Raw genomic sequence first — 137379 nt, 5'->3', positions numbered from 1 at the left:
GACAGCGCGCTGAAACAACCTCTGCAGTACAGGTCCAGAGAACCGGAACCGTGTTATAATTGGGTCCGCAACTATGGAATGTATCACTGGAAGAAGATGAAAACAAAACTGTTGAAGTGGATTTTTTTCCAGACAAGAAGGCTGCACAACTATTGTGTCTCTGATGGTCTTCTGGTTTGTTTACCATGCTACGAGGTGAAGATCACATGATGGAACAATGTGACCTGATGAGGAGCAAACATTGAACACAAAAAAAAACATGTCAACAAGAGGTAGACTCCTTCAGTAGCACCATTATAGATGACAACCAAGTGTTCAGGAACAAGTCTGGAACTGTACCTGATGAGACGCTCAGGAGTGTAGTAAAAGTTGGACAGTCTTTTACAGACTTGCATTGAGATAAAAGATAGATAAAACTGACTTGACTTCCTGTATTTCAAAACAAGTGTTGTGCCAACATTTTTTTTAAGACTAAGAGACTTTTATTTTAGAGGAAGTTAAACCTGGTCAACTGGTCGAGAGACTCTGGTCCGCGAGGATTCATGGGAGATGTGTGCAGAGATCTAACTAGATTTCTGTCCATTTTGGAGTTTACAAGTGAGTTACTGTCAAGTCATGCGATTTCACTCACGTTTATATGGAGATAAAGTCAGGGGGACGACACAAGACTCATGTGTTAATCTACAAGCAGAAGCATCAGACGTTCGTCACCCTCCCACTGTGGCGCCGCAGAGATCGAAAATGATTTTCTAAACTGCTGCGTTTTCTGAGGAGAAACAATGAACCGACGACTCAAACCTCGACAGCCGTCATCCAGCAAATGATTGGGATCAATGACAGAGTCGGCGGCAAGCCTCAACCCGCATTATCAATTTGCATATACACGCCATCCATCGGCAGCGCTGACCTTTCCAAATGTCGCCAAAGGTCACAGAGCGATAAATAAAAAGTGAATTTGAACTTTTACGCGACGCCGTGTTTATCCGAGAGACAAAGCGAGTCACCAGAACAAAGACATCGATCTGGAATGAATCACTGGGCATGTTTTTTGTTGCCGGTCTGATGAGAGAACAACGAGCGGCGGTTCCACCAGCACGCTCTAATGTTCACAGTTAATTCTCACGCCATCGATCGCCGCGGTGGGAGAAATGAAGCTGATGACTGATTCAGGAGGGAGGAGTGCTACTGGAAACCTTCAGTCTGGGGGCGTTTTTTCCAAGACTTGTTTTGGTGACCACATGGATGTGTGGGTCGTCTCAATAACATCAGAGTGAAGCGTCTTCAGTCCGTGAAATCTTGGTTCACCACCTCACAGTTGAGCACAGGAATGGCTTGTTTAGTGCAGGACTTCAGTGTTGGTGGGTCTTAGACAAGAGAAAGCACACTTGTTTGGGAAGTTGGGCAGAGTTTCCTTGCAACTGGTGTTGTCAGGGCATCTTGTAAATCCAGAGTTAAATTCTCCAGTTACAGACTACAGTCTGTCTCTACTCCGGAAGATACTTTGACTCCTTAGAGACTCTAGGTCTGAATCAAACTAGTTATTTCTGGAGAAGACAAATGATGACTCAGTGATGACTCAGAGTTTGTGAATCATTTCTTTAAATGACTTAAAAATATTCAAATCCTTCCATTTCTTTCAAGTATTTCAGTAAAAATATTGTAGTAGTGAGGTTACTTTGAATATATATATGTCTAAAGTCTTCAAAAAGAGCCAAGAAAAGACTATGGTCTTTCAGAATGGGTCACTAAAACCCACTGTCTGAGGCAGGAGAATATCCAATACAAAAGAGAGCAAATCTTTAATGATGGATGCACGGCTGGTTTGACTAATGCCTCCCATCATCGGTCACAGACGAGTCCATCAGCATTCTGCCGAGTCACTCCTAAGCGGTGGCCCTGATTTTCCTCCCCGTGTGATCTTTTGGGTGTCGGAGAGGAGACAGATTATCAGACCCCCACCCAGGAAGAGTCACCCCCGTTCCAGGGCCCGTCACAGAGCTGGACGCCGCTGGAAACCTTCCATTCCCTCGGTGACAGGCGGGATAATTGGCTTTCCGCTGCACTTTCTCTCCAGCGGAGGAGCAGGTGCTTCTCGGGCCTGCGGTTTTCATAAAGTGCCGTGTCACATCTGCCCAAGAGCTCGGCGACTTGTTGGGAATAAATCATGTGAGCGGAGACAATGTGACAGAGTGGGCGTCTGCGCCTCCTCGATAAGAGCCAGCGCTTCCTTATCCGCGGCTATAGAGTCGCTAAATTGGGGGCTGTTGTGTTGGTCCCCCAGGTCGGCAGGCGCCAAAGTTTTATGAAGCCGACCGAGGAGGATAAGAATCCGGTAAAAACAAGAGGAAAAGTTGGTGTCACGGGAAAGTGGAGCAGAACAGATCTTTGTTATCAAGATCTTCAGAGCGCTGCAGGAAAAGATGAAAGATTGGAGACCACGATGAACACTAGACGCTCCCCAACTAAAATGCTCCATAGTTTCTTCCACATCAGATCTGAGCGAAGCCGGGCCACACTGTAAATGTGCTGGACCTCAAACAGTCAGTAAGGAGCAATAGGTTTTACAGAAATTTTCAGTTTCATTCGTCTTCCTCCTCTCAAGTTTTGTTTATCCTCCTTCAGATTTTCATTTAATTTCTTAATATATGAAAATGCATTTTAAAATATATATAATGTACCCTACCATATTATGATGTAAAACTACTAAAGAAATAAATAAAAATAGTACAATTACAGATAAATAAATAAAACACAGAATTATATATATATATGTATATATATATATATATATATATATACAACTTTTTTAATCTATTAGAATCTGACTAAGAGATAAAAATATTTAATTTAGACATATATATGTATAAATTTATATATATATAATTGGTGCAGGTCCTCTGGTAAAAATAGTCCCGAGCTGCAAACCGTGTCTTGTTTTGTTGTTTTTCTTTGTTACAAGGATCAGTGGATGTTGTGATGGAACATTGCTCCCGTCAGATGCAGAGAAAGTGAACACTGTTCATACAAATCCTGTCGTCCTGAAGCTCCAGACGTGAGATTGAATATTTGATCAGAAAACTGTTGTCTGTCTGAGGAACAAAGCTTGGGCTGCATTATTCAAGTGTGTCAGTGAAAAGCAAATCTCACTGAAGTGGTTCAATCACTGATGTTCTCCATCGCCGTCGTCGCCTGAGTGTTTCGACGAATTCTTCTGAAATGTGTTTCCCCCCAATCTCAATGGACGTCTTCTCCCATAACATTTAGCTTCTTTGTTGTTCCTCAATCTGAAGTTTAAAAGTGATGAAGCGTTTTAATCCGTTTCAATTCGAGTTCTCAATTCCGTCTTATTATTCTGTGAATATCAAAGATGCTTTTCTTGAGTGAGACTGTGGCCTGTTTTGATGGCTCTCAGACAAAATATAGTTGACATTCAGATTTTGACGTGTCGTGAACTTCCTGTCTGTGAGCCAATCTCCTTTTCAGACCGTGTCTTTGTGTGCTTCAAACCAGGCCCTAGCTATACTGCTCCTTCCTGATAAAATGTTTCAACATGGGGGTGAAGCTCAAAGACACGTGACTTTTTGTATCGATTATATATGTTGAAGGACTAAAGTGCATCTGAGATTTGAGATTACCGCAGTGACATAGCACCACCAGCAGGAGGTGTTCGTAGGGGCCACTCACCCCACGATCATGTTGCTACTTCAGAAAGACTCAATGGCAGTGAATTATTGGACAGGATTTGTGATCTGCAAGCTAACAAGAGTCAGTGGTCGATGTTTTCATGAGTAACTTTCTAACTCAGCATTCAGAAGTGGGTGCCTCCATTAGGGCTGAGAAACAAGGCTCCTCCCCACCCTCTTCTCCCGCCACACGCACGTCCACAAACTCTCACCCCAGGTGAATTCCATCATCAGTTAGCTGACAACGCAAACATTTCTAGGAGAATAATAAACAACAACAGCAACAACAAGCTGTAACGCGGAGCAGAGAGGTCGAGCCTGGAGGGATGGAGCCGAGACAACAACCAACACCGATCCTGGGCTTCAGAAAGCATCGGGGCGAACGTGGCTGTTGTGCTGAGTTGCAAAAGCCTCAGAGTTCATGCCAGCTGGGATGCAACTTGTAATACGGACATCTCAGGGGGAACCAGGAAGACAGGAACTTGAACAAACTGCTGAAGCACCTCGACAGGTCTTACCGTCTCCAGCGCGGACTCAGGATCGGTCCCACGGCACAAGCCTTTAATTCTTGATTCAATGTGTTAGAAATCACCAAACCAAGCGGAGGCCGGAGTTGAGTTTTTTTCTTACATTTACATAAATACATTAAATTTGGACATATTTTCTTTTCTTGATCTTTGGCGTCATCGTGTGTTCAAATACTGAATTACACCACTTAAGTTCGCCCCTGTCACGCATGTATTTGCAGCTCAACACCGTTAATGTCTCAGAACTGCACCAGAAAACACAGTTGTTCCATTGAGGCATTTAAGAATAAAAGATGATGAAAATGACTGTAAATCTTAACAGCAAAATAATGAATAATTACGGTGCAACACGTGTTTACATGGTAGAAATGATGGGGACGATCACACTCAGGAAGAATAGACTTTAAAGAGCCGAAGCGTTGTTTTTATTTGTGAGTAAACCAGACAATAATCCACCACATGGAAAAAGGAAATTCCACATCACACTTCTGGCTTGAGTTATTTGTGTTGCAAATAGAAGTTAAAGAATCTATATCCTCTCTATATACTTGAAAGACACATTAAATATATTCTAGTCATGAAGAAGGGTTTAGTGAATGTTTGACGTCACAAAATAAATGTTTGTTTCCACCATATCTGAAAAGTTTGTACCCCAATCAACAAGTTGTACAAACCATGAGATCAATTTCTCTTCAATTTTGTTTAGCACTTTCAACATAATGTGAAAGTTTCAGAGTGATTCCTTTCAATTTTGTTCAACTATTTGCTAGTACAGTGGTACCTCGGTTCTCGACCACAATCCAGACGCCCGTTCGAGAAGTGAATTGTTCGAAATCTGAATCTATTTTTCCCATTACAATGAATGGAAAAAGAAATAATGCGTTCCAAGCCTTAAAACAGGCTTTTGTAGGAGTGAATGTAGAGTGTCTGCTGCAGGTGCGCTGTTCCTCTATGTGTGTGGCCGCTGCATGTGGGAGGGGTTGCCGAGTGAGTGACGTCTCTCCAGAAGTGAAGAGGTGCCCGGTGCGTGTCCAGCTCTGAATGTGCGCTTCTATGCAGTTTGGCTGTGACAAAGTCAGAAACCAAGTCACGCTCTGTCCCAGACTCGCCTCATCCCTGTCCCAGCTCCAGCCCACAACAGGACATCAAACCCTGGAGTGAGCGCTCCAGCACCTCCCCTGTGACACTCTACCACGGTCCAGTGTGGAGACAGGAAAGGTTTTACACCTCAATATGAAGAAAAAACAGTCAGTAAATGGAGCTAACGGGACACGTCTGCATACACAGGCTGCGTTATACACAATAACAAAGCGCGTCGTGGGTCAGCTGATCTGTCCACTAGCGTTGTTTTTTTCGGCTTATTTTGGGGGCGTTCGAGTTCTGGATTTTCCTTCGAAATCAGAAGCAAAAAAATCTCTAAATTTTTGTTAGAATTCAGATTTGTTTGAATTCCGGGACGTTTGAAAACTGAGGTACCACTGTAAAAGTGTAAAAGTATGTCCATTCATTTTCGCCCCTGTTCATCGAATCATCCAGAGAAATTGATAGAGAAGAAGGGAGGTGAAGAAGAGACTGCAGGGCAGGGTGAAGCGGTGGAGTAGCAGCAAAAAAACACAAGGGGTCACTGCCGTGATGTAAAGTTTAGCAACAAGCGTTGAAGATAGGTGAAGGGACACGTAGTAAATGTTTGTTGACTCAGTTGAGGAAGTCAAGTTTCAGGAAGTCAGGCAACAAGGTTTGTGGAAGCGGGGATAGAATTCATTGAGGAAAGGTGTGTCAAGAGGATGATGCAGGTGGAGGAGATGCTAACATTCATCACAAAAATAAAGTCCCTCCTCCACTAGAACATGTCCACCATACTTTACTCACCGTGTGTTCATGACGTCACTAAAAAAGAATAATAACCAATAACTTGTTTCTCACCAGTTTGGGATGCAGACGGTTTCCTGCTGACCTCTTTAACACAAAATTGTGAACTTGTTCTCTTCTCCACCGCTCTTACACCGTCATGTTTGTTTAACGGAGTTAAATCAACACGTATGTTCACGACGAAACCGCAAGACAGGACCGAACATACGCTTCGACCAGACGACGCCTCATGTCATTCCCTGTTGCACTAAACACAACGCCGAGCTATCCGGAAGGACGCCATGGAATATTGATGTTTCAAGCCACCAATGAAAAACGGGCATATGAACAGAAACCCCGCCCGTGTAAAGAGTGAACCAATCGGCGCCCTGCAGGGAAACTTCCAAGCATGTCCATTGTACCAGTCTTGTCTGCCGCGGCTGCGAGCTGTCGTCCGCTCACAACGTGATTCTGGTAGAAAACCACGTTTCCCTCGCTTCTGTCGCTCGTCTCGCTTTTAAGAATCGCGCGGCGGTCGTTGTCATCAGTTTAGAGGGGACATTTATGGGCGTCTGGCGGTTGCCAGCTTGCGGTTAGCACCGGAGCTAACAGGCGTTCCTGCGGTGGCTGGTCGTCTTTGTGGCGTGGATCCACCGGGAGTCTGGGAGAAGTGTGCTGGATGGCAACCCGGCTCCGATAAGGTCGCCACTTCGGGATTTCTCTGCTGTCAACCTACGAGTTAGCGACTTGATGTAGCCAGGCTAAGCTAGCCCTTGCTACCGGTTGTTTTTTTTTTTATCCCACCGCTACGTCGATAGAGCGCAAAGTTTTTAAAACACCGCTGTGTTTTTATCCTCCGGAAGTCGCCAGACTACGTTGCTTCTCGCCAGGATGAACGGCTTCAGCACCGAGGAAGACAGCCATGACGGACCGCCGGCGCCGCCGTTCTACGGGCAGAGCTGCTGCCTGATCGAGGACGGCGAGCGCTGCGGCCGCTCGGCTGGAAACGCCTCCTTCAGCAAGAGGATCCAGAAGAGTATATCTCAAAAGAAGCTCAAGTTGGACATCGACAAGAGTGTGAGTAAAGTTTTATTCAAGTCTCGCGTTAGTTTGAGACTCTCGGCTCCGGTGTAGCTCGATGCTAGCTGTCAGCTAATGCTAATTAGCCGGTTAGCGTGGATGCCTTTGGAGCCGAGAGCAGCCCCCCCTCCCCTCCCCTCCCCTCCCCTCCCCTGTCTGGGGTTGTTGTTGCCGGCACAGGGGCGATGCTTGTGTCGGTGACCGCGACCAACAGCCGGGTGCGCTTCCGTGTGAGCCGCTCCTCCTAAAATGGCTGTTGCTAGGGAAGCTAACGGTCGTCACACGCCGCGCATAGTTACCGAGACGTTTAAATGTTGCGGCGAGCAATGAAGACGTCACGACGTTTTGAAGGCAAATGCATACGTTTGTTTCTCATCAGGCAGGTTATTTCCTTCCACCACTTTCGTCGAGTTTGTTAAATCATACTTTAACACTTTCACTGATATCACTTTAACAAGTTGATCAGTTTAGTCTTGTTTGAATACAGTGGCTGTAGTTCACTGTGCTGTTCACAAAAAAAAAAAAAACTGGGTTGAATGATTTGTGAGAAAAAATTGAATTATTTATTTTGACGATATTGCAATTGTCAGTAAATCATTTTACTGTATGACCAACAGAAAATGTAATGCAATCACCATATTTTTAATGTACTTATGAACCATAAGTATAAAACGGCTTTCGTCGTGGTAGAATATTGACTTCAAGCCTTGCAAACTTGTAGTTTAGTTATCAGTTGAACGACTTGTCAACCGGTCTATCTGTTGACTTGTGTCCAGGTACTTTTAAAAACTAGAAATTGCCCTGGAAAACATTGCTTATTAAAATGTGAATACATGTTAGTTTAGTCGGTTACTGGCCCTTTTTTTTATCCTGAAATAACAGGTGGTGGTGACTCTCTTCTACAGTCAAAACTTAAGAACTGTTTTTAAATATGAAAGCATTTTAATCACCTTATTATCAAACCTTATTCTTGCACCAGAACGTTAAGAAACTTAATCTAATATCTGAAATACACGGATGCATGTATATCTGTCATCAATCTGGCTGTCATGAATATGTTAAGAAAAACGTCTGTCAGATCATGCTGCTTTTTTAATGCTCATTAAAATGAGCAACTCACTGATGGATACAGTAGAATCAGCGCTGATGATACCCAGAAACAAACACATTTCAAGTTGTTTCTCCTCATCTTGAACCAGGATTGAGACCCTGGCATGGTGGAGCGCACCATGACGTGCAGTCCTTGGTCTGTTTAGTCACTGTCTAAATGTTTCCTAATCCAAGTGCGATGTCTTCTGCTTCTGCTCTAAATAAATCCACTGAGCGATGGAAAGAGTTGTCTTGAGACAGAGCTATGTTGGAGCCAAGCTCCTCAGTCTTGTGCCGTGTTGTGTTCAGGGTCAGTTTCGACCAGTCTCCACCAGTCGCACATTCTCAGCTCGCGGAACATTCTGGGAGGTCACAGGAGGACAGAGGAGATGCAGAAGTCCCACTGTGGCAGCGAGCGGGCTTCAGATGTTTGGGTTATTTTGATCGCTGGCAGCTGACGCTGATGCACGTTATGGCATCATGTACTATGCCACTCTGTGCCTTCTCTTCTGTGATCACAGTGCAGTGAAATTTTACCGCTAAGCTTGAGGTCCATCATGCTCCCCTCTGTGTTGTCCACTACCTTGAGCTATTACACTCATTTACATGAAGTTGCAACACATATAACCCAAGCTCTGAGCGACCCTCTACATTGTTTGAGTTAGTCAACATGGTTTGATGTCCCCTTCAGGTGCGCCACTTGTACATCTGTGACTTCCATAAGAATTTCATCCAGAGTGTGCGCAACAAGAGGAAGAGGAAGACCAGCGATGACGGCGGCGAGTCCCCGGATCACGACGTGGAAGTTCCCGAGGTGATGAAACTGGCTTAAATATGATGAATGTGAAGCGGCCAAAGTGAATCTGACCAGTTGTATTGTTTGTTTCAGGTCGACTTGTTCCAGCTGCAAGTCAATACGCTGAGACGCTACAAGCGACACTACAAGCTGCAGACCCGGCCCGGACTGAACAAGGCTCAGCTGGCCGAGGTAAGGAAACAGCTGCGCCTGTGTGTGTGTGTGTGTGTGTGTGAGCCGCGGCGACCTTGTTTTGTTGACATTGTAGCTGTGTCAATAAAGTTTTGTGGCCACATGGCTTGTTTACGGCAGATCCTCTCAAAGTTTAGGGCAAGTTATTTGCCATGTACAACAAAGATAACACTGAATAGTTTTGATTTTTTTACACCACAAACAACCAATTCATGGTCATTAGCTTGTTATTACACGTTTGCTATGGAACAGTCTGTGTCGCAGTCGAGTCCCGTCAGAGAGTCACTTTATCCGTCACGCTGATGTGAAGTTTCCTGTCGTGGTAATTGAGCCACCGAACCGCCGCCACGAGGTGCGGCGCCTCCTGCTGCTCCCCATCACTCACTTGCGATGATATACGCGCTGTCGCGGCTCCTAGTCCGCGGTAATTGCTCAGGCGCTTTGCAGAGTCGGCAGGTGAAGTCAGGTCCAGCTGCTCGACGCGCACGCTCACAACACCCTCCTGTATGCTTTGTTGCGGTGGGGGAGGGGTGTCCGACGGAGCCGAGCTTTTAGTTGAATGTTTCCCCACATTTGCTGCGGCGTCCACTAACAAGTCGCCCACATTGTTAATAAAGCTGAAGCCCGCAGCTGCCCAGGGTTCTCAGCTCAGCTCAGCAGCAGGAGGCCGAGGTCGTCCGCCGCAGGCCCTTTAATTGACGGCTCCGAGCCAATTCAAGTTTGAAATCTGTTGATCCTTCAAATCTCTGCCTGGATTTGTCACTTGGAGGGAAGACTTGACCTCATGGCAGCTTGAGGCCTCCAGACAGCTCAAGTCTGTAGCACTTTTCGACTGAAACATTCTGCTTTTGTTTCGCATGCTGTTAACTAGGGCTGCAATTAACTATTATTTTTGTTGTCGACTAATCTATTCATTTTTTCGATGAGTCGACTAATGGCAATTACCTTTGTTTGGACCTATTTTGAATTTCTGTTGAACCTAAAGTTGCTTAAATCATCTGCATGAAGCGCAAAACAGTTGACAGAGAGCTCCAGTTCTTTAATACGGAGGCCTTTATTGGTCTTTGAGAACAATTTAAAATAAATCATCACGATATCCATCTGTATCCCATATGAAATATCTGAAACAAATCAATCTCCTCTTACAAGTTAGCTCTGTGCTAACCGACATGCTAGCTGTTAGCTCGAGGGTGTGTGGTGTCACACTCTTTCATCAATCTACCATGGTGTCGAAGGGGTTTGCTCATCCTTAAGACGCGTTATCTTTGCAAAACAACACGAAGCCACACTTCGTGACACTCCTCCGTGACTGTGACTGAGGCGGTCAGTGGGAGGTGGTGACGCGGAGCCAGGGGCGCGCAGCAACGGTGGCCAGTTGGAGTCAGACCTCAGTCAGGAACCAATTACAGGAACAGAAATGAACTTATCTCAATGATTCCAGAGAATGTGATATTTTCTCACCAGTTCTCAGTGCCCATCCTGTGTGTGTGTTTACACCAACAGCAACACGACGCATCAACGCATGTCGACGTTTTTTTGTTGTCAACGTTATCAATGATGTCAACTAATCGTTGCAGCCCTACTATGAACCAATAAGGAAGTATTTCAGGCTCAGCTCATGTTGTGGTTTCTGTCCTGCAGACGGTGAGTCGTCACTTTCGGAGCATCGTGGTGAACGAGAAGGAGACGCTGACCTACTTCATCTACATGGTGAAGAGCAGCAAGAGCCGTTTGGACCAGAAGGGTGACGCAGGTAAGCCGCTGGACTGAGTGGCGCCTGCCCCCCGACCTCGCGACCCCTGGAGGACGTTTGACATTGACATTTGAGATTCCGGACCCGGACCGGCTACGTTTTGCGTCTTCTCCCGCGGTTTCCTCTCTGAAAGCGTTTCATGGATCTCCAGACCGTAAAGACTCGAGAGCGCCCGAGCTTTGGATCCGACGCGGCGGCCTTCTCTTCTCTGCCGACGGCAGGAGCCAAGTTTGTGCCAAACAGACAAGCCTTTTCTTGCTGAACCAACACTGTTGAAGCAGCTTCTGGATTACTGCACCACCTCACCAAAAACTCTGCCAGCTTCGATGTTCGGGTGGACTCCGTTTTAAATCTTTCTCTTTAGTTTCGTCTTAGCTTGTCGTCGTCTTTTGTTGCCCGTTTTCTGTTTTAAACTAGAAAGAAATTGATATTTAAACGTCTCAGCAGCGATATCCAAATCACATTTGGAACATACGATAGGTTTGATAGCTGTTTTTAATAAATCAATAAATGAGGTGATTTGGTTTTAAATTGATGCAAGTGGAAGCTACCAAAACTGTTTTTTTTTGTTTTATAGACACTAACTTCCTCCGTAAGCTGCGTTCATATGAATGTCAATAAGGTGGATATGAGTTGATGTTTCATGTTTGGAGTTTTATAGTTCCTGATTCAGTATTTATCTCGACCGAACGTCTTCGTAAGACCTTTACATTCTTGCATCAATTCACTCTGTTCATTTTATTCTGACATTGTTGAAATTATTTTTAAAAAGTTAAGACATTGAAATATTCAACTCATATCAGATTATTGCTGTTTGTGCGAACATGGGCTCAGATAAAAACAACTTTCCTCGCCTTTCCTGATGGAATGAACAGGTTTGTTATGGTGAATTAACCCACAAAAAATGAATTTAAAACAAGATTTAGGGAGGAGATGATCTGAGCTAGTCCAGATTAGAGGTGCTGTTGACTTTTTTAAATTCTGCCCCTCTGCTGCCCCACACTGTCTTTCATTTGCATGCCTTTCATTTGGTCCCCAATCTTCCCCTTTCTCTCACTCTCTGTCTCATTGTCAAAATGTCGCGCAGCTCTAATCTGGACTTGCTCCTCCACGTTGCATGAACAAGTGTCATTGATTTATGGAGTTGCAGCAGAGGACCGAGTGGGTATGACCTGATACTTAATGCTCCGTGGTGACAGCATGAATCGTACACATTCGCCGGTTGGGCTTCAATTGGATTTCACCCCACCCTCCACAGTTTCTTTCTCTCGTCTATTGTATTTGATTTTTGCTCGTAGTTTTGTTAGCGTCGTGTAAATAACAGCGTCTGTATCGGCCCGCGTTGTTTTGGTATATTTGTATTTAAATATGGCTGCTTGTCGCTCCTAACAACAATAAATGTATTGTACATACAGGAGTGGGCTTGTTTTTTTCCATGTAAACATGAATGTTCACACGGGTATCAACACGTCCAGGGAAGCTGTGAAGGTCTGAAACCAGCTGAACACAGAAAAATCATTTGAGACTCGGACTAGAGCAGCTGCTTGTGTCCACATGTGGGGGGGTTGGATGGATGCGTTTAGAGAAGGAAGAAGAAGAGGGGGCTCAATTTTCTTTCCCCTCTGGGAACATCTCATGATACTCGAGCATTATGGGTAAGTTGTGAATATGAATTAGAAGTTTCCTTGTCTCAAGAAAAACGTCCAAAATGGACTTTGACGTGCCCGGATTATAGATGAATTTAAAGACCTGAGAACCACACAACACCTCTAATGCATGTTGTTATCGTGGCCCCTGGAGGTCAGTGTTGAAGATCAGTTGCTGTACTGGCTGAGATATGTCAGGTCATCTGGAACGTTCCGAAAGTCGACTCTCAAAGGAGAGAAATATATTTCAGTGGGTGCATGCAGGATGAAATCCAGAGTGTGTCTTGTGTTATGATACTTGTCTTAAAATGACCTTCCAATAAGGTGGTGATATTCCATTTTTGTTTAGTTGCAGAGGTGGCCCTCTGCATCCAGAGTTCAACAGGTTTACGGGGTAAATGATAACACAAGTTGTAAACTGGGGGGGAAAAAAACATCCCAAAATTGGCTGCTGCCATGTCGAGCTCTAAATCGACTCATTAAAACCCATCTGCATTCTCCCAAACAAAGTCACATGACCTCCATTTAGACATGAGAACACAAATTAAAAACGTTTTTATTGGCCTCACAAGAGCCCAGCCAAACACGTGAATATTTTATGACCATGCAGCTACAGCATCCGGCCGCCAGGTGTCAGCGGAGATTCAGTGAAACACGTTCAGACTTCGATCACGTCCAAGTTTTCTAACCGAAACGTGAAGTTGAGAACATTATTGAGTAGTAAGTTCAATTCACAGAGATTGTCTTTTTTGTTTTCGCGTCCAAACAACATATATGCAACGTAACGGTACATAACTATTAAGAAATATCAGCCAAAATAAAGTAGTGTAGATGTGAAAATGTTTTCCCTGATAACGTGTCCGACAGTAATTTGAATTGGCGTGTATTTTTTAACGATACATAAACAAAAAAAGTGCTGCAAAAATCAACCTTGATGAGCGTTAGTATTCCCAGATTCGACAATTCCACGACCAGGAAGTCAAAAACATCTACACGTCAGCTCTTAAAATAATCATTTATTTACGCAACTATATATAACTTCACATCTAATGTACATTTGCCACAGAAATACTGCTCCCATATAGAACTCTGGCGTCGTTGTACGTGGTGCGTTTGCGGAACATTCGGTGTCAAACGGACAGTGACAATTTTGAGGTAGATTCAGTCATTCTCAGTCCACGTCTGCAGGAAGCAAACCAGGAGTTTAAAAGTGAGTTTTTAAATAAATGCGCAGAAGTAACGCCAAGATCCGGCTCGTCCCCCAAAAGTGTGTCAAAGGCTTTACTTCTGCCTTTAATGTAATACTGAAATGCCGTGTTTTGCGTTGTTGCAGTTCCGTCAGAACCTTTTTTTGCGTGTATTTACTTCATTCAAAGTTAAATCGCGTAAAATACTGGAAGCTGGCTCAGGGAAACATGCTATTAAAGTAAATTTTTTGAAATTCAAATAATAAAAGAAAGACATTCAAGTACCAAGGGAATTTTGCACTTTGTTTTCAGAATCAAATGAAATCGTATTTTCGCTTGTTTTATTGGTAATTTAATGACTTTTAACTTTAACCGTTACATCACCAAGCTATATGCAATTTTAATAAACAGAAGTGCGCGCGGCGAGCCGACTTTTTCCGAGGGGGCTATAGGTCGGATAAAAACCAGACAACATTGCAACCTGGTTTTAAAAATAGGTCAAAGTTGCGTTTCAAAATGATATAATGTGTGTGAATTTAATTTCAGTAATGTATTTTGCATTAACGTAAAATACTTAATTTAAAAAAAAGTCACGCGCGATATGGGCACTGGGGCTTCGCTTGGCTAATTCATTTTCTGGCGAAATTAATTTGCTTGTAAATGATTTGCATGACTAAACTTATTAGTTTCTGTTTTGAGGTTTCGTGACCACTGTACATTTGAGGGTGAAACCGGCGGAAGTGGCAATATAGCCCTCAGTGAGACATTCAAAACGTGTTGGAAAAAATGAATGCGTTCGCTTGAAATTGCGGCTTTACAAGTAAACTTATAAAAACAATTTACTCAGAAATGTGTCTAGTTGTAACAAGTGTTACACAGTTTGGTGGTTTTATTTGCTTTACAAAGATTAATATAAATATAATATCAGCGGCCACTATCGCTGAAATTTACTTAAATACATAAACGTACCGTAGAAATCGCCATTTTGAACGTCTTAGCGCCAAAACGCTAAAGCACTTTAAAGATCTGCACAACAACACTGGAAAGAATCCGAGAAGACACGAAGAAACACCGTACAAAAAAAAAAAAAAGACACCGAAGGAAACAAGCGTCCATGTTTGTTTACGTCCGGTAAGAAAGCCCCATCACACTGCGGTGCGTTCACGGTCACTCAGTGGTTGAATGTTTAGTCTGTGTGGAGGTTTTTGGGGGATCCGGAGGGGAGAGAGAAGGGGGTCACTGGTTGAGCTCCAGAGCCCAGACCTGTTGCGGCCAGCCGGTTCGGCCCTTCGCCTTCTTCTCCACGCCGAGAGACTCCGGAGGACCGTCAGGCTGCGGAAGAGTCAGAGTGAGTCAAACACCGCACCTTCATTCACCAAAACACCCAGATATGTCAACTTGGACGATATCTGAGATGCATATTCACAATTACGATTACAGTTGTATTATTAGTATTCTTCATCATGTGAACACGATGGATAAAAACCAAACGTCAATGATTCGGAACTACGTCAAGTTGCACGTCAACGCGTCAGTTAACTGTTGAATTTTATATATTACGTTATAAACTAATGTAAATATGAATGAGAATTTATAATTGTTCGAGCAAGTGCTTTTAATATTACTAATATTTTTCAACGGATAATGCGTAATTTAATCACCGTACGTCGTGTTTTGAGTACAGTATATAGAGAGATATGCAATAAAACATAACCTCAGACCCACATTTTTTTTTAATTGAAATTAATCGTTCCTGACTATTTTGGTTTAATGAAATAAAGTAAGGCATATTTACTGTACTTATCTTCATACGATGTGCATTTTTGCTGCAATATACAGGGGTTGGACAAAATAATGGAAACACCTTAAAGCCAAAAAAGTTTAAGGTGTTTCCATTATTTTGTCCAACCCCTATATATATATATATACACCCACTTTTTTGTGAACTTTTGTGTGCGATTTTTAAATTTCATCATAAATGTTATCTAGATATTTTTGCACAAATACTGCCATAGAACTAAATAAAGATCAGCTTTAATATAAATGAAGAGTTGCATCGTTTTTAATTGGTTTAATGAGTGATATTATAATGATAATAATAATCATCATAATTTAAAAGTGCTTTGTGACGTCAGTGCTAAACAACATATTCCTGAGAAAGCTTATTTACTGCCGATTTCATTTTAAACATTTTTTTTTTTTTAAATCAATGTTTATTGCGATGGCCATCATATTTTAAAACGTGATTTTGAAGGTTTGTTTTCGCATTTCTGTACCCTGCATCACGCTAACTAGTGGTTGAGCAAATTGCTTCCTGCTGTAGTTTTAATCTTCAACTCGGGTTTGTTGTTGTGCTTCACATGAACTAATATAGCTTCAGCTCATCAATCGCGATTGGATTCATCGTGATTCACATGTAACGCTGGTGTTCGTCATCGGCTGTTGTTGTAGTCGTCAACATCATCTCGAAGTCTCAGGCGTGTTTGCAACTCACCGTCTCTCGTTTCCGCTTGAGATCCCGATTCTCAAATTTCTTAATTTCAGCCTTAAAGCCTTCCGTCTCCCCAGAGTCTTTGGCCAGAACGTCCATCAGATATGCGATGTAGCTGGTCGCCAGGCGTAACGTTTTGATTTTGGACAGTTTGGTGTCTGCGGGGACGTTGGGGATGCACTCTCGGAGCTCTGCGAAGGCGGTGTTGATGCTCTCCGTCCTCCGGCGTTCCTTCTTGGGCCCCGACGCTCGCCGCTTCCCCATGCCGACGTGCAGGCCCTCCAGGCGGGCGTCGTGCGTGGCTCCCGGAGGCATCTCCGCCGGAGGATACGGTGTCTGCAGCTGGAAGTCCGGAGGAACCTCCCCGTGGTTCACCACCCAGCTCTGGAAGTACGGAGCCTCCTGGTGGCACCGCTGCACGAAGGGGAAGGGCTCGTGCATCAGGTGGTGGTGGTGCTGGTAACCCCCGATCAGGTTCATGGTGGTCGGCGGGGAGGACGTGGTCGGCGCGCGCGGATCTCTCCCACCAACACTCAGACGATATAATCCCTCAACGCGTCAGAACCAAAGTCGCTGCCAGCGTCATCGCGGTGGAATCGGTGCGGGAGGACTGAAAACAGGCCGTCGGTAATCCCACAGATCTGCTCCGCGCCGGCGATTCTGGTTCCGTGACGACGTTCCCACTGATTCACCACAGAAATTCGAGCCGCGTGGAGGCGTGAGGGCCCCGGGTTTATATGAGCGGCGAGTATCCACGCAGGGGCCGCAGCCAATGGAGGGCGGAGGAGGGAGGAGAGAGAGGTTTGGAATTACTTCGTGCCACAATATCAACAACACAAAGGCACGCACACACACACTCGCACATGTAACACATTACATCTTAATATCTCCAAAAGTGTTTTTAATCATCTTTAAATGCCTTTTGGAGTCTTTACGCACGGACTTTACGCACACGTTATTTTTGGATTTCATTTTCTGTCTGTCTGTTTCATACAACACACACAAAAACCTAAATGTATAAACTCAAGATTGATGGTTCAAGTATGTTTTTCTAGCGGAAATACACTGCTGCACACCAACTTTGTTTACACCAGGCCACTTGTTTTACCGCCATAATCTGTATTTACACCGCACGGGCTAATCCTAATCCGGCTTCTCAAACCTGATTCCGTTTTTGACGTTTTACAACTCACCCTCAAATCCGGAATAAACTATTACTTTTTCCATGCTCACGTGAATTCATCGTGGTTGACACGTTTTAAGGATTTATCGCGCTGAAGTTTTGAATTTTAAGGCTATTTTTGTGTTTTAATCATGTGAGTATAAACGCATAGTGGCTCAATCTATCAATCACACACACACACACGCGCGCGCACACACACACACACACGCTCAACAGCCCGTCCACATTTATGCACATTTTCACTGCTACAATTACATCAACGCAACTTTACGCACATTGTTCTGTCTTGTCGTTTTTTTGCAGTGTTTATTTTATTCACGCCGTAAAGCGTGTTCATGTTCAGACAAATTGTCTTCAGAATCTCTCGATGAATAAGTGAACGTTGGAAAGATAACTCCGATTATTAAAATGTTTAAATGCGGATTTAATCTCAGGGTTCGTTTGGGGATGCTGTGATAATTCTAGATTAATTCCAGTGTGTGTTTCTCAAGTTAAAAAATATTGCTGATGAAGTCAACATTTCAATGTTCTTTTTTTCTTTTTTAAACGACATGTTGTATTTTTGATGACCGGCAATCCGAGTCCGCCACAACATCCGCAATTCACACACACGCGGTCACAGAAAAAAAAAAATATCGAACCTGCGTGCACGCTCGGCCAAATGTCCCTTTTCACAGTCCGAATCACCTTCATGTGAAGATTTACGCCGGTTTATTATCACAGCACACCTTCCTGCTCTCTCCCTCTCCACCATTCTCACTCCATCTTAATATCTCACACACGCATTATGATGTCACATCTCGATAGTTTCGCATGATGACATCTTAACGCTGGAACTTTTCTCTTTGGACCTTTTCCACCTTATTTTGTTATTGTGAATCCTCATAATCATTTTTATCTAAGTGCCAAGTGCCTCACAAAAATATAAAAACAATATACTTTCACTCACAATTTCCCTCTCACCACGCGCACGCAAACACACACTGCTACACAACTGCACTGACGAACTCAGTCATGGACAGAAAGGCGCATAGAAACATTTTTTTATTGGTTGCGCATTTTTACCTCCAATCGTGCAGTTTTTTCATATTATAATTCTCATTTACACAGACGCAGTGTCTAAATATTATCAGTTATGATTGACATTAAAACCTGAGTGTTAATACGCGTCAACTACTGTAGAAAACTTTTTGATGATTAGCTTTATAAACGTAATAATTATAATGATAATAATAGTTTAAAATAGTGTATTAATCAGATCATTTTCTTATGAGGTTTTTGTCTTGCCAGAGAATATGTAGGGTGATTTATTTGTTCCAGCGACACACACACACACACACACGCTGTCATTAAATGTCATGTATTTTTCAAGTGTTCTCAAAACACGATTTTTTTTTAAATACATCAACATTTGTCTCTTCAGAACAATAATATTCATGACGACAATTTCACCTGTTATTTCCAAAATATTGTAACACTTAGCGGATAAATACTCCAATAAATAAAGATTTATTGTATTCTACGAGCAACGATCAAATACACACGGAGGATATGCAATATGATTGTTTTTACGCCTAACGCGCGGTTTCTCAGGTGGGCACGTGCTCATAAATAAATCCGATGGACCCAGATTGTGTCTGTAAAAAATGCTCGTCTGTTGTTAGAAAGAAAATCAGGGTCTGTATTTATAATCGCGGTGACACGTCATATTATTAAATTCTTCACCATAGTGTCATATATTTAAGTCGTAATTCCAGTTGTAAATATGATTCTCAATGACCTCAATATTTCACCGATTTTCGACGCAGATGATTTGACGTTTCACGCTCGTGTTTTAACCTTCAAACTGCTGACGTGTTCTCTTAAACCCGAACCTCCGACCCAGACTCATGTTGGGTGGATTGTCCACTTCTGGGGGTCGCCACTGCGGATTAGACGCTGCATGTGTTTTTGATAAGACGCAGGTTATACGGTACTTGACGCAGGTTTTACGGTACCTGAAGCTCAAGGTGATTCGGTCGCCCCCCTTGAGTGCTCCAGTCCAGTTCTGACCCACTTTTTAATACCGACTTTCGGCAGGACACGGTTAGTTAAATCACATTAGCACCGATGATACCGTGAATTCCTATTAAACGGATTAAACGCAGGTAATACATCACTTCTGTTTTTCTTTTTTTCTACTTTATTCAGAGTGCATATCATTGGTGTCCGATTTTAATGCTTTAAGGTACAGGACAAGAGTCTAACAGACACACACATCTATATTTCAAATGACTGTCCCTCAGCACTCAATACAAGAGGCACACGTTTCTCCCTCAATCATAAACATGCACCCCATCTTTCATCAAACTCCCTTCTATCTGCCTGGAAGTGTCTCGATTAACTGTTGACATGAATACGTAATAATATCTGCTCTGCTGTTGTCGTATTCTTAGCTCACGTTGAATGAGTCGTGGGAATTTAAAGCTGTTGTGGGCCACAAAAATTACTTGATGGGCCATAATTGGCCCCCAGACCTGGAGGTTGACACTCAACTGGATATATATATGTCATGCTTCTTTCCTTCAAATTTGATTCCCTGTTGATTTTTGTGTTCCAAATGAAAATCACGCACAAACACACGCGCGCGACAGACGCCACGTTTTATAGTCAGGGGTTTGATTGTTTCTTGTATATAAATTCTTATGAAATGTATTTGATCTCGAATGAGTCACTTCATATATGATTTTTCACGTCACCTCTTTATTGCGTCTCGTCGCAGCTGCGCTCCTGACAAATCCCCAGAACGTATCCACGCTCTTATCGTCGCTATCAAAATTATGATTCGCGGTTTCACACGGCACAATATAAATGAGCTCAGTCCTGAAGCTATAGTAGACATGGAAATGAAGCGGGTCATAAATATAGTCATATATTTCCTTTATCTTCCTCCGAATGCCCCACAACGGTCTGTATGAAATAAGTTATTTTCGCACTTTCTGAGAATGTTTCATTTTCCGTGTTGATGTTTTCATGCGTCATTGTGGAAACTGTTCCAGCGAAAACACAGAAGAACAACTTTGATTAATTCATTTTGCTAGGTGTGTGAAAGTACTACAGTCTTAAGAACACACACGCAACACACACACACACACACACACACACACACACACACACACACACACACACACACACACACACACACACACACACTGTCTTATCTCCATCCTAAAACATTATCCCATCACATTTTGGGGCCTTGACGCGGCGCTGCAGCATTTAGGGGCCTGCTCTTATCTAAATAAGCCATAAATCAGGAGGTGTCGCCCCCAGTGGACGGATTCCACAACAGCTCCGTGTTTATTTCTGCGACACAATAAATAATCACACAAAGAAATGTGTGGCTTCACGTACAATTTTGGACTATAAATCTTTTTTTTTTTTTTAATACAGCCACGTTTATTGTTCTTCCTAAAAGAAATGATGTAACTTTCATCCACATTTGAAGGTTGTAAGCGTCTCTATAATGCCTCATAATTTACTTCCTATCGTTATGAAAAATCATAACAAGAAAATTCCGATTTCTCCTCTTTCCTTTCGTAAGTTTATCTTTATCTGTGCTGAAATAATTTCCCCTCAAATGTTAACCTTAATGATAGGAACGGGAAATTACAGATCTGATAACGTCACTGAACTGACATTTTAAAATAATGACATGAATTCAAAAGTCCAAAAAACACAGACATTAATAAATATAAAATAACGTGGAAAGTTTATTATTATTATTATTATTGCGTCATTTGAGGATAATAAATCAAATGTAATCAAAGAAACATTTCATACGTTTAGTCACTTTTTACATTTCACATATATTCTATTTAATCGACATATTGATTCACATAATAATTAAGAATTTATTGATTTTATTAAAAGAGTAAAACAGCTTAGTTTATTCATGAATTGTTTGAACACTGATTACGTTATTAATTCAGTTTTTTGTGACTTGAAACAATCATAAAGATAATTACTGTAAGTTTGTTTTCAGTGAGGAAACGATAAACCCGCTATAACGAACGAATATTTCACTTAAACCTAATTTGTTATTATTGTTTGATTTCAACACATTGTTGAATATTTTAAGGTAAATCCAATTAAAAAATATTAATCTGTTTGAAGTGTGGGTTGTTTGAAATCCATTGTCTGATACAGCAAATGCTGTGTTTTTACTTGACTTTTAGTAAGACTTACAATTAAAATTAAAATTAAATAGTGGAAATTAATTGTGTAAATTAAAGTATTAGTAATTCTAAATATTATTTATTGTATATTTGATTCAATCTATTGTTTAGTATTATATATATTCTATTTAATAATACGATGTTAACACTATTTTAACTTTGAATGCTCCAATTAACCTATGAAAACGTTTGTTTTCTTCTAACATCTAAATATGAATTTAAAAATAACAATAACAGAAATCATGAACACCATCTCATCTGGAAACTGAGATGAATAAGCTGAGCTAGAGGACACTAGTGGTGTACCATGAGGAAGTCTCTGGAGCTCTCTGAAAACAGCCCTCATGCCAGGGTGTCATACTGCACCGCTGAAGCACCAAAACTTCAAGATCAGCATCATTGGCATTAGTTTTTTCTTTGGTGCACTGACAAACACCACCTAACCCAATTTTTTTTTCATATTAATTTTCAACATTTTTTTATCTCAACATTAGGAAGCTTGTTGAAGACTGAACATTAGAAGTGATGCAATTTCAATAATACAACATCAGTTTTTTGGGAATTCATCCTCAATGTTGCAGAAGTTTTTTTCACACAGTACATCACAAAGGGATGTGAAAGGCAATAGCGTCTCAGTGACGTGAGGTGAGGTGAAGATAAATGGCTACATTTGAAGACGAAGAAGTCCTCGGTCGCTTGTTCTCAACATAGACAGGAGTAATAATATTGTGAATATCCACTTTGTGAATATCCCTTGGTCCACATGGCTTTCAATGGAGTCAAAGAGTGTGTCTCCCTGAACTTGTCTGAAGAATCCTGTAGCACTCCTCTGCTCTCAGGGTTCCTGACAGTTTCCAGGTGACCAAGTCGACAGTCTACTCTGGCTTGGGAATGTCTCGTCTCCCCCCCGCTCTGATTTAAAGGTAGTTCCCGTGTAAAAGACCTGACACTTTAGTACAAGCTGCTATTAAAAGTGTTGTTTTTTTTTTCGTTCATAATGTAAATCTACGGAGTCGTAAAAGCGTCTGTCTGCAGGTTGAACTGCTCCACTATGTAATCATGGCAGCTAAACACCTCGCCGCTCCGCACTAAAATGTTGCGTCCACTTTAATGCGTCATTAATTTAACACGTTCGGAGCCTTTCTTCATAATGAGAACCTGCAGCACTTGAACATACCACGGGCCTCCGAGCATCCACGCCGGCGTGCACGGGACTTTATTTAGCAAAAAATAAATCAAATAATAAAATAAGACATCACGTGAATGATTAACAAAAACAATCTCCCCTCAGATCGAAGAGTAAAAAAATCTATTTTACAACACAAATTCATTTACTCAATAATACAACCAGAACGGCGAATAAAAAAATGCGTATTGCGGGATCCTTGTTATCAACCGCGCTTCTTTCCGTCAGTAGCGCTTGTACCAGGAAGTCGGTATGCACTGACTTTTATTTTGTAGCGAAACCTCCGGTACCAATCACTGCTTCAGCTCATGAGCAACTTAATGACAGGTGCTGCCTGAAATAACGGATTTTTGGAGACTGGCCTGTGGAGTTAGTGCAACACCAGGTTTGGGAGTGTTTCATTTCTTTCTCAGATTCTTGCTGTCTCACTTTAAAATGAACGGTTTAAGCATAAGATTTAAATAGACGACGACGTGCTAATAACTGACACGATGCAACAGGTAATGTTGACCCGTGTAAGATGAAGAAAACCTATAGTCAGTTCTATTGTTATTTGAGTGAAATATGTTTGCTAATGTGTGAAGAATGTCTGCACATGCTGCTGTTTAGTTAAAAGTATCATGTTTTGACCAAACAAAAAGGCAGTTGGAACCAAATAATTTTTGTTATTTTATTTGTGACTATAAAACTAGAATTAAAAACAAATTTACGCATTTGAGGAGTCCAACAGCATCTCCTCTCCACTCCGCATATCATCGATGAAAACGATAAAATAAATGAGATGTTATGTTGTGATATGATTTTCATGTGACTAAAGTTGCCACTCAAATGTTCCCCCCAGTGTCAGTGTGAAAAAGCCCAGAAAGAAAACCTGACACTGTCGATTAAGACGTCCACTACACAGAGATGAAATACAACACTGGTCATACTTCCCCACCATCCCCCCTCATCTCCTCTTCTTCCTCTTCTTCTTCCCCTGATCCCTCCATCTCGACTTCTACCTCATTCCTTTTGCTGAAAGATGGAGCGCCTTGCTTTCACAAATGGGTCAGCCATCTTGGCCCGGGTTCGGAGCCATCCTCCTGAGTGTTTGTGTCGCGGCGTGGATGTTTCAATAGGAGCTACTCTCCTCAAGTGCTTAGCCGCCACTTTTCAAACAAATAACTCCCAAAAAGTTGGAGAGGCCTGCAGGAGTGTTTACTGTCCACCGCAGACCTGCGTCCACACGCAAACTAAATTAAACCCATTGGGTTCAATTAGACATGAAGGCTCCTCCTGGTTCTGGGAAATGTGGGCAAACTGGGTCATGCCATGGTGAGACCTTCCACAGGCCTTGGTGCATGATGGGCGAGGAAGTGAGTGACGGTGGGCGAGAATCCAGCACAATCATTCTACTTAAAATAAGTACATTTTTTAAAAGCATGACATGATTGTGCCATTTTAATTGTTTTATGTATTTATTTATTTTATTTTATGTAGTAAAACCTTTTCATTGAAATTAATTTATAGCTGATGTTTTTTGAATGCCATTATTTTTACTCTGCATATTGAAATTTACTTTCAGATACACTGGATTTTGCATTACGCTGTAGTATGTGTGTGATTCTAACTTGTGTGTGTGTGTGTGTGTGTGATTCTAAGTCAAAGGTTTTGTATGTCACTCATATGTATGATGTATGAGTGGAATTATAATATATTTTTACTTTAGTGAATGGACTCACTACCACTGACTATCGAGAGAAAAAGATGCTCTACTCCAAGTCTCACCATTGGACCGATGACCAACTGAAAACTTGATTTTAAGTTTTTTATTCTATCAAGTTTAGTAACTTGATGTATATTCTGTCCAGTTGAGTTGGTGATGTGATGGCAAATATTTCCAACTTCAGATTAAGACTCAGGATTGACCGTTTTGTGCTCGTATATTGTCACCGGCCTTAAATTCCTCCGCTCTTTAAATCCCTCAGACTGAATTCACTTCCATGTGCACTGATCAGTCATTATCTCTGCATGCTCTCTGATCATCAGTGTCGGAGAGAAACTGCGCTCATTCTGCTCGTCCTCAGCCAATAAAGATAAGAGTCTCAGGCCTGGAATTTGGAGAGCAGAGACGTGACAGTGACGAGTCAGACTGTCGTAAGGACCCTCCTGCTATTTCATTACTCAGCAACTTTTTAGTGTAAGAATCATTAGAGTAGGTGATAAAGCTATTCACGTAAAGCTTGAAATAAGGCATATAATATATATATATGTATATATATGTATATATACATATATATGTATATCTCCTTCTACTTGTCGCTCTGTATATATATATATATATATATATATATATATATATATATATATATATATATATATATATAAAAGTTTGTGGACGTGAACTGCTCAACACTGACACATAAAAACACCTCAGCAGTGAAGTTGCGCCCTACTGCTTTGGCTTTATTAATAGGTAAAGCTTTAAAATAATGAAAACATAAATAAATAAAACAAAACAGAAATACTCGGCAATACTAGTTGTTAAAATCAAAACCACATTACAGCATGTCACATAAAGCGAAATTTCAGATAGCAATATCCATTCCTAGTTCTAGGCATCTATCTGCATTATACTGAGCCATGTAGCTTGTACAAAAGAACATCATGGTGTGCAACATTTTGTAAAGCCACTGTTGATAAAAGAAGGCTGTGTAACATTACACACCTGTCTATTAGGGTAAAACTGCCCCTCATTATCATGCACTTCTTGGAGTTAGCATGTTGTGCTATACAAGCGCATACATGCATCTTCAACATTCTAAGCATATTTAAGCACAGCTTAAAGGTCGTACCCTAAAGTTGACTTCCACCTGCCAACATTTGTGTTGCAAGAAAATGCATGACGATACAGAGAGGAACAATTTGTCCTTTACTGAATTGGTGACGGTAAAATCCCATCACGTTTTTAATCATAAAAAGTCAATCCAATCCAAGCCCTCCGCACATGGTCCATCTCTTCATATATAAGGCTGGAATGTACTACTTGAGTTTGGCGGGCAACGGACTTGGGATTTCCTTGCGAATAACACAGCGAAAACCATGTTCATGTCCACCTCCATGATGCGTTATGTGTTATCCGTTTGTTTTGATGTATCCTCTTCATTTTAAGATGTTTAATGCAAGTGAGATTTCATCTTTAAAAAGAGGAAATTTTCTGTTGGCGCTACTTTATATGTGGCGGAAACCTTGGGAAGGCTAGGTCACAATTTCGGAATGCCATCGGTCAAGAGGCGGGGAACAAATAACATGATAATAATAATATTACATCATTTCACACTGTGCTCGATTGTTTGTACTGCTGCCCTATGCTACACCAATAAGCGTCGAACAAAAGCATTACGACGCATGAGGAGTTTCTTTGTTTGTTGAGGTCTCAATTGTGATCTTGTATTCCCTGGTCAGGACACTCTCACACACAGACTGTGCCAGCAGACCACCGTCAGGCTGGGCTCTAATGATTTCACAGCGGCAGGTTTAGCAGAGGGGGGCTGCTCTGTGTCACACAACCCCTGAGGATTTAGAGAAACCCAGAGTCAAAACATGGGCATAAAGGCTTGACCCTGAGAAATCTGGAGCAGAAGACAGTTCAGGGACCCACTTCTCTAAAAGCATTTCAGAGATTTCAGGAGAAAGCCAGTGACAAAAATCTTGCCGGGCGCTGTGATTGAGTTCCTGTCGGGGGGCGAAGGCCTCTCCTCGCACAGTGAACTGAGCAAATAAGAGCCGCAATCAGCACATATGAACGCAAATGAACCTCATTCATTATCTCTGACAGGTTTTCGGTGCCGTTAATTTGTACTGCGACTTAAATGATTCCACTCATTTCCACAAATCTGTCTCAGGGAAGTGAGTTATGGAAAAATCAAAAACTAATTTCCGCAGTTTAGTTTCTCCATGACATGTGACGACTCTTGATAGGCTGATCCAGATGATGCAGAGGAGCAGTGATCCAGATATTAGACACTCCAGTAGACTTATATTGTCAATATAATTATGCAATACTGAAACGTCACACAAAGAATGTGGGTCGGAAATGATGAGTATAATAGGAAGAACCTGGAAAAAGGCTTGGGAAAGTGATGGATGGTTACATTTTGTGTAAAGTCTTTATCTGGGGTCGAAGGTAGTCGGCATTATATGGTCTTCAGAACCGTTTGTGGGTGGTATCCTCCGTCTGTGGCTCCTGGAAGACCATGCTTCAGGTTTTACCAACGGTGCTGAAAGTGATATTTTGTGACGAGCGTCTCCACAATGGTAACTTCACTTCATCAGTGGAGAACTTTTGGACCCTATATTTTTGGACATTTATCCTGACCACTTCCGTTTGCACTCTCAGAACATTGAGATGTCTCTGCAATGGGTATCCTGAGTAGAGACAAACCTTTTTGCCGTCTTTCTGCATGTAGAAAAAGTGGCTCTATTCCAACTCTCAACCATCTGTAATCTAAGTCACCCGACCATAGAACATCCCATTTTAAATAGGGATGCTGCAATCGATCGGACACGATCGTGATCGGTGAATGTAGATCACTACCTGTCACTGACGATCACAACAACCGATCACGTGTGACAGCCAGCGCTGTGATAAAGCTTTGCTGGTTGTGATGCGTCTGCTCCTCCCTACTCGCTGCTCACTGAGCAGCAGCGTGTCTGCTGTGAAAGTTCTTTCAATTTGTCCTGTAAAGTTTGCATCCTGCAGCACATGCACGGGAAAATGCTGCGCAGGGAGGCGCCATCAAATTAAACGCGCCACTTAAAGCGCAACACTGGACGTAGCAGGGAGAGTTTTCCAGGCTCATGAAAGTGAGACCGCTGGTTCCTCAGCAGCAGGCGGTTAGCGCAGCTGACGCTTAGCAACACCCACCGGTCCGAGCGTGACAGTCGGAACGTGAGGCAAATTGCCCAAGAACTAATCATTAATTTCACCAAACTGGATGACCAGCCTTTCTCAGTTGTCCTTTACGCAGAGACGGAAACATCAGCCACCTGATCCTGAAACTTTTGAAAATATCCGGAGTGGAACTTTCATAAATGCAGCGCTCTCTGTCAGTCCCGCTGGAAGCGGCCAGTATGTAAATATTATCATGGACATAGCTCTCAAGTCTCAAGAGAGTCTCCAAACTGCAACGTCTCACATCGTCCTTTTGATATAATAGTTGCTTTATTCTGCAAGGTTTTTTTCTCATTTTTGCCATCTTGAAGAGGTATATTAAAACGTGTGTGAATTCATTGTCAATCCATGTGAGCGGTATCAGTGAGTTATTGGTGATCGGCAGCAAAAGCCCTGATTGGAGCATCCCTAATTTTAAATATATTTTCATTTATTACTTAAATATTCCATCCTCTTTTTTGGAGCTGTACATTATAATCTTGCGAGAAAAACAACTTTAAACATCACTGCTGACAGAGGTAAAGCTGCTTTAAATTGTCAACCCTTAATGGTGGAAGTTCAGGAAACCTCACCTCATCGCGACTCAGGTGTTTTCCTGCTGTGACGGCTGTTTTTTACGTTTGGCCCGTAACGAGGCCGGTGTCAGATCTGATGTGGGGAGAGTCATATGTTGTGGAAAATGAGAGGAGACTCTGATAATGTTCCATTTTTAGAGGTGAAATTTGTTTTCTGGCATAAATAAACGTGTGTTGTTGTGCAGCAACACTGAGCCGTGGTGTTTGGGTCCTTGTGCTCGCGAACATAATTGCCCCACAGGCTCTTAATGGCAGAGGCAGCTAGTTAAAGTCGCTGCTTGTTCATTCATTCTGTGCTCTCTCCACATCACTCTCCCCCGCTCATTAAAAGTCTGAATGGCCCACAGATGTGGATTTGGCCATTAGGTTCACCTGGAAGGAGCTTTGGAGAGGTGAAGCTGTAGGAAGAGAAGTTAAACACTCAGGCGAGGGGGCTTCGCTTCCCACCGGGGCCCACCCAGGTTAAAAAATGTCCGCCGTGCCTTGTCCAGAGTGTCTGATCACAGATGAAGGAATCTTTGCGACAGACTAGGATTCACTGGTTGAAGTTCGCATCAATCTTTCGGACGATGGCCTGATCCTCCGAAGCTGCTTCTGCTTAGAGGATCAATGGGAAGCGAACCGGCTCTGGGGAGTCAGAGTTATCGTTTTTACTGCAGAGACTGTTGGTTCATTGCTGAATCTAAAACATGTCTCGATCATTGCTCTGTCAAAATACACTCACCCTGGTCATCTGTATCAACTTCTATTTTGAAATCCAAACATCAGCCTTTAGATGTTGCATACCATGATATTATGAAGCAATAAGCTTCTGCCCAGAAACAAGGACAATTTAGACTCTTAAAATGACCTCTATAAAGTGTAATACAGTGAAAATGATAGGGAATATAGTACTAGTGTTTACCTGTATTTACTGTGCGTATTTGGACTTGCATGACTTCATCTTTTAGATGAGTATGTGCTACTGCTAATATCAATCTGGTTGTTTCCCCGCCTACCAAGAAGAGTATCAAAAAAGTGTTTGAAATGTCTGCAATGTTTTGATAAAGCGTGGCATTCTTAAACAGAAGACCAATGTTGCAGATATGCATTTTTGCGTGGGAGGCATAGCTTATGATAATCGGAACACATTCTCATTCCTGAGGCATTACAAATTCATGGCTCTCAAGTTGACCCCTAATTGAGTCAATTGCTATCTTCATCCTACCCCTAACGCTCCTTTTTGAGGCAAAATGCCACCGGAAATGCCTCAATTTTCCTTCATTCCCTTCCATTCATTCTGTATTTAAAAATCACCTCTACAATTGTCTCTTAATCGAGTGACTTTCATTGCTGTTATTCATGTTATTATCGTTTATCGGACAGTTTTCTTTATTGGTTGCAATGATCTGTCGATGGAGGCTCAAATTTCGTTCCTTTTATCTGAAAACCATCTGGCGCAGCGGACACAGAGATCCATTTGATCCTCTTGTTGGTTCCTCCTGCACGGAAATGGAATCTGCTGCGCCCACATCTGGACACGTCCACATCTGGACGTTGAAGTCACATACTGCGCTCAGCTTGTTGACAACGGAGGGATACAGACCGCCTCCCGCTCTGCAGGAAGGCCTTTGTTCACTCTGGACAGGTGTCTTCATGAGTACTGTACTGGCCCGAGGGGCAGGTTCCCTGCTTCATTTTGTCATCAAGTGACGTTTTTCAATCCAATTTGAACAGATGAGAAGTGAGATGCAACAGCTTCAAATGAGTTTAGGATCCAATTTCTCTGCATTTATGTTCTTATCTTTGGAGCCTTCATCTGATCATGTGTAAACAAGACCCCCCCCTCCACCCCCTTTTGCTGGCTAAGGTACTCGCTCATCTGGCCAACAGACTTGTGATCACTCAAACCTTTCTGATCAGTAAAAGGAGTCAGAAGAACAGGCAGTTGAAGCAGGATAAATGAACCATTCCTGAAAGTATCCATTAGCACCATGACATCTGCTACTGCACAACTCCTCTTGATCTGTTGTTGCTTGGGCCAAGTATCTCTCAAATGGTCTGCTCTCATTCGTTTTGATATTGTTGTGGTCAGAATGCTAAACCTTATTTCAGGAATAGAAATGTGGGTACTGCTTCTATCAGGGAGTTCTGAGAGGTCTTATGTTGCCCGTCCACTGCTAGAGCCCCTTGCTATCTGCCGTGATCCCAAAATAGCTCGGCAGCTCCGAGGCTTCGTGATAGTGTCGGATCAGTCGCTGGAATGCAGCGACAAGCTCTCAGACTCGGATGGATACTTATCAGAGCAGCAACACCTCCGGCTGGATGCTTATCGTGACTGTATCCTGCCGCCGGCCGATGACCTTTACAGTATCAGTGGCCCGGGATGCCATCGCGGGGCGAGGCGGCAGCGGCTTAGCACCCGCCGATGTTCCCTCACACCTTCTGCTAGACTCTTCTGCTCACACCACAGCGGCACTGTGTGAAGCTCCAAAGGTGGCAGTCTCCAAGATCAGGTTCATCCCTTGTGTTCATGACGTCCTTCCAACTCATTTGTTATTTTCTTACCTGTATTGGTAGCTGGATTAGCGCTCTAGAATCCACCCACATCCCAAAACATAGGGTGAGTGACAGGTTGAGTTTAGAGCTCTAGAAGACTGATAAATACATCCTGTGATGACAAATGGGAAACAAACCTCATCTGCTGTTCTCCCCACCACGGCCTTAGATTCAGAGGTGCTACTAGAACTCAAGACACCGAATGAGATAACATGCAGAGTCCACCCACTCTGCACCTTCATGCTGTACGCGTTTGCCTCCGGCTGCTCTCTTCACCGAATCTGACGTTTCATCATTCATAAAGTCATTATCCGCACAGGAATGTCATTCTTTGCTGCTCTGTAAACATCTGCATGCCCTCTGCTGATAATGGTGTATATCACGCAGCCTGGATTCTGGAGTTCAGCTACTTCTAAAGATAACAATTAGGACTCTAAATCAGAGCTGAGATGGAGCTGACTGCAGAATTGCGGGTGTAATTATGTGGCAGCAACATAAATCTGAGTTGGAGTGCCTCTCTGCCGCCCAGGTCAGTCCTCCTGTGGGAAAAGAGAGATGAGAGGCTGGAGGTCAATCTGGGCTAAGCCCCGCTGGTGCCAGTGGACTCCACCGTTCAGACCTTGAGATGATGCCGGGCCAAACAGGACTCCAGGTAAGTGGTCCAATCATGGCCTCCGGTCACATGGAGGCCAAAGGCGGCGTGACTCCCATCCAACTATCATCAGTTTTTAGGAATCCAAAGCATCCTATTTCAGTGTCTACACGTGTGATTCAAAATGGTGAGAATTGCTGTTTCCTACTGTGTGAATGAGAAAATGTAGTTGATAGGAATCAAGCTCTTGTCCTTTACTTAAGATTTTCAAGTTCCCTGGACCGTAAGGAAAATGATGTTTTTACTGCCGGACTGTGGACAGTCAGGACATCTACAGGCATCTTTAATGTTGGGTCTAAATTTGCATCCAAGAGGCGAACAGAACAGTGGTAGTGTGGGTCGCATGTCTGCGTTTGGCAACTACAACCCGGGTCGCTCCCACACACCATGAGTGACGGTGACGGGGTCTCAATATTTGCTTGTAAGTCTTCTTTTAATGTGAAAGATGAAACGGATTTAGAAAGGTCCAAGTGATCAATCGGCGAAGACCACTTAGCCCGTTCTTCTCATCAAGCATGGAGTCCACCTAAACCGGGATCAGACTTCACAAAACCAAGTCTAGTTAAACTAAGTGCGGGGTTTTTCGGGGACCTCGGTCGAGGCGCGATCCGGCCGCCCGCTGCACCATTTTCTCATTTCCCAGCTTTTCCATGTCGACTTCGCTCGGCAGCCTCGCTCGCTGAGACAAAACAGACGTCCTCCTCTGCTGCCCCCTCCTCCCCTCCTCCTCAGCCTCCTCCTCCTCGGCTGGCTTTCTTCTCCCCCCTTGCTGCCCCTTGGGCTTTTTTTATGGCAGGGCTTCTAACACACTGACCTCTGCCATGCATTAGCAGTATACATCCATACACAGCAAAATAAAACAGTATGTGATAAAGCAGGAGAACCTTTGAAACGCGTATAAACCCAAATATTCCTGTGAGGCGCGGCCAGCTCGCCGGGTCGGGCCTGTGCCAGATTTCAGCGCAATCGCAGCGTTTTGATTTATCAGCTGCAAAACACTTTCATGCTGTAATCCAATCAAACGGCAGCCTCCCGGAGCAAGAAATCATCTGGAGGAGCGGCGACGTTCGGCCGGTTCTGATTCCGCCGCCCCGTCTGGACCATCACCTCTGCGGACCATCCGACCCGCCGCAGCTTGATGCACAATGACAAGCCGTAATTAGAAATATACATTTACCTCATTTGCATGAGAAGAGTCTCCGCTGCTGGCAGCCGGCGCGTCCTGCCAGCTCGCTCTGGGTCTAAATTGGAACGCTTCTTGGACGTGTCGGTCAGATGCCACGTTTGCTCATGATGTCATCGCTTTGTTGGTGCTGCTGGTTTGATTCCTGAACCGCCTCATCATCATACGTGTCATCATTTCCATTTATATCCGAAGTAGGACCATACATCTCCACACGCTTTCATCGCCGCCATAATCCTCCTCGCTGTCGACGTGTGCGTATCTCTCACCAGGCCGGAGTTTTGTCTAGACGTTTGAGGCTTGACGTGTTCACCGTCGCACCTCAGACGAAGCTTTCTTTTCATTCCTCTTTGAGTTTGAAGAAATAAAAACCTTGCTTTATGTCGAGTCTGACAGCTTCAGCTTTCTGAAAATTCAAGTACATCTAGGTGCTTGTTCACCTTTATGCTCAGGACTAGTGCACTGATGCACATCATCTGAGTTCTTCTGTCCTTGTTTTGTGTCAGCGAGTGGCGTTTCTTCATCAGAGGCCCATTTGTCCACCGAGGAGCAGGTGTCTTCTCGCTCCACGCATGTAGGGTTACAATACTCTTGACGAAATGAGTTGGTTAGCTCTCATTCCACAGTCTAAGATTGAAAACTTCTTGGTTCAATATTTTAGGACGGAGTCAGTGAAGGCCGTCTGTGATATTAGGTCATTGATAGTGCTGGAAAGGGTGACGTCACAGAAAAACCGCAATGCATTGTGGGCTTATAGATCAACTGCAAAGCCTGTCTACAAAAACCTCACAAGCTATTCGTTGAAGTATAAATAAATTCTGTCAATTTCTACCTTTTTAGGCTTTGTATATGAGTTCAGTTTGTCCCAATGTGGTTCATGCCTCTCTTGCATCGATGCATTCGATCGTGAATGTAAACAAGGTCTGTTGACCATCAACATGGCGACCGTGGCCCACAATGCATTGCGAAATCACATTGCTCTCCAAGCTCTATTGTAGGACAATTTCAAAGATCAGTGATGCTTTTTCTAAATACTTGAGATGATCAGTAATATCTGGAGAAGGGTGGGATTGTGTATTACTGCAGATGCTTGATACTGAACTGAAATACTTGGATCATATACCTGTGCTTCCAAGCATTAAAGTACTACTGTATGAACTGATATGGAATTTGCTTGAAATATTACACATTTTTTTTGTATGAAAACCATTGTGTTTTGGTGACAGAAATTACGTGGAATATTCTGGATAATAAATCACTGATGACCAAACTCTGCTGCTACTCCTGTAGCTAGAAATGCTGCGGTTTTGTTTTTCTTCTTTAGGAAGGCATGTCCAACTCAAGGCCCGCAGGCCTCAGTGGCACATAGGATGATGGCCAGAAAGGAAAGCAGTTGTGAAAAGTGAAATAGAGCTTGAGTGTGATATCTTTCTTTTTTGTGTGTTTCAGGTGTTTTGCATGGTGTTGTGATTGTTGTTAATAGTTTAACATTTGAACTATTTATGACGCACTTGTTCAGATCGTTCAACTTGAAAAATGGTTGCAGAGTGACAGACATTTGAAAATCTGAAAATAATTGAAACAAAGAATAGAAAATAAAGAGCTGAACTGCAGATCGGTTTGTTCTTTCATCTTCCTTGCTCCCACTTATGTTTACTTCCCCATTTCTCTCTAAACTCTGGTGAGAAAGATGTTTAATCTTTATGTGGTGGAAGCTACAGACATTTGTTCATCACAACTGCGTTTCACGGCCAAAATAAATCTCATCATTTCCTAGGATACGTAAGGCTTTTGGTGGAAGCCATGTTTCTGCTGGTTAAACGTTAATAGTCTTTTATCTAACAGACAGAAACCAGCACAGATCGGCTGGTTTTACATGCTACTATTGTGACAATCGTTTGCAGTGTCCCTTTTTAACCCAATTTTGGGCTTGAACCAGTCCAGACCTCCACGACAAGACAAAGGAGCAAACATGAGATTACATCTACAGCCCTACGAGCTGATTTAATAATTCCAAACAGCCACTGAGCACATGCGAGGCGCTTTCATTTTGCCCTCAATTGTTTGTTTTTTTGCTGAAAATGTTGTTAGGACGGTTACGTCACGTGCATTTCTGAGGCTTTGCTGTGGTCTCATTTGACTGTAGCTTCAATAAGCGTCTTTATTTTCTGTGTGACTTCATCATAGAGTGTGTACATCAGGTTGAAATATTTTTGGATCTGTCGTCTCATAAAAATACTGAGGTCTGCTTTAGGTCTTTGCCGCCTGAAAAGAGTGGTTTAAATATTTAGAAGATGGTGACGTTCATGTGTCCTGTATCAGAAATTGATCTCTCAGGTTTTTTTTATTAAAATATGTATCAATAAGAATTGAATTTGTGGAAACTCCATTAGCTACTCTGTCGACTGACAGACGTCACAGTAAGGAAATCAAATTGAATTTTGTTATTCTTTTTATGGTCTTTTTTTTATCATTTTAAAATTTGTGTTAGTGTTTTCCCCTCTTCATATATTTTTTGTCATAACATAATTTTTTTCTACAGCATGTCTTATCATTTTTCAAAATTATTTACTTATTTGTGGTGGGGCACAGATGTGGAGAGGCCCGTGTTGCAGCCTCGCAGCCTGAGGGACATGAGCCAGAATCGCAGTTAGGGTTTGTGTCCTTCCTCTGCTTGTGTTGGTTGACTCTAGCTACTCTGATTTCCTCCCTCACATATAAGTGAGGGCTCATTATTGTCCTTGTGTGGGAGTGGCTGTTCATCAGTGTCTGTCCGGTGATGGACGTCAGGTCTAGCTGGGGTGTCCCTTGCTTCTCACCCTTGGTAGCTTGGATAGACTCTAACTCTTGTGACCCTATGATGGGAGCAGAGAGGAGAAAAACTAAATTATCATCACAACTATGACAGCTTTCCTTGTCATATTTGAACACTTTTTAATCCAGCAGTTCAGTTTTATTTCGATTTTTTTTCCTAAACAAATCTTTTTTTCTCCATTTGTTCCTTGGTGATTCTCCATCAAAGGTTGCAGCGTCAACTTGGGTCTTGATTTTGATCTCTTTTCCTCTTCACCACTTCCTTTTCTTGGTATCAATATTTTCTGAAGTCCCCAGAAACGGTCTCCAGTCATTCTTAAATAGCAGTTCAACTCACATTTTACTTTCAATGTTGTTGTATATAGTTTAATGAAATCAAATTGATATTTTTTTAAATGAAATTGTAAATGAATTTAATAACTTCTCCCATTAAAATATATTTTTTACTCTGGTCTATACATTTTCCCCCACATTATTATTTAGTTAGTTGAGTCATTTTAATGTACGCAGTTTGTCTTTTACTGATACTTTTATGTTTTTCATGTGAGGTTTCCTTGATCCTTCAGTTGTATGAACAATCACCGACAAAAGTAAACCAGAGCTATAAACATGTTTGATTGTGTCGGTGGATCAGTATGAACTTTGTCATCAGTGTGACTGAAAGTTAAAAGCCGTCCACGTCAGCGTCTTTTCCTCCTGGACATGGAACATCGGTGTTTATTTCAGATTCTTCATCAGCATTATGATTCATCAGCCAACATGTTGGCCGGGGAGAGGTGAACTGCCGCAGCGCAGGAGAAGCAGCCGGGCGCTTGCATGCGGCTGTTTGCTTTAGGATTAAGCTTAAGTCTGAGTTTCTTAAACATCGCTGCGCAGACATAACTCTGATCTGTGACTGTGATCTGTACACAGCAGCGCCTCATCTATTTCTCTTCAGCCTGTCAGGGAGAACACGCGTCCCGTTTAGAACTCAGGGTCACTCTGTGTCATAATGGCTTGCTCAAGTGTTTAAATGTAAAGCGCCGAACACTGACCTTTATTAGGTCGCAGGAAATTGATTTCATAGTGTCCTAGTTTACAGGGCAAAGGATGTCCGGAGAATTCCAGATTATTTATGTTGAAGTAATTTTGAATTTGTCTCCTTTTTTTAAATTTTATTACAAGCCGTCTGCTAGTTTTGAGTGGCAGCCAAGCCTCCACCAGGCCACGTTGTTCAGCTGCATCTGTGGAAGTGGAAGTCCGATAGTGAAGCCTGTGCACGGACAGATTTCCTTGGTGTCTTCTCTGGTGAAGGAATGTCAGAAGGTCCCAGAAATACAAGTTAACCACGAGCCTGTCACACACCCAAAATGTCCATTGACCTTCAGTCACATTTGTCACTCATTTGAGAGCAAATTTGCTGGGTATTTGAGAACAAAACAGTTTGGAGAACAAATGCTGTCTGAATGTTGACTTGATCTTTCGTTTTTCAGTGACCTCACTATGCTTAAAAAGACAGTTTATGGCCTCTGCACTGCCATGTAAACTGAAGTCTGCAGGTGTCCACGTCACCAGTCTAGTTTTCGAACACGTGACGACGGTTTCCTGGTATGCATTCCCGTAGGTGTTATAAAGTCAACGCAACAAGGATCAGATTTAGGGATAAAACAGTGGGTCGAAAATAATTCAGCCCAACACATTAAAATAAATCTTCCCTTGTATGAGTTTCTCCTCTTGGGTGTCTTAAACTACGATTATCGCGATTCCAGAAAGCCGGGGGATGTGAGAACGGTAAGCCGCGCTGCCACCTCACATCACGCCGCGAACACTTTGTCTCACGCCAGCCGCCGAGCTTCATTTCAATCGGGATTATTTCTCTCGCAGGCCGTCATGTTTTCCCTGGCTCAGGTTAAGATGTCTTCTCTGGCCTGGCGTTCCCCTCGCCGGTGTAGTTGGCCGCCGCGCCGGCCTGCGTGTGAAAGTGTCTCCTCCCTAAGCCCCCTCGTGAGAGTCGTACATTATATATCGTGTATTTGTGCGGAGACTTCTGGAGCCCGTAATCCATTCTCGGCTCTAAACACACCCCTCCTTGTGAGAACCGACCCCCTCCTCATCTTCTACTTTTAAAAATATTAGACCGCCCTCGTCAAGTGGTGGAGATGGGGCGCGTTGTTTTACAGCACAATCTGTCTTGTACGTCTCAGTCCAAATCCTATTTTTACGGCTTGCTTATACATTCCTGCTGCAAATGGTTTACATACCGGAGCAGGGAGCCGTCCTAAATCAGCTGGCAGCTCCCAGCAGCTGCGACAAGGTGGAAACCTTGTCATCAGCCCGCTCTACCTGCGATTAATGAAGCCCAAATTAAGATAATAGCATTTTGGTTTGACCCCGCCGCGCAGATTACATCACTTTTACGGAAATTCAATTCCGACTCCTGTCGCTCTCAGTCAGCGCCGGACACTGCCGCTATTTACCCACCTTGTGTTTTCCTTCGCTCTTATTTGAGAGGGGGGCCTCGCGCCCATTCATGAAATTCTCTCACGCCGGCGGGGTCCGAGTGACGGCGGAGCGGCTGCGTAATGAGCAGAGGAGTTAGGGGGTGCACAATCTGGACTTGTGTTGCAGGTGAAGGCCCTCGAGTGCAGCCACACAAATCCTCTGTTACCTACTCTGTTTCAAATCCTTGTTTCATTCATGTTAGCAGCTCATAAATGGCCCGCCCACCTCTCGGGCAAAACAAGTCCAGGCCACCTTCCTGCTGCCACGCTCCTATCGAACCCTGGATTAACTTCAGATTGGGCTTTGTGGTCGAAAATTTTAATCTGCTTTTCTGTATGTGTATTTTATCCAGCAAAGCAGATGATAAATATTCACATACAGTGGTACCTCGGTTTTCAAAGGTCTCGGACTTTGAACAAATCAGAGTTCGCACAAAAATTTCGAAAATCCCGAACTCGAACGCCCCAGAAAAAAGACGGAAAAAACATAACGTGCGTGGACCGATCAGCTGAGGCACGACGCGCTTTGTTATTGTGTATAACGCAGCCTCTGTATGCAGACGTGTCCCGCTAGCTACATTTACTGACTGTTTTTTCTTCATATTGAGGTGTAAAACTGTCTCCACACTGGACCGTGGTAGAGTGTCACAGGGGAGGTGCTCGCTCTCCACACCTCCACTCCAGGGTTTGATGTCCTGTTGTGGGCTTGAGCTGGAACAGGGATGAGGCGAGTCTGGGACAGAGCGTGACTTGGTTTATGACTTTGTCACAGCCAAACTGCACAGAAGCGCACATTCAGAGCTGGACACGCACCGGGCACCTCTTCACTTCTGGAGAGACGTCACTCACTCGGCAACCCCTCCCACATGCAGCGGCCACACACATAGAGGAACAGCCACCTGCAGCAGACACTCTACATTCACTCCTACAAAAGACTCTTTTAAGGCTTGGAACGCATTGTTTCTTTTCCCGGTCATTGTAATGGGAAAAGTCGATTCAGATTTCGAACAATTCGCTTCTCGAACGGCCGTCTGGAACGGATTGTGGTCGAGAACCGAGGTACCACTGTACATCCAAAATTAATCCAAGGGAGCTGCTCATGTTGTAACGGCTGCACTGTTGTTAGCATGTTAGCACTAGCATGTTGTCGCGGGAAGAGGAAGTCATAATCAAAGGTTCAAATTTGAACTGGCTGGTTATTAAGCCACTTAATCCAGGACCTTTTATGGCCTTATATATATTCTAGCAGTGTACTTGGTCACCATCTTTGTGGACAAAGTTTAAAGCTGACGTCACCTCGGCTCTCCAGGAGCTGTTTGGTGGGAAAAGCCTGCTGAGACTCAGTCAGGATGGGGGGCGGGGTGCGGCTCCAAACCTCAGTCCATGCAGACTGACTGTTACTGACATTTTTTGGCCAAAGAGTGAAAGACATATGAACTTTGAAGATGATGACAAGTGGACAACGGGTCATTACGACACCTCCGCAGGAAGTCTCAGTCACCGCCGTTGGCTGCGCGGCCTTCAAGTCAGATCCAGGAGGCCGTAAATAAGAGCGCTCAGGGGAAGTGCTGGACCACACGTGTGTGTGTGTGTGAGACTTCTTCTGATCGCTTTGGTGGTCACATAACTGCTGACACTGACCCAAAATTGAAATGTTTTCTCTTTTCTTGGTCCATATTGGAAACATAAACTCTTGTCAGCTTTGGAAGCTGCAGTGCCGCCTTAGGGTCGTAGTTAGAGTTTGTTAGTTTGATCAATTTACTCATTATTTTTTTAATAACCAGGTCATATTTTTGTGTGCGTACACCAGTTATTTATGTTTAACTTTTATCTTTGGTATGATATACCACTAAATGAAGCGAAGCGAATCCATTTCCTAAAAACTAACGAATACTGCTGACATAGAGGATATTGGCTTCTCCACCGAAGCCCTAAAATTAGATGACACAATAAACTCTTGAAAGCTCATTTCTGCTCCAAGTGGAGGGGGGAGGTGCATCAGGAAGGGCATCTGGTGTTAAACCTGCGCCAAATAAAACACTTGGTGGTCGCCGCTCGCCGTGGAAGATATTGAAACTGAAAATAGATTTTAGAAGGTAGGAAAACAGCCACTCACGCGCGGAGCTTTGGAGTCCGAGCTAAATGACTTTCAGTTTTTAATTCAGCCCCCTGCTGGCTGTCTTGCCGCCAACCGTCCATGTTTTGTGAATCACTTCTTGGATCGCTTCACCCGCTCGGCTGCTCCAGCTGTTTCAACCCAAACCTTTAATTCCACATCATCGTCTTTTTTTTCTAAACAGTCGCCTCCTCTTGCATGTGGGAGAAAAGAAAAAAATACTTTGTTAAAAGTGGTATGAGTGAAAAGGATGTTACCTCATTAAAGAGGGGGCCGTAAATCTGTCTCCCTCCTCAGCAGCACGGCTCCACATCTGGCCCACTGCTCCGGCCGCTCGCTGCTGCTGCTGCTCGGCCCCGGATGGGATTTATGTTCCTTCTCCGCTCTTGTCACATGTTGTGGGTCCCCGACAGACTTCTGCTGCTGCTGCTGCTGCTAACGTGTCATCAGATTGTTTTTTTGGAGGTTTCGTTTTCTCTGCTGAAGTGTAAAGCTGCGATTTCAGTCTGCCACCGGCGAAATTAGCGGAGTGCAGATCGAAGGAGGAAAGCCCTGCGCCCCCCCTCCCCTCTTGAGACAAAGGAAATGTTCAAGCAATAATGAAAAGAAACATTCAAGGAAGCTGATTCATCTCTTTAAAACGCTCCACATGCAGGGCAGACGCCAGGACGACATGAAAAGGGTTTTCCTTTCAGACGTTGAGCTTTTGGGTCGACTCCACACTTGAGGTCATATGTTTGTGTATTGGTACTTTCTGTGCACTCACTTGTGCCAGCGTGAGGACCAGCGACCGTGGAGCTGTGAAAGCAGGAGTGTATGAAGCTATCATGAGCTTGTTCTTCTCATATTGTGTCACTGAAAATGGCTGTCAAATTGGCGAGGAATGTTTTGATCAGTGGTTTCCTCTGGAGACATGGAGGTGAAAGTTAATGTCAAAGGTTCAGGGAGCCGCAAACTGTATTGTTTAGTCATGGTATTCTGTGACCTGTTGGTACTTCCTATATTTACTACAGTACAGGGATGTGATGTCCGTATACCGCGGCCTATTGTCGGTGAAGTTGCATTACTGCGCAGTGCCTTGTTGGGCAGTGTATTTCTTGGGTGACTATGAGTTCCAGCTCAATCCCGAACCTAAAATTCACATGTCAGAAAAATAACTTTCCCATCAAATTATCCCATAAAAGACTTTCTTGTCCAGTCTCATCCAGCATTAATATGGACGTTCTATCGAGAACCATGACCTCAGATTAAAGGTCCCCCTCTGCAGTTTGTACTTTGAGCCGCAGATGCAGAAAGCCCCAGTGATTCTGGACTCCTGACTCGCCAGACTGCAGTTGCTCCTCCCAACGCCTGGAAATCGTGTTCTTGAAAACAGGAATATGTGAAGGCCACAGGACTAGAAAGTTGCCGGCGTGTCCCTCCCCCAACCACAGCTTCACTCCAACTGGCCCGCCACAAAGGACAGTGGTGGATCCGAGAACAGAGGGGGATTAGTGTTATGCATCCTTGGAATCCAGCAGACGGTGGAACTCTTGCTGGAAACACATGGAAACTGAGCTAGTCCTCCTTGGCTTTGATGATGCGACTTGAAAGGTTGCTATCTGGCCGCTCAGGAAACATCTAGTCGTTGGAGTTACCTCAACGACTTGATTGTTTTCTCTGGGACCAGTCTCCGGTTGTTGAACTAAATCAGCAGCATTGACACTGGGCCCGCTTGATGTTTAGTATTTTTAATGTTTTACAATTTCCCTGTCAATAACTCTGTGTTGGCAAGTCCTCCAGTCATCTGCTGCCGTCTCCCACGGTCTCTCACAGCCCATAGATCAGCGTGAGAGCGAACCTGTGACGTCGGGTCATGATATACTGTGACTGGGCTCTAAGTGTGTGTACCGCTCGGAATCTCTGTGTACGTGTAGACAGAAGCACGGAGGCCGCGGTCTGACACGCAATGCCAGACGCTTCCAATTACATGTGAGTGTCTGTCAGGGGCCTCCGAGTGCTGCCCCTTTATGAAAACATGGAGCAGCGCAAGAGCACGCGAGGGCGCCGCCTTGGTCTGGACGGCGGGGATGTTTGCGGGCCAGTCGAACCGCAGCGGCGTCAATTTAGGATACTTGAAACAAAAGTCACATCAGAAGAGAGAGACGCTTGGTTCCGAACAAGATTTCCTCTTGGATCCAGAACGTTAATAACAAAGGCGCATCAAGTACTCTAATGTGTTCCAAATTATCTTTAACCTTCGGGATACTTAACAGCCCCACATTATTCCTGAAGACCTGCAATAACATCAGTATGTAACAGGAAACTGATCAAAGCTCATTCCAGGGTCTTCCTTCCAAGAGCTGGCAGCGCTCCCTGTAGTCACATCAGATATAATTCCTATCCTCACCGACACGACGCTGGGCAGACAAAGAAACCTATGTTTCTAAATCAGTGTCTGTCTCTGGACTGCTGCTACCGAGGTGTTTGGGTGACCTAGCCTCTGCTGAAACATCCGCCTGTAGTCAGCCACAAAGATGGTGATCAGGTGTTCTTTTATTCGTTGTTTTTTTCTTGTTTTTTTTACACGCAAAGGGCCAGAACCGGATGAGCTTTGGCTGAGGTCTGGATGACGCTTCTACAAGTCCAAATATGGACCACAGAGTATGAGTGCTAACATCAGTTGATGGTAGCATCATGTCTACATAACCAGTGTAGATCATCTCTCATTGGCAGCACTTCACCCTGGTAAAGGTAGGAAGCATAGTTAACTCCTCCTAACTATTGTACCTGCTCACACAAAACAAAATGGTTCCAGTGTTCTCCTGCTGCTGCTGCCGATGTGGCTTTGTGTTTCCCTACTTTATCCAAATGAGTAGCTTACGAGCCGCTGGGTGTCTTGTCACGTGGACAACTGGTCCCTGCTGGTCGTATCAAGCTCCTGAACTCGGTGGAAGTGGCTGATGTTGAAGATTTTCTTGCTCTATTTCAGCTGCATCATCGACTCTTCTGTTGTCCCTCATGTGATTGGATTAATTCCAGATTAAATTTGGCCTGTGCACCACAGAGAAATGAGCGAGATAAAACATGGTCAGTGTCCAGAGCTCGTCGTGATGATCCGAAACAACACGAGCGATCCATCTTAACCGGAGATGAATGAGCTGGTTGGCCTCAGGAAACGTAATAAAAGCGCCTCTAATGGCGTATAGTTGTATTAGTGCTGCTTATAAAAGCCATGAAGTCGTGGTGCGGAAGGCGGGGAAACACGCCGTCATTACTGCGCCGCACAGACGTGGACCCGTCCCTGATAACATTAAAGAAAAGCTTCCTTTGTGTGGCGGCGGTCTGCTCTGCACAACTGTAACTGCTTCTGGCGTGAACCAGACGCGCCGCAGCTTTGAAGCTGCAGAGCGTCGCGGCAGCTCAGCTGATCCGACAGGGCCAGAGTGAGATGTTTGAAGCCAACGCTGATGCAATCAGAGCCGCTGCTCCACTCTGGGAAAGGAGAGGAAGATAAATACGGAAGCCCTGAGGGCACAGGATGTCATGTGACCTGCACACGCCGCCTTATTTTGCAGATGTGAAATAAAGCGCTGGAGGTTGGAGAACGTCGCCCACCGCTCTGTAGTGCAGCCCCTTTTATTAGTCATGGACGCGCTTTATTTAACATATCGGACTAAATCGTTCTGCGGTGCGAGTCGTAGATGCACAAGTCAAGTCAGTGAGCGAGTCACTGACAAATAAAAAAAATCTTGATGAGTCAAGTGAGACCATAGCGGAGCTGAAGGTTCCACTTTCGAGTGAAAGTTTGAGGAGAAACAGAATTGCGTGGTGGAGAAACAACTCTTCCTGCAGCAGAACACAACGGTTCAAACCATCCTGACAGTCATAAAAGCTTCACATTTGCGTTGGGAGTGTGTTGCCGTTGTCCCTTATCTTTGCTGATAAACATCATGCATCTGGTTCTTCAGTCCGACTCATCGATTATTTAACGCTACTCTGGTTTTGAGTTTTCATAGTAACCTGCAGCCCAAAGCTTTGATCCCCGCTGACCAGCTCTGCACCGAAATAAAAATCTGACATTATCTTGTGTGAAAGACGCGCTGACTTTACTAACCAGGGTGATTATTATGGTCTGTCGTTTAACTCCTCGCTGTGAGATAACGTCTGTTTCGCTTCCTCGAGCTCCTAAAGACAGATTTTTCGGTGAGTAACGGCACATGTCTGCTCGGACCATAAACTCTTTAGCGTCTCCTGACATTCCTCCTGCGCCGTCGCTCTGCTTTTGTTTATTTCGGGGGGCTGTAAACGAGCGTCCTGGTGCTGAGCCAGACTGCTGCCGAGCCCTCTGAGCAAGGCGGAATACACCACCAGCACCGCCATCATCGTCATGATCACCCCGTCAGCCAGAGCGCCTCACCTTCACCCTCCCTGACGGGACCACAAATCTAGAGGGGGGCTTTGATGTGGCTGGACGGGCCTGTTGTTGTTGTTTGTATCTGGGCTTATCACCGCTGACCCCTCGACTCCCCTGCGCTCCAGCAGCACCCCAACACACACTTTCCGCAGTGACACACACACACACACACACACTTCAGGGTTCATACGGTCACCTAAAGAATTTTCAATTTCCAAGCTGTAGGAAGGAGTTACAAATCTTGAAGATACCTGGAGATGGATGGGATCTGATCCCATGTCCACTTTGGCTCAGTAAATATGGCCTTCATCTGTTTGAGACTTTCGTGTTTGTGACAAAACTCCATTTGAAGGCCCTGGTGGACCAACTGTATGGGACCTGTTGTGGTGTAACGTGGATGAAGTTATGTGAAGGACATCTTCACCTGGTGTTGAGGTCTTTTCATTTTTGACCTCAACCAAAGAAGCCAAGCAGAAGTGTTTTTATAAACGTTAGATATTCAGTCTCACCAGGGTTGTTCGACCTCAGCTGACACAGCTTTGTTGTCACTGTTCACTATCAATGTTTCAAATATTAATTACTCCCACCACAAATATTCCTCCTCCGTGTCCTTCCCTCTTCCTCCACTCTCCTCCTCTCTCCTTATCTGTGATCTCATCTGCTGTCTTTCTCATCTTTAGTTTCTCTTCTTTTGCTCCTCCATCTTCCCTTCACCTCCATGAATCTCAGATCTTTCAATTGCATCCCTTTTTTCCTTTCACTGCCTACTCTTCTCTTCCATCCTTACTCTCCTGCTTTCCTATATTCCGCCCTCATCCTCCTCTGTCCCGTCTTCTTTCCCTCTGACCTCTTTTCCAATCCTGTCCTTGACTTTAATTCCTCTCCTTCCTCTCCACTGTCACTGTGCCTGTCCTCGCCTTGTTTCTCCATCCTTTTCGTTCATTCTCTCGTACCTCCTCTGTCTTAACCCAGCTCTTCCACTTCCATTCATATCTTTACCTCCCCTCTTCTTTTCCGTTTCCCTCCCCTACTGCATTCATCTCCTCCCATCTCTCTTCTCTTCTCAGTTCCACTTCCCCTCTTCTTCTCTCATCCATGCACCTTTCTACTTTCCCTCTCCTCTCAATTCTTTGGTTCTCTCCTCTTTTCTCTCCCTCCCTCCTCTCCTCTTTTCCTCTCTCCTCTTCTATTTTCTCCCCTCTCTGTTCGGCCAGACTGCCGCTGATAAGAATGATGGATGGGGCAGAACTCTGGCTCCAGAGAAGCCCGGCAGCTTCCTGGGAGCTGAAAGATGCAGGGGGGAGGGTGAGAGTGTGTTGGGGTGGGGCGAGGGGGGGGGGGGGGGGGGGGGTGTTTGATAACCAATTGCAGTAAAAACTAAAAACACAGCAAGTCATCATGTGTTCATTATTCCACCCTGAGACCTTGAGTCTGAATCCTAACTGTTGAGGAATTAAAGCTGTTGGTTCACGTTTGGATGCAAAGTGTGTTGTGTTCATGCTAATGTATATGTTGAGGATGTTGTGCACCTTGGACTCCTGAGTGCCTTCGATGGCTCCAGAATCTCCATCAATCTGAATATGCTTCCTTCTAGTCGGTGTGTAGCGAGTCAGCAATAAAGAGCAACTTCCTGTCAAGTCACTGGTTCACCAGAATGTTTCAATCAACCACTGTGCTAGGTGATAATTTGTTGTGTCTTGTGGCTTAAGCATCAAAGTGAAATCCCTTTTGCTGTTGGCACTGGCGAGTTGGAATCAGTTCTGCCAGCACTGACTGTACTTCTGTAGTATCTTGTGGTATCAGTGACGGAGGAGTTCATAGTTATCATCTAGTAGTGTTCGCGCGTGTGTAACCTCTGGGCTGCTGTGGTGTTCGGCTGGAATACTGCGATTAGTCTAATGATTTGTTTGGATGTTCGGGAAGACGGAGGAGGAGAATCACGCAAAATTCATGGTAAAATAATAAATCAAACTCCTGTTTACATCCCGGGAGAATGACTGGGGCCAACAGGCGCTTGTTTTCACTGAGTATCAGACAAGATAGCGATTCCCACAGAATTAGTTTAGCCAGTTTTCCGCTGTCATATCTGTCCTGCCGACGTTCAGGAGTCTGTGAGGTGCTTCTATCTCAGCACCGGCTGACGCTCCAACCGCTCAAGTCTTCCAGCGCATTAATAACACGCGGACTCCGTCAGCGACCTGAGGAAGATCCAGCCGAGGGACAACTTTTATTCCCAAGAATTCCTCTATTTCCCCATAAGGTGTTCGGTCGCGGCCCGCGATGATGATTTAGGACTGTTTATCACTGCTCACTTAAACAATTTACTTTTCAGCGCAAGGTGAAGCGCAGAAGAAAAATGTCTTAACACCGTCGCTCCGCTCACGCCGACATTTACAAGGCCAGGAATCACGGGATGAGGCGCTGAAACTTGTCAGAGGATCCCTGAGCGTGTGTATCCTGGAAGGTCACTCACGGAAGTACAATGTTGGAGCGTGTGTCCAATTCTTCACGGCAACACATTGTTTTGATCCAGTTCCTCTTTTTAATGACCGCTAATCCGTTACGGCGCAGCAGCTGGACAGAGATGCAACGGTCCCGGCTGCCTGACTTATTATCAGTTTACGCTCGGAGATGGATGAACATTTCTGCGCCGGTTCTGAACCTTCACCTCTTTATGCCGGCCGTCAGAGATTCTGGCTGTTTTATGGCTCTATTTTTAACAATCCTGGCTTCACTCCTCCTCAGGTCTTCACTTTTACTCCGGGGAGTTGCTGCTTTGCTGCAGCCATGCGTGATCGCCACATCGCTCACCGGTTAATTGACAGTCCATCGTCGATGCTAATCCACGTGTGTGCATTCTTAAATCACATTCTTATTGCTGTCATTTAGCACCGTTTCCCTACAACTCAACAGTGAGCTGATGGTCTCATTCACTCATCCGCTTTTCTCCATCAAACCTTCATTTTGGCCCAGATTGTTGCCTGACCGGCGCCTCCTCCTTTCATCGCCATTCATTTCTCTAATCGCGGTTTTAATAGGCGTATCTCGTGTGGGTGTTGTCTAGTTTTGCTCTGACGGTTATCTTCCTGTTGGGACTGAAAGCTCTGTAGAGTGTGTTCGATGCTGAGACACAGGGCAGGTAATCTAACTCACCTTTCTACTGTAGATCTGCCTCTTCCGGATGTCGAGTTTTCAGTCATCTGACATCTGTCCAGTGCCTCCCACTTATCTGAGGTGGTTTGTGGGGGCAGCAGCCAAAGCTATGTTTCCTGATTTTTTTTTTTTTTTATCCGAACTTTCACACCAAGGGGCTGATTTACTAATAGCACATGTGTATGTTCTTCCACGCCCCCTTTACAACTTTCTAATGCCGGACAGTTTTCAAACCTGCTTCTGCCATGCAGGGCTGAACCATTCTGTTCTATCATTTGTAGAGATTTTTGTGTCATTCTAATGCAAACAGTCTACGATAAGAAGCATCATGACGTTTATAAATAGATATCAGACTGTCGCCTATCTGCTGTTTACAAACCAAATGTAGAAACTCTTGGAACAAATTTACAAATTTACAAAAACTATTTTCGCATTGTAATTTTTTCCATAGGTTGTAAGTGTATTCCCCAGTTTGTAAATGTGTTTTCAGAGTTTATAAGTGTGTTTCTGGTGGATGCAAATTTTCCTAAGAATCATATGGAAAGGGAGGGGATCAAACGACGGACTCGATCCGGTTGCTGGAATGTTGCACCAATCGCCAGGGATCGCCATTGGCAGTCAACTAAATGCAGAAAGATGTTCTGTTCTGTGTTTTACAAACTGTTAAAACACATTTACAAACTCTAAAAACAAACTCTGATGTTGGCAAAACCATCTCGCCACCTTCGAACTTGGAGACAAGTCCATGTTTTCTTACACACACCAGAGAAAATCCAGGGATGTACAGGTACATGAGACAGAAGTACAGTGGATTAAAAAAATAAAATAAAACATTTGAACGGATGTGAAATAGCACTCGCATTTGCACCTCCGTTTGAGACAAGCAAATAAAAATACACAATTTCCAAACTGAAATTGCCCCCCAGTTTGATGGGTCAGACCATATGTGGTCGCAGTGTTGCGCTACATTTTCTCCTTTGAGAATTGTGTGTGGAGCTGACTGTTTGTGTGCGCTGTCTCCATAATTCTGTTCAGGGAAGCAAAGTAAGTTTGATTCACTTGAGCTGGGATTTATGCACCTGTTTTTTCGAGTCTCAGGTTTTTTTTTAAGGCTCATGGAAGTTTGTAATTTATTAGCTGATAGTAGACGCTTAAACTTTGCACCGAATTAAAATAAAAATCCTTGATATTTATAGCACTGTGTGTTGTAAAAGTGCTGCAGTCTAACTGTGAAAAGAAAAGTTGCACTGAATAAATCAGCTTATTTAGATTTAAATAATGGAGACCAGGCTTCGTTTTTATCGTCCATTGTTCATCCTGCTTCTTGAAAATTTGGGCTAATATGACGGGTGTGTGGCTCAGTAATCGGATCACTTCGTGTGTGAGTGCAGCCTGCAGGCGCTTTCTGCCAAACTGATCCGATTATGTTGCAGTGAAGAATCTGATGGACTGCGTGTGTCGCTCTTATCTGGCCTGCAGGAGTGACGTTGCAGACTCGGGGGGGTGAAGGAGGGGTGCAGAGGTAGAAGTGTGTGTGTGTGTGTGTGTGTGTGTTTTCTCTTTTCAACACACACTCACGGCTCTCTTCACTTTTATTTCTCCTCTTGTGACTCTGCGACACTTTCAAACTCCCTGACCTCTTCAACCTCTCTCCAGTGGTGGTTTGTCATCGCCAGCATTCCGGAAAGTTCTGGAATGATTCCAGGTGAATAATCCGGCCGGATATTTGCGATGTAAAGATGATGTAAACTGTGCTTTTCCACTCAAATAAAGCTCCAGGCAACATTTGAATGAGCTGACTGCACAAATGTTTGCTGGTGTTGTGCGTGCTGCTAAGATACTCATTTGACAGCGTGGAGCAAAAATGTCCTTATCTTTGAGGTTTTTAAGAAATTTTATGATTCATTGTCTGGAGGTTGCGTGTTTACATTTTCATGCGGCGAGTCATTAAAAGTGTTGTTCAGCTTCTGGCACCTCCGTGGGATTTATCTTTTAGGTGGTAATATCAAGCCAAATCATGCCGATGTGAGCGCCAGTATTCATGAAGCCATGACTTTGGGACCAATCCAGAGTTTTGAGTATGAATGTTGATAAGATAATTCAAGGTTTGGTCCCTGGCTGGTGCCCATTATGAGTCAAAGATAACAGTGATTTTCTGAAAGCAATAGCACTTATGTTTCTTCAGAATATTTTCTTTTGTGATCATATTTTCAAGAAACAATTTTACTCTTCAACACTGTATATTCATGTGCGGGAATCTGTGCCCGCGAGGTGAAGTCGCGAGGGCAGCAGTTAACGTACAGAGGTCCAGACTCTCCTCCACCTCCAGCTCCTCTGTGCAAATTCACTGGGTCACTCAGTGGTTCTGCCCATGTTGGTGTGGTTTGGTGGTTTTGATCTGAAGGTTATCTGAGTCACCGTCACTTGTCACTGGATCCTGTGGCGGTTTCGCTCCTAACAGTTGTGATGGCGGTGGGAAAACCGTCGAGGAGGCGGACGAAGTTTAGAGGAGGTGATACGAGATGGGGAGATGACAGGGGAGGAGGGAGGAGTGGAGGTGTGGTGAGAACCTCATGGGAAAGACATGTGAGATAGTGATGACGATGATGAGCAAGAGAGTGAGTCACAGCAATGTTGTGATCAGTTCAGCACCTTGACTGGTCCGGCCTCAGGAGTGAACTTGAGTTTGTTTGGATGAGCTTCCTCCTTTCTCTCTGCTTTCCTCCTACAGTTCAGTTTATGACTCATATTGGAAAATCACATTTTCTGACTTCAGTTGTTATGAGTTTCTTTTTAGTTTCAGTCATCCAAGATTACTGCAGCCTCTGATACAGCTGTGTTTTGTGAGACAGAAACATATTTCTAGAAAAAATAGTTATCTTTTAAATGGAGGATGATACTGTGATCATTACAGATCTCAAAGAGCAGTAATAAGCATTAACATAATAAATGTATTGTGAGAAAATGATGCTTTTATTTGAGATGTCGAGAAGCTGTAAAGGCTGTTCTTGTTCTCAGAAATGTATTATAAAGATGATGAAGGCGACAAATCATAATAAACTAAATATATTTTAGAAATAAATTGGTGTCATGGATGATAAGCGTCAAGAGAGCAGTAGAAAACCAATTTTAAGAGTGTAAATACTAAGACAATTCTACTGAATTATTTGAAACAGTGACATTTTTATATTTATAATAACTTAAAATTGCAGAGAAATTATTTATTATTTCACAAGTTAATGAGAAAACAAGATTGTAGAAATAGAAAAATACATGAAAAAAAATTGAAGATGTAAATGAAATATACCAAGTATGTGGACAAATAGTGCCCTAAAAAAAATAATAACAGTATTTTAAATGAGCAGAATGTGATCTGTTTCAATGAGAAAGTAGTGAGTAAGAATTTAGAATTCTAGCCACTGCTTTTAATCCTTCACTTGAACTCTAATAACCTTTGGTGACCCTGGCCAGGTTTGTGCTCCGTGTCGTCGGGTAAGCCAGCCTCATACTTGTGTGTGTGCGTGTTGAGCTGAAGAGTGCGTGTGAGGAGCAGATGGAGCCGCGGACAGTCGGACCGATCCAGAGAAGGCCAATTGTCAGAGACGTGCGTCAACACACGGCGATGACAAGTGGAAAAACCACAGTCGCTGGAGGAAGAGCACCGTTGATGGATTCATGACGCTCACTCTCCATCTGGATCGACTGATCGGGGCTGTTTCTGGATCCACCGACCTTTTATTCTGAAGCTTCCCATCTCTGGAAACGTCCTCGCCATGACTTAAAAAAACTCCTGTTGAAGAAATAAATGAGGCAAAATGGATCTCACCTGGATGGATCAGGAGTAACTTCATTGAACAACACAACACTATATATATATATATATATATATATATATATATATATATATGTTTTTTATTAGTTTTCCTTAAGGTCCTAAATATTATTTTAAGCTTTTAAAAGAAAATAGCAGCATTATTTAGCAAAATATTTCTGTAATATTATTGATTCTAAATAAAAAATAATGTCATTATTATATATTGTTTTTTACTTGAAAGAAAAAAGAAATTTAAAAGTAAGTTTTTTTGCACCAATTTGTGATATTTATGAACATTTTTGTACGTTAGTGGCAGGAACAATTATCACTTATGTTTACTGCATTGTATTTTAAATTAATGTGAATCTGATTTAGTTCGTAAAAATCGGGGGCAGGTAGAATTATATTGTAAAAAAGACACATTAGAGATGTTGGCAATAAAATTCAAATATTCAATAGGAAGTGACTGTGTTTTTAGGTAATATTGCAGCCCAAATATCTCGCTCCTGAGAGGATTGTTTGCTCCTCAGTAGGACCTTGAGGGAGCGATGACGGCAGAAGTCGGAAACAAACTATGCCGATGATGTTACGGAGACTGGTCTGTTTTTGGAGATCCACTTTGTTTATTGGAAAGCGGCTATTTGGAGCGCCGTCGGTGGGATGAGAGCGGCATGGACGCGCTCGTCCCCGCTTGATTCTTCTGCTGTTTGTTCACTTCAAAGCCGACGTCCTCTCATTTTTCCATCTTTCATTCGTCCTGCTATCTCCAGCATGGAAACATGGAAGCCCGCTGACCCGGGCAGATTTATCAGGACTTTGTAGAAGTCCCTGACTGGTATGTGGAGAGAGAGGGGGACCCCGGAGTCTGTACCCCCCGATCCCTGGCTATTAGCCCCCAGTCCTGCCTCCTCCTGCGGAGAGAGGGAGAGATAAGGCAAATTGAAGCGGAGGAGAAGGAGAAGAAGACATCAGTTCTCCTCCGCTATCTCTCCCTCGCTCGCTCCTTTGAGCTTGATTAGCCGCCCGGCTTAAGAGGCTTGTTATCAAACTCGGAGACGATGGAAGTTCGTCGGCCACAGGACGTGACTGATGGAGCCTGTGCGTGTGTGTAGGAAGTGGCGTATATCTCCTTGACTGATGTGGAGTCTTGGTAGAATGTGGTGGGATCATTTGTGTCCAGGAGCGAGGGGACTCCAAAATGTCTGCCGGCTCCCTCTTGTTCAGTCACATGATCAGTCAGTGTCGCACGCCTGCCGAAATCTGCTGCTTTGACTGGAATATGGAGGACGGCGTCGGAGTGTGTTGTTGATGTGACACACAAGAGTGGCGTCAGAAGACTTGCATCTTGGAAGAAAAGAGTCCCAGAAATTTCTAGATAACATCCTTTTAATTCCACCTACTAACAAAACGTTTTGTCGTGTTTTGCTGGTGCATTTGTGCTTGAAGGGTCTGGGGTTCATTCCGGGACTCTGAGGTCTGCTTGTGGGTGGTAACTGCAGTTTAGCTTTCTCCGTCTGACATTTTTAAAGCCCCAAATGTCTCTGGAACACAACATGCCAGTTCTGACTTGAACCGTTCCCAGCTAAAAGATTAAATCTGAACAGGTTGGCATACATGCATTTATTGTCACTGAAAAGGTTGGAGCCATCACCAAAAAAAAAGTACCTCAAAATGAACTGAAAAAGTGGCAGAAAATTAAAACCAATTGTCACATATGTATTGATAAATATAACATACTTTTGACTCACTGAAATGAGTTAGATCAAGATGTTTATCCCAGAGAAAAACAAAATATCAACCACTGCTTGAGTTGTGTGTGAACCTCCCCATATATGCTAGCTTCAAAAATCCTACTGGAAATTCAGGTGGAAATGCAGGATTTTGGTGTCTTGTTTCATGTATATATCTGGCTCAGAGGTTGCTAAATTCATCCCGTGTTAGCTGATGCTGTGTTGGACTCCTGTGACGTGCTACAGTAGGTCGAGTCCCGGATGTTGAACTGAGCAGAGGTGAGCGCTGATCGATGATTCCGCATTGAAACAGACCCAAGGCAGCGCGAGCTCTCGTCCTCCTGAGGGACTCAAACATCCTCTGAGTCGTTTTCTCGCCAGGACACTGAATGTTTACAAGACGAGTGTCAGACTCATGACCTCACGGCTTCCGGCTCGCTCTATTAAAAAATCGGACCGACCGCATGATTCCAAGTTTACAAGTTTCTCCACTTTTCAAATAAACATTCATCCGTGTTCCATCCATCAGCAGGCTGCAGCGGTCTGAGAGTATTCAGGGCAGTTTGGACTGTGGTGGTGGTGATGATATTGTCTGCAGTGGTCAGTGGCTGTCCAGGAGGGCAAGAGGTCACTCACAGGTTGACATGTTTCTTCTGGACCGGTGCGCCACAAAGACATGTTGCTATGGCGATTATAAACAAACAAGGAGCCATTCATCTAAGTTCTGTTTTGTTCCTGTTCAAATGTTGCTCAAAACATATCAATCTCTCATTGAGTTAAATTATATATAGGTGAGATAAGGAGCAGTTTTACAAAGCGTAAACTACTAGTACTGACGCAAACTATATAAACACAAGTTGCTACTCTATACTGAACGTTTCTGAGGTTCGATGTTGATATTAAAATTAGATTTTTATTTTATTTTACCTTTCGTTTTTATTCCCAGGAAAACGCATTTAGAACTCTCTATTTCTTTTTTTTTCCGTATTTAGTGAAGCTCTAAATTGAAACTAAGCTGTTGATACTTTGTTGACATTCTTACTTTGCTTCGCAGATTTCTTCTTCAGTCTTGTGCTTTTTATTAGTCGAGTCACGTTTCAAGTGATTGGGCACAAATGAGCTGGAGGTAAAACATCTAAACAGAAAATTTAAAGAGTCCAGACACAGGATTGATCAGTCAGTGATGCCAACACACACACACAGACACACACACGCGGCGTGTCGGGGTTCAGCCGCGGACGCCAGGTGAGGGAGTTTGGGCGACTAATGCTGCCCTGAAGGCGCCAGGAGCAATTTAGGGGTTCATTGTCTTTCTCAAGGACTAATTGCGGGCCTCTGGCTTGAACCCGGCGCCCGCAGACGCCGACGCCGCAGCAGCAGCAGCAGCGCCGACTCATCGATAATCATGTTGAGCCTTAAATATTTAAACGGCTTTAAATCGCCTTGACTCATCACGACTGACTGCGAGATGCTGGAGTGTAACTCCGGAATGACAAAGTGGAATGTCCTCAGAAGTAAACAAGAGCTGTTCTCCGCGTGTGTGTGTGTGTGTGTGTGTAATTGCACGGCCGTGTAATTGCGCACCTTAAAATAGAGTGTGAGGGGGACCACATGGCTGCAGCAGGGTCACCGGCTTTTGTATCGTCCTAATGTTTGTAATGATCCAGTGGGATGTGGCTCTGGTGAGCTTGCTGCTGTTTAGTCTACCAATCACCATGGTGACAAAGAGTCTAGCGCCAAGGAGAGGGGGGTCAGTGAAGAGCAGGGGGGGGGGGGGGGGGTCAGGGTAGTTAGTGGCGTCTCGGGTCAGGGAGGCAGCCCAGATCTGCATTAATGCTCCTAAACGCCATCCACGACAATTGCGGTCATGTTGTTGGGCTCCGCGCCGCCATGTTGTTGTGAGCTCGGCTTCTTCGCCGCGGCAGGAAATGACGGATTTCAACTCGAGAGGGAAACAACAACAAACCATTTTTTTGCTTAAGTCGAGAGGCTGGCCGGCCGACTCGCAGTGCCCCATGTTAATGAACACATTCGTAAATGTCGCCGCTTCATCTGGACTCTGTTGCAGTCTGGACTCTCAAACTTTTGCTCAAATCTCTTACTGTTAAAACGGATTGGAGTAGATGAAGAAGCGACCTCCATGATAGGCGCAACAACACGGTCTCTCTTCTTATTTCACTGATGAGTTTTCATCATCTTTGAATGTTGTGTGTCTTTAAATTCTCTTAAAGGTGTGTGAACGCAGTCCTCTGCCCCTGTGACGGATGGCTGTCCCATCCGTGATGATGGCTCCAGCTAGCTTGTCTCATAGCTCTAAAACCCTGTGTCCCTGACTCTGACAGAAGCTTGTGTGTTGTCTTGCTAGGATTTCAAATGTTTGTTTTCATCCTCAACCTGTTGATTTGCTGCAGAGACTTGACAGTTTCTTGTCAAATTGTTGGTGCTGTCCAATGGAATATGTGCAACAGTTCTAGAGCAGCATCTAGTTCAAGCTGTGATGTGCCGGACATTTATGATGTTGAAACTGAAACTGTGTTCTGAAACAGGCATGAACGTTTGCGAGTCAAAACAAATAATGAAACCACTGAGTCCGTGAAGTGAGTGAAGAACGTATTTGTGACTGACCGAGGATGTTTCTTTATAGTCATAAAACAGTCACGATCAGGAATTTATTGTTGCGGTCATCAAAATTGGAGATTAATTGATGTCAAAATAAGTGGTTATTGGGTCATTGACTCATTTGTGTGTGAGTTTTTTTTTTTGTTACGGTAATTTCATTTGAGGCCGTGCGCAGGAAGTGGTTTTCAAGGTCAGAGGTCGACATTTGTGACGTGTTCATGTACAGTATAACATTTTAGCTGCAGCGGTGGACGGCTTCAAGTCCATATCCAGCTTAAACAACTCTGCTTTAAATGTGAATCTACTAACTGAAGGTTCAATGGCCAGTTAAGTCAACTGTTTTCACTCAAGACGCCGCCAAGCGTTTTCCCATTTGTCGATCATATTCTCCTACAGTTAATGCTCCATTAATATGAAGAGAAGTTTGGTATTATTTCGTAGTTCATGTGAATGAAAGTTGTGTGTCAGTGTGTTGTAGCTACCTGAATCTCACACACACACACACACATGCGTGGCCTGGCCTGGCCTGTTTTAACTCCCGCTGAAAGCTCACTGCTCTCACACTCACATCAATTCTCAGGTGACTCCGAAGGTTGGCGTCACTGTCGGATGTAACGAATTTTGGGGAATTCTCGGAATGTCGGTTTGATTGCGTCGACTCTTTTTTTTGAGCGGCCCTTCAGCGCCGTCCGCTCGCTCGCTCGCTCGCGCCCAATGCAGAGGTCGATGAACGAGCGGAAGATGAAAAACAAACTGCTGAAACCTTTGTTTTCTCCGGTTAAAATCATGATTTGGGCTGAAATAGCGCGTCCACGAGAAGTCTCAGCTTGACCTGTCATGACACCGGACTCATTTACCGGACCTGCTTTAGTCAGGACTCTGGTTCTTGTGGGTCGCGGTCTGACACCAGAGCGGAGGCGACATCCTCACAAGAGTTATGGATCTTTTCCAGCCTTTCAATGAACCTTGAGATGCACTTAGAGGTTGTTTGTAGCAGCCGTATATCAACACTAACAACTGAGCAAGCCTCTTCAGCTGCCCTGGCGTCACCCACCCAGTGCTGCCTCCTAGTGGCGCACCAGGGTCACTCGTTTCTTTTCCTCTGCAGCAGGGAGCAGAGAATGCATCACTGCTGTTGGCTTACTTTTTAATCCAGCCAAGATTCAAGATGTGAGATATGTTTTTCCACTGTAGGAGAGCTGCTCCTGCAACGTAACAAACATGTCTTTAGTTTGTGTTGAGAAATACAGTGGTTGACTTTTGTGAGTATGCAGTGAAGGGTGATCTCCAAAGTGAACCTGGGTGATGTGCAGATTGACCTCTGTGTATTTGTGTGGCCACTGCAGACCCAGCACCGAGTCGGGACTCCTCCAAGTTCTGGTTCTGTCTGTATACAACACTTCAGAGCGGACTCTGTTTGTTGACTTCAACCCATGAAAATACAACAACCACAGCACACGGCCTCAGCTTCCGGTCACGTAACCCAAGGGTGCGTTCGAGGAACCTGGTCAACTAAAACTCTGGTTGCAACAATCGCCGCCTGCAATGTGACGCACGCACGGAGGATAAACCCAACCTTCCATCAAGTTCGGTGCGACCAAGTGTTCGAGGAGCCTGCAGCTGTCAACGTGCCGCGTCTTCCATCTTGTGTCGGTGTGGAAGCTCCTCCGCTATCTGAATGACAAGGTTCAACAATCAAAGAATTTGTTGACCCTCCTCCCTTCGCTGAACTCTACTCCCATCTCTCTCTTTTAATTAGGTTGTGTGTGAGTCTGTGCCTTGGCGCGCGCACACACACACACACACGATAATACCTGGGATAGCTGTGAGTTAGGAGGATCGTGGTCAGAAGCGGCGTTGGGGTTCAAAACAGCAAAACTAGAGTCGCAGGAGTCACGGAAACACGGTTCAGACTAGTTTCCTATGGACTTAACTTGACTGTGCTGATCTCCAAGTTAAAATTGAAATTGAGAAGAAGTTTTTTAAGATGTTAAATGCCTTGCTCATGGGCCCGGTCAGCGCAGGTAGATGGTGGAGATGGAAAAAAAAGAAAACGTGCGTCTCACACGTCGGCTATAGAGACAGGGGTTTTGGGAGGAGCAGATAATGAGTGCCCTGCGTGGCCCCTCGACACCCCCCTGCACACCATCGCCGTCCTCATCTATCCGTCTCTCACTATCAGCTGCTCCCTGCTGCCGTTGTTTGGAGAGGTCAGGGGTTGTTTGTTTGCTCGGAGGCCCGCGGCCTGATAGCGTGTGTCGGCTACGCCTCCCCCTCTCGCCTCATCTTAACCTGCCACGTTATCAGCCGACACCCCGGCAACTCCAACCTTGTCTTTTAAAGGAAACACTTCCCCAGGAAACCGTGGAGAGACTGATGGAGTCTCCGCGACTGAGGGCTCTCAGGTGCTGCAGGTTCACATCCATCCTGGGGGTGGTGTGCTCGCGCTCGCAGGTACGGATGAGTAGACAACTCAGGTGTCAATCCACTGCTGTACATATCAAGACAAGGCTGTGTTACTCCATGCAATATGTTACACTCCAGTGTACCATGCTGTGGTGGGAAACCAACCCTGTTGTTGTCGATATAAGTCGATGTGTATATGAGGGGGAAACAAATATGAATCAATTACCTATTTTTACCAGGAATATTTTAATAAAATTAGGAAAAAAATGGCAGACAAATAGATAAATAATGAGGGTCAAAAATGGCTCAGTAATTTTGTATTTATTGATTTATGTTTCCATGACATGAGTTTGTGTGTTCGCCGGGCACTCCAGTTTCCTCCCACAGTCCAAAAACGTATAGTAATATTCCGTAATTGAGAGTGTGAGGGTGTCCCCTGTCTCTCAACCAAAGTATCTAGGATAGGCTCCTGCCTCCCTTAAAGGAATAAGGTGAAGAGGACGAATAAGATGCAGTGGTCACACATGGATGAACAAGGCAGCAGTGACGGTGAGGCACTGTATGTATCCTTGCGACATACTAGCTTGTGTTTGAGTGCTTTTAAACCAGTCTAAATGAAGCGCTGGAGATGTTTCACCAACAACATTGAGGTAAAACTTCGCTCACACTCGCTGTGTTTCAGATGTTGAAAACCTCCCACGTCGTCCGTGTGGTCACAAGAGAAGCAGAGGGGAAAAAAGTGATGAAATTACTCCCCCAACACTGGATCAAACCCAGCGGGGGGGAGGAGGAGGGCGGGGTCAGGGTCCACTACCTGAAGGAGGAAATGAAGAGAGGGTGGGTTTCTTCAGGAGAGGGAAGGAAACCCGCAGAAGAATGGGAGGAGGGAGCGCGTGTGTGTCAGGGAGTGTTTCTGGGGGCGCGCGGGTTCGGAGTCACAGATTTTAAATCAGTTCTTTGGCCTTTAACGGGCGCAACAGAAGCCCAGTATGAGCGCGCAGAACAAAGAGGGCAGCAGTGGCCTCCACCAATTAACATTCCTGCGGCCTTTATGAGCCGCCGGGCCCCGCCCCCTCCTCTCGCACCTCGTAAAAGTCACAAACATCAATTCTTGCAAACCATAACTGTCATTATAATCCCATTAAAAACAACCCACCGAGCAGTTTACAGTGAACACCGGGGCCAAGTGCGCCGGCGGAGTCGCGGGCGGGATGGCGGCCGCTGCAAGTGGACCGGAACCAGCAGCTAGGTTTATTGAAAAGTCATTTGACAAAACGCGGCGGGACGGTGGTTCACTATCGGAGAGCGTGCGCTTCGTTCACGTTGCTGATTCGGAGCGTGGCGGCATGCGCTGCTGCACCTCGGCCATGTGCGCTGTCAATCTGGAGATGAGTGAAGCTGCTGAAGTCATATTGATCCGGCGAGTGCACGTCACCGGTGAGAAACACACCATCACTTGCGTCTTTCCTCCGCTTGTCTTGTCCCTGACAGTGATCATGAATGACCAAGTGGAGTCCTGCGCTGTGTATTATTTGACACGGTTCCGTTTGACCCCAAGTAACCAGGAACTTGTCTGGCTGGTGCGAGTGTTTTACGCAGAGTGTGGCGCTCTCTAGTGTACGTGCTGTGTCTCACCGCCTGTTCTGTTGCTGCATTAAGTTGGATTTTAAAACGTCTACATCATTTCACAGTAATTTTTTGCCTATTTTGTGTCTGATAAACTCTTTGTTTTGAAGTGCATTTATTATCGACCTGTTGAGTTGGTATCTGAAAACAAACAGGCAGAGTCTTACTTTCATTTCAGTGCAGTGGTTTATTTAATCAAAAGGACAAAAGCATGTTTTATTGATCCAAAAATAGCCAGATCACGACGGTGCATTCAAAGGCTTTCTCCATTTTGACTCTGCTATTGATGCGATTGAAGGCGAGGAAGAAGATCAGATAAGAGGGTGTTTGCATGTCCGTTTCCCATCAAGCCGAAGTGGATTTTTCTTGAAAGGTCATAGGTCACAGATGAGTTCCTGAAGTAGTCGACGAGACGATGAAGCGGCTCATGTGTTTTTGGCGTTGACCATGACAACTTGAATGTTTCTTCTCTTCATCTCTCTGGACATCTGGCACCAGGAGCAGACCGTGCAGAAGCCGGCGCACAAGCAGTCCCGGCACATGGTGCCCTGAAACACAGGAGGTTCCACAGAGGCGCAGGTCAGAAGCGGCGCAGGGGAGGAGAACATCTGATGGGTCTAGAACAAAGAGGTACGTGATGTCGCCGCAGCGGACCGGGTCTTACCCTGATGCCGTAGCGTTCCCTCATGGAGACCCTCATGGCCATGTTGGCCGGCGGGATGAAGCCCCACATGTCGATCAGCGGCAGACACAAACACTCGCCGTACCGTTTGGAGACCATGCAGGCGAAGCACGGACAACACCAGAAAGCAAAACAGCCTAAAAAGACACACAAAAAAAGATATTTTTAACATGAATTCCAGGTGGTGTGAAAGTGGCAGTTGAACCACTCACACTCTGGCACGTCTTCACAGCAGTCACAGATCCCAGACCCCCATTCTTGAGACTCCCGGTTCACCATCAGCGCCTGCGGCTGCTGGACCACCATCTTACTGGACATGACGTCGTGTAGTCGCTGTCTCTCGCTGCAGAGGGCGCCAAAGTCTGCTCCGGTAGACACACAGCAGTAAAACACTTGGAGAAATACACACTGCCAGTCACTGTGAAACAACACAACTGTGGTGGACACTGTAGTATCAGGAGCCTTCCCCTGCCCTTATTGGACCGCCCCAGTTTGAGGTGCTGTTCGACCAACACGCCTGAGATGCTCTGCCATGATCACGTCTATTAAGAGTGGAGATCAAGGTGGAAGCTAATTTATCATCTGGCTGAGCTCATGTTTAGTTGCTGCTGAGCGATTCCCCGAGATACTTAAACTCCTGGCTGCAGTCATCAGGGACCATGAAGCCTGTTATCTGACTGTGTGATGACCGTGTGTGTTACATAATGGCAGTTTCAGCCGCGACCCATCCACTCGACACAGAGTTCAACATCGATGCCTCCAAAAATAAAGTCCAGTAAAGTCAACAAACAAGCGCTGCAGGGTCCACTGCCTTCACAGTCGTGTGGAGAGTGACAAACCCGCCGAGGAATCCAAGCGATATATTTAGCTCCAGTGTGAAGCGGAGAGACAGTAGCCAGTTGGTGGTTTCATTGAGAATCGTGTGGCGGCGGAATCTACGTTCCCTGACGGCAACAACACACTGACAAGTCTCAGTGTGGGGTGCTGGACAGCAGCAGCGGGAAGTGAAAGTGAACCAGCGGTGACACGTGTTTCAGCTGATTTCTGTGGCGATAATGTTTTGAGAGTGAAAGTCTTTCTAAAAGTCGAGTCTCAGTTACGCATTCTTTCCACAGTCAATAACATGTGAAAGTGACGAGTCATCAAAAAGCTGAAAACATTTCATTGACAAACGGAGTTTTCCTACCTGTTGGTGGTTCGGTCCTGAGGTGTGAGGAGCAGCAGCGGAGTGTGTGTCTGGTCACAGCGGACTCCTCATGAGATCAGAAATTCCTGCAGATTAGTGAAACTGGACGAACCTGTCCGCCAGGATGGAAACACGGAAACGTTGTTGATGCTAAGGAGGACGGTGTTGCCAGGGGCGACGCTTCAAACTCTCTTTGGATCATAAGAATAATTACGGCAGCGACTTCATCAGCTGGTCACATGCTCACATGCGTTCCCGTCTCATTCATTCTCACAGTGAGCAGCGACAACGCTCGCTGAGCCAATCAGATCCCTGGATTCCCATCCGTGTGACCAGGTGTGGCGCTGTAGCCCCTAACAAACCCACCGTTATTCTCATGAATGAAAGGTCACTTCCTGCCCGAAAACCTCGGCTCTTTATTTTGCCAGAGTCACTGTGTGTTATTCAGGTTTATTCCTGAGCTTCCCGCCGCTGCTCTCGACCGGCTGAACCGGTGTTGAGTGTTACGTTAAATATCTGTTTTATGAAGGCCTTTTGGTCCAGTGATCTGCCTCACCCTTGACTGCTGAGCTCCCAACAAAGACTCTAAATGCCTCTGCGTCAACATCATCATCACCTGAGCTGTCACCGTGACTAAGATGAGTCAGCATTATGAAGAATTCCTCCAGGAAATAGAGATGTTTACAGAAGCATTGTTTCATTGTCAGTGACTGGAAGTTTAATGTAACAAAGGAGCTGACTCTGGTTCAGCTGGTTATCGGGGTCAGGGTTCAAAGTCAGGTTCAGCCAAAACAAAGTTGGAAACCAGAGTGGAAGGCTCTGGAAGCAGTGGGGTGGGGAGCGCCTCCTGGTGGAAAAGTCTTTACTCACAGAGACGTGATATTTGGGTAAGAAAACCCAGAAGTTTGAGTCGAGGTTCTCATTGGGAGTGACGTGACTGTGACAAGATCAGGAACCAGTCGCTCGGAGGGATGCGTGGGGAAGTTTGGAGACCAAGTTTGGGAGGCCACACACCTGGAGAGGAGAGAGAGTGTTGGAGTGAATGAGGACATGAAGGTGAAGAGTGTGAGAGCAGAGGCGCAGCAAGGACACCAGCCCCACTGACTTGTTTCATCCAAGACGGACCGGAACTTTCTCCCTCTCGGCCTTCATCTGTCTGAAACCTACGGTGGCCCCGAAGGGCGAACGACTAGCACAAAAGAAAAGTACGACTGCAAACCGAAAAGCATATTTACAGAAACAAAATGGCAACCTCCAAAACGAAAATACATTTAATTGCGATTCTGTATTTGTAAGTGTGTTTCTGCTCCGGGGATTGCGATTTCGATTTTGTTTTTGTAAATGTGCTTTTTGCTTCGTTGTCGTACTTTTCTTTTGCGTTGTCTTTTGCCCTTTGGGGCCACCGTAGAAATCTATGCCCCACTTTCTGCACACCGCTGAGTCAGCAGCTGTGATATCGGCTCATGACCCACTTAAATATGAACTCATATTTGGGTCTGAGGTCAGGACCCCGTCAGAGATTATGGTTCAGACCTGGAGATCAGGATCAACGGTCAACACGCGACTGTGCAACCGCTGAGCCGTGACGCAGGGTTTGCTCTGCCAGCCCGGACTTCGACCCAGATATCCAGCGGGGCTCTGGTCCCTGACTCGGGCTCTTGAGCTGATGCCGCGAGCCACTCAAGTCCAAAACACATTTGGGAAGGCGAGGAGTTTCAGGTGCACAATGCTGAGCAGCCAGACTCAGTGACGTCTTATTGTCTTTTTCCATCCAAAATACCTTTGATAACAGACTCTCCAAGGCCACATAAGAAGCCGCTCCACCAGGAGCCGCGCTGGGCCACGGTTGAGCGACATGCTGACATGTTCGATGCCGCGGAGCCACGTTCCTGACTTCACAGTTCTGAAGCCAAATGACTTGTGGACACTCCCACATATGATACACTGTGTCTCCTGTGTTTTATCCTTTGCATAACACCGTTGTGTGCTTGATAGAAGGTTCGTGATGGAGGATAATGGAAATGACTGAAGAAACATTCTGGAAGAGCAGTCGTATTGACTCAACATTGTCAGGGGCACGCTCTCCTTTTTATAAGCTCGGTGACTGCGCTAGTGCCTCTTGTTCTGCTGAAGACACGATGGTGCCACATCCATGTCACTAGCTCTGGCCAGGTCTCTCAGGTCGGAGCACAACAGAGCGTCATCTGCATATAAGGGTTTTTTGAGGTCCGGTTCATTGTTGCTTATCCTTAAGAATGATGTGGATATCGATGGGAATTCCAGAATTCCTGGGCTTTTACCACCTTTCACATCAGTAATACAGTCTGCAAATCCAGAAATTCATTTTGTTGGAGCCATGTTGCCGTGTTAAGAGAGAAGAAATTTAAGAAGTTGCAGTCCCTCCTCTAGACTGAATGCAGTTTTTTTGCAGGTTCCGTTGGCAACAGAGGTTTTGTTTCCTGAAACTGACGTATCACCGTTTCAGAGACACCGTTTTAGTTGAGTTGGTTTAGTCCCGACTTGAAATTCCGAGGACCAGAATCGGGGTCTGGTCCAGGAAAACCTTGGGGTTGTGAAAGTGTTTCTGGCTGAAGTTCACCAGGCGGCCGAGCGGGTTTCCAAACTTAATAGAGTGGCGCCCAGCCAAGTGCCCCCCCGCGCTCAGCTGGGCCTGACGTGAAGCGACACGCTTAGACGGCCCAATAAGACCTCATCACTGGACTGACAGAGTCTGAGTCTCCTGACCCTCGTGCCCCTCTGATGGACCTTCAGGTATCAAGAACCAGCCACCTGATCCAAGGTGCTGTGCAGGTGGGCACTTCTGCTCAGAGGAAACCCATCCCGGAACATGTCTTTCCTACTTCCCAACTCACCTTCCAGACTTTCCCGCTCGGCATTCCGCCGGCTCACGTGTACACGTTTGCAAAACGAGCCGGGCCAGTCACATGGCTGGTCTGGAATGGGTCAGCGCAGACAGAGAACTGTACTTGGACCAGCTGGGTCAAAGGTCATGGGATTAACAGATTAGTTGACTTGTGTCTTTCCCAGAACACGTGGGTACGCAGAACCCCCACCCCACCCCCATCAACCCCCCGATCTGAGGGAGGACTTCCTTCTATAAAGAGCTGAAGATGAACAGCAGAGGGAGAGAGAGAGAGGGAGCCGTGGAGGAGGAAGGACCACTCACAGATGATCTGGTAACTTGACTGCTGCTCTGTCTTCTGCTTTCCTCGGTGTTAAGTCATCATTTCTAGTTTTACTGTTTTCACTGCTTCCTGTTTGCTCCTCTGGAAAGACCCCCCTGACTCGTGTGTCTCTCAGACATGGAGCTGGGAAACAGACAACCGCCTTGCTCCCTCAAACAGAGCCACACAGATCCGGACCCGTTCCTCACGGCGGCCCGGCTCCTCAGGGGCGGATGGACGAAACACAGTTCCGGCCCGAGCCCTGCTGGGGACAGGAGCAGGGACAGAATCCAGCCGCCACAGCGGGTTGAAGTCCAGTTGAGTGACCTGGGGTCCAGCAGGGGGGTCCCCAGGAGGACTGTCCAGACCAAACAGCAGCCCAGTGATGCCGCTGGTGTTGTGATAGTCTGGACTTCCGGGTGTCGGTCCGCCTGCCGGAACAGGCGCCGGCTGAAAGCGCCGCTTCTGCCCACCATCGCTGAGATGTAGAGGACCAAACGCTGACTCAGCACAATTCTGTGTCCAACTGGACCCGTGACCTCAGTAGGCTTTTGACTTCATCACCATTTATATTCATTCTTTGTTTTGCAACAATGTCCTTTTTGTCAATCACTTTTTCTTTTATTTTATCTTACATTTTTGCTTTTTAATTAGGAATTCATTTGATTGAACATCACTGAACCATACATGTTTTATTCCAGCCTCATTTCATTCCAGTTTATTCACTTCTGTGTTTTTGTGTCCAAATAAAGAAACATTCCAAATAATCTTTTACGTTTCACATGAAGTTTTATAACTGCAGTGCCGTAACACGAGGACCAGCTTCTGCTGAGGTCTTAAGAGCTCAGAACAAGTAAAAATCTGTCTGTTAATGTCGCCCACTTGTGGCTTAACTTAGTATTGTGTGTGTCCGTCTGAGGCGAGGTCATGGGGGCAGCAGCTGAAGTTAACAGCTCCAAGGTTCTCATTCGTAACAAACCTCCTGCTGTCCTGGATAAAACGCAGAGAGAGCAAAAAGCAACTGCTGATTCAATTCAGGTCCATTGAAACCTGGCTCCAAAATAAGATCCAAGAGACAAATGAAACGTGGAAATATTTTTTTTTGTGCCAATTATATCAAAGTCATTAGAAAAAGACTGAGCATCTCTTGTTATATTATTATATAATATAGCAACTGTGCCTTTGCGATTCGGTAGCAACTTCGAAAATAATAATAATAATAAATTCATTTACTCAATGTCGCCCTCTTTTGGCGTCTTGATGTAATGTTAACCATAGACGTTTAATTCTTGTAAATATAGTAATGTAATGGTAATATAGTAATGCTTTGGGTTGTTTTTTTTTACAGGTATATATATATATATATATATATATATATATATATATAGAGAGAGAGAGAGAGAGAGAGAGAGAGAGAGAAATCAATCTCACGATGTGGATCATTTCAAAACCACTAGTTTTATTACGTGAAAGAAAATCTGAAAAGTACGCCGCTGTAGAACCGCGCCCAGAATTGTTTTTTATTTCCAGTTTCAAAACATTTCTGACACTCAAAATGTTGAACCGGGTTCCTAAATTCAGTGGGGGAAAAAAAAAGAGTGTTTCCGCCCGGTTTCGAACCGGGGACCTTTCGCGTGTGAGGCGAACGTGATAACCACTACACTACGGAAACTGTCGACACTGGACAGAAGGTCTGCGGCTTTAGCCTTGTTGTTAAAAGAACACCGTGACAACAGGCAGGAAGTGACCTTTTTAGATGTTTACAACGTCTGGGGTCACTGTCGGTCACGACATACGTCTGCATTGGAGTTGGTCAAAAAAAGCCTGAGAGCAAAGCATTTGCGTGTGACTCTGATGTAAAGACTGATGCAATAAAGGAAGGTGTGGATTAGCTGACATTATATTTCTCAGCCTCATGTTCCCCTCTGCAATATAACACAAACTGTGAAATCCATTGCCGACCGTCTTCATCCGGATTGCTTTCACTGGATCGCTGGAATTTGCACGTCTCCTCAGGGTCCTGCAAAAGTCGCCCCCCACTTTTCATCCTCTTCTGCCTGCACAATGGCAACACATAGAAACTCAGTGGAGCTGCGGCCCGTCTCCACCAACAGCGGCCTGGAGGGCAACTCGCGCAGCCTCAGTAGCCAGCAGTCGACTGCTGAAAGCCAGGCACGGACATCCTCTTCCAAGAAGGTCCAGAACGTGGTGACGGTGCAGCTTCTCTCCCACCTGCCTCAACGTTCAACGGTGAACCTGGAGTTCAGCAACCTGTCCTACCTGGTCCAGGAGGGTCCCTGCTGGAGGAGGACCGGTAAGGCCCATCGCACCAAAGGGCTAATTTCTCGCCCGAGCTCCGAGGCAGGTCACGTCACCAAAGGTTGGGAGACCCTCTACTTAGGTTGTTGATAGTTGAGGAGCAGCAAACATAATCACACACTTGTGTGCTGCAAGTATCGTGAATTGTTCCATAAGACCTTGTTACGTTATGCGGAACCTTGTTGTGGTGCTTCACACAGGCAGACATGTTTGACCAACAGAATGTGTACAGGCGCGAAGAGGCGACCAAAACCCAGCCTGGTCTGGAATATCTCTCTCCATCTTCTGTTGGTGCAGGTTACAAAGCGTTACTGAACAGCATCTCAGGAAGATTCTGTAGTGGAGAAATGACGGGAATCATGGGTCCCTCTGGCTCCGGGAAGTCCACGCTGATGAATCTTTTGGCAGGATACAGGTCAGGTTATTGTGAGGACCAATGGCTGGAGATGGTCCAAGCTCTCTGTATGTGGTTCTTCTGCAGGGAGGTTGGAATGAAGGGTGAGATCCTGGTGAACGGAGCCCCTCGAGATCTTCGGGCCTTCAGGAAAATGTCATGTTACATCATGCAGCAGGACATATTGCTCATGAACCTGACTGCGAGAGAAGCCATGATGGTACAATGATAGTCGAAAGGCTTGTGAGCAGCAGTACCTCAGTCCTTTAGATGATGATGTCACGTGTGTTGTTGCAGGTCTCGGCCAATTTGAAGCTCAGTAAGACTAGAGACATGAAGAAAGTCCTGGTGAGTGAGCCCCAATAAAGAGGTCTATTTAAAACTGGAGTGAGTTGCAGGACAGAGGGTGGTGTGGGGTAGGCTAGAGATGAAGGGGGGTAGGTGAGGAGAAGGTCCATGTGGAGCAGGAGAGGATGAAGGACGCTCAGGGTCAATACCCATAGTCAGCTGTAGAGCAGGAAACAGGGTGTCCGCTGCTTGTAAGAAGAAGTAACCAGCTGTAGAAGGATACGAGCCCGGTCAGAGATGCTGAGTCCAAGAGTGGCTGAGGGATCAAACCCAACAAACCAGCACAAGAGTCTGATCTGTCGACCTCTTTTCAAGGCGGTATGTTACATTGCATATCATTTAGCCGAGGATCAAGGACCTTGCCTCCGGATTCAACACTAGTCGCACCAGCCACTTGCTTCTCCTGCTCCCCAGAACTAAGCAGGGAGACTCAAATGACATGAAGGTAACCCTGTCCCCTTGCACTCCGGCTTCCACACGCAGGTAAATGAGATCTTACTGGCTTTGGGACTTCTCGACTGTGCGGGCACAAGGACTAGCTTACTCTCTGGTGGTCAGTGCAAACGTCTTGCCATCGGTCTGGAGCTGGTCAACAACCCTCCAGTCATGTTCTTCGATGAACCCACCAGGTAACATTCCTTTCGCCGTCTCTCAGCGCAATTAAGACCAACGTGATTCCTGTGTTTCTACGTAGCGGCTTGGACAGTGCGTCTTCCTACCAGGTGGTGTCACTGATGCGTTCTCTCGCACTGGGAGGACGAACCATCATCTGTACCATCCACCAACCCAGTGGCAAACTGTTCGAGCTGTTTGACAAGGTATGCTAGGTCGTCTGTGGTGTTGGTGGAGGTTTGTGGATTTATGTCTGTTTTCCTTTCGCAGCTCTACATCCTCAGTCGGGGGCAGTGCATCTACAAAGGCAGAGTCACAAACCTCATCCCCTATTTAAGGACTTTTAATCTGTGTTGCCCCACCTACCACAATCCCGCTGACTTTGGTGTGTTTTCCGCTGCTCCGTCTGTTTCTTGCGCTCAGTTAAAACTCCTTCTGCTCGGCTCTGATTCAGTGATTGAAGTAGCGTCGGGGGAGCACGGGAACCTGACGTCGGTTCTGAGTGAAGCGATTAAAGCAGGAAGGTGTGGAGATGGAAATGAGACCCTGAGTGGTAGAAAAAGTTCCACCATCGGTGTGCCCACATGCCCGACGGTGAGTTGGCTGTCTGAACGCCTTTCGCGGGGTAGGACACATCTGTGATCAGGGGAATTTGATTCCCTACCTTCGGATGTCACTGTGGTGCTTGAACAAGAGGGTGGGTTCACATGTTCTTTCAGGTCCTCCGGGCAAGACCTTCACGCACACCGGGGAAGGGTAGATGTTTCTTGTTTTTTTTGTCCAACTAAAATCTTCCGTCTGAAACTGCAGGACACAGAGGAGAAGAACACGTTCGCCACCAGCTCGCTGACACAGTTCCTCATTCTCTTCAAGAGGAGCTTCATAAGCATCTGGCGAGATCAGGTAGGAATTTATCAGGCAACAGGGAGAGCCGCTACTGTACCTGACAGATGATCCCGCTCTGTTGCCAGGTGCTCACCAAACTCAGACTTGGCTCCCATATCGGCATGGGGTTGCTGATCGGCCTGCTCTACCTGAACATCGGCAACGATGCCAACAAAGCCTTTTACAACACCGGCTTCCTCTACTTCTCTTTGCTCTTCCTCATGTTTGGGGCCCTCATGACAACTGTGCTGACCTGTGAGTCCGAAGAGATCCCTCTCATGTTTGACTTACCTTTCATCGTACTCGCCCCTCTTCCGCAGTTCCTCTGGAGATGTCTGTGTTCCTCAGGGAGCATCTGAACTACTGGTACAGCCTGAAGGCCTACTATCTGGCGAAGACCATGGCTGACATCCCCTTTCAGGTGAGCTTCACCAGCGTGCACATGGCTACCTCATCAGGACTGCAAGAATCAAACCCTGATGTGGCGTTTTCTGCCCAGGATTGAGCTTTAGCTAGCAGCCCGACCCCCTGTTTACTCACATGAATCACCAGCCTCTAAGCGTCTGGTGGAATTAAGGTGTCTCCCTTCTTCGGTGTAACAGTCTGGTCTTTCAGGTCATGTGCCCCCTGATCTACTGCAGCATTGTCTACTGGATGACCGGGCAGCCTGTCGACGCCATTCGCTTCCTCCTGTTCGTCACCTTGTCCATCTGCACCGCTCTGGTTTCCCAGTCTCTTGGGATGCTGGTTGGTGCTGCCTCTGCTTCCCTTCAGGTACATGCCAGGTCGTGTGCTTTGGGTATATCACTGCATGACTCCCACCCTTTGCCCTGCGGATAGGTGGCAACTTTCGTTGGGCCCATCACCACCATCCCTGTGCTGCTCTTCTCTGGATACTTCATCAACTTTAACACCATACCCATCTACCTTCAGTGGAGCTCCTACATGTCGTACGTCAGGTATGAGGCAGAATGTCACGTCATGACCCGTCATGAACACGTCTGATGGATTCGTCTTTGCTCCAGGTACAGCTTCGAAGGAGTGATCCTCACCATCTACGGGATGAACCGCTCAAAGCTGGAGTGTCCAGACGCATTCTGTAGGTTCACGGACCCTGAAGAGATCATCAAGCTCCTGGACGTGGACGACGCTGAGCTCTTCATAGACTTTGTTTCGCTGGGCATTTTCTTCGTGGTCCTGCGCCTGGCGACCTTCGTCGTCCTCCACTACAAGGTCAAGTCTGAGCGATACCTCTCGTCGTGTTCTCCAACGAAATCCTGAGAACACAGGACAAGTACCAGACGTCGGCGCCACCTATAATGTATTCACGATGTAAATGGGTGACTCCTTCCATGGTTCAGTTCCATTCCTGTCTTGAGAACCGCCTGAGGTCAGGGGACTCATGGTAATTGTGCATTTATTATACAGTATTAATACTGTACTAATAAAGAAGTTATTTACAGATGGAGGAATGCTGAGTGAAGGGAGTGTGGCTGAGTGTGCGTGAGACAGAGAAGTTACAGGTGCAGCACAATGGCGGGAGTGAAGCACACTGGAGGCCTGAGCAGACATAGTAACTCATTTGCAGGTCCAAGGTCAGACGGAGGAAAGTACCATCTTCTCAAGAGCTGGTTCTGCTAAAGTTCAGACTGCGACCCAAATATCCCAGCAGTTTGTTGTCTCAGTTTGCAGCCTTTAAATTATTATTTTGTTCTGTTTTTATTGTAAAGAATTTTGAATAAATCACACCTTTTAATAAAAGACATTTTTGTTTCCGCCCGGTTTCGAACCGGGGACCTTTCGCGTGTGAGGCGAACGTGATAACCACTACACTACGAAAACACACGTCACAACAGTGACCGGAAAACCATATAATACTGGGCACAATTTCGTCTAGACGTCACGCAACCGCTTTTATGTGTGATTCTTTATGTTCAGGCGCTGACATCATACACGAGTTTGTGGCGCCCATTCCGCCATCACGAGTTGTCATGCCACAGCCACGCCTCGAATTTTGTCACGAAAACGGTCAATGAATCACACAGCTCCTCGTAACTATATTGTATAAATTCACGTTTTTCTTGATGTCTAAGGGATCATAAGGTTTAAAAAAGGAAAAAATGACGCAGCGATTCAAGAAACACCGGAGTAAAAATAACATTTTGCATTGACCAGTTTTTGAGTCCCACATTAAAAGCCAGTTTAGGTTTTTCAGTCCGATATTGCCATCCAAATTTCATGTCACAAATCTGTTCTCTATGAAGCAAACTGGTCAGAATAAAGAGACAAAAGTACAAACGTGAATGTTTATTATCAGTTTTCCAGATCTAAAGACTTCAGAAGCCCGAAGTCGAACCAGAACAACGAAGCAGAAACTCCATGATCAAAAATAAAAAAAGCACTTTCAACGAAAACAAGCCGACAAAACAGACGAGGGCGAGCACGAGAGTCGTCGCCGGCTTTTGTTCGGTCAAATTCATCCTCAGAGGTCGAGCCATCATCATCATCCAGAGTCTACAAGCATCAAAACAAAAATTACTGAAAACTGTTTATTGTCCAAAACAAAAAACAAACAAACAAAAAAAAACTTCTCTACAGCTTTGAGCGTTTGCAGCTGTAAAGACGGCAAACATGTAAAATACAACCCTCACAAATACATTAGAATCAAAACAGGTACCAAAAAGTACAGTAAAAATTACACTTCCATGTTGGAAATGTGGAAGGGAGGGGAAAAAAAACACCAAAGGGAAAAGTAAAACCTAAAAAATAAATGAAGGAAAAGAAAAAAAAACAAAAAAAAAAACAAAACAACATGGAAAAGTTACATTTGTTTATGTGATCTTTTTTTTCTGTACAAAAAGGTTTCTGTCATAAAAGAGGTCGTCCAGGTCCGGAGGTCCAGCGGGTCCACGTCACCGGAGCGCTGTAGTCCTGACACACACACACACACAGAGGGGCAGAGTGAGGCCAAGCACGACAGCGGGCTGCAGTGATCCGACTCTCCTACCTGCTGTCACATCATCAGTAGGGTCTGTAGCTCGTCTGGTGCGACCCCCTCCTGGGGGTTTTTCCATAGCTGGGGCTGCCCTGATCTGTGGAGCAGAGACCGTGTCAGAACATCGGGACCACCTGCAGAAGGAACTGACTTCCCACTGAACACTCACTGTAGTCGTATCCCTGACCATATCCATAGTAGTCGTAGCCGCCGTAGCCCCCGCCATAGCCTCCGCCGTATCCGCCGCCATAACCTCCATAGCCGCCGTAGCCTCCTCCATAGCCACCGCCGTAGCCGGGACCACCGTAGCCCGAGTTCCATCCCTGGCCCTGACCTGGAACAGAGCAGCCGCAGGTTACAGCATCAGTAAACAACAGCAGAACCTCAGGGTGGTCGCAGTCCCAACTCACCTCTGCCGCGGCCTCCGAACCCGCCTCCACGTCCACCGCCGTAGTGCTGCTGCTGTTGGTAGACCTCCTTCGGCTGGGCGACCTTCAGCTCACACTGAGGACGGAGCACAGCCACAAAGACAGTCAACGGAAGAGCCGCAAGTCAGGCCACCGGACGGCAACACGAGCGGACGTACTCGGCCTCCGTGGATGGTGTGGTACTTCTTCTCCAGGCACTTCTTCACACAGGCCTCGTCCTTGAAAGTGACGAAGATGAAGCCCCTCCTCTTCTTGGACTTGGGGTCGGTGGGAAGCTCAATGGCCTCAATCTGAGCAGAGGAAAGCATTTGTTGACCTTGGATGGACTTTGACGGAGAGAACCTGTGTGTTCCGCGGCACCAACCTCTCCAAAAGTGGCAAAGTGTTCCCTGATGGTTTCCTCTGGGGCTTCTGGGTTCAGCCCTCCCACAAAGATCTTCTTGATGGGCTCCTTCTTGATGGCCATGGCCTTCTTGGGGTCGATCTGACGCCCGTCCAGTTTGTGTTCGGACACGGCCAGAACCTGCAAAAGACACACGCAAGGCGTCTTCAGACATGAGTTCGCTGGTGTCCAACAACCGGAAGTGAAAGCAGAACCTTAACTCTCTGCAGCCACCCAGCCTCAACGTTTATATTGTCTTCTGCAATATCTAGTTCAGACGCAAAAGGCCCAACAAAGCAGGATGAAATCTCCCATTTGTTTACAAAGCAAAGGTCTGGGCACCAACCACTCCTTCCCTCTACATAAGCACTGAAGTTTGGAACCTCAAGTCTTCACTGAACAACACAAGCAACTACAACAACAAAAAAAATCTACGCTATTATCAGTGTACCGAAATCAAAACAGTCACAACCAAGAAACAAACGTTTGCCTCAGCTGTTGCCATCTATTTCCACTGCTCCAAGTGACCCAAACCACCACAATAAGCAGAGGACGACCCACCTTGTCAACGCTGGCCGAGTCTTTGAAGAGAACAAAGCCAAAGCCTCGGGATTTGCCGCTGCCGACGTCCATTTTGATGGTGCAGTCTGAGACCTCGCCAAACTTGGAGAAGTAATCCCTCAGGTCCTTTTTAGTCGTGTCCCAACTGAGGCCGCCCACAAACATTTTCCTGCAGCACAGAAGAGCAGGTCAGCACACTGGGTCCCTCACAAGACTTTCCAGGGCAAACCTACCCAGCGTCCTCCTCTCCCTTGCTGGCGTCGATCTTCCCCCCCTCTGTGCCATTATCCTGGCCTTCCTCGCCGCCGCACATCTGCTCCGCTCCGTTCTCATCGCCGTTCTGCTCCGACGTCTCCATGAACAAACTGTCGTTATCTGCCATGTTGATGGTGGGTTATTTAAGAGACTGTGGGAAGGAGAACATTTAAAAGTCAAGAACAGAGTACCAACAATTACACAGCACTGTGCCACTACAAATATATACTATAAAATAACGACGCAAAAACGTGATATTTCGGATAAATTTGTTGGTTGCCAGTTCGGAAGGTTCCGTTTCATTATTCGGGTAAACCTCCGAACCAGAGGGGGCAGTGTTGACTCGGAAAGCCGTTTGCCACTAAAATAATCGTCCTCGTCCAAAAAGGCGGTTAAATGTTTCCGCGTTCTTAAAACAGAAAACACTAGTGTTTAAGTAGAATTCAGACCGCGGTTACTACTGGATAAACATCCCCGGCTCCGATTCACGACAACAAAAACCGAAACTTAAAAAGGGCTGCGTTCGCTCGTCTCGATCTGTTGCGTTTCCGACACAATAAAAGACGCAGCGCTCGAACTTCGAAGGATGAAAACGCTTCATGTGGCGTTAAATAATGGTTTGTTTGCGAGTAAAAACGAGAGTTACTCTTCGTAGAACCATGTGTCGAGACGCACGGCGCTACCCAGCGAGCCGCTGGCGACACGGCGCAGGCCCCGCTACACATTACCACCACACACACACGACAATAAAAACACCCCCAGGTTCACACAAACCCGCGCGTTCCTCGGTTCAGTAACGTTCTAATGACAATTACCAGCGACATTACCGCGCTTCCACGAGCCTGCGGCTCCACTTGCGTGACAATACGTTATGTTAGCATTGCACGGCTAATAGCCGACTGCTAGCTTCGCGAAATAAACCTACGACTAGAACAAATTCAAAGGGAGCTGCGTGATTACGCGGTGAATAAAAACGCGTGCATTGGTGCTCACGAATATTCCTCCAAAAACCCAGCTGCAAGGCCAACACAAGCTCTTACGTTAAAAGGAAAATGCCGGAGTCGAAGCTCAAAATGGACTCTCTCCAAATTCGCCGCTAACTCGTGGCAACATATAAACGACCTCGCAGCGAGCAGACGGCGCCTGTGATTGGACGCTGCGGTCACATGGGCGGCCAAGAGCGTTGCGCGATTGGTCGGTTTCAGGTACGTGCTGACGTCATCACAGCGTTCCCTTTGTGGGCTCTCGATGGGAGGAGACGCTTCTGTTGCTGCTGCGTCGTCAATAAACATTTCATTTCTGCTTGGAATTAAAACGCTGCGCTTAATTCTTACCGGTTACAGCGCCAAAAAGGAAAATATTAGAAACAATCAACTTCGTATATTAGTCTACAATAATGTTAACGCGCTCATAATGTTACGCTTTATTTCTGGCGTTTTTTTATAGATTCTAATTTCGTAAAGCATAAATTATTGAGAACAACGACGATGTTTCTTTTTATAGAACCGGAAAATATCCCACAACAACAGATTTAGTGGCAAAAACGCTCAATTGTAGATGAAGACAAAGCCACAATTTAAATTCTTTACGATTTTCACTTATTCTTTTGAAATCAGAAAAACTTCATTAATCCCAAGGGAAATTATGTTCGTAACATGCTCTGTACTCAACATATCACAATAAATTAAAAAGAAATAATATTATTAAGTGCAAAAACAAAGGTATGCTAAAGAGCTTAGAAACCATGTGAACAATGTGCAAGAAAATGCAGTTCAAGAAGAACCTTTCATCGTGATTTTTTCAGAGATGAATTGAATGTTTTTATTGCCACAGGAAGAAAGGAGCTCCTGCGGCGCTCGGTCTTTGTGTTGGGTAGTCTCAGTCTGTTGGTCCATGGCCTCCTGTATTGGAGCAGGAGCTCATGGAGGGTGTTGCTCCTTAGTTTCAGGAGCGTCCTTCTCTCCATAACCGTCTCCAAGGAGTCCAGTTTCACCCCCACCACATCACCAGCTTTGCGGATGAGTCTGTCAGTATCCACCACCGTTACTCTGCTGCCCCAGCAAACAGAATTGCACTGGACACCACCGACTGATAAAACGTCCTCAGCATTGTCCCGCAGACGTTGAAGGACCTGAGGCTCCTCAAGAAATAGAGACGACTGTCCTTTTTGTGAAGTTTAATAAAGCATGGAGTCATGCGAGAGGAGATACTGTAGCTGGTTCCTCCAGGAACCAGGGAGGCTACTTTTGTGTTGAGTTTTTCTAAAGCTGATAAGGCGGAAATATTCCCCTGCCAGAGTGCAGGCTGGGTCTGACTAGGTTTGCATGCGTCGTCATCACCATTAAAACGAAACCGTGGAAGTTAATTTCAAAACCTTTTATTGAACCTTGTTTTGAGTATTTACATTTTAACAGACACGTCAGGGACAATTACTATGAAAACAGTCCAAAGGCTTCACATTATTTACATTCGTTTCATCACAACAGACAAAAGTTTGAGACAACACGAGCACGTTTATTTCTTTTGACATTTCCACGCTACTTTATTCACCGTTTAAAAACGTCAATAAAAATACGTCATATGCTTTTAGTTAAAAACATGCTGGATCAGCATTTTAAATCTACAATTAAATTTTAAATACAAATAAACGACTCAATTCTTTTTTTTTTTTTCCTTCTGAAGGTGACTCGGGACCGCTACGACCGGGACTTGCTGACCCAGTGGTACTTGTCCACGCGGGGCCCAGTAAAGGTAAAAGTGGCTCGGTAAGGTTTGAAGGGTTTCTGGGCTGGGAACTGCGGCGCAGCGCCTCCTGCTGGTGGAGGCGCTTGTGGTGGGAAGGCGTCGGCGGGAAAGGTCTTCCTCTTCGGGTGGTTGAGCCACGTCTGAGGCGCTCCAGGAGCGAACTCGCTGAACTGGAGAAAGACAGGTCACCAGAAAGATTCAGGGTCCGGAACTCCCATAAGAGAGATACTGTCAAGCGTGGAGCCAATAACCATAGAGCCGACGGTCATCTGAAGCAATAACTGGTGTTACGGTAAAGAAAAGTGGCCCTCACCCTATAGACACTGTTGGGGTTGCTGACGGTCGGGATGCTTTTTGGTTCGGGGTTGGTTGTTGACCCCAAAGATGAAGCCAGTGAACTGCCGCAGCTGCTCAGACTGTTGTCGGCTCCCTCGTCCTCATCTGAAGAGCTCCCAGACTGGACGTCCAAACTCGCTCGCTCCACTGCGTCATTGATGCGGCGAGGAAACTCTCCATCCCCACGGCGACTCCCGTCCACCAGCGACACACAGAAAGGGGTTCCGTGCTCCCCGTACCTGGAACCATCCAGAGAACAAGTCACTGAGATAACAGCCGGGAGTCTTGTGGTTTCTCCCTCCCGTGGGCAGATAGTGGCCTCCTCCTGGTCCCGGGCACGTTCCACTTGTGTCCGGACAGAAAGGAAGCACACTTCTCGCCCATCCTCACCGGCAGGACACCTCTCCTGGGTCGACCCAGACCGTCAGCTCCTGAGGCAGACCCAGGTCTTCGTAACGGACTGAGCTCCGTTCACATGCCTGCAGCAGAACCGGGTCCTGAAGCTGGACCCTGTTCATCCGTAGACACCTGAAGAAACAGAAAGAGAGTGAATGTTTATATTACAAGTTAGTTTTATCACGTAATGGTCACCATTTCTTGCAAAAAAAAAAAGTGATAAAAATAAATCTAGTTGCATTTACCCTGCTCAGAGTATGAAGAATAAGAACGACTTAAGTTGAAAATGAAGTATTTTAACATGGCTCTAACCTCAGTTTGTCAACCAAGCTCATAGCAACAGTGGTCAAAAGTACTTTCTTCACATTCAACATTCCTGACAAAGCAAGGATTTTCAAGATCTTTTCATGGTCAGATTTGTCTGAATCCTGGTCTGACTGAAGACTTGTGCTGGAGATCTGAGCCTGAAGAAAGTCTGGGACCATTTCCCCCCTCACTGACCTGTAGGCCTGACCCCGTGCCGGGACGCTCGGGTGCCAGTGGTTCTTGTAGTTCTCGAAGAGAGACGAGGTGAGAGCAGCAGCGAAGCGTTCTCTGCTGTCGTTGTCCACACAACCGTATCTCTTCACCAGGCGCGCCACGAAGAAGACGGCGGCGGCGATCTCCTCCTTCATCTCCGCTCACTTAAAAACCAGTACTGAAGATAAAAGGAGGTCCGACTGAGACCGACCCGCTAAAAGGAACTGCAGCAGAGAAGTTCCTGAGGCCTCACTGGAGTAAAAAAAAGTGCTGCAGGTGGAAGGTTCCAGTGGAAGCTGATGGAAGTGAAAATCAGCTGTGAGGCTGGAGAGCACACCTGAGGTCACTTACCTGATGAGCGGGCGTGAAAAGAAAGAAAGAAAAAAAATATATATATATAATATATATTGAAATATTTGAATGTAATGTTTAAAAGCATGTGATAAACCTTGGTTAATTTTTTTGCAAAGCATTTGGCAGTCAAAAGAAAGTAGATATTATAATTTATTATAAATTATAAATCTTATTTTGAGAATACAAGTCACAAAACGTATGGCGCAGGGGCCACATCAGGTCTCCTGACTCTCGCTGTCCAATGTGTTTTGACAAGTCACTTTAGAGAACGGAGCCTTCCTTCAAGCAGTGTGCACCCATGTCGAGATTTTCACCCAATACAGTGCTACCTCAGTTCTCGACCACAATCCGTTCCAGACAGCCGTTCGAGAAGCGAATTGCTCGAAATCTGAATGGATTTTTCCCATTACAATGAATGGAAGAAGAAATAATGCGTTCCAAGCCTTAAAAGAGGCTTTTGTAGGAGTGAATGTAGAGTGTCTGCTGCAGGTGGCTGTTCCTCTATGTGTGTGGCCGCTGCATGTGGGAGGGGTTGCCGAGTGAGTGACGTCTCTCCAGAAGTGAAGAGGTGCCCGGTGCGTGTCCAGCTCTGAATGTGCGCTTCTGTGCAGTTTGGCTGTGACAAAGTCATAAACCAAGTCACTTAGCTCTGTCCCAGACTCGCCTCATCCCTGTCCCAGCTCCAGCCCACAACAGGACATCAAACCCTGGAGTGAGCGCTCCAGCACCTCCCCTGTGACACTCTACCACGGTCCAGTGCAGAGACAGTTTTACACCTCAATATGAATAAAAAACAGTCAGTAAATGTAGCTAACGGGACACGTCTGCATACAGAGGCTGCGTTATACACAATAACAAAGCGCGTCGTGCCTCAGCTGATCGGTCCACGCACGTTATGTTTCTTCCGGCTGTATTCGGGGGCGTTCAAGTTCTGGATTTTCATTCGAAATCCGAAGCAAAAAAATCTCCAAATTTTTGGTCGAACTCCAATTTGTTTGAAGTCCGAGACGTTCGAAAACCGAGGTACCACTGCATATTGCCTGTGGTTTAGCCATGGCTAACATTAGATAGCTAGCTAGCATTGATGGTACATAACTGGACACCTTTTTTTAGCTATTGAAATATTATTAAAACCATGGCATTTCAACTTATTGGTCTGCCTGAGTCTGCCATCCTAGATAGCTTTCCTGAACATGAACAGGAAGTTTTGAATCAGATCAGTAAAAGAAACCAAAAGAAACAATCACGTTCTGCAAATGTATGTTTTTTCTTCATTAATGACTAGCAGAAAAGGGTACTGCAGCCATCAATGCTAGCTAGCTAGCATTAGCTGTGGCTAACCCACAGGCAAACTTCTGTCTGGACACGAAGCAGCCCGTTGTTTCAGAAAGCTGTTCGCGTCACCACAGCGACATCATATGGTGCAGTGGGAACTTCCGTCTTTGGATTTCCGCGATGAGACAACAAGGTCTCCAGGTTTCTAGATGTCTCTCATCACCCACCGTCATGTGATGTCATCAGAGCAGCCTGATCAAAGCGCCCTCCAGATTATTTAAAGAGCAGCTTAGATCCTTACTCAGATCTTTCTCCATGTCTTCTGACAATTTGAGGCTCTTTGCTGACTGTGCAAAAGTGAACATTATTCGGTGGAGGGGATCCAGACCAGAGAGGTGATCATGGACGAGTCTCAGCTGATGGTGCACGCGGTAGTCAAAGTCCCCTTGTTCCCGTCGTTCGACATCATCGTGCGGTCTCTGCTCAAGCAAGTGGCGGAAGCGCCGCCGGACAAGGTGGACCGTGGCGGTTTCGGCGACGCCTGTACGTCTCTGGTGGCGCAGACGTGTCTGCAGCTGGTGCCAGTGTCCTGCTCCACGCTCATCGAGAATCTGGCGCCGCTGACGGCGTACTGGTGCAAAAAAGCCCTGAAGCTGTTCGACAAGGTGCCGCCGGAAAAGTGCTTCTTCGGTGTCCAAAAGAAAGACATCACTGTCCTCATGAAGAAGGTCCTGCTGGAGTATCTGGTGAAGGTCTGTCAACGGAAGAAGTTCGAAGGCTGCAGCAGCTTCTACGCTCTCATCCACATGGTGGCGGAAGAGGTGACCAAGAAGGTCAACACCCACCTGGCGAAGACGGTGCTCAGCTGCGACCTGCTCAACAGCGAATGCCAGTGCATCCCTCTGCCCACCCTCAACGTTCTGATCCACCAGCTGGCCAGCACGGTGCGTTGCTGGAACCTGGGCAAGTGCGAGTGCCCGCTGTTGATGAAGGCTGCGTGCGAGGCCACCCACCCGGTCGCGACCGCGCAGCTGGACAAGAGACGGCTATGTGTGAAGCTGGGGATCTTCGAGGTGACCTACACGTCTTCTGATGCGCACATCATGCACATACTCTCCTACATCACCGACTTCACCTACGCCTGTAACCCGGATGTGACCAGCCCGGTCTGGTTCCAGCAATCCAGCAACACGTCTGAGCGCAACACACACCCCAGTGTGGAAGACTGTGGCGTCTTAGAGGCAGTGAATCAGGAAGTCGCGGTCCAAGAGAACCCTCCGTCACCTCCTCCAGCGAGTTACCCCGACCAGGCAGAGGCGGTCGTGGAGGACGTCTCAGTGGAACCCAATAACAGCCGAACACCAGACGTCACTCCTGACGCGGCTCCTCCGCAAGAAGACGGCCTGAAGGTGGACACCGAGGCTCCACTAAGTCCCACACGGATGACGGAGCTGGACAAGAAGCACGAGGTCGTCATCTTGCTGCTGGTCGGGTTGCTTCTTCTCACCCAGGAGAAGGCTCAAACCTGGCTGTCGCAGGAGGAGTCCGACTCCGCCATCAACAACCTCTCCAGCAGAGTCAAGCTCTACACCGCCCGCTTTGAAGACATCACCATCAGCTCCAAAAAGTCAAGCGTGGATAGGACCAAGAGGAGACTGTTCGACTACTTCTGCAAGTTCTACACTTCTCCCCGGGAGCTCCTGCAGGCGCTGATCTCACAGGACCAGAAGACCATCACGTTCATTGTCACCGCTCTGATGACTCAGCTGGTCTTGTGGTCCTCAAGACGGCGAGGGCCGGTGGCTAGGTGCTTCTCACGGGTCGGGAAAGCTCTCAGGAGGTCCTTCAGGGCCTGTCTCAAGACCCAGTGACGACTTGCTGTGTAAATAAACTTGTATCAAGGAGACTCTATTCCTTTCATCGTCCTCGTCACCTCGTGTCAAGGCTTGAGGAGCAAACTGATTCTGTACATTCAGGGGGAGCAGGCACTCGCAGTCCCGAACACAGGCGCGTGTCGGAATGTGTCTTGAGAACTGGAAGGGGATCCAAAGATCCTGAGCATGAGGGTACCAGACGGTCCTGCCATTTTCTGATGGATGTCTTTGGCAAGGGTGACCAACGCAGGAGCGCCTCCACCGGCCTCCATCACTGTGGCCGTCGACATCACCTGTGCTCCACGCGCTTTCATTGACCTAGCAAAGCCTGCATGACCAGCTGGAAGCCAAGAGTCTGTCTCCTCCTTATCAGGGACACAGACGCTCTAGTCTGTGAGGAGACACTTTTAATGTTGGGTTGATGAACATCTGGAGGCAAAACAGAATGATTCCCTCCATCCATCCTCTATGACTCTGAGGTCAGATCGAGGGGGCAGCAGAGCAAAGACGCAAGAACTTCCCACTCTCCAGAATCACACTAGATAAGTGTGTCCTGGACCAGCCCTGGGCCTCCTCCCAGTTAGACAGACCTGGAGTCCAAGGAGGCCTCCAAGTAGAGCCTCCTCTTCTCTTGGAGGAGCAGAGGTTCTATGTTCTATATTCTACTAGGTGCTACCATCCTACTACTCCTGAATGACTGAGCTCCTAGAGAATCCAGAGAGAAACTCTTCTACCAGCTTCTTGTGTTTGAGAGCACCATCCTGCCAAGTTGACCAGAAGGTTAAGGAGTAGTGTCCTCTGAAAGGGTCGCAGAGGTGTCATTTTGGGTGTCTTTACGCGCCATGCCTTTGGTGAAGGACCTAGCAGGAGTGACGTCCCACCAACATGTGAAGTCATGGACTGGATATGGAGTGATAACAGAGACGTCATGTAAAATTCCTTTTTTTTAATTGAAGAGTAAAAGTGTCAACACATATCAAGACGTCTGAAAGAAAGAGGGTTTTTGTCTGCTACAATCCACCCCAAAGAATCACTCGCATGAAAGTCCAAGTCAAATATTTCTCAAAATAAATGGTTCAGAGAAGATCCATATTTTGATCAAAGTCTTATCTGCACGATGCAAAATGTGCAAATGAGCGAAGCGCGCACACACAATGTTTTTGGAGTGTTCGAAGACAAAACCTTTCTGCCACTCTCAGTAAAACCACATTGGTATCTGCGTCCACACGACCGCACCTGGATGGTGAGCTGACTCTGCAACCTGACCTTCTTTAGGGTGTTGGTTCTGAGGTACAGATGTGGGACTTTTCTTGAGTTGTGTAGTTGTTGCACTTGACTGGTGGTAAGCAGGCCCCGTGTGACTATAGCTAACAGTTATGAAGCGGATCCTGACCCACAATATTGGCTGACTATGACAGCGGGTACTGTGGGCTTTGACTTTGATCTGTTGGCAAACTTGACCAGGTGACAGAGACAACACTGATCTTGCGAGATACATAGTCCACCCCCGTGTTTTGTCACCAACACTTGAACGTTTGTAGATGACTGGGACTAAACTGGAAGCTGCTGCAAACTTCATGTAGGATCTGACTTCTTTACATTCAAAGGTCAAGTGCAGCAACACCTGTGGAGTTTCACTGAGAGCAGCGCCCCCCCGTGGGCCGGCATGGACGCAGCACCTTCAACTCTCGCTCGGCATTTGTGATGTAAAAGAACATAAAAGCTGCAACTAAAACACATTTTGGCACCACCCTCCGCTCCACATCGAGCCTCAAACATGAAGATAAAGCCGGAGGCTCTTATGTGCACGTGGACACCGTGAGCACACCCGCGCCGGAGTGTGAGGATCAAGCCTTGTTCAGGACACCAGCTAAAAAAAAAAACACTGACTGCAATAAAAGCTTGTTTTGGTTGAGAGAGCCGCCTCTCCATCAGCACCAACCAACACCAAATCATTGATCAATAAATACAGCCGAAGCTCATCCAGTCAAACACACCTTCAACCTCATAAATATCCAAACTGATCTCTTGAATAGTTCTGCCAGACTTTCAGTCATTTCTAAAAAATAAATAGCATTACTAAACGGCTGGTAAAGTATTTGTAAATAAAAGTGTGGGGCCATGTGAAGACATCTTCTTATCAAATGTCGTCTTTTGTTCCACGCCAGTGACGAAAGACTCTTCATGTGTGACTGGGACTAAGAACAGTGAAAACAAATCTGACACTGGAACAGCAGTTAGGGGAAAACGAAATAAAATGGGAGGAAAAAATGGCAAGAGTACACAAGGAATAAACAAAGGAAATAAAAACTTCACATGGCCTGAACACGACCAGAACATTCTGAGACTCGACTCTTAACAAAACCAATCGCCTATCAATAAATGGACTTCAGAGAGGTGTTTTAATGACTCCCTCTCCTCAGAGTCAAATCTGTCTCTCAGCTCTTCTCCCAAACGACTAACAACATGATCACATGACCCGCCACCTGTGATCCAAAAGGCTCCACATGGAGGAGCTACTGAGTCAAAATATGATCCCACATCCCTTCCCTTCTCTCAGACCTTGGCCTCTGACCTCTGATGACCCGTGTCGCATGACCGTGGTAAATTGAAACAATAAAGGGCTTAACAGTTTCTTCCATAAGTCAAACCAATGATTCGTTCGTCTGCCTTCAGCACCATGACGTGACCTCATGACCTTCGTCGTAACAAACACTTAGCTGCCAGTGACTGAACCTCTAATCTGTGCAAACCAAAGTAGATTTTCCCAAACACAAAAAGCCAACACAGGATTTTGGACAAGCGTGGGCAACTGATACTGGATTGTATCATTGCTATTGATTTAGGGGGTATGGGGGGCTGTTTGATCATGACCCCCCGTGACCCCGTACAGTCCAGCAGATGCGTGAAGTTCCCGCGTCGGCTAGAAGGGGAGCTTCTTCAGCTGCTCGAAGGTGATGAAGAACTGAGGGTGAGTTGAGGAAGACGGACATGAGAACCACAGAAGGCCATTGTTTACTCTGACTGCAGTTGTCTCCACCCTGCCTGCACTCTCTTCTTCACCTTCCACCACCCCAAACTTTCCCACTCTCTCATTTCACTCTGAAAGGATACGATGATGTTCCAGGGTCCGAGTCTCAGCCAGTTGGGCCAGAAACCTTTATAAAGAGCGAAGAATCCCTCATTCTTCCACGTCTGCATCACTCCGTCCAGCGTTCCTTTATACATGGGCCCTCCGCTCAGGACGCGCTGGTTCATCATGCGGGTTCGGACCACGTCCACAGGGTTGGACGCCAGCGCCCCCGCCAGGCCGCATGAGAAACTGGAACTGCACGATGTTGAGCAAAGAGAGACAGGGTCATAATGAGGCCCGGCATCCAGCTGTCTCATCCTCAGCAACTCACATGAAGTGCGTCAGGATTGTGTCTCCGAAGTGGCCGGAGCGGAGAAGGTGCTTCTTGGTGATGTCATAGACAGGAAGCTCAACCCCGACGACGATCGCGGCCCGCTGCGCTGTGGGAATGACGCCCTGCGACGAAGAGATCAGAAACAGATCAGAGAGCTTCCTGAAAGAGCCGCGCACACCAGCTTCCACTCACTCGCCACAGGCCTCGGGTGCCTTCTGTCTGGTAGATGTTGATGAAGTTGGACATCATGCTTCCCTGCAGCAGACTGCCCTGCGCCTGCATCCTGATCTGAAACACCAGAGTCGCATTTAAGTTTTACTACTTATTTTACGTAGCTAACTTTGAACTTATTTTCTTTTGGGACCTGAATGCAACACTTTTTTTGATGTGAATTGCTCGTGCTACATACAGTCGCTTGCTAGTTAGCTTAGCATTCCCTGTGTTTCATCAACTACTGACAAACAGCTGAGGAAAACCAGAACTACTCCAACTATCTGAGGTTGAATCAAAGGGGCGGCAGCCTGAACAAAGAGGCCCAGAGCCTCCTCAACTGTCTTCTCTCGAGGAAGCAGAGGTGCTACTCTGAGTCTCTCCTGGATGACTGAGCTACTATGTCTAAGAGAGAGTCCACACAGTCGGTGCCAACAAAGCTAGTGACCAAATGTGAAGGTAGGAATGGCATCATAATCCTGTGGCCACTGAGAGAAAGTGTGTGCATTTACGTCAAGCACTGACCACTGGAGTAAGTCCAAATTTCCTGGCTAATAATAGAATTTTTATTTGACCTTCCACCACGTTAGATTAGACTAGACTGCCTTCATTCTCAGGCCCCTCCCCTGCTGCCAGCATCACGTCTGTCTGTCACTGGCGACACAGATAATGGCCAGACGCAGGCTATTAGAGCGGCGAACGTCTAAAAGGCTCCCTGCCAGCCGGACCAGGCTTCAGAGGGACACAAATGGTTTCATCCATCATCTATTAAGGAACATAAAAGCCATAAAGTCAGGACGAGTCACCTTGAGGACGTCGGTGGGGTTGGCCAGCGAGGACGACAGCACGCCCGACACCACGCCGCAGAACACGTTGATGACCATGGTCTCGTCTGACAACAAAGGAGCGTGAGGATTGTGGGGGCGACGGTAAACAAACAACTTCACATCATAGCCAAACACTCATGTAGCCACGCAGCTGTTTAATGGAGGCCATTAATCACGCGAGAGGATGGCTTCCCCGTCCTGATGTTTCAGGCTCTTAATGCTCTGATAAATGTTTTAGCATTCAGGTCTGGAGAACAGACTCCTGACTCCTCACTTCAGTTATGATAATGATAGAACGGAGGAGTTCAGTGTTTTCTACGTGGACCTCACCTTCAGGTCGACTGACAAACAGCCTCTTCAGAGAGTTGTAGGTTCCAATCTTGATGGTCCCGTAAGAAGCTTGTCTCAGCAGTGCAGGGGAAATCCTGAGGAAGGGAGGAGCAACACACAGGAGATGAAGACAGTCAACAGCCTTATAATGCTTGAGGGGAAGACTTGTTTATCAGCGACGACAGATCAAGATATTAGCACCGTCATCTGAGGGTCGCAATGGAGCCTTTGTGTGTGCTAGACTCCAAGTTCTCATAAGAACTAAAAGAGTTTGAAAGCTGCTGAACGCATGTGGCTATGGAAACCAAGTGAGCATCAGCAGTGATACAAGGAAGAGTTGAAGGACGAGCTCCTCACCCAGAGTACAGTGCACGGATGCCCTCTTCCTTGCCGATCCTGAAGAGGGCGTGGAACATGCCTCGGTACCTCACCTCCGTGTACTGGGACTGTCCTTGCACTTGCAGTCGGGTCTTTGTCAGGTCGATGGGGAAGGTACCTGAAATGTTGCAGGGTTAAAGTCAGGGATTTTTTTTCCAACATGGGGGGAGTTTAGAGCAGTTTTTGTCAACATGTAATGCTCATCGCTTCCTCGCCGTTGGTGGAGGAGAACCCTGCATTTTAGGGAGAACACACAAAAATGGATGGTTCGGGAGCAGTCTACATGAAAAGCTGTGAACCATCAGAGTGAGCCCAATTCTGGTCCAACCAGAACCACCAGAACAGGCTCTAGAACTGCAGAGGCACCTCATCCTGTCCTGCAAGCATGAGGAGGCCGTGCTGGAGCGTCAAGTCCCAGGTAAAGCGTCCCAGACCAAGCTCATTCAACCATTGAAAACCACCCTATCAGGCAAAAACAACCGTGATTTCAGCGATTATGGGTCCTATATTAAATGTCTTGAAAGTCATTGAATTTCCTCACAACCTCAAGTATCTAGTGATGGAATGAAAGTTGAGGTGGAAAAAGAAAATCATTTTAATCTCTGGTACACCAGAGAAACCGAAACAGAAATGCTACAAATAATTCCTGCTTGTCCTGCATCACCATCACAAAGCTGGTGAGAAGACAACAGGAAACTGATAACAGACATCTGAACTACCAAAAAAAAAAAAAAAAAATGATTTCCTTGTCTCTCCAGGAATCCACCTGTTTTTCATGACAAGCAGGAATTCAATGTAAATGAAATGCACACTGTGTTGGAGCCAACGCCCAGAGGAGGCATCATGAGAGAATTTGAAAATGTTGCTTGACCCACACAATTTTAGCTCAAAATTTTATTTGTTATCCTCAAAAATACGTCTTATTTCCACAGTCACATAACGTTGTGCTATACTATATTAAAATCACTTTCAATTGACGTGCAGATATTTCGATGAGAACTTTGTGAATGAATGTGAAATGCAAACGTTTGTTACTGACCATGAATACAGTAGAAATATTGATCGTGAAACGACTCGATTGTGTCGCTTCACACTTAAATAACAGGACATAAGGAGCAACATTATGCACATCAAGTCATTACACTGTCATATCACAGTCTGTGACTGAATAATAATAATTCAGCTGTTATTGAGACACTGTTTTATTGCTTTTTTATGTTTTGATCAGAGATGATTTGGACGCTATAAACGCTTAAATCTGAGCAGGTAAAAAAAAAAAATCTGACTGACATTCTTGAATGCTGAATTGGCCTCTTAGATCTCTGGATCAAATGCAATAGCGTGCTCCATGAATAAATGATAGCTGGCGTGGTGCATCACGTACCGAATTCTGCGACAATCGAGGCCATTCCTCCGTAGATGAAGGGCTTCCAGTTCAGGTTGCTCATCTCCGCGGCGGCCGCTGCGGCTTCCACCTGCTGCAGCCTCGCTAGGAACAACAGCAGCACACCGAGGCAGAGGTCAAGGCAAAGCTGCCACCGAGCACACTGAGTCATGGTGAGGGGTCGCTAGCCGGAGATGCTACTGCTCGGCGAGGCTCCTCAGCATCAGCATCCACACGAACTGCGCCGGAAAACGACGCGCTGCCGAAGCCGGGGACCGCCGAGGCTGGCGTCATCTTTGTTGTGGGCTCGTAACGCGCTGCAAGACCTGTCAGTCTAAATTCTCAGCGATCCGATTGGCCAACGAGCCGGTGGGCGGGGTTAAGCGCTGACATGGCGTCCAATGCGAGCAACAGTATCACGAGAATCACATTTAGCTTTTCATGACCGTAAATTTCAAAATGACACCAATGACAAAAACAATACACGTTTCGAGGGATACCGCGAGACAGACCGGGGAATTGACTTATTTTCGATGTCATTGTAAACTCCGTCATGCTAACGGCTAGCGCTGCTAACACTAAAGAGGTCGCTCATTCGCTGGTTAACAGGTTCACAACAGAGTGACGACAGAAAAACCCGCCAAGTCACGAACCTGTGCAGTCGAACTGGACAAAACACCGCTATTCCGACCGCTTCCCCATGGCAAGAGTTGCACTCTCAGAGAGTAAAAGGGAGAAAAAGTTCAGCCGCTGCTATCATCCGCGTAAGCTAAAGTCAAACGCGTCTTTGTCATTTCCGGTCTACCTTTCAAAATAAAACAGTAAAACGCCTGCTTACCGGAAGTGTATAATTCCAGCAAAGGGAAAAAGGATTGAAAGGTCTGTTGAAGTCATTTTATACATACATTCAGCTAGTAGCTTGTTGGACAGTATCTGATTTTATGAAAGCAAAATGATTTACTGTAGTGTTCCTGTGACTTTCCCCACAGTTTTAACTCACTGGTAGTAAAGTGAATTCAGGTCAACTGGGGGCTAAAACAGGACCACATATTGATTGACGAAGCTCCAGATCCATTTGTATGACACAGGAAGTTCGGAGGAACGGTCACGGAGCATCTTTATTGCCACACGTTTCCACCGATCCCTTATCGGCTCTCGGCTCTGCTGTCGTCAGCGTGGCTCTGGCTGAGGGCGTTTGGACTGAGCAGCAGGAACAGCCTCATCCTGCCGATGATGTTTGTGTGTGAACTCTGGTGGAAAATGGCTCCATCAGCCCAACGAGCCGTCTGCCCTGGTTAGACTTTAACTGTCGAGCCTTGGGAAAAGGTCGGGCTGATCGACAGTAAAATGCCTGTCATGAGGTGTCAGTGGTTTAGTGACCATGAATACAGTAGGACTTCTCACCATAGAGAGCAGCAGCAGCTCTACTCTGGGTCTCATGGGTCGCCCTCTTCGTCCAACACTGTCTCTCCTCTCCGCGTGTCTGAAGCCGTGTGACCTCTCCCAACTTCCCAGCGTGAGCTGTTTGTCAGAAGTACTCGGATCTGAGCCTCTCAAGTCACTTCCAGTGGCAAACTCAGAATACAGAACATGTGACTCTACACTCTGTGACAAAGTGCTTGAGACAGATGAAACAGGTGTTTCCTTTGAAGCAGGTGAACGGCGTGTGTGTTTTCCCTGGGAGTGGTCAGGCGTGATAATCTCCTTCCTGCTCTCTGCATCTGTGTGAGGGAGAAGGATGAGCCTGGGCGTTATCGGACCTGCCACCCCACAGATGCCGCACATCATCATGAGGCTGTGGAGGAAAGACTCATCCTTCTTGGGGCTCAGCGTGGAGGAGCACCAGTGAGGATGACGCTCCGCTTTGAGCATCATGATCCACACTGAAGCGCTGACATCTGGCTGCAGCTCGGAGCAACATGAGGCCACTGGAGATGGGCTTCATCCTGACCGCCATCTCATGCCTCCTCATCACCACCAACCTGCTGGTGGCTGTCGTCCTCTTCAGGATCCTGCAGAAGAAGAGCAGCCAGAGCTGGTGCTTCGTCCTCAACCTGGCGCTGGCCGACACTCTGGTGGGCGTCGCTGCCACGGGACTGGCCACGGAAGACTTTAAAAACAACGTGACAAGCCTCCACTGCGACCTCCGGGCCGATCCCGGCTCCAACTCTACGCCGGCCGCTCCGGGAAAGTCCCGCTGCCTGATGCGAATGGCGTTTGTGATGTCGCCCTGCACGGCGTCCATCTTGTCCATGTTCCTGATCTCCCTGGATCGCTACGCCGCCATCAAGATGCCGCTGCGCTACTCCCAGCTGTCAGGCAAGGCCACGGCCGCAGGCTCCCTCTTCCTGCTGTGGAGCTGCTCCTTCATTTTGGGATTCTCCCCAGGTCAGGTCTCTGAATCACATCCATCACACCTGAGTGGGAACTGTGACCCCCAAAATCTTCTTTTTTCTCCCTGCAGTCATGGTTCCACAGCTGCAGACGGTGGGCTACAGCGGCGTGTGTGCCTTCTTCTCCGTCATCTACCCAGCAGGCATCATCGTCGTCTTCAGCGGCTGCTTCTTCCCGGTCCTCTCCATCTTTGTTTGCATCTACCTGGACATCCTGAAGATCGCCTGCAGCCACCAGAAGCAGATCCTGAGGATCCGCCAAGCTGGCTCGCGAACGTCGGACAGCGCCGACCCCGGAGGCTGCCACCAGCAGGACGGGAGGCGCTACTGGAGCCACGTCAAAGCCCTGAAGACAGTCGCCATGTTGGTCGGCTGCTTCTTGCTCCTGTGGTGTCCGTTCTTCGTGGGTTGCATCGTGCAGCTTCTGTGTAAAAAATGCAAACTCATCAAGGTGCTGGAGAACTACCTCTGGCTGCTCGGCCTCAGCAACTCGCTCATCAACCCGTTGGTTTACGCCTACAGACAAAGAGAGGTGCGGATGGAATTAGCCGCCATGTTCTGTTGCTCTTCAGCACTCAGAGCGAGAGGAGACACCCAACAGCCTGGACAGGCTTAAGATGCTACCATGAACCTTGGTCCTCTTGGACCCAATACTACAGACAACCTGCTTTCACAGCGAGGGAAACAGCATGAAGCATTTTTTTCGGACTCAGGCGCTGAAATCGGTCTTGTAAGTCGTTTATTGTCGGCACTAGTGGACTGAGTTGCGCTAAGTTAACACTCAAGTCAATGTCCGCTATCTATTTCAGTTTATTTACCAAAGTATACTGTCGATATACCTAGCTAAACCCCAACCCTTATCTCTAACTGAACACACTGTTGTCAGCTAGCCATTTTATTAGACAATTTCATTGTATTAGCAACGTAACACCCACTTCCTGCCGACACGCCACGATCCTGTACGGTGCGACATGACTCAACATGTCAAACATCATCGCCGGCAGTCGATCTTTTGAAGGATCGGAATCAGAGTCAGAATCAGAATAGGACCCATATTTTCAATACAAAAACTCCTATTCAAGAATTAAGAAATAGAGAGAACACACTACGACTGAATACTAATATACACTAAGCGCTAAGGTCACAATAGAATAGAATAGAATAGAAGGACCATCTGAGCATATTTACAGTGTATACACATTAAGAAGAATTCCAGGCTATAATACAATGGTGTTGTCAGTATGGTTATTGCAGTAAAAGAGCAATTGCGCCAGGGACACTAGTTGTACAGACCATATTGTCACTCTGAAGCTCTTGTCTGTCTGTAAAGCTCAGCGTTCCAAATACAGTTTTATTATCTTGGGTCAGTCTTTCTTCAACTTCTTCACCCTTTTGCCTTTTTCAGCTGAAGGTGCTCGATTCCTGATGTGGAACGCATTTTGAGACTCCAGTTTAATGAGAGTTTTACCCTCTTTTTCTGTGGCGATGCCAAAAACAAACTTCATAGTGGTCCAGTAATGATGCCCTGAATGATGTCACTTCCTGTAGAGGAAGTGGTGAGTCATGAGTTCTCTGTCTGTGCTGTTCATTGGAGGCTCAGTGAAAGAGATAGATAGATGGATAGATTGCCTCTGAACCGTCAGCACTTGGCCTCGTGTCCTCACGCAGTCCGGTTTATTGCCTGTGATTTAGTAGCATCGAGCAGATGGTTTGATTCATCTCAGGTAATCTCATGCGGTTGGAGTCGTTCATGGGAACTTCCTCCTCCTTCTTCCCTGAGGATGTGGACGAATGTTTGCAGGGGCTGGATCAGCTAACATTTGCTTTGGTGTGATATGCAGCAGGACCACTGATAGAGAAGACTCAAATCCAGGTTGATGGCACTTGTGCACACAGTCCTAGTTGTGTCGCAAAAAGTTATTATTGGACTATTGGATTATTGAATTTTATTCAGTGTTCGTGAGCATTTTTGTCTATTTTTGGCATGATGTTTTGCTGTCATGGGCCAACAATTTTAAAAATGAAATTCAACAAATTCAAAAACTATATATATATATATATATATATATATATATATATATATATATATACGTTTATTTATTTTTGCTTGATGAGTTGTTGTCATGGGCCAACAATTTAAAAAATGAAATTCAAAGCAAAAATAAATACATTATATATATATATATATATATATATATAAAATTTATTTTTCTTTTTTTGGTTGGCAGTAGAGGTCGCTGTTTCTGAGGGTCCATTGTGGAGACAAAAACTACAGCAGACGAATAAATCAAACATTTATTGACAAACAAAAATCAAACATACAAGATCCTTATTGACCGACGTTCGCTTCACAAAATGAAAATACTACATCTACAAGTATTGACTAGTATTTACATGCAGCGGGCAACCGAAACATTATGACCGCTGACCTAATACAGTGTATACAATTGGTAGAGTGACCTGGAAGTGTAGCTTGTGGGTTACAACAAGAGAAAAACAGCGATGTGCTGTAACTGTGAGGTAGATGAGCTTCAGTGTGTGTGTGCGTGTGTGTGTGTGTGTGTGTTAGCTGCGCTGCTGCTTCTTCTGTGTCCTCATGGGGCTGAAGAAGGGGTGCCACAGCGCCTCCTCCAGGGTGATGCGCCTGCAGACGTCGTACTCCAGCATGCAGGAGATCAGGTCCAGCAGCTGGCGTTCGTCCTCACTCGCCCTCTGCAGGTACTGCTGAGAAACGCACATCTGACATCACTTCCTGTTTCCGTCAGCCGCCCCCAGCTGAGATTTACCTTCAGAGGTTTGCAGTGTTTCCTGACGTAGTCGTCCGACTTGCTGCTCTCGTCCCAGTCCAGACGGCCGTCGCCGCTCACGTACTGCTGCTTCCTAAACGCAAAGTCTCGCAAATGAATCTCTCTTGGATTCAGCTTGTGCCTCGTTCAACTCTCAGCTTGTAAGTGACGTCCTTCCCATCATTGGGAATCGGTGCGTGTTACCTGGTCTGTTTGAGCAGGTGTGGCGGTATTGGGCCCAGAACTCTCTCCATCATGGCCAGATGTTCTTTACTGTCGTGCGTCTGTGAGAGAGAGAGAGACCAAGGAATGTTCCAGAAATTCAGAATTAGAATTACAATGGGGCAGTGTGTGTGTACCTTGCATAGCTAAACTTGTGGGGACCAATTCTGGGAAAGACTCCTCCATTTTGAGAGACTCTGCAAGTTCAAGCCTCATTTTGAGGATGAAAACTTCTAAATAACTGTATGTTTGGTTGAGAGTCCTGGTTAAGGTTAGCCATGTGTTTTGCTCAAGTTAAGGATGAGAGGCTGGGGAAAGGGTTATGTCAATGAGTGGTCCCCACAAACATAGAAATACAAACGTGCGTGTGTGCTTACCGGGAAGAGTGTGCGTCCGAGGTAGTACTCCATAAGAACACAAGCCAAACTCCACACATCACATGACTGGTTCCAGCCCAAATCTGTCAAGGCCAAAGAAAGACGTGACAAACTAGCATCTGTGTGTTTGAGGCTTGTGTGAGAACCTATGTCTGTGTGTGTAGTTGTTGAACTTGTGTCTCTATATGTGTGTGTGTGTGTTGTGTGGGTACCGAGTATCACTTCAGGAGCTCTGTAGTGGCGTGTGGACACCAGGGACTCGTGGTGTTGATGGTCAAACGTGGCAGTTCCGAAGTCCACCACCTTAACGTCTATCTGCTTCAGCTTCCTCTGCTCACACCTCTGACACACACACACACACACACACACACACACTGAGTCTGGTCCAAAGCAGCCGTGTCAGCACTCCGGCTGGGTGTCCGTACCATGTATCGGTCGTACTCCAGCTCGTAGTCGGAGCAGACCAGCAGGATGTTCTCGGGCTTCAGGTCCGTGTGGGTCAACTTGTTTCTGTGCAGGACTGGAACACAAGGTCCCGTCAGAACGTCGCATCACACAGACCTGGGTCACGGGACACTCACAGCAGACGGCTCTGAAGATCTGGAACGCCATGTGTCGGATCTGCTCCACGCTGAAAGGCAGGTACTGGTTCTGCCGCAGGAACTCGAAGGTGCTGAGGCCAAGCCGCTCGAAGACCATGCAGACGTGTCCTTCGTGCTGGAACCAGTCCAGCATCCTGACGCAGGCGCTGCCAACAAACAAGGGGTCAAGATGGTCCACCCTCGCGCCACCACTCATCTCCACCCTCTCCCTCACTCACAATCTGTTGTCGTCGTCCAGACCGTTGATCTCCTCCAGAACCGCGATCTCAGACTTGGCCACCTCGGTGAAGCACTCGATGTTTCGGACGACCTTCACCGCCACGCGCTCGTCCCTGCAGAAGATGAGATGACAGTTGAGCTCCTCCTCCTCCCCCGAAACCACGAGGTCTTCTCTCACTTGTGCCGGTCGATACACTCCAGAACTTTCCCAAAAGCTCCGGCTCCCAGCAGAGACACCACCTCATCTGTCAGTCACAAACACCGAGTCGCAATTCAGAGCATGTCTGAGGCATCAAAAGGCCGGTGAGTGTGATGTGGTTCAAGAACATCATGAGCACATGCCAGAGAAGCAGAACAGAAGAGCCTCTTTGTCGACCTACATCTGTCCTTCAGTAGGAGGCCGACGTGATAGACCAGGTGTCCTTCCTCGTCATCCTCGCAGCTCTTCCTCTCCTCGCTCTTCGGTGCTCCATCATCGCCGTCACTGACAGCTTTGTCGGCGGACTGCGAGGAGTGTTGAGAGGGCGGAGGAGAAGACAGGGGTCAGTGAGGACGCAGAGGGAAGCCTGAGGTTCCTCACACATCCACTGCTCGCTTCTGTCTCTCCGTCAACTTGTTCGACTGTCCAGATTTACTCTTCGGGACAAACATTATTGGTCTAAAACTGGAGCGTTACAGTGGCTGATGTGATGAACAAATCTTTGTCTTGCTCAAGGGCAACTGGAGACATGTTTGTGAGGCAGGTGGGTGGAAATCTTCTTTTTATAGACAGGACAACTGCGAAGGACGGAGAGATCTCACCGAGCGCTCTGTGTCTTCGGAGCTGACGTGGCTGAAGTCGGCCGATTCTCGGTCAGTGTGGAGGTCAGAGTGAGGCTCCGGAACTGACAGAGTCACACACACACACACACACACAGACTCATTCAGAGAAGGACATTAAAAATACCATCCCACTTCTTTGTCCAGGGTGCAGTGGTCAGTAGCCATGTAGAGTGGAGTCTGAGCGGCGACTGAGAGTGGTTGGATTCCATATACTGTATTCATATCTATGTTTACTGAGATAGATTTTATCAGTTTATTTGTGGGTCTTGACTAAAATATTTAAACAGCTTCTGAAAGGTTCTTCTCAATTCAAATTGTTATTATTTTTTCTATTTTATGTGTGATATTACTAACTTTTTACACGCTTTTTTATTTTGCATGAATCCGATATTTAAACTAAATGTACTCACAAGTGAATGGAATTCCACTCGCGGTTGTGAAATGCCGACTCACCGATCCAGAAGTCGTTGTCCTCCAGACCCATGTCGTCGCTGGCTTCACTGGTGTCTGTCGCAGCGCTGAGTCCCCCCCGGTCCAGTCTCTGACCAGAAAACCCAACGTCAATCGTCTTGCATTTCAAACGCTTCAAGAAGAAACCGAGGCGCTGGTTTCCACCTGACTCTCGGCTCACGTTTAAGCGACAGTGTGAGAAGCCAGGAAGAATCTAGAGCCTCTCCACCAACGTCCGAGCCTGTTGTTTGAACATTCCGAGGAAATATCAAACATCCCAGCATCTCCTGCTATTCACAGTCTCCTGTCAGCAGTGTTTCCACAGCTAAACATAGCGTCCGAGCCTCCTGCCCCGCTGCTGGTGACGGCTCTGTCTCCAGGGCTTCCCTGGTCTTCAGGCCAGGGCTGAGTTACGACCCCCCAGCCTGCGAGCTCCCTCTGAGAGGGGCAAGCAGAAACCCAGACAGCCTCTCGGGAGGATTTAGGTCATTAGAGCGGCCATTGGATCTGACATCAGAATAGACCTGAAAACATCCACAACTGTCCTCAGTGGAGTTTTTGAACATTCTTAGATGACTTTGAATGAAGCCAAGTCGCAAGTACAACCTGTAAACTAACACTTCAGTATCGCAATACTTGTTGGCGCGATACTGCGTGAATGTTTTCAGTGCGCTACACAGATATTTAACAACCATAATAATAATTTTTACTTATCTAACTATCTTCGGTCTGTTGTAAAAGATGAGATTTTGTGAGCGAGATACTGTGTTCAAACCCAGTTTGGACTGTTAGCATTAGCGCAAATGTGAAACTACAGATTAGCTTAGCTTAGCTAACATGAAACAAATGGATGCTACGCAGACTAGTTAGGAATGAATATTGACAGTTTCTGCATTATGTGTTTGTGTCCCTTAGAAATGGCACCTGCTGCAAAGTATTACCATGTACCACCGTACATACAGTTCTCCTGCGACACGGACGCAACTACCACTGTCAACATGATTATGTCGGGATGCATAACAACTGTGAGGAAAGTTTGTGGGGAAAAAAAACAGTGTAATTTTTTCATCTATTTTTTAATACCTGTGTTTGTATTCTATTGTTGTCACTATCTAAAACATATTTTTTTTACATTTTATAGCGTGTTTCTTTCTTTGTTTTCTACTTGTTTTTTACTTCAGTCTACAAATGTTGTTATTGTTATCATTATTATTATTTGGAATTAGTTTTTAGTTTCCACACAGAAAACAATGAAACCCAAGCTGTTCTTGCGGTCAGAGATGACCAATCGATTTCGGGACATTAGAATTTTTATGGCGGATATGACCACATAAGGAAGTGAGTCCCTTGATGCTGTAGCAACTCACAAACTTTCCTCCAGCTCGATATTCACTTTTTTTTGTGTTTGAGCATCGTTGCGGTGATTGACGTCGTGACAACTGCGTGTCCACAAGTTTACAGCTTCGGCAGCGAACGTGACGGCATGCGTGTGGATTTCAGCGAGGGCCCCTCGCGCTCGCTGCCCCGCTTCCACAAATAGCAAAGATGCCGCTCACAGTTGGGGTCTGACTCGCCCCGGTGTCGTCTCTGATTCATCTTTTCATCACCTCCTCTTCCTCAGCGAGCGCAGAGCCGCCGCCGCTTAAACACCCGTCACTTTTACGGCCCGGGAGTATTTTCATGTCTTTTATGCGTTTCGTTTTTACCGCCGCTTTAATGAACGTGGGACTCTAGTTGAAGGTCATTGTGGGTGGAGCTGGTCTCAGATGTCAGTCAAACCTTTAAACATTAACAGTTTTATTGGATCTAAATCTGGACTCCTGAACTTTCCAAAGCAGATTTGAGCTAGAAATCTCTTGATGCTGAACTAGCTGGTGTGTTAAGACTGAAATGGACGGAGGGACTTTCATCCAGGAAGCTGAATCAGTCCCCTTGTGATCAGAAAACCTGTGAAGGTGAAAGGTTCTCATCCCCCAGGCAGAGTGGCTGCAGCGTCCGAGTGTAAATCTGGACTCTGGTGCTCCAGCTGACAGCCTCCTCCACTGTTATCACTCACTTAAGCTCCACTAAAGCTCTTGGTTCAGAACCTGCCGTCGGCGTCAGAACCACACGCTGAAGCGGTTGCGACAATAACAACTAAGATACATTTAACTGGGGCTTATGTAATAGTCGGAGGAGTCTAGCATGGTGCCTGTGCATCTTGGAGCATTATTTTTAGTCCTTGTGGGGAAATGTCTGCACGACCTTGGTCCAGACGGAAATACCTGACCAAGATTCCCTCAGTTGTTTGGATCAGTCAGATCACTGGGCGTGTGTGAGTGTGTGGGGGGGCACCTTTCGCCATCCTTGTGAGTACCAAGTCTTGACTTGGCTTACCTTCTTGTGAGGACATGTTGGCCTGTCCTCACAAGCTTTAGAGGGTTCAAACCTCAGTATTTTATTGTAATTGGGTTTCAGTTTGGTTCAGAGTTCTGGTTCAGGTGAAGCATTTGGTTTGGATGGTGAGGTTTAGAGTGAGAGGCTGAGGAAAGGGTTATGTCAATGAGAGGTGCTCACAAAGATTGTATGACAAATCATTGTGTGTGTGTGTCTGTGTATGTGTGGGAGACAATCTTCCAGTTTCTTCCAGTCAATGGAGCGGCACTGTTTGAGAGGTGTAAATCAGGTGGAAAACCCTACGGAGAATTTAGTGTTTTTAAAATAATGATCAGCAACAGTAGGATGGTACATTACCCAGGAGCTCCCTTTACACTGTGACTGTTTGCGAATCTAATTTTACCTTTGTTTGTTTATCATGCATTAATATAATTTTCACAGCACTTTGATTTACACTAGAGTGTTTTTTCCACTAAACAATATATATTTTGACAGTTTTTGACAACAGAAAGCCATGTTCTTCCAGATTTTTGTATTGTATTTGGTAGAGATTTTACAAATAAAATGTGGGTTTGAGAAAAAGTCAAATACGCCTGCAACTAGTTTTTTAAAGCCTGGTGAAACAAGTTCACACAACCATCACACAAGAAAAAAAAAAAAAAAGGTGCTATAGTAGAGTGAATTCACAATTTAGAATATGTGGAATAAAAGCAGATACTTAATGGTCTCTTCTTCAGTAAGAAAAAAAGGCTTTTGTTGGGGCTGATCACATTTTTAGTCACACTTTTACATACGGCAACAGCAGAAGTCTAGCAAGTTAAAAAAATAATAAATGATTTTTTTTTAAATAAAGTAATGAAAGAAGAAAAAAAAATCATTTTTGATCCAGTTGTTGTGCAAGCATGGAAGGAGAATGAGTAATAAAATATAACTATATTTTTAAAAAGCAATAGTTCAAAAACAAGGGGTTCTACTCATAATATCAGCTGAAGATGGATCACAGAAGAAGCTTTTTGACTAGATTTATGGTGGAAATAGAATCTATTTTTCCCTCATTTTACTGCATTTCCAGGCATGAATTGAAGCAGTAAAATATAACATGAAGGTTAGAAGTGAACAGTCTGCTGGTGTGGAGTCCTACCTGCCTGCTGCTGTTGGAGGGATTGTCTTCTTCTGTGTCTGCTCTCAGTGTGTTGGGTCTCCTGCTGCTCTGCTGACTAACCTCTCCTCCTCCTCCTCTTCCTCTTCCTCCTCCAGGAGCAAACGTGAACACGCACTCGCCGGTGCCAAACAGGGAGCGACAGAATTGGTGTCCTGCCATAAAACATAATGTCTCCGTGGAAACCAAGACGTGGACATTCCTGCACACACGGCGGCGGTAAAGCCTTCAGCCAGCTGCAGTGAAAACAGAGCCAGGCCGACCTCCGGCCTGACCCCGCCGCGGCTCCGCTTTCAAACCCGCCCGAGCAACCTTCCCTTTCTCGCCTCCAGCAGATGATGCAGCGGTTTGTTTTATGATTCGGCACACGACACCGCCATATTTCCCGGTGGACCCCATGTAAACAAACTGACTCACGCAAACACGTCTCCCACTGCTAAAAACAGACGCAGTTAGCATCACGCTGCGATAAAACTCAAGAGTCAGGACACTTCTTACACTGAACCCTGACTGAGTCCCACCTCCGCCAAGGTGGACCAGCGATTCTTCTCAACATCCTCCACCAGAACCAGCAGCCCCTTCCCTCCCTGACCCAACACTTGGCACCAGGCTGTCATGGCAGCCTGATACCCGCCGGTCAGCGCGCGGGTCGTCTAACAACTTTAATAAGCTGCTAAAGTTCAGGCGCCGACATCACACTTGGACGTGCCAAAGTGTCGCTCGGCAGTTTACCACCCGCGGCGATGATGAATTCTGAAGACAGGAAGTGGACATGGAAGCGGACGGGGGTGTCGACAGATTGAATAGAAGTGTGTGTACACAGACTCCACTTGACGCTCTGGAGTGGACTTTAGATGTTGAATCTGATCTCCTGCCCGCGAGTCACGCTGGCTTCAGTTTGATAGGCCGGTTTATTGGTCTCTCTCATGAGCTTCAGCTGCACAGGGTCGGGTACGTTCCGTATCATTTCATCCCCAGCCGATTTTTCCAACCGATAATTTTATTAACCATGGATATTTCTGGCGGATTCCCTTTTCAAACTCCCTTAACCTCACACGCCGGTGATCTGACTCATGATGCGTTCAGGCGTCACCTCACATTGGTGGATAAATCTAGAAACAAACTGAAATGATACACTGTTTTTCCTCCTCAAAACATTGCATTTATTCCAAATGATAAGAGTTCTCTTCACTTTCACTTCAATAGGAAAACTTCAGTCAACCAAATAAACAGCTACGCTCAATTCATCTCAACCAGTGGGAGTTTGCCGCCATCGTCCATCCACAATATGGACATGGATCTTTCCAGTGGATTTTGCGTGAAAGGTGTCGGGTGGAATGTTCACGGTGACTTTGACGCGCGCCCATCCCCCGCACCCCCCAGGATTATGTTTCCCCCTCAACATAAAAATATAAATATCTCACCTTTAACAACTGTCAGAGCTCACGTTTCCGAACCAGAAACACGGTGCACTGTTCCCGCGACAAAATCCAGATGATTCAACGCCTCACTCTGGTGCATCAAACTGTAACAACAGAAGAATTATTAATAAAATGAACGACAATTTTTCATATTGATTTTATTGAGGAATCAATACCGCTTTCAAGGTTGGACACTGAAGTGAGAATTTTTCAAAAAAAATTTGATTGATTTTTATAGAAAAATCTTGAATAAATGAAATTATTTTAATGTCAGTGTTACATAACTCGGGAAGGAAAAAAATGATATGTATGTTTGCATGAGGATTCCGGTCACGTTTGTGCTGCGCAGTGATATTTGGGTCAGGCTCTCTCCTCATGCTCCGGCTTGACCGCATTTTTTGTCCCGGTGATTTACTGCAGTCAAAGAAGAGAGGGGGCGAGGATTTTAATTTAGCAGAGGACCAGCGAACGCTCGCTCACCGCAACGGTGGCCTGGAAGGAAGAAATATGTGTTTACCAACAGATGCCATGACAAGAGGAAAATGGACCGCACAAACCAGTGTTTGTTTGTTTGGAGCCGGGGGGTCACTTTAATACCACCATCCCACCTCCACATGAGCAGCTCTGGAGAGACGTCCGCTCCAAATCCGCTGGTGGTCATTGGCTCTTCGGACTCTTGATTCTTGGAGGAGTCCAGAAAAGCTTCCAGCACATGTGGAACACAACCTGGTGCACACACCTGTCCACTAGGTGTCAGGTTTCATGGATCATTTCATGGATCACCACATTTGAGGATATAAAGACGACGCTAGCGTTGTGTTTATTGGGCTTCTTCTTTTGAACATGTGGAGTTTTGGTAGACGACTAAACCTCAATCTTTAAAGGCTGCGGTGAGAATGCAGACTTGGCACCTTCTCGCCCGAAACAAGGCGGATCAGACCCCGGTATTCCCTGGACAGAGAGCATCTATAAAGCTCCAATATGACTCCAGTCAGAGTGGTGAAGTCATCTATGCCCACAAACAAATATCGGCCACAGCGCCGATATTTGGTTGCTCCTATTGATTCTCAACAAAGACCCGTGGATAAGCCGGAGCTCGGTCTGGGATGGGGTCAAAACTGAATTAGGATTTACCGACTCTGAGGGAGAGAAGGAGACGTTCCTCATACTCCTAATAGAGTTCAAGAGTTGACGGGGCCCCGCTTTTAATGTCCTCTTGAATCATGATGGCTCTGTGTGTGTGTGTGTGTGTGTGCTGCAGCAGAATTTCCGCCAGTTTCTCTCTCTTACTCTCTCTCGATCTCTCCATCGCCATCAACTGTGATTACTTTAGTAAGACGGCGCTGCGTCGCAGAGAAGCAATTTTGTTAATGCACAGGCTTCACGCACACACACTGCCTGGTTATTGATGAGGTAAATGGGGAGGGGGGTAACAAGGGGGCACCCACACTGCTGGGAAATAAAGAGAGAGATAGAGAGATAGTGGAGAGGTGGAGGGGAGACAGAAGGACAGTCCAGACAGGGACAAAGAGAGGGACGACCAGTGAGACGCGGAGAGGGATGATGGAGGCACTTGGGAGGAAAATGGAGTTCCGTTAAGAGCTTATAAAGGCCAGGAGATCCAGGTGGACGGATGGGTGATGGAGGTGAAGGACACCGAAATGATCCTTCATGAGGGAACCCCAGACACATGACGCTGGTCGTGCGCCGCAAAGATGGCAGAGGGACTTTGTTTTTGCTGAAGTGTGTCTCAAGGAATCTTGTTTTTGAGGAGCTGTTTTCATACTTTCAACTTCGAAATCTGTTTGTGATGGCGTCTTCACATCTTCTCCAAGATCATTCAGCTCCTGTCCGCCAGAAGGCTAATTTAAGGGCGTCTTGAGAGCGACAGCACAGTCCGAGTTCCGTGCCATTTATGTGTCGACTTTCAATGACGCCGGCGCGACAGAGAGTCCGCTCTTATTTACACACAACAGTCGCGGAGGCTGGTGTTCGGTGTGAGACTGGCTACACGTGGTGACGTGGCGACTTCGCATGACTGTTTTGAGTTTGGGATCCCCATGACAACAGCAGACAAGTGACTCGGACAGGCGACCACCTGCAGCTCAGCATTACATACTAAGTATCTCAGGTGCACCTTTATAAGCAGCTCCCCCTCCTGCTGCTGCGTTAGCCAGGGCTGATGCCCGAACTCTGGACCGTGAGACAGAGTCGGACGATCACTGACCGCGACTGAACCATGGCTCTTCAAAGATCTTCAGCTCCACCAAAAGAGTCGCCCTCTGGTTTCTCCAGAGACGCCACTTTAACTCCACCGTCCTGATTTTTAATATCATAGAGAACTGCGCGTCTTCTGCAAGTCACTATGGGACTCAGCTGCTTCAAGTCCTGGAAGTATGAGAGCACTGGCCACAAAGGTGAGACGCACAAACACACTTAGCTGAACTCAAGCGCATATATTTCACGTCCATTTCCCGAGTGCCAAAGCCCCACAAACACAACAGAGACTAATCCCTGTAAGATCACAAGCCACAGTGTCCTTGGATAAAAAGTCTGTAAACTGCTGACTCAGGCTGTAGCTGCTTACAGGAGGTGACACTACACACATGTTAGAGTGTGAGGTGACTTTGTATGGAGCAGTGAAACATGCTAGGCGGAGCACTTTAATCTGAAACCAGGTGAAGTTTGTCGAACGTGGCGATAGTTAGCGCATCGATTTCTCATGCCACGAAACCATCGGAACACAGTTGACATTAACACAAGTGCGTGTTTGTCCAGGCAACAGAGACGTGCTGGCCAGTCCGGGCTCCTACTTCTTCCTGTCCAACAGCACAGGCCAAGGCGACGAGTGGCTCAAAAGCCTCAACAAAGGAGTCTGGATACCGTTCACAGGTGTGTCACAACACAGCCGTTTGGTTGGGCCGAGGCCAAACTCAACATGTCCGTCGCAGGTGTCTTCGGTCAGCGGTTGGAGGAGACGGTGTTGTACGAGCGACGTTACGGGGTGCGTCTGGTCCCCCTGGTGGTGGAACAATGCGTGGCCTTCATCCGGGAGCGTGGGCTGCAAGAGGTCGGCTTGTTTCGCCAGCCGGGTCGCGCCAGTTTGGTGAAGGAGCTCCAGGAGGCGTTTGACTCCGGGGAGAGGCCGACTTTCGACAGGTGCTGTTCGCAATGCTGCGGCCAAAAATCGCCAAACTGACTGGCTTTGTTCTTGCAGTAGCACAGACGTCCACACGGTGGCGTCCCTCCTGAAACTCTACCTCCGACAGCTGCCGGAGCCTCTGGTTCCCTACAGCCGCTACCAAGACTTCCTGCTGTGCGGCCGGAAGATTTCAAGCGACCGAACGCTGGTGAATATGAGTCTCTCTGGAACTGCCTCTCCGCGTCGTCTTCAACTGCTCTTCTCATCACGTCAGGGTTTGGATCTCCTGAGGAATCTTCTCCACGATCTGCCGGTCGCTAACTTCAACCTGCTCAACTTCATCTGCCAGTAAGGTCCCAAGTCAGCGCCACGGCCTGGAATGTCATTCAACTGATTTGGTCCCGTGTGTAGGTTTCTTCATGAAGTCCAGAGCTACTCCAGCGGGAACAGAATGAGCTGCCAGAATTTAGCCACTGTGTTCGGGCCAAACATCCTGCGCGCTAAAGGAGATGACCCGCAAAGCATCATGGGAGGTGATCAGGTTTTTTTGGCTGGTGCTGGGACGGAACACGTGTTTCTGTAGCTTCAATGACATAAGAAACGGTGCTTATTTGAAATGAAGCAGGACCTTTGATGTACCAGTGTGGGGCGCCGAATGTGAAAATGAAGACACCCGTTTTTTTTTTTTTCCTGATTTAGCAGAAATCTTTGGCAATATTTTCACAGATTTAGCAAATATTTGTTACATTTGAAACTACACTTTAATTTTATGTCCCATTGTTTCATCTCTGTAACTGTTAAAACTATAAATCTAAAAATTAAATGTAAATGAAAATCTAAATGTAAATCAAAATATTAAATGTAAACATTAAATCTAAATATAAATATTAAATGTAAATATTAAATCTAAATCTAAATATTAAATGTAAATGTAAATCTTAAATGTAAATATAAAATTAAATCTAAATCTAAATCTAAAATCTAAATCTAAATCTAAATCTAAATCTAAATCTTAAACCTCAGGTTTAAGGATTTCCTCCAACTGGAGATTTAGACGCCCCCTTCTGGTCCTGATCTCCTCTGACCGTCCATCTGAAAGTATGATTTTCAGACTTTTAGTTGCGAGCATGATGAGCGGTCAGAAGGGGGCGTCTTAATCTCCAGTTGGAGGAAATCCTTAAACCTGAGGTTTAGATTTAAATGTATACTTAGATTTAGTTTTAACACTTACAGAGATGAAACAATGGGACCTAACATTAAAGCGTAGTGTCTCCAATGTAACAAATATTTGAATGAATTTGAAAAAAAATCAGCTCCAAAAAATCGCGTGTCTTCATTTTTCATTCGCCGCATCATGTTCCAGGTGCTGCGCTTGTCCACGTGCTGATGCTGGAGCTGATCAGAGAACACCAGTTGCTCTTCTCCAAATCCCCCCCCACGGCCTCAGCCTGCCTTGCTGGAGAGCAGTGTTCGTCCCCTGCAGCCCAGCGGCAGCCGCACCTTCACCCGGCGCCCTGCCTGCGCCAACTCTCTCTGCCGCTCATCACGGAGGGCAGAGAGGGAGAGCGACTCAGGTACTTTCACCAAACACTTCTGTGGGGAAGCAGCTCCCTAAAGACTCCCATCTCTGCAGCTCAACGTCTGCAGCCAGATCTGAGTTGCCCTCAGGACAGAAGCGACGCCTGGGTCACCGCTACACGTCCTCCCACCCTGACAACTGCTTCTTCCCCGCACCGACTTGCAGCCCGCAGCACCACTTGGAGAGTCGCCAAGTCGGCGCGCACCAGAACGGTGGTGGCAGCGGTTCATCCTTGATGGACCAAAACACCACCCAGGACTCCAGTGCAGAGAACTGGCTCGAGGCCTGGGAGGGTTTAACAGATTCAGGAGGTCATTTCTGGAGATCTTTAGTGCCTGAAGCAGCCAGCGTGGCCAGTAGCGAAGCCCAGGAGGACAGCACGCCGTCGGTGTACGACAACCTGGACAGGGATCCGAAGCTGGAGGACCAGAGTGGACGGGATGAAGCCAGTGTTGCTGAGGGCCACAAGGAAGAGCGAGAAAAGGCGTGTCAGACTCCCGACGAAGACTCCTCATGGTCTTCCTGTGAGGTTCTACCTCAGGATGAGACCAGAGGGACTGAGGATGTGGTCATCACTGAGAAATCAGAGCCTCGCTCATCACACCAGCCATGTGAGGAAAACAGTGGAGATGAGGAGGAGGAAGATGAAGAACATGAGGGAGGCCAACACTTGAACTCTCCAGGCTCTTGCTTCAGTCTTCTAAGTACCGGCAGCTCAGAGGTCTTCCTCCCATCTGGTCAACCAGAGCCTGAAGGGTCTGAGCCCGGAGATGCTCACGCTCTCCTGGCTGAGCTGCAGCAGCAGATGGACCGGCAGCGGGCGGAGTACCAGGCCCGGATACACCGGTGAGACCTCAAATACACAAGCAAACATAACCCACTGGCCCTCACACTGCTAGATGCTGGTGTTACTTTTTGGCAGGTTGGAGCGCTGCAATGACGTCCTGGAAAGGCAGGTGGCGATGCTGCGTGTGCGCCTGGAGCAGCAGAAGCGAAGCCAGAGCGTCGCTCAGATCCAGATCCGCAACATGGAGCAAGCCAAAGCCGACGCCGACCGCCGGAACTCTACGCTGCAGAGAGAGATGGAGCTGTTTTTCCAGATGTACGGAGAGATCAGGCGGAGAGAGGAGCGAGGCGGCAGCAGAGAGCGGATCTTACAAAGTCTCTGAGGAACACAGACCACACTTCACTTGCACAACATCGGATGACCAGCTGTGACCTCCTTAACCTGGAGCCAAAAACTCTATTTACACCAAGGAGATGCAGCATCAGTTACTGTAACCAGTGCACGACGATAGAGGGCATCAACTGAACTGTGACCATGTTGTCTTCTCAGAGCTGAAGTTCATGTTACCAAAGAAAAAGCTCAATCCAATGACACAACAGACTCGAGGACCTGTTGAGTCAAGACTTGTTCCAGGACCTACATTATGTTTGTTACGACTGAACCTGGAACCTCAGCTACTGTGACCTTTAATAATCCATGGTGTAAATGTTGAGATGAAATGAGGAACATTCTAAGTCACAAACTGAAGAACAAAAACTCGACTGAATCCGGATAGAACTTCTTTACTACAACTTTTTGCAGCATTTATACACTGAACGGGTGTTTTGATCGGAGGAGCTGCAGCAGAAGAAGTCAATGTTTTGTATTGAAAACATTGCAAATAAAGCATGAACACTGGATGCTAGCACAGACGTATTGTGTCTGCTTCTCTCTGACGTCAAAATGAGGAAGTCCAGAAGATATCAAAGCTCCTGGAGTCACACCAGTAGATAGCGCTAGATTTAATATTCCATAAAGAAGGATGTTACCATCATTTATTAGAGGGCGCAACAGCAAGTCAAACTCCTCTACCTTCATCTACCTCACTCTTCTTCATCTCCAGAACTCCTGGTCCAACACTTCTCCTTTCTAATCACGATGGTGACCTTTCATCTCTGACCTTACTATGACTCCTCAGGCCCTAAATCTCAGATCATGGTGATGACTATTTACCTTCCCACATTGCTCCTCACAGTTCACCTTCATCTCTCTCCATCACTCTGGATGAATAACCCAAATACTTTCCATAAACCTCTACGCCCTCTCACTCCTCTTCTCTGAAGCTTCTCCTCCACCTCCCTCCAACGCACTTCAAATCACTATATCATCAGCAAACATCATCAACCACAGACCTGCTCAAGTGATCAGCCAAATATCCAGGAATCTTCTTGAATTGAGTGCTTCATGTTCAGGTGCTACATTCAGCTGGGTGTCAGAAGTTCACCTTGATCCTTAAATCTACTGTACAAGAGAGGATGTGATCTGCAGGGTTGTGGGCGGAGCTAGAACAGCTGCAGTCTCGCCTTCAAACAATAACATCATAGATGTGATGGTGGAGATGAGTCGTTCACAGTAGAAGGTCAGAATAAGAGTCTACAACTGAAATGAGAATAAATGTTTATTCTCAGGTGTTTCGGCTCAGAAGTGTTGTGACAAACAGAAGACAAAAAAAAACAACAACAAACATTGTTCAACACGACGACGGAGGAACAACCAAAATACAAACATCCATATTTACAGCAGTCAAGACGGTTGCTTCGTGCAGACCTCCACAGGTGCGACTTTCACTCCGAGGGTCTCACTCCCAGATCAGTCAGTGGTTCGTATCATCACACAGTGTGCAGACATGATGAACCAACAGCATGTTCAAGTCATGTCTGGCTCCTGCAGGGCAGCAAGAGACGTCCGTGTCCGTGTGTTTGAAACTGAGCTTCTGCTGTGTCACATCATGAGACCAGTGAAGCCTCAGCCTCTGCTATGGAAATGCTGCCTTGCACTGAATTTAACCTTCATAACTGAGCACTAGAACGATGGAAGCATGATGTAGAAAAGTGCAGTACGATCTAGATGAGTCATTTCCGCGGCTGAGCATCAACTCTGGCCTCCTTGGGCTGAGCTGGTGAAGAGCAATGCAACTGTACTTTCACAGATTTTAATGCGGTGACACTGAGCTAACGCTACGTGTGGTCCATAGTTTCTATTTAACAGACTTCATTCGAAAAAGTAAACAATTAAAACAGACACCATAAAAATATTAATACTAACTAACGACACATACAGTGAATTTCATTTTTTTTCCCCTTAAAGTGGAGCTGAAGCTGCCGACATTTCAGCTCCACTTTAACTGTCTACGACGACATTTGAGTCAGTTTGCTGGACTGAACCACAAATTGCCAAATATTTCCTGAGTAAAAATCAACTTTTACTATTTGTATTTCTTCTTCTTCTTCATTGTGTTTTGTTATTTTCTTCAAATATTCAGTCGTAGTTTCTCTAAAGTGCAGTAAACCTTTTTGCCTCAAGAGGGAGACGGAACGTCTTTAAGTGTCGGATTCATTTTAAGAAAAAAAAAAAAGTCCCGTGTTGATCCCATTAGTGACTGAGATAAACAAGCGTTGCGTCAATAAGGACTGGGGGGCAGGAATCGTTGTTGTTGCTGTCAGTGTAAACATTTGTTTGACCTTTCAAACGCCCCCAAATTGCTAAATAGAAAGTGGACTTGTCAGTGGGGGCCGCTGCTTCCCTGCCAAACCAATTGTGGGATGAGGGCTTGAGCGTTCAGCCGCCGTTTGGACCTGTTGAAGAGGACCGAATGAATAAATGAAAAAAAAAAAGTGCTTTATTTTGAGCGTTGTAATCAGCGCATTGTTTATGATCGGGGGAAGAAAAAACATACTCCGTTATTTCACAGATAACGGAAAGATATTTAAGTAGTTTTGGATTTAAAGCGACCAGTTATTGAAGCAAGATGTAATAAAATAATATACCATATTGAATTACAAAAAAAAATAATGGAAGTTAAATTTTAAATTGTACTGTGGACCGAGTTAAACATGAACGCCATTATGATCAGGCACAAAAGACGATTAGGATGAGGAGTGACGTGACCTTGAGCTGCAGCCGTCTAGAAGCCCGAGGGCGTGAGGATGTTCATGTCTCGGTGCTTGAGCTTGTGAGGCCGGGCCCCCGGCCTCCGGCCCTCCACGGCGGGGATCTCCATCTTGGGCGGATTGGCCTTCTCAGGAGACACGCCGTCGGCCAGCCGGGTGCCCTGCGACTTCATCACCTCCATGGGTGTCGGCTTCTGGGCGCTGCGGTACGCCTGCAGGGCGAAGCCTGCTGTGGAAACACGGCGGGTCAAAACACTTAAAGAAATAGAAGCAGCCAAGACAATAGACATGCCAAGCAGTTTCTGAGTCAGATTGAAGTTCCTCAGTCTTCAGAGACCAAAACGCTGTCCTACCTACCTAAAGTCATGCTGAGCGACTCAAAGATGTCCTCCACACACACATTCAGGATCCTCAGTGTCTGCTCGGTTTTGAACGTCAGAAAAGTGCTGCTGTGACTCCACCCTTCAGACCGTTATCAAACATTCACAGTGCTCAAAACATGGTGTTGTTCACCCAAATTGTGCTCTGCTATGTGGGCCAGGTCCCAAACTACAGGGGTCAACGTCCTGCAGAAGGCTTGGCAGCTGTTCCCTCACGTGGCTGATGATCCAGATTCACCACCCTCCACAAAATACACCATGATTTAGCCTTCCAATTCCACCCAGACGTATCTGTCTAAACACTGCTGGGTCAGATAGATGCGACCGTCTCTTCATGGAGGAGGAAAAAACAAGTGCATATCGGAGTTGGCTTTGACAATCACGATCAGATTTCCACGTGAGAGTGAGAGGAAAGGGCTGAATCCAGGCAGGTCATTCGTAGCGAAACATGTCTGGCATCACCTGTCCATGTGCATTGATTCATTCAGTCAACACCATGTAGTTAAATAAAGCTTTACCCACGTGATCTGGCACTTAGCGTTAGCATAGCATTGCTGGTAAAACCCACTTCATACGTTCACCACCAATCTACAATTTAAAAATGACAAAGCTACGTGCCGCTGACCACAAATCTGGATGTGAAGAATTGTGAGAATCTGATGCGCAGCAACAGGAAGTCCCAACACTGACCCAGGTCCTGAATCGGAATGAGTTCTAGAAAACAGCTCCAAAACATACCTATTTCGTTTCTGTAAAAGCTGAAGGTTTGGTGTGTAGTGCTTTCTGTTGTGAGAGAGATAGGAAGTGAAAGGGAGGTGAGGCTGGCCCTGCTTTATCTGGTTGGTGTTTCAGCTCACTTTGATTTGAGCTACACTTTAAATCAAGGTCATAAAAGGAGTAAGGCCATGAAAGAGAGTTTGTTTAATGCGAACATCAGGATACACATGTTGTATCATTCATTTCATCGCTCATTCTCCCCGGAACAAAAGTGTCATACAGCTCAGTATGCGCTATATTGTTTACCTTCACTTCCGGGGTCAGACCCGAGGTCAGAGGTGGACTTGTGGACGACTGGGCGCGGCCCGAAGACACTCCAGCGCTCCACAGCTCCACCCCCGGCTTCCCCTCCCATGTCCATGCTGCTGTTGGAGGAGCTGAGGCTGAAGTCTGAGCTGGTGCTGCTGAACCAGCTTCTGCACAAACACACAGTCAGGCGCGGGAACCAATAAAAGCCTTGTCTTCAGGATGAGTTGCAAACCTGCGCTGCAGTTTGGGGGAGGCGTGCGGAGTGCTGGAGGGCGTCGACTGGGCGGACGAATGTTGACGTTCCTCCCTGGACTCCATGCTCTGGATCTGCATCTTCTACATGAGCAAACCAATTGCATCAGACACGACCATTGTTCATGAGTCACATCCGCAGTACACACTGACGGCAAACTACAGAAGTAGCTCAGAAAAGTACACCAACAATGATGTCATGTGAGGTGCCTATTGGTTTAGTTACAAACTCTCCCTCAGGTTAACTTTATTACAGCGTTGCACGACACCAATACTTCACCGTGGGGCAAACAAAAAAGCTTGACAACTCTGCTGATGTTCAAACTCAAGATGCTCAGGTTCCATGCTCGTCTCTGATTCTCACCTGAAGGGACTCAGGCACACGGTGGAGGTGGCGAGTCTCCTCCGCTCTGAGACCTTTGTGGGGTGTGTAGCTGGTGTCAGTCAGTCCGGCCTTCTGCTCAAACTTGTACATGCTGTCATGAGTCTGTTCTGAAGACAGGAAGCAGGAGTTTCAATGAACAATGAGCTTCATTTCGTGACAACTCCCTACTGTATTTTACTTTTACGTTGTTAAGCGTCTTAAGTTCTCACATATTGAGAACAGTAGACAACGAATGCCAGGTTAACGCTGATGTTTCTTACTGGTGATGAGGGAGTTCATGATGACGGACGAGGCCTTGGCTTTCACAATGCCTGGTGACCTGCAGGGGGTGGTGCTCAGCACAGACGGCTGACTCACTCCACCACTTTCGTCCTCCTGGTTGGAACAAATATCAATCACAACTTGGTTCCACGCCGTTTCATCCTCTCTCTGTCAGCCACACCTCAGTCAGCTGTGAGAACTTCCTGTCTGGCACCACCGGGTGGCGCCACAAGGTGGTGATGCTGAAGTTGTGAGGGGGGGTGGACATGGGAGCCTCCAGATTGTCGTCATAGCTGAGAGCCCGGCGGGTCATCCCGATGGGAAGCTTCATCCCGCCAATTCCAGGACCTTCAATGGCTGCAGACAGAAACAACGGTGTGAAGCAGGGATAGCTCAATTCTTCAGTTGGTGCTGGTTCAAAATGTCTTGTCCATTATGGGTGTGCCTCCTACAGTGTCTGCAGACTGACCTGGTAAGTCACCTGGTCCCGACATGATTTCAGGCAGATGGAACAGAAGCTGCTGGGATACACAGAGACGATCAGATGACAACACTATCAGGCAGATGTGGCAGGGCTGGTCAATTCATCGATTTTTTTAAAAATCGGGATTACGATTATGTCTTCCTCCCATTACGAAAATGTGATAATCGTCATAAAATGATTATTTAGCCGGACACCTGTCTCCCCAACTTCTCTCATTCTGTCCCGATGCACCCAAACACTGCACCACGCCTCGCTCCGAAGGCACAGTGAGCCCGCTACATAGAGTCAGCGAGAGAGTTCGAGCCTCTGTTTACAAGGCGTGTTGGATGCTAATATTAGCCACTGTTAGCTCCCGCTTCGGTACAACGGCGGGATGGTATTCTGCGTCAGAACCTCCGAGGAGCAGACGCTCAGCCAGCGTTCTGAGTCACAACAGCAGTGATAGCTGCTTGTTGGAGATGTTTCAAAAACCAGTGGATAAATGCATAAGAACAATCGCTCGTGCTCAACCAGAGACAGGGGTGATGAAAACAAGCACTTATTTATCACGCTGCAGAGACGCAGGAAGAGCGCTCTGATGTGGAAGTGTTATAATTTAACAAGTGATTTGTCTCATGATCGCATGAAAAATGACGGGAAAAGAAACTTTGGAAATCACTTCTTCCAACATCAGAACCACAGAAAAATCTATGCATCCCGGTCAAGTGCCAGCTCAACTGGAAATATGTTCTTGTCTCCACTGTTCTCTGAACCCAGACCTTACAGACTCCATGATGAAGGTTAAATATACCTGTTAAATTATTGTTTACATTTTACACATTGTTTTATTGTAGATCATTGTTCAATAATGTTTGAAACTTCACTGACTGCAAAACATCAAATGGGTAAATAATCGAGATTATGACATGAATCCAAATAATCGAGATGATCATTTTTGCCATAAGATGTAGTGAAGAGTTGATGCTTACCTTCCTGTTGTGACGTTGTGATTTAGCAGCAGTTAGGTGGGTTTTTCAGAGACTGCAAAAATTCTCTGGCAGTGCATTTTGGGATGGGTAGCCGGATCAGGGAAGCAACTAGAGAAACAAGAGAGAGCATGGGTTTTTAAGTGTCAAATAGGTTTTTCAAATGGACTGAACAATGACTTCAGTGGGTTTGCATTTGTTTCATTCAAATGATCACAGCTTACAAAATAATACAATACAACAACAATACAAAATGATGATTCTATTGTATACTTTGTGGATATTTACATTTAAATTTGCAGAACCGTTAGATTAATTCCAATGAACACATCTATTTTAAATAAAATAAAAATGTATGATGATGTCACGTTTTATGACCAAATTAAGCATAAACGTGAAAACGGTTTCGTAAATAATTCAATCGAAGCGTATTTATTTTTATTAAAAAAAAAAAAAAAAAGACCATGGCGGACAGGCGAGATTACGTAATCTCTTCAATGACGTAGGTTGCAGGTTCTTTCAGATGAAACCTAATGTTGTGTCCAAGACACCCACAACACAAGAGACTGAAACGCTAATATGAAAAACAAGCATGATTCAAAAAGACCACAACATTATTTGATCGGGAACTGGGAATAAATAAATTGACCTTATGTTAACACAAATGCCAACCGGGTGTGTTTGTCACACCGCCGAATTACAGGTCGTGAATTGAGATTTAACAACAGCTAGGATTGAAAGAGCTACTGCGTTGTGTTCGGTAAAGACAACGCTGAACCCTTAAAATGGTTGTTATTTAGCTGCACTTCCGCCCGCCTCCATCACAACATAGCGGAACCCATCCTGACTGAAGGACACTGGGATGCTAGCGGTTAGCATCAGTCAGCGCTGAAAACACAGACATTTGAGTTTCCTCTTACTTCGATGGAGGCGCTCGGTGTCACAGCCACCACGACGCGGACGTCCAGGAAGCCTTGTTTCCAGGCGTACAGTCCGCAAGTGAGCAGAGTTGTTGAGTCGATGCCATTATTGTCAGAGCTGGATGGAACCGAGACGAGATCTCGTAACATATCGCGAGAATTCCCATGTCTAACGCTGGCATCAGTGCTGCCTCAGTTATTTAGTACTTTGTGATACTCAATTTCTGTTCAATCTCTTCCACCAACAAGAGCACTTAGCACCTGCGATATACATCTTATTATTTTAAGGGTGAATAGTAATTAATTACTACTCTTCGGCCCTTTAATATCCACTGTTATTAATGGTTATTCCTCTTACTTCCATTTTTCTGCAATCCATAACGTAATATTGTCAACATTAACACAGGTTTGTTCCCAAAATGTACTTCTAGTAATCCACTTTTTCAAGATTCATTCATTCTCTAAAAATGCAGATTGGAATATGTCTTTTGTGAGAGTTATTTTAATGGTTCATATGAGTGCTATTTCCCATCCTTAGTATTTAATACTGACTTTGCTTGCCCGCACTCATAACACAATGTGGTCCAATGGCAATATTTCCTACCTGTGTCCTAAGTATTATTTTTACCGTTTTATTTTATTAATTGTTCTCAGGGTCAAAGGAACGATTTAAGATCAAATAAATAAAGCCAATAAAATATAATTGAACAAAAATAGCCTGCACTGTTGTCTCCCATGTTTAACTGCTGCAATCTCACAAGATAAGATAATATTTTGCATCTTATCTACATTTACCATTCTTATTTATACTTGGTTGTCATCCTCGTGTGACACTGTGCCTGTATTATGAAACAGTCTTTTGAGTGAAATAGAACAAATGGTGTGTTGTTCATGGGTCCCGATCTCAACTGGCACCTGTGCACATTAAGTTAGAATTTATTTCAATATTGACAGTAAACCTCAAAACTACAGCCACATAAAATAGAGCTGGTTGTCTGGAGTTGACCCTTGACCTTCATATTGACAGGTCAGCTTGTGGTTCATGCTTCAAACTCATGAACAAGACCCCAAGTAAAATTCTCAACTTGAATCATAAAAGTTTTATTTTTTAAATAAGCCGAGTGTCTCTTTGCTACTTCAGTTTAAGCTTTGATTTATCTTTAAATCGTGCGGTACAAGAAAACATACTCTTTGCTGTTGTTATTCCAAAAACGAAGGTGTCGTTTTAAACGATTTAGCCTTTGCGTTGTTGGCACATGTTTTCACCTGGTTGAACGACATGCTTCTCATACTCCGAGTGATGTGTGTGTAATTTACTGTCTTGCCGTCATGTTTTGTTGGCATCGCTCAGGCCCTGGATCCTCCCCCTCCAGATATTTGCACGCAGATCCGAGCACCTCCCTCCGGGGATCCTGCCTCTCTCCTCCCCCGCCGTGACTCCTCGAACCGGACTTTCTACTCACCCGAGCCCGCGAAGGAGGAAGTGAGCCCGGTGCTGCTTCGACGACCAACTTTTAATCTCTTCAGGAGACTTTGAAAAAGTTGTTCCTGGCAGTTCTGGCTCTGTTCTGATCCACAACCATGTCCGTCCAGACGAGCAGGAAAACTACGACGACCAGCTACCGGACCGTGAACGTCGCTTCACCGGAGCCGCCGGTCGCCACCACCAGTCGGACTGTGATCTCCAGCGGTCAGGTTTCTCCACTGCCCTACGCGGTGAACGGTTCCTATGAGACGGTTCGGTACCTGGTTCCGATGCAGCAGCCCGTGCAGCAGCAGTCGTACGTGTTGATGCAGCAGCCGATGATGCAGCAGATGGTGTCGCCAGTTTACCTGCAGACGATGCCGCACCTGAGCGTCAGCAGCCACGAATCCGACATGATGTACCAGCAGCGGAGCGCCGTAAGTCCCTGAACGCAACACCAACCTGTTCCTACCACCGTTTCGATGCTTTATTACTAAATAATAAGCAAACAGGCCGCACTCGAGTGAACACTGTCGAGTTAACACTTGCATTATTATCTTAGCCAACAGCGTTATCTCTAAAAGACAAACATCTGAAGTCGAATTAAATTATTATTATACATTTTTAATATTAATGTGACAAAATCTGGCTTGTTGGCTGCAGTTTCATTTGCTTTCGTTTTCGATTTACTATTATTTTTCGTCACGGTGTCTACATTCGAGCTGCAGAACAAAGATGTTAAATAATTTCTAAATGTGTTCACAGTTAAAATAACCTTACCTTGAAATATGTATGCAAATGTGTTCTAACCAGTCGTTTAAAACATCATAATATATGTGTAATACATACATACATATATAAACACACACCCACACACACATATATATAATATACAGTATATATATATATATACATATATATATATATATATATATATATATATATAAAGTAAAGTTTAGCGTCTTGATAATCCAAGTTGAAAGAATTCCACGAGCTGCAGATAAGTGTTTACATTCGTGGCATTCAAGGACAAACAAGAAAGTAAATGTTATGGTAACTGAACCAATTGACTGAAGTCGTTGTGGTTTTGTGATTGTTCCAGGTAAAATATCTGCAGCTAAAGTTTGTAAAAACGAACCAATCTGATACTACACACATTTTCCCCTTTCATGTGTGATGAGGATTAGTGTAACTTCTTGCAGTAATCCTCAGTTTTTACTTAGACAGAAGTACATCCTACTGGTCAGGTCTCCCAGGTGCCTTACGTTTCACTGTTGCTGAGCGAGTGAGGGAAGACCTCCGGGCTGTTTAGCTAATCCAAGGTTCTATAAAGAGCAAAGAAAGTTGTTTAAACAAATGGTTTAAAAGATGAGGACGTAATCCTGGATTCAAGATTTTGGCATTTCGTTGGGGGGGAGTGTAATAATGGAGGGATTACTGCAGACATTACAAAGTTCTGGAAGTGGCAGTGGCCGTAAACATGCCACTCATGTTGCATTATCTCATTGTTCTTCACACTGAGCTTTGAATTCTCTCACCGTGTGACTGAAACACGACTGGATGAAGTGTGGCAGCAACAGTCTTGACATGCCCCGCAAACTGTGTGTTTCAAGCTGTCATCGAGGGGAAATGTGGTATTATGTTGTTAAATTATACACTGCTGACATGCCTCTATACGTGGATAAATATCAGGCTGTAAACTAGAGAGCCACATTTTTCATTCGTCAAGCTTGCACTTGTGTATATAGTAACGTATAGAAATGTTTTTTCTTCTTAAAAACCTGTGACATCAACAAGTCAACAACAAAAAAACATGTAATTAATTGTAGAATTAAAACATCAGTAGCCAGGATGCCTATGAGATTTGCCACATTGATGTCTGGGCTACGACTGAGCGAAAAAGAAACTCAGATTCATGTTAGATTCTCGATGGTTGATTCTTGTGGTGAGAGAATAACCCCTTTTGATGGTCTTGACACCAGATCAGAACCTTTATTTGCCAATTCTAGAAACTAAAACAACAAATACGCACGTGTTCCTCCTTGTAAAAATTATTTATAGCTTCAAAACTAGCCTCACAACCATCCCTCTTCACGGCCGACGCTTCAGCCTTATTTTGCGCCTCATCCTGAGCCAGCAGGACGTCGGTTGAAGTTAATCTGAACTCACTCCAACTGGGACGGGTGACATCATGAGTTTATTTGTCACGACAAGTTCTGCGTCCACTTTGGTGTGTGAGCTGAACCTGTCTGGGCATCATCCCGTCAAGGTGTGTTGTGGTTCTGCCGGCTTGACCCGGTTCCGCCCCGCCAAGGGAGTAAAACTAGGGTAGGGATGTATTGACCATCTAACCCCTGGTCAGACAGTAAGTGACCCGTACCCAGAGTGGACCCGACTGATGCTGGTAACCATCTCTCCCTCAGTCCAAGATGTCCATGTTTGAATGATCTTAATGTCCGTTGTCGCCTCCTCCCTGTCAGTTCCGCTCCACCTAGTCCTCCGTTCGATGAGTGAGAAGCTTGAAAAGAGTGAAACTTAGCCATGCCACACCTTCACCCACACAACAGTCGAAATAAGGCGCGGCAGCGTCATGACAGCTGATCAAGGTTTTCCCGAACAAGGTCGTCGTTTCAACACGTTTGAAGTCACCAGTGCGCCATAGTCATGATCCTGGAGCGTGCGAGCGGCGTGCGGTGAACACCTGTGGTTGCTTGCTGACAAATTTGTATGTGGTGGCCAGACTCACAAGTGTCAAGTACAAGACCAACCTCTAGCTAAGCAGGTGAACTTGACTCAAGGGAGCTGTTTAATTCTATTTGAGATTCTCATTTTGAACCAGCGTTTACTTTAACTGTGGTGACATCATTGTTGCTGCAGTCAACAGCTTAGGTCCGACTCCTGTTGCTTCTTATGTAAGCGCACCTGCTCAGGTGTCCCTGCATTCCTGCCGCGTAGCTAACACGTGACCGAGCCATGAGTTCAAATCCCAGCCTGTGGTGATCAGGTTTGGAGGTCGGAGGGTGTGGGCTCTGTCAGAGAGGCGCGTCTGGTGCGACCGCGCTCAGGTGGGAAACACCCTGGTATTTACACACATTCCATTTCTGCTGACTGCAGCGCGGTTCAGATGACCAGACAAGGTGCGTGAGGAGTCGACTTCAGTCGGAAGCTTGAAATCCATGAAGTCATAAAAACATGGCGTCAGTTTTGAACCTCACTTCAACTGTAACTGTGCCCTTAAAAAACCGTTGAGTTGGAATAACCAGACGGTCTAACTGCGCCCCGATGAGCCACAAAGCTCCTGCTGACACAGCCTTTAAACACACGTGTCTTTACCTGCTGTGTGCGTGTGCAAACACCTCCTGATGGTTTTCCTCTAATGTGTGTTGTTGCAGAGCGTCAGCGGGATGTCGTCAGTGTTCAGCCAGTCGTCCAGTCCCATCAAGAGCCCGGAGCCCAGCGTGGAGGTCAGACGCTCTGATGCACCTCCTGACATACACACAAGTGCAGCACACTACTGACACACAAGAGCTGCTTGCTGGCTGGTGAACTGACAACAGCAACCCATGATACACATCCATGTGTGGTTGTTTGTCGAGCAACATGCTTGCTAAATTACACAAATGCTTGTAAATACACAACTTTTTTTACCTTGTTTGGAGACGACTGAGCTTGGAAAACAAGTTTGGGGAATTATGGTTGCGCCAAAGTTGTCACTGAAAAGTGACTTCCTGGTTAGCTGAGATTCGCTGGAATATTTGGAAGTTGGGCGCCATTATAAACGTGTCCTGCTCAGCAGTTTTCGGGATATGCTTTTGGGTGTGTGTCTTAAATGAGGTGTTGTTATTCACCGGCACTTCAAGTGTTGCTCTGTCTTTCTGAAAGTAGCAGGAAGGAAAGTTGGACACGCCTCATGGCTCAAACCCCCGACGAGAGAATGTGTTCTGGTGAAAGTACAGTAATGTCTTTACAACTCTGTGTGTGTGTGTGTGTGTGGCTGCACCCTCAGTAACAACAGCACTTTGTTCTGAAACTGTGGCGGCCTCGGTCGGGTGATAAATCGAGGCGTGTCCCTTCATTCCTGCCACTTCATCCTGAGGAGTAATGAAGGTTGTTGTGACAACAAAAGATTTGCGCGACGACTGACGACCCGTTTGACGTCCCGTGAGACTCTCTGCTGTAATTGTGACAGTGTGATGCTAGAGGACATTGTTATATTGTGGAGTCGTCCTCCCTGAATGGGCTGGTTCGTCCCCTCGTGAAGAGCAGCCAAAGGTCAAAGATGTCAAACAAGGCCTCGCTGGTCTGTGTTCAGGCTTGTTCCTGAGAAAATCATTTTTTCCTCTTGACAGTTGAGGAGTTTTTGGATGTTTTTTGTGACGTTAAGAAGTTGGTTTCCATGGTGACAGCGTGTCTGCCTCGCATGTTAATGGTTGCTGGTTGCCTACGAGCTCAAAGGTCAGGGCAGTAAAACCTCCACGACAACACAGGCACTGAGATGTTGAACAGTAACTGAGCGTCGCAGAGGCAGCAGCTGACGTTAAGAGGCCTAAACATCCGACGCCACACAAACCTGGATCAGCACCGGGCCAGTACCTCACTAGACATCCCAGGAGGAGAGGTTCTGCCCTGTATGACTGAGCTTCCATCTCTAAGAGGAAGTCCAGTCCTGTGGCACGAGTTCATCCGGAGATTGGGTTCCATCAGTAGCTGAATCACAACCATGAAGTCAGTTTAATGTCTGAGCCAAATAGTTTTCCTTTTCCCACGTCGTCTCAGAGCCATCTTCAGCGTGAGCTCGCACGCTTGTTCGCACTTGTCAATCACCTGGAGGAGTTGCAGGCGCTTGTTTGGGAGGCAGCAAAGTTCCTCAGCCAGAGTCCAGTTTCTACTTGTTACCTGAAAGATCCAGATCCTCCACATGTTTTATTACCTCATAACAGACCTCACTATTTCATATCGGTCTTCTCCCCCACTATTATGTCGGCGCGGCGCCGCTCAGCCCGAGAAAATGAGATGGTTGAGTTTACTGTCTCCAGCTGCTCAGGTGGAGAGCAGGAGGGTGTATTGTCGCAGAGCAGGAGAACACTCTGGTCTGGACACACACACGTTTGTATCTCTATCCGTGTGGTGACTTCCATGCTTTCCCTTAAACCTGACAAAACCCAAAACATATGGTTGACCCAGTGTGTGTGACCCAGTTATTTTGACGTTTTCATCCGCAAATTGAGGCTTGGATTTATGGAGACCGGAAACAGTGCCCCAACAAAGCAGAATGTCCTCAGAAGTAGGTCCCCACAAGGGCAGCTATACAACTACACACACGCACACAATTGTCCAGTAACATGACTCCGCTCTATTCTCTTTGGTTTCAGGCAGAGTTTGGCTCACACACTGACCTACATCACACGCACCTATTGAGTTTCACATCTTCAGCAGAGCCACTGACTGATTCACCTGAAAATGCTGATTTTTGCCGTCCTGTAAACACAGATGAAAACTGTGTGACCTCTAGCCTGGTGCGCCGGGAGCGGCTCCACAAGGGGGCGATGTTATGAGCTGACCCCTGACCCCTGAGGTCACCGCTGGTCTTGAGGCTGGAGAGCGACAGGCGGTCCAGTAATGTTGATGGCGTTTGGTTAAACCAAAGAGTCGCACCCTGGAATTCTCTTGCGGGAACTAAGAGCCTCAAACTGGACCTGAGTGGAGCCCAGATTGGCGACATCGCAATTGACAACATCAGCTTTGTGTCGACCACCGTTTACGCCCAGAAACAAGCTAGCTGCTAGCTGCTAGCTTGTTTCTTGGCGTAAACGGTGGTCGTAGCCAGGGGCACGATGTGATACAAAACAAGCTGAGAGACTGTCACTCAAGTCAGGAGAGGAAAGCAAGAGTTATATACAAGTGTGTTGTTGTGCCAGTGTTTTATCTCTTTTTTGGGGGCGTGTTTTGGGGCGTGTGTGTGTGTGTAGGTTTGCGTGTTAAGTTTCATCTGTTGGAGATAAACGTGACAGGTGAGTTCTTGCTGCAGGTGATGATTGACAGCAGGTTAAGTGCATGACCCCGCCCCCTCCTCAGGTCCCCCCCCTCTCTCTCTGTTTGCCCTGAAGTCCAGATTTAAAACGCTCAGTGGCTCCTCAGTCGTCAGGGGATGAGGAGACGCTTCTCATGGTCGTCCTCACTCTCGGTTTTCACGCAGGAATGCGGAGCATGTGCGCACACACCCTCTGACGCACAGGTGACATGAAGCGACGCTTCACTTCAGGTGTCTTGTGGTCGTCGCTTGTTTATTTTTTAAGGATTTATTTCCACCTCACTGTGACTTTTATTCTTTCGCGACGTTTGTATTCACCCAGTCGAGTATGGCGGGTAGTTTGTGACACAAATCCAGATGGATGTTTGAAATGACTCGCTAATGACTGCCTGCGCTCACACACACACACACACTGAAGAGTGACGAGAGTTTAGAGAGAAAAGGCCTCAGGCTGCTGATAACTGGTTACACAACAGTGGTGTGACTGAAGAGACACTGATAAGCTGAGGGGTGTGTGAGCTAGTTTATCTTAGGCTGTAATGGGGACATTTTTGCCACAAGGTTACGCCACAATTTGAGGATGAAAACTTCAAAATAACTGGGTCATTACAAAGCTTTGTATAGGTGAAGGTTAGCCATGTGTTTTGGAGACGCTGGGGAAAGTAGGGAGAGTCCTCACAAAGATAGTGGTCCGAGTGTGAGTTATTGTGTTCATACAGATGTGTGTATCAAAGATTGGTTCTGGGAATCATCAGAGTCATAAAGCTGCAGGTGTTTGATGTTTCACTGGCGTCAATGAAAATGAAATCCCAGGATAAAGCTGGAGTCTTTCGAGGACGAGAGCGTGACGCGTCTTGTCTCAGTGTTCAGGTGTCTGGAAGGCTTCCAGAGCAAGGGGTGTTTTCACCCACTGACCTGAATCCTTGTTCCTCCAGGATGAGGTGGAGGAAGAGGAGGAGGAAGAGGAGGAATCGGTGGAGGTGGAAGAGACGGAGATAGTCAACATCGTCCAGCAGAAGCCGCCGCCGGCCATCGGGAAGATCTCCAGGACGGAGGTGAGGACGGAGCTGCGCGACATTCCGCAGCCCGCCAAGATGGACACGCGCTACTTCGGCGAGCTGCTGGCCGACGTCTACAGGAAGAACTGCGACATCCACTCGTGCATCTCGGAGAACGTGTCCAAGATCCAGGGAAAGTGAGTGTCCTGACGTGACCTGCCGCCACCTTCCACTTCACGCTCGGGACAGGTTTTTAACGCTAGCGTTGAAGTGATTCAAAGCGTGAAACATTTTTGAACCTGTCGAAACATAAAGCCTTTGGCGACCCTTCAGAAAGGTGGACTCACAAGTGGAACGCAGCTCGAGGGCAGCTCCTCTTGCCAACTCTCAATGACAAGTCCATTCAATTTCATGCTCAAATTACAGTCAATGCAGTGATTAAAAACACCTTGACAAATTAATATTTCGGCAGAATCGTTGATTGATAGATGACCTATATCCGTGCCCCATTTGTGACCTTGCTCTTTGGTGTTAAAGCAGCCTGAATAAACTGGCAGCGCTTTATATTTATCTAGTTAATTGTATATTACATGTGACTTTCCATCTACAAGAAATATAGTCAACCCAGCGTTTATCATCAATTAAAAACTATCTTGGCTCCTTATTTCTCCAAGTATCAATTTTAAAAGGTTTGAGAGGTCAAATATTCCTGTTCACATGTACCAAATATAAGTGAAAGTTTTAAGCAAATGTTTTTGTGTTTGACTTTTCAGCAAACGTCTGGATACAAAAGACTACAAGGTGAGAAACACACAATATAAAATTAATCTTACGCAGCAAGTTCATATGTGTGTGTGTGAGGTGGGATATATATATATATATATATATATATATATATATATATATATATATATATATATATATATATATATATATATATATTTATATTTATATTTATATTTTATTAAAAAAAATGAAATATTACAGATGATTTACCACCATGTTTGGGAAAACAAAATGATGAAATATATAATTTTAATAGATGATTAAGTTAGACAATTTAATAGTTAAAATGTGATTTAATAAAAGCAGAGAACATTATTGTGTAACTGTTTTTTGAGAATAAAATCTGCAAAATATTAAAGAATGTGTTTTTATAAGAGTAGCCAAATTCACCAAAAGAAAAAAACGATTCATAACTTTTTAGGCCATAAAAAATACAAATATTTGACATAAAATGGAATGAGCTTTTCCTTCCTCAGGCAAATGTGCTTGTTCTGAAACAGTTTGGGCGACGGTGTGTGTTTACTTGCTCAGGTGGAGAGGGACGAGGTGGAGTCTCTGATCCCCAAAGGAGCCACTGAACTCACCAAGCAACAGATCCGCTACCTGCTGCAGGTGAGACGCCGACGCCAGGTCGAACAGAGGCTCCTTGTTTCTGCCCTGTAATCTAGAAGAATGCATCATAGGCTTGCAAAAACTATTATCTGTGAAGACCGAAGTTAACATCAGCCACTTTCCCCTGCTGAGTTCTTTACAGTCCTGCTAGTTTCCACTCTGTCTCTGTGTGTGTGCAGACCCGCCTGACTGCAGACAAGAGCATGCGCCTGCTGCTCTCCACCTTCAGCAGCCTGAGAGAGGAGCTGCTGCACATGTCCGAGGACCTGCGGGTGAGTTCAGCGACCTCTCTGAGGAACTGCGCCAAGCGAGGACAGAAAACAAGACATTGTAGCAAGACGTGACAAGACGAAAAAATGGCTACAGACTCTTGTAAACTCTGTGATCCTGGACCCAGAGGCAGGAAGGTTGCAGCTGCACTTGACCCGGACTCTCTGACGGGGAGGAGCTGATCCGCATACACTCAGTTTCAGGTCTGGTCCTCCTGCCTCAGGATTTTCAGTTATTCTCACAGTTTGGAGGTGCGGCAGCTTCACTGCTGGTTGCCACGGAGCCCTTGGGCAAACGCTGTCGTTCTAGGCAGATTTACAGTTGAGGAAATTCCAGAGAAATTTGGTGGTACGGGCGACTCTCGCACTCACACACACTCGAGTGGAAACAGACGCAGAAGGCCTCACGTCCTGATGAAGAGGGGCTGGAAATAGAAACTGATTCATGACTTGTATCAAAATAGAAAAGCAAATAAAACAGCTAAATATTGCAGGCTTGTCTATTAAAAATGCTAAGATATATTTCATAAAAAATAAAATACATATATTTATATATTTTATTCATATATATATACTTCCTTTTTCAGTATTTTTGCAATACATTTTTTTATTTTTTAGATAAGCATTGATAAGCATGCTCTCATAATCATATTTCATATCTCCTATTTTAGTAAATTTTGTGTCTCTCACAAATGTGATTTTATCGCACAGAAATTGAGCTAAATCAATTCCGTTCACCAATGTAAGCTGAGGAAATTCCAGAGAAATTCGGGGCCAAGTTTCAGTCAGGACCAGGAAGTGAAGGCGTCACGTAAACACATCCAGACAAGTCTTTCCGTGGCTCCTGCAGCCGTCGAACAAATCTCCAATTCTGAGCCAGCTGAGAACTCTGGAGGTCATGTGCAACCAGGTGTTGGTGAGTGTGTGTGTGTGTGTGTGTGTGTTTCAGCGCCTGGAGAGTGAGAAGGAGTCTCTGGAGCGGGATCTGAGTTTCAAAGCGGACCAGGCGCGGCAGTACGACAGTCTGCTGGAGGCCGTCAGAGAGAACAACCGACAGCTGCAGGTGAGGTTCGACCGTGACTCTGCGTGGGTGAGACTCGTGACATGATGTTAAACTAGACCGTGGTGAGGTGAGCAAACACGTTTGGGCCCAGCTCGACAGACTAGATAAGGGAGGAGCCTCCGTGGACCATGATGTTTGCTGATGACATAGAAATGACGTGAAGACGATTGAAGACCAGTGAGGAAAAAGGCAGTGTTGGACCAAGAATGAGGGATGAAGGCGACTGACGTGTCAGATCTTTGAATGCAACTGAACCCACTGTTGCCTGCTGCAGCTCTCCCTGAAGGAGACCACGTCGGCGCAGAGGACTCTGGAGAGTCAGCTGATGAGCAGCCGCAGCGACGACTCCAGCCGCGAGTTCCGCCTCAAGGAGCTGGAGGGACGAATCCGAACTCTGGAGAAGGAGAACGAGATGCTGCGGCAGAAGGTGATGAAGACCTGCTTTGGTCTAAAGAGTCCTCCTCCTGACGGAGTCTTCTGGGCCTCCAGAACGCGGGTCAGGCCAGCAGCTCCGCTCTGCACATCAAGACGGAGGAGCTGTCGCGTCAGTACCAGGACCAGCTGAGCGCCATGAGACAGGAGAAGGACCAGGAGATCCAGAGGCTGCGGGTGAGGAACGCACTGCTAGCTCACTTTGAATGTCTCTGAATTCAGTCTGAAAAAAAGGTTGGAAGTAGACAAAGATGAAAGCAGTGAAACGCCTTCCTCTTCTACCGTCTCAGCTGAGGTCTCTTGTCTCTGCAGTCTCAGATCACCAAGATCACGACTGAAATCCACACCGACAAGTCCTCGTCCTCATCCTCAGAGAAGAGTCTGCAGCTGAAGATCTCCGAGCTTTTGGCCATGCTGGACCAGCGGCAGAGCACCATCACCCGGCAGGAGGAGGTCCGACCCACCGGCACACACTGGGCTTTACTGAAACGCTGGGGTCGTGACGACAGCTCACTGTAGCACACACCTGGAGACGGGCCAGCTGGGATGACTGGCGCCTCAGCAGGCAGCACAGAGAGTCGATGACCTCATCGCTGTTTCATAATTGATGCCTTCTTTAATCCTCCATCTTTATTGCTGCTGGAACAGTGACAGACTTTAATGATTAGGCTCCGGTTGAGAAGTTCAGAGAGTCACAGTTGCCATCATTTGATTTCATTCACATAAATGTATCATGGTAAATTTGTATATTTTTAGCAATAATTATACTAATATTTATTTTTAATGGAAATTCATTTTCATCATTTTTTTATGTTGAATTAGTCACAATTTTATCACTTTTTTTTACATTTTAACACTTTTATTAAAGCAAACATTACATATATTTTTTAAAATAATGATATTTCTTTTTTAATTTTTATTATTTTCCCATAAAAATGTTAATGATTTTTTAAAATGCTGAATTAGTCAGTATTTTTAAATGATTGTATTGAACATTTTTTAGCTTTTATTAGCGGAATGATCCAAATTATTTTAAAATACATTTGAGTGGTTTTGGCTTCGACCCATTCTTCTGAAAATGCTCCCGACGAACTTATTTAATCTGTGGTTGGGTGTGAACTCAACTCAAATATTTAATAAGACAAGGAAGATTCCATATTTCAGCAGCGAGAGGTGAACGCTCTAGCATCAGCTGACCCGTGTCCATCAACAGTTTGTCTTCTGGTTGGACCACATTCTGTCTGGACGACGGTAAATGGCGCTCAGGAATGCTTGTGCCTCGCAGCTCTGTCGACCGTGTCGAGTTGGTTTAAGGAAGTAAAGCAAACTAGCAATTCACCCAGACGTCCTCAAACTTCAAACCGGCACCGTCTCTGACCTCTGACCCTTTGCCGGGGCCCGCAGGAGATCCGGAGGCTGATGTCGGAGAGGAACAGCAGCAGCAGCAGCAGCAACCAGAGCGTCACCAAGACCGTCATCACCAAGAGGTACAGGCGGCTCTCACACACACACACACACACGAGTGGAAACAGACGCAGAGGTCCTCACGTCCCGATGAAGAGGAGCTTGAAATAGAAACTGATTCATGACTTGTATCGAATAGAAACAATTCATTATAATATAAATCATCCTTACAGGCTTGTTTACACATTAAAAATGGTAATATATATTTTATAAAAAAGTTAAATATATGTATTTATATATTTATTATATATATGTTAAAAATATGTATTACATAAATACGGAAAAAAGAAGTATATATATATACATATATATTTATACTTACAAGTATATATATATATATACTTGTATACTTCTTTTTTTCAGTATTTTTGCAATACATTTTTTTACATTTGATAAGCATTGATGAGCATTTTATTACATTTTGTTTCTTTCACCGATGTGATTTTATCATCCAGAAATTTAGCTAAATCAATTCCAGTCTTCGACGTCAGCTGCTCCACCTGGTGCTGACCCCTGCAGCTCAGCACAGCTTCACAGCCGCCTGAGCTCAGTTGTGATGGTGTCCCCACAGGTACAGGAACCAGTACCCCATCCTGGGCCTGCTGAGCGACGACTACCAGACCGCATCGCCCGTCAGTGAAGCCAGGACCATCACCATCGAGAGCAGCGGAGGGAGCATCAGGAAGGTACGAAGAACCGTCTCTGAGCACTTCACTCCGTTGTGTTACATGCCACACCAGGGGTAGAGAAGGGGGGCGAAGGCAGTCAGGAGGGGGCGCATGAACACCATCACCTGGACTAGGATGAACTCTTTGGTAGCTAAAGTGAGGAATAAGATGAAGTCCTCCACACCAATCCTCAGGTTTTGTGGCTGTGAAACATGCAACTGAACTGTCATAACATAAGATCTTCTCTTCGACAGGTCTGAAGGACCAGGACGCCCCCCCCCCCACCTCCACACTCCTCCAAAGCATGCCCACCCCCCTCCTCATGGCTTTCTGGTATGGTGGTGGTTCAAATCCCTCTCTGTCTCTCTGACACAATCTTTGGCTTTGAGCAAATTTGGGGCTTTTTTTTAAGCGAGTCAAAATCATTGAAAAAAACAAATCTGAAGGAGGTGGCGGCGAGCTTGACCACCGGGAGCTGGTGACCTGATGATCGCACTCTTTCGTCACTCACTGTCCTTTGATACTTTCAATAAAGTGTTTCTTAAAACGTCAAACTTTCATAGGAAGCACTTCAAAGCGCAGCGCCATCACGCTCCAACTGCACAGCACTTGTGGAAATATGTGTGTTTGTGAGACGACCATGTGTGCAGCGGCTGACTCCGCTCACGTCTTGGTGTCAACACGACTCGCCGAAATCCTCCAGGGGAAGTACACAGACACGTGCGGGTGTTTAGCACACACACTCCTTAAGATCAACACAGTGGACACGTGGACTCACCTGTGGTGCAGTGAAGGCTCCCAGCTGTCCCAGCAGCACCTCACCTCTGTCGGTACCTGGCCGCCCAGGGACAAAGGAATGGACTTTGTTGGGTGTAAATATTTAAATAGTTATTTGTACAACAGTGCTTGTTATTTCACTGCTGATGCAGACGGACTTGTCGGTCTCTGCTCCAGTGTTGTGCTCAGAACGTGGTGAGGAAGTGCATGTGGTTGCAGAGGAGCAGGTGGATTTGGGAGGTTTAGAGCGCGTTGTCAAGACAACCTGAATGTTTACTGTGTCTCGAGTTTTGTGTTGTTCTAGCTCTGTCCTTTTTTTGTGTGTGGAGAAAACTCGAATTCCTGGAAAATAAACTGGCTGTAGTTTCTAAACCAGCGTTCACTGCCTCAGCTCCAACTGTGAGGTGACGGTGACCATGAAGTTTCTGTAGCGCGGATATCAGAAATTGTCGTATACAGACCTCAAGATTAGTTTTTTTTTCCTGCTCATGATTTTATTTCATTGAAAGAGTTGTTTCTATTTGTTTTTCTTTGCTTTTTACGGTGGTAGTTATATAATTAACAGTGTCTTCGCAATAAAGTGAATAAATACGATCAAACAAACTGGTTTTGGAACTCTGTTAGTAAAATGTTTTTAGCTCTTTAAAGAATGTAAACAGTTCAAAATTACTTTTTGCATTGACTTGAATGGAAAAAAAAAAATTCTGTTTTTATGAGTAATATTTCGTAATTTTTTTAATCGATTTTTAAAATGTATTTTAGTGTATATCTCCCAGTTTTTTGCCCAGAATAAGTCACTTCCAGGTTAGACGCTCTTGCTTGGGATGTTGAAGTATCACGATAATTCAGGAAAAATATTTATTCCGGAAAGGGTGGGAAAAAATAGCGTGAAAATTAGAAAAAAACAAATCTGAACCTCCAAAAAAATCTGAAAAAAACTGAAAACACGAATAAAGTGCACAGTAAGACAGAAATGATCCCAACTAAAAGCAAACAAATGAATGAATCTTGAGTCATAATCTTTTTTTACCGTTCAAGTGAAAGTTATATGTTTACATTCTGTCATAAAGAATCAACTGAGAAAACGCAAATCAACAAGTTGAAAATCTGTCTGAGTCCAGCAGAGGGCGCTGTCCTCTTCTTTCTCAGGGTCTGGTTTGGACCTGAATCGGGTCACACAGACCTTCAGGGCTCAGTTCCGCTGCTCTAAGTCTCATGTAGGAACCTCCAAAGGAGTCCGCAGTGGATCAGAACACTTGACATTGTGAAATCAAATTATGTTTGTTATTGAGTAGCACTGAGTGTGATGTCACTTCCCTGCTTTCAATGGACAGTGACTACGTCCCCAGCACCGGCTGCAGGGGGCGTATAGAGCTGCCGAGTTCTTCATCAAAGCAGCAGTGACCTGAAGTTCTCCAACAAAGTTTTGTGCCGGTCCTGGATCCTGGTGGTCTGAGCGGAGGCAGGAAGAGAGAAGCAGCATTATCTGCAGCTGAGCGTCCTGTTATCAGCCGGGAGCATCGATCCACATTACGCAGCGCTGCCGGTCGCAGGCTCTCGCTGCCCTCTGATGCGATCAATAGCCTTTATTGGCGTGAATGAATGATCAATATTGGCTCAGGAGCAAAACCTTACAGATGAAATTCAACCAAAGCTAATCTTGTTTCATGTGACTCGCAAGTTTCACCTGATAGAACCAGGAAACTACTCAAGATCGCTCAGAAAACACCTCATGAAGGTTGGAACGTGACGTGCGGTGATGCTCCGGTGTGACTTACGTTGCCATAGAAGAAGAGCTCGGGAAAGTTGGGACAGTTGTAAAGAAGAAGACCCTGTAGCTGCCTTCACCACCTGACTCCTAATGGACCCCCTGCTTCCCATCTCTCTGAGCACGGGGTCAAAGACCCGGTGAAGGCCCATGTGGAGGTCATGAAAGCCACCGATTGACGTCCCGCACAATAGTGCACTAGGCAAGATGGGTCAGTTACCACAGAGGATCTTTCATGCCTGCTCTCCGTCAACCTCTGCTGGATGATTCACCACAGTCCAACAGTTTTTGTCAGACTCCTTGTGAGTCCATAGGTGACGATCGCAGTCTCAGCTGACTCAGCGTTCTCATCCTGATCGGAGAGTCCAACACACCCGAGTGAGTCATGGCTCCACATGAATCCCACTGTAGAACAGAGTCGCTCCGACTGTTGACCAGGTTTAACACTTGTTCCCAACTCTCACTCCCTCCTTACGTCGTGGCCTCCTCGGTGCCGCGGGAAGTGAAGCGCACCGAGTGACCTGCCGAGTGTTGCGGCGTAATGGAGTTAGACTGAAAGAGATACTGTAGATTGTGAGCTTATAGAAAAGCTCTCCGTCCATATCTGCTTCTCCTTTAATGTCTGGCCTCTGGTTTGTCTCACTTAATTGTATCTCCTCATCTCCAGATCCATCCATCAGCCTCTCTTAACCCCCCCCCCCCACCTCTCTCTCCTTTGATGAGTGAGTGAACGGCTGAGTGAGCGGGTGAGTGTGGGCACCGCCGCTGATGCACTCCTGGTCATTAATAAAACTTTCATACACAGTCAGGAAATGCATTTGAGCTCCGGTGGCTGAGCTTCTCTCAGACACACAGGAAATGGGCGCTTGGCCGACGGCCAATCCCGCTATTTCAGGGGGTTCGTCCGGAGCCAATCAAGCCGGGCCTGGTCAGTTAATGGATCAGTGGCTCTCCTCTGCACAGGCCCAATGTGCCCGGGCAATTAGAAGGTTGCGTGGGTGGGACCGGAGCTGAAGCTTTTTAGGGCAGAAAATCCAAATAATGCTGCAGATGATGAAGGAAAAATAACAGGAGTGGTGAGATCAAGTGGATGAAGCGGAGCTTCCTCTCATACAGATGTACAGAACTTGATCTGTCAGTCCGGACTGTGAGCAGAGTCAGAACCGCTTGGTTCCAGGAGGAAAGGCTGGTGGTCTCCTGGAGTCACCGCATTGTTCCCCGATGATCCTCCAGATAAAAGCTCATGAAGAGACCAGCGCGTGTGTTGCTCACGAGAGTTGCTGTAATGTGTTGTGTAAGCCGACACCGTGGGCTCGATGGGTGGGACGACGCCACAAACTCCAGCAGCACCGTGACACACACACACATGCGTGGAGTGGAGCGCCGGCAGAAACAAATGACTTTGTCAGCTGTTAACCAGGCCATTTGACATTGATCCCGCAGTGACCCAGAACGTGCTCACTGATCCTCCACCGCCATGATTCCGCCCAGAGCGCGAGAGACTCTGGATCGTCCTGGATCCGATACGGGGTTCGTTCGACAGACCAGCGCCGCCTCCGCTTTCAAACTTCAACGCCGAGGATGGCAAAGTCCTCTTCCGGACTTCCAAAACTGTAACTGACTCGGAAGACCTGCTAGGTTTAAAAAACCCATGTAGCAATTTAGAACAACGTTCCAGGATTGCAGACTCATGCTCGATTTCACCTTACAGTCGGGAGCATGAGCTCCACGATAATCGCAGGATTGTCAATAACTCAAACTTCACTGCAGGTTACGAGAAACATTTCAGAACTAGTGACTCGATCTGACCATAGGTGACTCATACAGGACAGATGAGGGAAGTTTTATTGAATTTTATTCAAAACTGTTCACGCTGAAGTGGTTCACGACTTGTTGTGGACCCTCAGAGAGCAAATAAAGTCCTTTTTCAAAACTAGTTTTCATCGCTCCTTCAGCTGGAGATACAAATGAATCAATAAATACATCCTCAAACTTCATAAAGGCAGAGAGTGAGAGTGAATGTGGGGAAAAGTCGACTTCTGCAGTGTCACGTTCATAAAGGAATCAGTGATGAGAGACTGAGGCGGGGGATAGAGAGGAAGGAGGAGTGTTGGTGAGGGGCAGAGGGAAAGTGCTCCAGCTCGCAGGCATTCATCTCTCTGGAAGAGGAGAGGAAGCCACCGCAGGGCGAGCACCAAAACACGGCATCACAGAGCCGCCAGAGAACTTCTGCTGGGCGCAGGACGGAGCTCTCCCGCAGCAGCACTGTCGTCGGCCTCAGGATCCCAGGACTCCTGGAAGAGCTCCGGGAAGAGGAGGAGGAGTGAGAGGAGGAGGCGCGTCCTGCTGACAGAGAGCATCCTCCCTGTCCTTCCCTGCCACACAATAGCAGCCAGCAAACATCACTCACGAGGGATTTCACACTCTAACGTCCGGCTTCTCTCCAAACTTTGGGGATCAAAAGTTGCTCAAGTAGCTTTCACGGAAAGCCGGGATTCTCCCAAGTCGCTCGCCAAGAGCCTGACGGATTTCCTGGACCAGCCGGCACCACGCTGCAGAATGGATCTCCCACCTATCAGAGGTAGGAAGCTGCTCTCCGGCTCCCAAATACCAGCAGCTGCCAAACTATTCAGTTCAGTTCTTATTTTTACACTCTTAAGTCACATATCGAACATTTTTAAAGAGATTTTTTTTTTATATTTGATGTTTGATGCCTGTTTTTATTTGAATGAATCATGACTTGATTTTGAATCACTCAGACTGTAAAAATAAATAAATACATAATGTATGTGAGCATATGACAAAGCCTTTGTTTTTATATATTTAATTCTATTTTTTATTTATTTTATTACATTTGTGAAGAGAAGAGTATATCATTTAAATATTTTTATTTTATTAATTTTTTTTTTCTGAACAATTTGCGTTAGGTCGCAAAATCTGCACTTTGTAAAAATAAATGATTGTGTTCTGAGTTGCATTACAAGTTATCTTCAATATCTGCAGAAGTTCAATTACCAACTGTCAATACGACAAAAAAAAGTTACACTAAACAATTGAGCAGGTATATTAAAATAAAATATATCACACACTTTAGTTTTTTTTTTTATATTAATTTCTTTCCATTTTTCTCCTGCTGTTTTTTTTAAAGAAAATAAATCAATAAATTATTATTATTTAACATAATGAACACAGTCCAACCTGCTTACTAGGGCAACATCATGAAAGTCAGATTTAAAAAAAAAGATTAATGTAAAAATAATACTTTTAACAGACTGCAGTCGCCATGTTAACTCAGTAAGTGTGTGTGTGTGTGTGTGTGTGTGTGTGTGTGTGTGTAACCGTGATGAGGACATGTGGGATTGATTGTCCTCAAGGTCGGATGTAGAATGTCGATACCCATCTCCGCTGGGGTGGGGTGCATGTGGGGGGTGATGGTAGGGACAAGGGTGGGGGGCGAGGAGGGGGTGTCGGATTGACCATAGACGGACAGTGGAAAGGGAGGAGGGCAGCACGTGTTGGCAGATGAATGACGGAATGATGAATGGATGTTTAGATGAAGGGAAGTGGGGGGGGGGGGGGGGGGTGATTGGAGGTGGAAGTTTTTAATGCCGCAGAAGACGAGCTAATGTGTTGAGTGCTCAGCCACAAACTTCAGAGCAACTTCAGGAACTAATGGGAAACTTGACTCTGGCTGCATCCACGGCTCCTCACTGCTGCAGCTCAGGCGACAGTTGCGCGTCTCAAAGAGCAAACTTTGGTCTTGGTTCATCTTCTGCACGATACGCATTTTTATTTTCTTGAATCCAAGAGCTACTCATTTTGGGAAGGGTCACCAGCCAAAGAAGAGTGTACTGTAGTAGAATGGAAAGTGCTTGTAATTTGGCAGGTTCACTTTCAGTTTCCCCAAAGGCTTTCCTGCTCTGCTCCCTCATATCTCCAGCTTGCAGAATAGATCAAAAAAAAAAAGTAAGATTTTTTTGCTTCGGATTTCGAACGAAAATCCAGAACTCCCCCAAAATAAGCCGGAGAAAACATAACGTGCGTGGACCGATCAGCTGACCCACAACGTGCTTTGTTATTGTGTATAACGCAGCCTCTGTATACAGACGTGTCCCGTTAGCTACATTTACTGACTGTTTTTTCTTCATATTGAGGTGTAAAACTGTCTCCACACTGGACCGTGGTAGAGTGTCACAGGGGAGGTGCTCGCTCTCCACACCTCCACTCCAGGGTTTGATGTCCTGTTGTGGGCTGGAGCTGGGACAGGGATGAGGCGAGTCTGGGACAGAGCGTGACTTGGTTTATGACTTTGTCACAGCCAAACTGCACAGAAGCGCACATTCAGAGCTGGACACGCACCGGGCACCTCTTCACTTCTGGAGAGACGTCACTCACTCGGCAACCCCTCCCACATGCAGCGGCCACACACATAGAGGAACAGCGCACCTGCAGCAGACACTCTACATTCACTCCTACAAAAGGAACGGATTGTGGTCGAGAACCGAGGTACCACTGTAATTTGGAAAATTGAAGGAAAAAAATTTCTATACGAGACAAACTTTTTCTCCAATACTTATCTGGAGAAAGTAAAGGGCCACAGGAGAGTTGTTCAGGGGCCGCAATCGGCCCCCAGGCCAGACTTTGTACACACCATCCCACTCATGTTTTCCGGCTGCCGACTAGTAAAACAAGTGAAAGTCAAGTGTGGCCGACTCAGTTTTCAGCAGAGCCCCTTATCAAGTCAGATGTGAAGCGAAACGTCTGAAATCTCAGTCTGTAAAAACATTGATGGTCCCTTCCTGCTTCTGTTCTGCCACGCTCTTTCTTATCACGTCAGGCATCTGCATCTCTCACTCCATCGCTTCTCCTTCCTCCTCTCCCCCTGCGCCTGGACTTGCTGGTCTGCAGTGTCTATTTCAGTCTTTCCGTTGGGTTCAGATTCAGCACATCCGGTATCTCATCCAGTTTATTGTCATTCAATCCCAGCGAGCTCCCGGAGGACACCAGGGGAGGGAGGCCCCTGGGTCTTAGTGCCGGACAGGCCTGGAGACGCTGCTGCCAAACCGGACTGAATAAGTATTCTGACCTCATCGGTCAAATTAAAGAGGCACCATTCTCTCAGGCTCAAGTCAGTCAGAGAAGAGTCGAGCGAAAGAATATCTTCAGAGCTTCTGTGGTGATTCTCACCGGTGTGTAAACAGGTGAAACATCATTTTCCTATTGTGGTTTAGTCCAAAAGAACTAAATAAAAACAGACCATGGTCTGATGGTAGACTGAGGGCACCGACCTCATACTTCACTTCAGCGCTGCAGAGTAGCGCTTCCTGGGAGTCGCACGGAGATCAAGCAAATACCTGAGGCATCCTTGTTTCCGCTCGCCTGCTGAGGCTGTAAGCAAACTGAAGCATTGTTTGTAAATCTTGGTGGTGAACCCAAATATTTTGTACACTGAGGTCTCACTGTATTCCAGAGAAGCTTCCCCAATGGTTGAACACCCTGCAGAGGTCAGGGGAGGTGGAGGGGTGCGGGGCAACTTTCTCAAAACCTCTTCATATTGCTGTAATTCGGGTTGGTTATTTATCACCTCAACTCAAAGGCCTTCAAGGCGGAATGAAGGAGAAGTGAAAGAAGGAAAGTGAAGGACAGGAAGAGGAGAGTGAAGGGATGAGCGAAACCAGAGGAGGGCTGGATGGACAGGAAAGAGGGAGAGGACAACCCCTCCTCATTCCAAGTCGAAGGGTCACTGCAGTCAGTTTCTAAATAGCCTGGAACAATGATGTCACCACTGTGGGAGTCCGACAGAGTCCGGTGATAAGATGGTGGAGTCGATTTGTGAAGTTTTGTCTCCAAGGAAGTTGGCCTGACTGGTGGCTCTCTGGAGGAGTCGAAGCCTGGACGCGTCCTTGGCTGCCCACCATCGAGTCACAGGCAGTTGCATTGAGAAATATATCCCCAATGACTCCACCTCCTTCTTCAATCTTAAACCATTCGCTCTTTTATTAGGCTGACATCAGGTGGAGAAGTTCTGCAGGCTGTCGTCTTCAGAGAGTGTGTTCTTGAGGTAGAGATAAAGAAGAGTGTGGGCACCATCATACCCCCCACCCCTCCTCCTCCTCTGTGTGAGTCCATCCATCCCACAGTTGGAGGCATCACTGATACTCCCCGAGCTCCGAGGGCCATCCTCAGGTTTCCCCTGTAAGCAGCGGCTCCACAACTGACTCTCTCGCCTTCGCCTCGATTCATAGACGAAAACAGGAGAAATACGACAAATACGAAGTCTTGGTTTCACTCACGGCCTCTGCTTGTTGTCACACCTCAGACGGGCAGGTTTTGTTGGAGGTTTTCTGAGGTCTGTCATCTCAACCTATAACAGTGTGTCACATGGTGGAGATCAACTTTCTCTCAAATAGATTTGTTCAATGCAACAGAAGAGTCAGTTTCTCTCGTCACACAACGTGTGCTCTTACAAATTTACCTACAGAGCTGGAAAACAGGCTCAGGTCCTGAGCTCAAGTCTCTTGGAGACTATGGTGCTACAGTTACATATCACTCTTGTGCCACAAGCTTCACATTCACCACAGAGAAAGTTGTCGCCCTCTGGTCGCACTCCCCTCCTGCTCTCAGCCTGAGCCACTAAATAAAACACTCATTTCCCTCTCAGCCATGTTGGGTGACGCGGGTTCATTCTCACATGTGCAGGAGGAGTCGG

The 137379-nt window shown here is 46.0% G+C and overlaps 13 protein-coding genes, 2 long non-coding RNA genes and 2 other non-coding genes across 27 annotated transcripts in view; 8 read left to right on the top strand and 9 right to left on the bottom strand.

The window, feature by feature from the left end:
* The first annotated feature begins 6459 nt into the window (after positions 1 to 6459).
* LOC128748502 (histone deacetylase complex subunit SAP30L) lies at positions 6460 to 12382 on the top strand. The gene is made up of 4 exons (XM_053847351.1): positions 6460 to 7135; positions 8919 to 9041; positions 9117 to 9215; positions 10857 to 12382. Exons 1-4 carry the CDS (start codon positions 6950 to 6952, stop codon positions 10983 to 10985), a joined length of 537 nt encoding a protein of 178 aa, XP_053703326.1. The 5' UTR covers positions 6460 to 6949; the 3' UTR covers positions 10986 to 12382.
* A 912-nt stretch (positions 12383 to 13294) lies between these two features.
* On the bottom strand, positions 13295 to 17024 carry LOC128748957 (heart- and neural crest derivatives-expressed protein 1-like). Its single transcript, XM_053848077.1, has 2 exons — positions 16296 to 17024; positions 13295 to 15133 (listed from the first exon to the last, which is right to left on the bottom strand). The coding sequence occupies exons 1-2, from the start codon at positions 16770 to 16772 to the stop codon at positions 15038 to 15040; spliced, it is 573 nt and encodes a 190-aa protein (XP_053704052.1). The 5' UTR covers positions 16773 to 17024; the 3' UTR covers positions 13295 to 15037.
* On the top strand, positions 14808 to 32130 carry LOC128748958 (uncharacterized). The gene is made up of 3 exons (XR_008412857.1): positions 14808 to 14932; positions 15003 to 15149; positions 31454 to 32130. It is a non-coding gene; the product is annotated as an uncharacterized LOC128748958 (long non-coding RNA).
* Positions 32131 to 59220: 27090 nt separating this feature from the next.
* On the top strand, positions 59221 to 65716 carry LOC128748461 (uncharacterized). Its single transcript, XR_008412798.1, has 3 exons — positions 59221 to 60543; positions 64830 to 64978; positions 65103 to 65716. It is a non-coding gene; the product is annotated as an uncharacterized LOC128748461 (long non-coding RNA).
* LOC128748460 (cornifelin homolog B-like) lies at positions 60069 to 61880 on the bottom strand. Its single transcript, XM_053847281.1, has 4 exons — positions 61782 to 61880; positions 60808 to 60957; positions 60578 to 60732; positions 60069 to 60461 (listed from the first exon to the last, which is right to left on the bottom strand). Exons 2-4 carry the CDS (start codon positions 60911 to 60913, stop codon positions 60339 to 60341), a joined length of 384 nt encoding a protein of 127 aa, XP_053703256.1. The 5' UTR covers positions 60914 to 60957; positions 61782 to 61880; the 3' UTR covers positions 60069 to 60338.
* An 849-nt stretch (positions 65717 to 66565) lies between the features above and the next one.
* trnav-cac (transfer RNA valine (anticodon CAC)) lies at positions 66566 to 66638 on the bottom strand. The gene has a single exon. It is a non-coding gene; the product is annotated as a tRNA-Val (tRNA).
* Positions 66639 to 66879: 241 nt separating this feature from the next.
* LOC128748329 (ATP-binding cassette subfamily G member 4-like) lies at positions 66880 to 71263 on the top strand. Of its 6 annotated transcripts, none has more exons than XR_008412789.1 (14): positions 66880 to 67346; positions 67583 to 67899; positions 67977 to 68027; positions 68511 to 68656; positions 68722 to 68845; positions 68910 to 69024; positions 69094 to 69233; positions 69450 to 69542; positions 69611 to 69779; positions 69845 to 69945; positions 70140 to 70298; positions 70365 to 70483; positions 70550 to 70914; positions 70988 to 71263. XR_008412789.1 is itself a non-coding variant. In XM_053846993.1 (14 exons), exons 1-14 carry the CDS (start codon positions 67031 to 67033, stop codon positions 70803 to 70805), a joined length of 1974 nt encoding a protein of 657 aa, XP_053702968.1. In that variant the 5' UTR covers positions 66880 to 67030; the 3' UTR covers positions 70806 to 71263. The 6 variants fall into 6 exon arrangements, 4 of the variants coding, with proteins under 4 accessions (XP_053702968.1, XP_053702966.1, XP_053702967.1 ...); XR_008412788.1 differs by having other exon boundaries at positions 70550 to 70929; XM_053846993.1 differs by having other exon boundaries at positions 66880 to 67280; positions 67583 to 67700; positions 67767 to 67899; positions 70550 to 71263.
* A 30-nt stretch (positions 71264 to 71293) lies between these two features.
* Positions 71294 to 71366, bottom strand: trnav-cac (transfer RNA valine (anticodon CAC)). The gene has a single exon. It is a non-coding gene; the product is annotated as a tRNA-Val (tRNA).
* Positions 71367 to 71816: 450 nt separating this feature from the next.
* LOC128748373 (heterogeneous nuclear ribonucleoprotein A/B-like) lies at positions 71817 to 75283 on the bottom strand. Its single transcript, XM_053847072.1, has 9 exons — positions 75186 to 75283; positions 74124 to 74296; positions 73891 to 74059; positions 73312 to 73470; positions 73106 to 73237; positions 72930 to 73023; positions 72689 to 72853; positions 72532 to 72616; positions 71817 to 72455 (listed from the first exon to the last, which is right to left on the bottom strand). Exons 2-8 carry the CDS (start codon positions 74270 to 74272, stop codon positions 72546 to 72548), a joined length of 939 nt encoding a protein of 312 aa, XP_053703047.1. The 5' UTR covers positions 74273 to 74296; positions 75186 to 75283; the 3' UTR covers positions 71817 to 72455; positions 72532 to 72545.
* A 1554-nt stretch (positions 75284 to 76837) lies between these two features.
* LOC128748767 (maternal B9.10 protein-like) lies at positions 76838 to 78296 on the bottom strand. 2 transcript variants are annotated; one of them, XM_053847742.1, is made up of 4 exons: positions 78124 to 78296; positions 77617 to 77754; positions 77198 to 77465; positions 76838 to 77060 (listed from the first exon to the last, which is right to left on the bottom strand). In XM_053847742.1, the coding sequence occupies exons 1-4, from the start codon at positions 78294 to 78296 to the stop codon at positions 76842 to 76844; spliced, it is 798 nt and encodes a 265-aa protein (XP_053703717.1). In that variant the 3' UTR covers positions 76838 to 76841. The 2 variants fall into 2 exon arrangements, with proteins under 2 accessions (XP_053703717.1, XP_053703716.1); XM_053847741.1 differs by having other exon boundaries at positions 77204 to 77465.
* Positions 78297 to 82568: 4272 nt separating this feature from the next.
* On the bottom strand, positions 82569 to 88821 carry slc25a14 (solute carrier family 25 member 14). Its single transcript, XM_053846669.1, has 8 exons — positions 88181 to 88821; positions 86776 to 86914; positions 86419 to 86513; positions 86068 to 86153; positions 85244 to 85339; positions 85049 to 85173; positions 84759 to 84972; positions 82569 to 84609 (listed from the first exon to the last, which is right to left on the bottom strand). The coding sequence occupies exons 1-8, from the start codon at positions 88350 to 88352 to the stop codon at positions 84568 to 84570; spliced, it is 969 nt and encodes a 322-aa protein (XP_053702644.1). The 5' UTR covers positions 88353 to 88821; the 3' UTR covers positions 82569 to 84567.
* Positions 88822 to 90096: 1275 nt separating this feature from the next.
* Positions 90097 to 91189, top strand: LOC128748060 (glucose-dependent insulinotropic receptor). The gene is made up of 2 exons (XM_053846451.1): positions 90097 to 90568; positions 90645 to 91189. The coding sequence occupies exons 1-2, from the start codon at positions 90100 to 90102 to the stop codon at positions 91187 to 91189; spliced, it is 1014 nt and encodes a 337-aa protein (XP_053702426.1). The 5' UTR covers positions 90097 to 90099.
* A 1708-nt stretch (positions 91190 to 92897) lies between these two features.
* LOC128748181 (dual specificity protein kinase CLK2-like) lies at positions 92898 to 105013 on the bottom strand. Of its 2 annotated transcripts, none has more exons than XM_053846667.1 (14): positions 101011 to 105013; positions 99569 to 99788; positions 96055 to 96142; positions 95581 to 95663; positions 95160 to 95283; positions 94958 to 95024; positions 94779 to 94892; positions 94540 to 94706; positions 94384 to 94478; positions 94171 to 94300; positions 93959 to 94041; positions 93564 to 93643; positions 93360 to 93453; positions 92898 to 93297 (listed from the first exon to the last, which is right to left on the bottom strand). In XM_053846667.1, the coding sequence occupies exons 2-14, from the start codon at positions 99746 to 99748 to the stop codon at positions 93139 to 93141; spliced, it is 1464 nt and encodes a 487-aa protein (XP_053702642.1). In that variant the 5' UTR covers positions 99749 to 99788; positions 101011 to 105013; the 3' UTR covers positions 92898 to 93138. The 2 variants fall into 2 exon arrangements, with proteins under 2 accessions (XP_053702642.1, XP_053702643.1); XM_053846668.1 differs by having other exon boundaries at positions 99569 to 99741.
* Positions 103373 to 107293, top strand: si:ch211-247j9.1 (rho GTPase-activating protein 24). The gene is made up of 9 exons (XM_053846675.1): positions 103373 to 103424; positions 103786 to 103899; positions 103959 to 104166; positions 104225 to 104357; positions 104424 to 104497; positions 104561 to 104682; positions 105513 to 105723; positions 105783 to 106574; positions 106651 to 107293. Exons 1-9 carry the CDS (start codon positions 103373 to 103375, stop codon positions 106895 to 106897), a joined length of 1953 nt encoding a protein of 650 aa, XP_053702650.1. The 3' UTR covers positions 106898 to 107293.
* A 1186-nt stretch (positions 107294 to 108479) lies between these two features.
* Positions 108480 to 114482, bottom strand: kiaa1191 (KIAA1191 ortholog). Of its 4 annotated transcripts, none has more exons than XM_053846670.1 (10): positions 114338 to 114482; positions 113421 to 113528; positions 112438 to 112489; positions 112150 to 112325; positions 111968 to 112082; positions 111687 to 111814; positions 111303 to 111406; positions 111068 to 111237; positions 109663 to 109893; positions 108480 to 109349 (listed from the first exon to the last, which is right to left on the bottom strand). In XM_053846670.1, the coding sequence occupies exons 3-9, from the start codon at positions 112460 to 112462 to the stop codon at positions 109679 to 109681; spliced, it is 933 nt and encodes a 310-aa protein (XP_053702645.1). In that variant the 5' UTR covers positions 112463 to 112489; positions 113421 to 113528; positions 114338 to 114482; the 3' UTR covers positions 108480 to 109349; positions 109663 to 109678. The 4 variants fall into 4 exon arrangements, with proteins under 4 accessions (XP_053702645.1, XP_053702648.1, XP_053702649.1 ...); XM_053846673.1 differs by having other exon boundaries at positions 109663 to 109890; XM_053846674.1 differs by having other exon boundaries at positions 111068 to 111234.
* Positions 114483 to 115757: 1275 nt separating this feature from the next.
* Positions 115758 to 129488, top strand: pof1b (POF1B actin binding protein). Its single transcript, XM_053847073.1, has 13 exons — positions 115758 to 116239; positions 119195 to 119266; positions 122769 to 123028; positions 123605 to 123632; positions 124149 to 124229; positions 124409 to 124501; positions 125448 to 125561; positions 125836 to 125988; positions 126051 to 126170; positions 126306 to 126446; positions 127398 to 127480; positions 128029 to 128143; positions 128380 to 129488. The coding sequence occupies exons 1-13, from the start codon at positions 115919 to 115921 to the stop codon at positions 128383 to 128385; spliced, it is 1587 nt and encodes a 528-aa protein (XP_053703048.1). The 5' UTR covers positions 115758 to 115918; the 3' UTR covers positions 128386 to 129488.
* Positions 129489 to 132843: 3355 nt separating this feature from the next.
* Positions 132844 to 137379, top strand: part of LOC128748528 (protein sprouty homolog 3) — an 8872-nt gene continuing 4336 nt past the window's right edge. The window contains exon 1 of the mRNA XM_053847393.1: positions 132844 to 133251. The gene's annotated coding sequence lies outside the window, so the exon portion shown is untranslated. The remainder of the gene's footprint in view (positions 133252 to 137379) is intronic.

This window comes from Synchiropus splendidus, chromosome 17 (genome assembly GCF_027744825.2).
Source record: "Synchiropus splendidus isolate RoL2022-P1 chromosome 17, RoL_Sspl_1.0, whole genome shotgun sequence".
Lineage (NCBI taxonomy): Eukaryota > Metazoa > Chordata > Actinopteri > Syngnathiformes > Callionymidae > Synchiropus > Synchiropus splendidus.
The sequence above is the reverse complement of the archived record's forward strand: the minus strand, read 5'-3'. Positions and strand labels throughout refer to the sequence as shown.

Excerpts from the sequence above, each read along its gene's own strand:
- slc25a14 (XM_053846669.1), bottom strand. The coding sequence starts at position 88,352 with ATGACTCAGTGTGCTCGGTGGCAGCTTTGCCTTGACCTCTGCCTCGGT. Across the intron at positions 86,154-86,418 it reads GTTTGTCAGTCGACCTGAAG|ACGAGACCATGGTCATCAAC; the intron begins GTGAGGTCCACG and ends CTTTGTTGTCAG. Across the intron at positions 85,174-85,243 it reads GCACCCGAGGCCTGTGGCGA|GGCGTCATTCCCACAGCGCA; the intron begins GTGAGTGGAAGC and ends TCTTCGTCGCAG.
- LOC128748373 (XM_053847072.1), bottom strand. The coding sequence starts at position 74,272 with ATGGCAGATAACGACAGTTTGTTCATGGAGACGTCGGAGCAGAACGGC. Across the intron at positions 72,854-72,929 it reads GTTCGGAGGCCGCGGCAGAG|GTCAGGGCCAGGGATGGAAC; the intron begins GTGAGTTGGGAC and ends GCTCTGTTCCAG. Across the intron at positions 72,617-72,688 it reads TGGTCAGGGATACGACTACA|ATCAGGGCAGCCCCAGCTAT; the intron begins GTGAGTGTTCAG and ends TCTGCTCCACAG.
- LOC128748181 (XM_053846667.1), bottom strand. The coding sequence starts at position 99,748 with ATGGCAGGACACCAATTCTGTCGCTCCCTGTTTGGCACCGGCGAGTGC. Across the intron at positions 95,664-96,054 it reads GGACAACGACTTCTGGATCG|TTCCGGAGCCTCACTCTGAC; the intron begins GTGAGTCGGCAT and ends TGACTCTGTCAG. Across the intron at positions 95,284-95,580 it reads CCGAAGACACAGAGCGCTCG|TCCGCCGACAAAGCTGTCAG; the intron begins GTGAGATCTCTC and ends CACTCCTCGCAG.
- LOC128748957 (XM_053848077.1), bottom strand. The coding sequence starts at position 16,772 with ATGAACCTGATCGGGGGTTACCAGCACCACCACCACCTGATGCACGAG. Across the intron at positions 15,134-16,295 it reads TCAAGCGGAAACGAGAGACG|CCTGACGGTCCTCCGGAGTC; the intron begins GTGAGTTGCAAA and ends ACTCTTCCGCAG.
- si:ch211-247j9.1 (XM_053846675.1), top strand. The coding sequence starts at position 103,373 with ATGGGACTCAGCTGCTTCAAGTCCTGGAAGTATGAGAGCACTGGCCAC. Across the intron at positions 104,358-104,423 it reads TTTCAAGCGACCGAACGCTG|GGTTTGGATCTCCTGAGGAA; the intron begins GTGAATATGAGT and ends TCATCACGTCAG. Across the intron at positions 106,575-106,650 it reads TACCAGGCCCGGATACACCG|GTTGGAGCGCTGCAATGACG; the intron begins GTGAGACCTCAA and ends ACTTTTTGGCAG.
- pof1b (XM_053847073.1), top strand. The coding sequence starts at position 115,919 with ATGTCCGTCCAGACGAGCAGGAAAACTACGACGACCAGCTACCGGACC. Across the intron at positions 125,989-126,050 it reads ACGAGATGCTGCGGCAGAAG|AACGCGGGTCAGGCCAGCAG; the intron begins GTGATGAAGACC and ends CTGGGCCTCCAG. Across the intron at positions 127,481-128,028 it reads AAGACCGTCATCACCAAGAG|GTACAGGAACCAGTACCCCA; the intron begins GTACAGGCGGCT and ends GTGTCCCCACAG.
- LOC128748329 (XM_053846990.1), top strand. The coding sequence starts at position 67,031 with ATGGCAACACATAGAAACTCAGTGGAGCTGCGGCCCGTCTCCACCAAC. Across the intron at positions 68,028-68,510 it reads GAGACATGAAGAAAGTCCTG|GTAAATGAGATCTTACTGGC; the intron begins GTGAGTGAGCCC and ends TTCCACACGCAG. Across the intron at positions 69,780-69,844 it reads CATGACAACTGTGCTGACCT|TTCCTCTGGAGATGTCTGTG; the intron begins GTGAGTCCGAAG and ends CCTCTTCCGCAG.
- kiaa1191 (XM_053846670.1), bottom strand. The coding sequence starts at position 112,462 with ATGTCGGGACCAGGTGACTTACCAG. Across the intron at positions 112,083-112,149 it reads AGTTCTCACAGCTGACTGAG|GAGGACGAAAGTGGTGGAGT; the intron begins GTGTGGCTGACA and ends TGTTCCAACCAG. Across the intron at positions 111,238-111,302 it reads TCCCCCAAACTGCAGCGCAG|AAGCTGGTTCAGCAGCACCA; the intron begins GTTTGCAACTCA and ends GTGTTTGTGCAG.
- LOC128748767 (XM_053847742.1), bottom strand. The coding sequence starts at position 78,296 with ATGAAGGAGGAGATCGCCGCCGCCGTCTTCTTCGTGGCGCGCCTGGTG. Across the intron at positions 77,466-77,616 it reads CCAGGAGAGGTGTCCTGCCG|GTACGGGGAGCACGGAACCC; the intron begins GTGAGGATGGGC and ends GGATGGTTCCAG. Across the intron at positions 77,061-77,197 it reads ACAGTGTCTATAGGGTGAGG|TTCAGCGAGTTCGCTCCTGG; the intron begins GCCACTTTTCTT and ends GTCTTTCTCCAG.
- LOC128748460 (XM_053847281.1), bottom strand. The coding sequence starts at position 60,913 with ATGTCCAGTAAGATGGTGGTCCAGCAGCCGCAGGCGCTGATGGTGAAC. Across the intron at positions 60,733-60,807 it reads CTGTGAAGACGTGCCAGAGT|GCTGTTTTGCTTTCTGGTGT; the intron begins GTGAGTGGTTCA and ends GTGTCTTTTTAG. Across the intron at positions 60,462-60,577 it reads GGGAACGCTACGGCATCAGG|GGCACCATGTGCCGGGACTG; the intron begins GTAAGACCCGGT and ends CCTGTGTTTCAG.
- LOC128748502 (XM_053847351.1), top strand. The coding sequence starts at position 6,950 with ATGAACGGCTTCAGCACCGAGGAAGACAGCCATGACGGACCGCCGGCG. Across the intron at positions 9,042-9,116 it reads ACGACGTGGAAGTTCCCGAG|GTCGACTTGTTCCAGCTGCA; the intron begins GTGATGAAACTG and ends TGTTTGTTTCAG. Across the intron at positions 9,216-10,856 it reads ACAAGGCTCAGCTGGCCGAG|ACGGTGAGTCGTCACTTTCG; the intron begins GTAAGGAAACAG and ends TCTGTCCTGCAG.
- LOC128748060 (XM_053846451.1), top strand. The coding sequence starts at position 90,100 with ATGAGGCCACTGGAGATGGGCTTCATCCTGACCGCCATCTCATGCCTC. Across the intron at positions 90,569-90,644 it reads CATTTTGGGATTCTCCCCAG|TCATGGTTCCACAGCTGCAG; the intron begins GTCAGGTCTCTG and ends TTCTCCCTGCAG.